Source organism: Triturus cristatus, chromosome 2_1, assembly GCF_964204655.1.
Source record: "Triturus cristatus chromosome 2_1, aTriCri1.1, whole genome shotgun sequence".
Lineage (NCBI taxonomy): Eukaryota > Metazoa > Chordata > Amphibia > Caudata > Salamandridae > Triturus > Triturus cristatus.
In genome coordinates, this window is record NC_140581.1 from 787,315,784 (window position 1) to 787,459,962 (window position 144,179).

General features: G+C 43.7%; 1 protein-coding gene across 1 annotated transcript; it reads left to right on the top strand.

Annotated features, from left to right (window-relative positions):
• Positions 1–16,441: 16,441 nt before the first annotated feature.
• Positions 16,442–96,816, top strand: DIRAS2 (DIRAS family GTPase 2). The gene is made up of 2 exons (XM_085632736.1): positions 16,442–16,833; positions 91,517–96,816. Exon 2 carries the CDS (start codon positions 91,553–91,555, stop codon positions 92,150–92,152), a length of 600 nt encoding a protein of 199 aa, XP_085488862.1. The 5' UTR covers positions 16,442–16,833; positions 91,517–91,552; the 3' UTR covers positions 92,153–96,816.
• Positions 96,817–144,179: the final 47,363 nt, after the last annotated feature.

Sequence of the window (144,179 nt, forward strand, 5' to 3'; positions counted from 1 at the left end):
CAATGTAAGCTGCTAAAATCATTATCAGGTCTAGTACCTCTCGTAGCAACGCAGGTGCGTAACCTGAGTCCGTCGACTCCCCGGCTCAGAGAGCCACTAAATAGTTACAACAAAATGGTCGCACACTGCTGACCTACCTGCGTGTTACCCCAAAGAACTGTGGTCCCTGTAGTTAGCGTCGGCGGATACACCTATGCTCGTGTCGTGAGTGCAAGTGTGAATAGCGTTAGCCATCCCTGGACACGTGTTTCGAGGTAGTTGCCTCTCGTCAGCAGGGAGTAGGAAAGAGTGTAGGGTTGCAATGTAAGCTGCTAAAATCATTATCAGGTCTAGTACCTCTCGTAGCAACGCAGGTGCGTAACCTGAGTCCGTCGACTCCCCGGCTCAGAGAGCCACTAAATAGTTACAACAAAATGGTCGCACACTGCTGACCTACCTGCGTGTTACCCCAAAGAACTGTGGTCCCTGTAGTTAGCGTCGGCGGATACACCTATGCTCGTGTCGTGAGTGCAAGTGTGAATAGCGTTAGCCATCCCTGGACACGTGTTTCGAGGTAGTTCCCTCTCGTCAGCAGGGAGTAGGAAAGAGTGTAGGGTTGCAATGTAAGCTGCTAAAATCATTATCATGTCTAGTACCTCTCGTAGCAACGCAGGTGTGTAACCTGAGTCCGTCGACTCCCCGGCTCAGAGAGCCACTAAATAGTTACAACAAAATGGTCGCACACTGCTGACCTACCTGCGTGTTACCCCAAAGAACTGTGGTCCCTGTAGTTAGCGTCGGCGGATACACCTATGCTCGTGTCGTGAGTGCAAGTGTGAATAGCATTAGCCATCCCTGGACACGTGTTTCGAGGTAGTTGCCTCTCGTCAGCAGGGAGTAGGAAAGAGTGTAGGGTTGCAATGTAAGCTGCTAAAATCATTATCAGGTCTAGTACCTCTCGTAGCAACGCAGGTGCGTAACCTGAGTCCGTCGACTCCCCGGCTCAGAGAGCCACTAAATAGTTACAACAAAATGGTCGCACACTGCTGACCTACCTGCGTGTTACCCCAAAGAACTGTGGTCCCTGTAGTTAGCGTCGGCGGATACACCTATGCTCGTGTCGTGAGTGCAAGTGTGAATACCGTTAGCCATCCCTGGACACGTGTTTCGAGGTAGTTGCCTCTCGTCAGCAGGGAGTAGGAAAGAGTGTAGGGTTGCAATGTAAGCTGCTAAAATCATTATCAGGTCTAGTACCTCTCGTAGCAACGCAGGTGCGTAACCTGAGTCCGTCGACTCCCCGGCTCAGAGAGCCACTAAATAGTTACAACAAAATGGTCGCACACTGCTGACCTACCTGCGTGTTACCCCAAAGAACTGTGGTCCCTGTAGTTAGCGTCGGCGGATACACCTATGCTCGTGTCGTGAGTGCAAGTGTGAATAGCGTTAGCCATCCCTGGACACGTGTTTCGAGGTAGTTGCCTCTCGTCAGCAGGGAGTAGGAAAGAGTGTAGGGTTGCAATGTAAGCTGCTAAAATCATTATCAGGTCTAGTACCTCTCGTAGCAACGCAGGTGCGTAACCTGAGTCCGTCGACTCCCCGGCTCAGAGAGCCACTAAATAGTTACAACAAAATGGTCGCACACTGCTGACCTACCTGCGTGTTACCCCAAAGAACTGTGGTCCCTGTAGTTAGCGTCGGCGGATACACCTATGCTCGTGTCGTGAGTGCAAGTGTGAATAGCGTTAGCCATCCCTGGACACGTGTTTCGAGGTAGTTGCCTCTCGTCAGCAGGGAGTAGGAAAGAGTGTAGGGTTGCAATGTAAGCTGCTAAAATCATTATCAGGTCTAGTACCTCTCGTAGCAACGCAGGTGCGTAACCTGAGTCCGTCGACTCCCCGGCTCAGAGAGCCACTAAATAGTTACAACAAAATGGTCGCACACTGCTGACCTACCTGCGTGTTACCCCAAAGAACTGTGGTCCCTGTAGTTAGCGTCGGCGGATACACCTATGCTCGTGTCGTGAGTGCAAGTGTGAATAGCGTTAGCCATCCCTGGACACGTGTTTCGAGGTAGTTGCCTCTCGTCAGCAGGGAGTAGGAAAGAGTGTAGGGTTGCAATGTAAGCTGCTAAAATCATTATCAGGTCTAGTACCTCTCGTAGCAACGCAGGTGCGTAACCTGAGTCCGTCGACTCCCCGGCTCAGAGAGCCACTAAATAGTTACAACAAAATGGTCGCACACTGCTGACCTACCTGCGTGTTACCCCAAAGAACTGTGGTCCCTGTAGTTAGCGTCGGCAGATACACCTATGCTCGTGTCGTGAGTGCAAGTGTGAATAGCGTTAGCCATCCCTGGACACGTGTTTCGAGGTAGTTGCCTCTCGTCAGCAGGGAGTAGGAAAGAGTGTAGGGTTGCAATGTAAGCTGCTAAAATCATTATCAGGTCTAGTACCTCTCGTAGCAACGCAGGTGCGTAACCTGAGTCCGTCGACTCCCCGGCTCAGAGAGCCACTAAATAGTTACAACAAAATGGTCGCACACTGCTGACCTACCTGCGTGTTACCCCAAAGAACTGTGGTCCCTGTAGTTAGCGTCGGCGGATACACCTATGCTCATGTCGTGAGTGCAAGTGTGAATAGCGTTAGCCATCCCTGGACACGTGTTTCAAGGTAGTTGCCTCTCGTCAGCAGGGAGTGGGAAAGAGTGTAGGGTTGCAATGTAAGCTGCTAAAATCATTATCAGGTCTAGTACCTCTCGTAGCAACGCAGGTGCGTAACCTGAGTCCGTCGACTCCCCGGCTCAGAGAGCCACTAAATAGTTACAACAAAATGGTCGCACACTGCTGACCTACCTGCGTGTTACCCCAAAGAACTGTGGTCCCTGTAGTTAGCGTCGGCGGATACACCTATGCTCGTGTCGTGAGTGCAAGTGTGAATAGCGTTAGCCATCCCTGGACACGTGTTTCGAGGTAGTTGCCTCTCGTCAGCAGGGAGTAGGAAAGAGTGTAGGGTTGCAATGTAAGCTGCTAAAATCATTATCAAGTCTAGTACCTCTCGTAGCAACGCAGGTGCGTAACCTGAGTCCGTCGACTCCCCGGCTCAGAGAGCCACTAAATAGTTACAACAAAATGGTCGCACACTGCTGACCTACCTGCGTGTTACCCCAAAGAACTGTGGTCCCTGTAGTTAGCGTCGGCGGATACACCTATGCTCGTGTCGTGAGTGCAAGTGTGAATAGCGTTAGCCATCCCTGGACACGTGTTTCGAGGTAGTTGCCTCTCGTCAGCAGGGAGTAGGAAAGAGTGTAGGGTTGCAATGTAAGCTGCTAAAATCATTATCAGGTCTAGTACCTCTCGTAGCAACGCAGGTGCGTAACCTGAGTCCGTCGACTCCCCGGCTCAGAGAGCCACTAAATAGTTACAACAAAATGGTCGCACACTGCTGACCTACCTGCGTGTTACCCCAAAGAACTGTGGTCCCTGTAGTTAGCGTCGGCGGATACACCTATGCTCGTGTCGTGAGTGCAAGTGTGAATAGCGTTAGCCATCCCTGGACACGTGTTTCGAGGTAGTTGCCTCTCGTCAGCAGGGAGTAGGAAAGAGTGTAGGGTTGCAATGTAAGCTGCTAAAATCATTATCAGGTCTAGTACCTCTCGTAGCAACGCAGGTGCGTAACCTGAGTCCGTCGACTCCCCGGCTCAGAGAGCCACTAAATAGTTACAACAAAATGGTCGCACACTGCTGACCTACCTGCGTGTTACCCCAAAGAACTGTGGTCCCTGTAGTTAGCGTCGGCAGATACACCTATGCTCGTGTCGTGAGTGCAAGTGTGAATAGCGTTAGCCATCCCTGGACACGTGTTTCGAGGTAGTTGCCTCTCGTCAGCAGGGAGTAGGAAAGAGTGTAGGGTTGCAATGTAAGCTGCTAAAATCATTATCAGGTCTAGTACCTCTCGTAGCAACGCAGGTGCGTAACCTGAGTCCGTCGACTCCCCGGCTCAGAGAGCCACTAAATAGTTACAACAAAATGGTCGCACACTGCTGACCTACCTGCGTGTTACCCCAAAGAACTGTGGTCCCTGTAGTTAGCGTCGGCGGATACACCTATGCTCATGTCGTGAGTGCAAGTGTGAATAGCGTTAGCCATCCCTGGACACGTGTTTCAAGGTAGTTGCCTCTCGTCAGCAGGGAGTGGGAAAGAGTGTAGGGTTGCAATGTAAGCTGCTAAAATCATTATCAGGTCTAGTACCTCTCGTAGCAACGCAGGTGCGTAACCTGAGTCCGTCGACTCCCCGGCTCAGAGAGCCACTAAATAGTTACAACAAAATGGTCGCACACTGCTGACCTACCTGCGTGTTACCCCAAAGAACTGTGGTCCCTGTAGTTAGCGTCGGCGGATACACCTATGCTCGTGTCGTGAGTGCAAGTGTGAATAGCGTTAGCCATCCCTGGACACGTGTTTCGAGGTAGTTGCCTCTCGTCAGCAGGGAGTAGGAAAGAGTGTAGGGTTGCAATGTAAGCTGCTAAAATCATTATCAGGTCTAGTACCTCTCGTAGCAACGCAGGTGCGTAACCTGAGTCCGTCGACTCCCCGGCTCAGAGAGCCACTAAATAGTTACAACAAAATGGTCGCACACTGCTGACCTACCTGCGTGTTACCCCAAAGAACTGTGGTCCCTGTAGTTAGCGTCGGCGGATACACCTATGCTCGTGTCGTGAGTGCAAGTGTGAATAGCGTTAGCCATCCCTGGACACGTGTTTCGAGGTAGTTGCCTCTCGTCAGCAGGGAGTAGGAAAGAGTGTAGGGTTGCAATGTTAGCTGCTAAAATCATTATCAGGTCTAGTACCTCTCGTAGCAACGCAGGTGCGTAACCTGAGTCCGTCGACTCCCCGGCTCAGAGAGCCACTAAATAGTTACAACAAAATGGTTGCACACTGCTGACCTACCTGCGTGTTACCCCAAAGAACTGTGGTCCCTGTAGTTAGCGTCGGCGGATACACCTATGCTCGTGTCGTGAGTGCAAGTGTGAATAGCGTTAGCCATCCCTGGACACGTGTTTCGAGGTAGTTGCCTCTCGTCAGCAGGGAGTAGGAAAGAGTGTAGGGTTGCAATGTAAGCTGCTAAAATCATTATCAGGTCTAGTACCTCTCGTAGCAACGCAGGTGCGTAACCTGAGTCCGTCGACTCCCCGGCTCAGAGAGCCACTAAATGGTTACAACAAAATGGTCGCACACTGCTGACCTACCTGCGTGTTACCCCAAAGAACTGTGGTCCCTGTAGTTAGCGTCGGCGGATACACCTATGCTCGTGTCGTGAGTGCAAGTGTGAATAGCGTTAGCCATCCCTGGACACGTGTTTCGAGGTAGTTGCCTCTCGACAGCAGGGAGTAGGAAAGAGTGTAGGGTTGCAATGTAAGCTGCTAAAATCATTATCAGGTCTAGTACCTCTCGTAGCAACGCAGGTGCGTAACCTGAGTCCGTCGACTCCCCGGCTCAGAGAGCCACTAAATAGTTACAACAAAATGGTCGCACACTGCTGACCTACCTGCGTGTTACCCCAAAGAACTGTGGTCCCTGTAGTTAGCGTCGGCGGATACACCTATGCTCGTGTCGTGAGTGCAAGTGTGAATAGCGTTAGCCATCCCTGGACACAAGTTTCGAGGTAGTTGCCTCTCGTCAGCAGGGAGTAGGAAAGAGTGTAGGGTTGCAATGTAAGCTGCTAAAATCATTATCAGGTCTAGTACCTCTCGTAGCAACGCAGGTGCGTAACCTGAGTCCGTCGACTCCCCGGCTCAGAGAGCCACTAAATAGTTACAACAAAATGGTCGCACACTGCTGACCTACCTGCGTGTTACCCCAAAGAACTGTGGTCCCTGTAGTTAGCGTCGGCGGATACACCTATGCTCGTGTCGTGAGTGCAAGTGTGAATAGCGTTAGCCATCCCTGGACACGTGTTTCGAGGTAGTTGCCTCTCGTCAGCAGGGAGTAGGAAAGAGTGTAGGGTTGCAATGTAAGCTGCTAAAATCATTATCAGGTCTAGAACCTCTCGTAGCAACGCAGGTGCGTAACCTGAGTCCGTCGACTCCCCGGCTCAGAGAGCCACTAAATAGTTACAACAAAATGGTCGCACACTGCTGACCTACCTGCGTGTTACCCCAAAGAACTGTGGTCCCTGTAGTTAGCGTCGGCGGATACACCTATGCTCGTGTCGTGAGTGCAAGTGTGAATAGCGTTAGCCATCCCTGGACACGTGTTTCGAGGTAGTTGCCTCTCGTCAGCAGGGAGTAGGAAAGAGTGTAGGGTTGCAATGTAAGCTGCTAAAATCATTATCAGGTCTAGTACCTCTCGTAGCAACGCAGGTGCGTAACCTGAGTCCGTCGACTCCCCGGCTCAGAGAGCCACTAAATAGTTACAACAAAATGGTCGCACACTGCTGACCTACCTGCGTGTTACCCCAAAGAACTGTGGTCCCTGTAGTTAGCGTCGGCGGATACACCTATGCTCGTGTCGTGAGTGCAAGTGTGAATAGCGTTAGCCATCCCTGGACACGTGTTTCGAGGTAGTTGCCTCTCGTAGCAATGCAGGTGCGTAACCTGAGTCCGTCGACTCCCCGGCGTGGGGGAACACGACTGGTAGGTGTAGCAGTGTGCGACCAATCTGATGTAACTTTATATTCAGGCTCCCTTGAGCCGGTAGAGTCGACGGACTCATGGTTACGCACCTGCGCGCTAAGAGAGGTACTAGACCTGATTATGTTTTTAGCAGCTTACACAGCAACCCCACTCTCATTTTCCTACTCCCTGCTGACGAGAGGCAACTACCTCGAAACACGTGTCCAGGGATGGCACACGCCACGCATACTTGCACGCACTCTTGAGCATAGGTGTATCCGCCGACGCTGACCTTCAGGGACCATTTTCATTGGGGGAACACGACTGGTAGGTGTAGCAGTGTGCGACCAATCTGATGTAACTTTATATTCAGGCTCCCTTGAGCCGGTGGAGTCGACGGACTCATGGTTACGCACCTGCGCGCTAAGAGAGGTACTAGACCTGATTATGTTTTTAGCAGCTTACACAGCAACCCCACTCTCATTTTCCTACTCCCTGCTGACGAGAGGCAACTACCTCGAAACACGTGTCCAGGGATGGCACACGCCACGCATACTTGCACGCACTCTTGAGCATAGGTGTATCCGCCGACGCTGACCTTCAGGGACCATTTTCATTGGGGGAACACGACTGGTAGGTGTAGCAGTGTGCGACCAATCTGATGTAACTTTATATTCAGGCTCCCTTGAGCCGGTGGAGTCGACGGACTCATGGTTACGCACCTGCGCGCTAAGAGAGGTACTAGACCTGATTACGTTTTTAGCAGCTTACACAGCAACCCCACTCTCATTTTCCTACTCCCTGCTGACGAGAGGCAACTACCTCGAAACACGTGTCCAGGGATGGCACACGCCACGCATACTTGCACGCACTCTTGAGCATAGGTGTATCCGCCGACGCTGACCTTCAGGGACCATTTTCATTGGGGGAACACGACTGGTAGGTGTAGCAGTGTGCGACCAATCTGATGTAGCCTCTGAAAGGTGGCAGGGTCATTTTTCAATACAAAAAAGGCATGACCCGGAACTGGAAGTCCCTTCTGGTGTTTAGGACCCTGACCTTTCTTTAGCCCCCTGGGTCAAGGCAATCTGCCAGTACCCAAATGTTAAGTCAAACGTGCTGAGGAACTTCTAGTATAATGGAGTAACCCAGTGCCCCTCAGAACCTGGGTGTACAAGAGTGAGGAGAATGTTGGTTCTGTCGCGTAAAGAATTGATTCTTGGTTTACTGAATAATAACCAATTAAATCAATCTGAATTTGTATTTTAAGGATCAATCAATATATTCTTTCACATTTTGTGGTGACGAGATAACATTTAGAAGGCTGTCAAAGTTCGTGAACATACAATTTGTTCCAACAGCGCAAGTGATATGGTGAAAAGAAGTGAGAAATAAGTGCTAAATGTGAACAAGATATATACAGTGCTGAAAAAGATTGTTAAAGCTGGTAATTCAAAGAACATCCATCCCTAGGTTCATAAAGTTCCGCACTGCTTGGGATTTAAATTTTCATTTCACATGGGGAGGTGAGAGTAGAGTCAGGATTGTCACAAGCACATCGACGTTTCGACCAAGGGAGGTGCGTGATTGACTTATAGGCACGGCGGGTCTTCCTCAGAACAAGGCGATATGAGGGACAGCCCGAATTAATGAAAGAAAAGGTCTTCTGTGATTGATTCACTGTGGGTTGTATTAAAAAAAGCTATGGCACTGCTCAGAGACTGAAATGGGAGCTTTTCAGTCTCTGAGCAGCGCCTGAGAGCTTTAGAACTATACTGCCCATTGAGGTGACTCATTACTATCAAGGACCCCACTTCAGTCATGGCCTAACCACATGTACATTGGCTGCCCAGACGGGGAATCAAGGAAGCCTGGGAAAATGACCCAAGCAGCGGACAAGAAAAAGGGAAGGTCAGGGGTGTGGGAAAGCAATCCATAAAACTCTCACAATCCACATTGAAAGGGCACACAAGGAGGCAGCCCTGGAGCCTAATGGGGAGGACATAGGTGCCCTGGGAGACCTGCCTGAGCTTGCTGCAGTTGAGGGTGGGCCCACCAGGGAAGAGCTCTGTAAAGCAAGGAAAAAATGCCCAAATCTGGACACCATGAGGTGGCAAGCTGAGTCCCAGGCAGTGTGACACCTGTGGAGATCACCTTATTTATTGGGAGAATTACCTCCCAAGCAGTAGCGGCCACTCATATTGTGAAGGGCTGAAGCAGGGGTACACAAAAAAAAAGTATAAATAAAGAGAATTGTACTTACCTTACTCGGGTCCTGTGGGAACTGCTGCACACTGCGTAGGCTCCCAGCGACCAATCCCGGCGCTACTCACATGCAGAGAATACTATTCTCAGCATGTGAGCAGTCCTGGGATTGGTCTGAGCGCCTTGGTTCAGTGCACAGACAAAGACTGAGAGCCTGTATTGGTTTCTCCAACCAGCTGTACAACACAGTTAGGTGAGAAAGGCTAAGTGCGCATTACAGTTTGGAGCTGGCCAAACTGCCATGTGCACTTGGTAGTGCCCACCACGCCCCATTTCTCCCTGGTGCTGCAGCTGCAGCGTCAGTGTGGGTGGCCACGCCCCTTCCTCTGCAGAAGTCGCAGCCAGCAGAACAAAAAAAAATAAAATGATAATACAAATATTTTATTATCATTTTATTTGTCCTTTACCTCCTCTGACTTTCAGCAGGAGGGGCGACGCTTCTCCGCCATAACGGAGGTACCACCCCTGCTCCTAAATAGTTTCTGTTGGACTTGGCCCTTTTTGCAGGGTTATCCCTGAACTTTTTGCCTTTCTCCTAGCCTTTTTTCTGACATGGTGTTCTAGGACTCTGGGCACTTTAGCACTGCTGTCCAGTGTACAGTGCATGTGCTCTCATGTGGTAAACATGGTAAGAATGGTCTACACCTGTTTGGCTTATTTAATTTACCTTGCAGTCCCTTGTAAAGTGTTATCTTATATACCCGGGGCTGGTAAATTAAATGCTACTGGTGGGCTTGCAGCGCTGATTGTGACACCCACAAAAGTAGCCTTTCAAATCTATCTCAGGCCTCTGCCATTGCAGGGCCTGTGCGTGCAGTGTTACTGCTGCTGTGACGTGGCACCTAAAGTGTGTGCCATGTCCGTAACCCCCTTTTACTACATGTGAGTCACACCTAAGGTAGGCCCTAGCTAGTCCTATGGGCAGGTTGCATTGTAGGTAAAAGGTAGGACATGTACCTTAAGTGTGTGACATGTTCTGGTAGTTTCCCACTACTGTGAGGCTGCCCTCCGATAGGAAAGCCCTGGGGATTCCCTGATAAGTGTTTCAGGTATAATTCCTGATATGAGCAGAGCAGTGTGGTCAAGTTTAGTATGGTTGGAATAGTAATAATAAATGCTATGCAATGGTGTGCTATGTGTCTACCTGCCTGATGTGGATTGCATGTCTGGCCAAATGCGATGCAGCGCGTGCAACAAAATTTGTTTTCTTTATTTTTTTCGTAACTTACCTGCAATCGGCCGTATGCCGCATTTTGCAACCCCCCACCCTGCCCCACGTCACCGCCCCGGTAACACGCCCTATACGGGCCGTCGCTGGTAGTGGGTGGAGTAGTCCCCTGACCCTGAATAGGTCTGTGCCTGCCTAGGTGAATGCTGGCCCCGCCCCCGTGGTGTGTCTGATGGCAGAGCCCTCATCTCACAAAGGATCGTGTGAGCACTGTACACAAAGTGCTCTACACTCCCCAGAACCAGTTAGGATTCGTTCCCCCAAGCCCTGTGCCATGGGCAGACAAAGAGAATGTTGATATAAATATTGGGGCTTTGACCCCATGTGTGGTGTGTTCCTGTGCTGTTTGGGGACTTATTGCTGCTGGGCCCCAGGAACCGCCATGAGGGACTGCCTCCCTGCTAGAGGGCCCTGTATGCTGGCCTGCATGGGACCAGCCCTGCCCCTGGACCTTTGAGAACTCTAGTGCCTTGAGAGCGCTTTACTCTTTACTGCCAGGAGAAGAGGAGAGTCTGGTCTCTGCAATGCTAGGCTGCAGAGGCGTCCCGAGGGAATCCCGGCGTTGGGATTCCCCTGTATGACACAGAGATCGAGCGGGAGCCCACCCCGCACTTTGCGCTCTTTATTGCAGCATGTGCCCACCCCGCATTGTGTGCTTTTGCAGGAGCCCACCCCGCTTTGCTGCTGATTTCAATGTCGGGTGCCTACCCTGCATGTGTGCTCGTAAAGCGGGAGCTCATCCCGCATTGGCCAGGAATCAAGTGAAAAGAAGTGAGCGCCGCCGATCGTGACCCGAAGCCAGGCGTCTGTTGCCTGACTTGGGGCGGGCCAACTGAGGAAGGGGCCGAGACTGCCAATGGCAGCGCGTGTTCCTGGAGACCGGACCAGCCAAGGAGAGCCCTGAGAGAAATGAGAGGCGTCGGAGCCTCGCGGTCTCCATTTGCTGCATGACCCGTCTTGCTCCGCCTGGCAGAAGGGGAGGCAGGCCGCCGAGACCGCAGCAGAGAGGGAAGCTACACCAGAGGAGACCAGCGAGTCCCCGAAGAGCCCGGTGAGTGGGGCTAATGCTTGTTGGTGCCAACAGATGGTACGAGGAGGTGAATGGGGCTCCCGAGGCACTGAGTAAGGGTGGGTGACAAATTCCGTTCCGCTCGCAGAACTTGTGAAATTTCGGCATTTTCTCGTTCCGCACGGAAAGCGAATATGTCGAAACTTCCGCGATCTGCGGCGGAACAGAATTCGGGGGGGCATGAGGGTAGAGGTATTGCACAGGATTCATTCTGGCACGATGCTCCTCAACAGGAAGCACTTACAGATATAAATAAAGCAGGTGCCCGAGTTGAAGCTCAAATTCAGTAACGCATTAATCAGCACAAAACATTCGTGAGCATGGTTGAGGCTAGGCAGGTGTGCATTCTCCCCAAATCTAGCATCAAAAATTTGCTGTAATCCTTGATGGAGCTCTGTGCATCCATGAGTTTCTTGAGCACAATCCCCGTGTAGTTCCTGAGACCAGGAGGTTCTGTCACCTCATCTGCTGGTCTGAGCGGTCTCTGGCCCTTTATAAACAAGAGGCATGTGAACTGCATGGAAGCCCTGCCCGTTTGGCCCCGCCCCACACACCAGCGGTGTGCAACGTCTTCCCGCCCTTTCCCCCACTATGATGGACAGCTCACTCGAGGGACCCCGGCGGCACGGTGGCAACGTTACAGACACACATTGTCGCTGTAGACAACTCTTCTGGACCTTTACGCAGCTGTAGTATAGGAAAAGCAGTAAACATTTACCCAACGAGGTAGCACTTACTGATTAGCCAGTAGAAAGTACTCCAGTTGAGTAGAGGTATTGCACAAAACCGTGCCATCTTCTTGGGTAAATATGCAGGGCAGGATTCATTCTGGCACGATGCTCCTGTCACAAAAATTAAACCTCAACAGGAAGCACATTGAGATATAAATAAAGCAGGTGCTCGAGTTGAAGCTTAAATTCAGTAACGCATTAATCAGCACATAACATTTGTGATCACGGTCGAGGCTAGGCAGGTGTGCTTTCTCTCCATATCTACCGTCAACAATTTGCTGTAATCCATGATGGAGCTCTGTGCATCCATGAGTATATCGAGCGCTATCCCCGTGTAGTTCCTGATACCAGGAGGTTCTGTCTCTTCATCTGCTGCTCTAATCGGTCTCTGGCCCTTTATAAACAAGAGGCATGTGAACTGAATGGAAGCCCCACCCCTTTGGCCCCGCCCCACACACCAGCGGTGTGCAAGTCTTCCGCCCTTTCCCCCACTATGATGGACAGCTCACTCGAGGAACCCCAGCGCCCTCGGCGCGGTAGCAACGTTACAGACACACACGGTCGCTGTAGACAACTCTTCTGGCCCTTTACGCAGCTGTAGTGTAGGATAGCACTATACATTTACTCAACGAGGTAGAACTTACTGATTAGCCAGTAGAAAGTACTCCAGTTGAGTAGAGGTATTGCACAAAACGGTGGCATCTTCTTAAGTAAATATGCATGGCAGGATTCATTCTGGCACGATGTTCCTGTCACGAAAATGAAACCTCAACAGGAAGCACTTACAGATATAAATAAAGCAGGTGCCCGAGTTGAAGCTCAAATTCAGTAACGCATTAGTCAGCCCAAAATCACCGAGAGCACGCAAAATTTTACGTGTTCGCTGAGATTTTTTACCATATCGCAAAATTTTGCGAAAGGTAACTTCCCAAATTCCGACCACCCCTAGTCTGCAATTGTTCTGCACAGCTGCACCGCTGTTTCGGGCAGCTGCAACATGGGGGAAATTTGGTTTTCAGAGTCCAAGTGGGGCTCACGAGGCACAGTGAGTGCCAGTGCTTGTTTGCCTGCTCAGCTGCACAGCAAGAGCACGGGCCGCTACAACGTTTGGGACAGATTATTTTTAGAGTCGCGGAGTAGGGCTTCCACGGCACGTGTAGTGCCAGTGCCATTTTCCTTTGGGGCATTTTGTTTTTAATGAGAAGTAAGGGGTGAGTTGCACCCCTCTGCCCCAGTGCATGACGCACAGTGCTGTTTCTGCAAGTGGCAGAGTAGCGCCCTGACATTCTGGATGGAGGGCATATGGATCCCCAGTGAAAGGCCAGTTGGCCTGGGGGTCATTTTCTTGATGATGATAGGGCGCAGGGCCCTAAAGTGCTGTGTGCACTTTTCCAGTGTTATTGTGGTGCACTGTTTATGCTTATGATGCCTATTGTGTAATGTGTTTATGCTTAGGAGGTTTAGGCCTAATGTGTTTTATGCCTAATTGTGATGCAGACCTAATGTGTTTATGTTACCCATGCTAATGCGGAGTACAGTATTCTGCCAATAGTTACTGGTTGTGTTTTACATGTGTTACTAGTACTTTCTATTTTTTAAATATAACCTTGTGTGAAGTTTCTTTTGTGGTGTGCCTAGTGTGTTACTGCTGTGTGTATGCGTAGCGCAAATGCTTTACGCATTGCCTATTGGATAAACTTGACTTCTTGTGCCAAGCTAACAAGCGGGTGAGCTGGGGTTATCTTCAGCGTGTAACTCCCTTGCCCTGACTAGAGTGGTGGTTTCTGCCTGGCTTAGGCACATGCCCTAGCCAACCAGAAATCCCATTTCTAACAGTTTCTCAGAAGCCTTCTTTCAGAACTTCCGCATCTGGTTCCTGAGAGCCAGCATATAGCTGACAACTTCTTGAGGGGGCTTTCTGTGGGCTGACTCCCACCCCTCCTTTACCAGATTGAGAGATCACCTAACAGGGTGACCATAGAGGAGATCATATGGGCAAAACCCAACTCCCTTTTGTGGTACCTCATTGTAGGCAAACAACAGGCATGGTAAGAGGATGCCCCCTTCTGCCTTATGGGCTCAGGTAGGCCTGTAATCATGCCCTTGATGATCTTATTTAATCTCCCAACAAGCCTATTTGACTGAGGTGATAGGGTGTGGAGAACTTGTAGGTTACCCCACACTCATCCCACATGGACTTCATGTACGCAATTATGAAGTTGGTGCCCCTGTCAGTCACCACTTCTTTGCGGAACCGCATGCACGTAAAAATCCTCATCAGGGCCCTGGCCACTGAAGGTACAGTACCAGATCTGAGAGGTATGGCCTCTGGATATCTGGTGGCATGGTCCACTAATTCCAGGATAAACCTGTTGACTAAGGCAGTTTTAGGGTCAGGGGCCCAATAATGTTGATGCTCACCCTTTCAAGGAGGGTGCCAACGACAGGTGAGGGAACCAGGGGAGCCTTGAATGTTTGCCCTGTTTTCTTTTTCCGTTGGCCTGGCAAGTGGGACATGACCTACAGAATGCATCTGAGACTGTGTTCATACAGGGACAATAGAAGTGGGTGGCAAGCCTGGCGGAGGTCTTGTCCTGATGCACATGTCCTGCCAGTGGTATGCCATCAGCTGTGCCAGAAGGAAGGTCCTATAGCACTGGGGGACCACCAACACATGGGTTGCCCCAGGCTCAGGAACCTTAGGCTCACCAAAACCATTGCTTACCAGTAAACTTCGATACCACGATTTAGGACCCCCTTGTCAATTTTTCTCTGGATGTGCGGAGAACTCTCTTGTATTTACATTGCACTAGTGATTTTAGAGTTTCATAATCAGTATTCATTTCTTTTGGGAAAGCGAATATGGTACAAAAACTGTCTGTGTGCACCTTAAGCAGGTGGATTCAGCTCGCATTTCCCAGGCGTATAAATCAGTTGGGGAATTCTCTCCTTGTCAGATTCTAGGTTGATCTGGAAGGTCTGTTTCGGCCTCATGGGCTGACCTGGGTAGAATGCCTGTACGGGAGATTTACATGGCAGCCACCTGGGGGTCGCTCCACACATTTGTTAGGCATTACAGATTGGATATGTTGGCTGAAATACAGAATTATATTGGTTTGAATGTGGTCAAAATGGAAATGCAGTGATTGTTGTGGTTATAATAAATTACGGTAGCATCAAAAGTTGGTGCAGATTCCTTTATTGAAAGCTTGTGAATTCCTTAAGATGTGTTTGGCTGGTACGAGGGTAACCAGTCAGAGTCTAAGGAAACCATTTCTTATCGGTAATCCCATTTATCCTGAATTTGGTTCACCTGCCCCAGTTGTTGCCCCTCCCTTCCTCCCTCCTGTTGAGTGTTTCCCCTGCATCCCTTCTTGTTGTTTCCTTGCTACTCACAGGAAAGGCAGGGGAGGGAGGGGCCTTAAGTCTATCATATTCATGGACATAAAGATATATATTTTTTTTTAGTACAGGCCTGTGATGGACGGGGACCGCCTCATGGCATGCTTGACTGGGAAAAGAATGAAGTTTCCCGTAAGTAATGGCTTTAATTATCATCTTGACATTTGAAAACAGTAAGGGGGAGGGCATGGATGAGTGGCAGAGGGGACGGTGGCTCTTTTGAGACAATTAAGGTCTGGAATATTTTAGACTGCAGACTGTGAAAAGTAATATTTCTTATACGCACAAGAGCTGCCTTTGCCATTTGAATATATTTGGCCCAAGTGTACGTGCAGGCACTAGCAGTTAGGTGTAACCAGACCCAAAATAACCACTCTAGTGAACAAATATAAATGTCAAGTTACAATCTGTCGCCGTTTATATATGGCAGCAATTCCCTTTAAACAAAGAGTAAGCGCGCAGGCCCCTGGTTCGGTAAGTGCCTCCTCTTGATCAAAGGACGCATTTTCACAATCTATTTAAACAGGGCCAGTGATTTGGACAGTCCAGCTGTCGGCGTGGTGACGTTGCCTGTTCAGAAAGATGTTCAGGTGGAGTAATGAAATTGAGGTTTTTCGTTTCTTGGGCAGGATTTACAAGCGTGTTTGGGTATCGAGGGCCGAGAAAATAGAAATGTCCAGTGCCCATGGGCACAGTGTGAATGAATGCTGTGAATTATAAACTCCGGAGCAGGCGGCGCGAGTGCAACAGAAACAGGACAGAAGCGAACGTAGAGGAGATCCAATGATGTGGTAATTGGGTTGTGGACAAAGTTAACTTTGAATGACCCGTTTAAAGTCAAAAGACGAGCACATTATATCACCGCCTCCACCCGCCTGGCATATTTCAGTGAATTGTTAAAGCTGTATTCACAAAACACGCCATCCCTGAGTGGACAACATGATAGGGCTTTCAGAATAAAACAATGCAGATAGAGCTGTCTTTTGCATGAAGCTATTTCGTCGTCAGCTCCAATAACCAAAAAAATTCCCAGTCTTTCGGAAAGGAAAAATATTCCAGAAATTTTCAGTAGGTGGCACTTCAAGGCTTAGATGAATTTTCAGTCGCCATTTATGCAGCAGCATCAAGGGAGGCTGAAGCCTGTTCATCCCTCGGCACTCAGAGCAAATCTGGACGGGTGATAAGAGGCAGGCTGGGAATGTAGAAACAGAAAGCAGGGCCCTGACACCGAAGGAGAGAGAGGGAGAAAGAGAGAGAGAGAGAGAGAGAGAGAAGGGAAGAGCGAGAGCATAGAGTGGGAGGAACAGAGACAAAGACGGGGAAGCGAAGGAGAGAGGGCGGCTGAACGTCCGACTGCAGAGCCAAGCGGTAGAGGGAGCGAGCCAGAGAGAAGCAGCCACAGTCGCTCGGGCGAGCAGCAGCAACCGAAGATACCCGTCGACCACAGGGGCTCACCCACGTATGTGCACGCGCCCTCCGTTACAAAAACAGCACGGCAGCGACTATGACTGGAATAAACTGAGGATCCTCGCGCACAGATATATCCCGTGAAGGTAACGTATGTTGTGCATTTTACTTGATAGTATGAACGTTGTGTGTATGAGCACAGAATCCATGCATGCGATGTGAGCGCGGCGGACGTCGACTGCAAAGAACACTTGCGGGGCTGAATGGCCAGATAGATTAAGCAGAGAGGGCTCTTTGTAGTTTAGCGCCGAACTGCATATTCGCGTTATTACATTTTGGCAATATGCAAAATAACAATTCACATGCATAATTTATACTGCTACATGATTGCATGAAATCTTCTGCAGGTGTAAACGCGATGAATAGCAGCGTTTTGCGAGTTACTAATAGCGCGGCGTCCATGTGCAAGCCCGTGTTACATACATTCTGACATTCCAAGCACCTGCTTCGGATTTTTTTTTTTCCGGCAGATCAGGTTTTCTTTTTCTGGCACCGGTTTCTGATGAAGTATGGTGCGTGCCGTAAAAACTGCTAGTGACTGTGGTTTTTTCTGCTGGTGAGACGGATATGCAGGCGGGCAGCATCGGAAAAAGGAAAATCCATTTCTAAGCTGTGAAGGGTATTTTCAGTTAATGTACTTTAATCCTGATGAGACTAGGAAATGCCATTCACACTGGAGGGAGTGGGGCGGAGTGCTGCGAGCAATCAGAAAGTGTTTTAAATGTTTATGTTATATATTTTTTTATTCTGTTTTCGCCTTGTCATTCATATGGACCCACGCGTGTTAAAAGGGAATGCATTGCATTTTGAAAGAGAGAAATGTCCTTGGCACATCTTTTTTTTTTATTATTCTGTCAGGTATATAGCTGCTGTAAAAAGGCAACGTATGCAAACTCACAAAGCCAGAAAAAAAAATAAGGTCTAGCGAGGTAATATCACTGCAGGACTTGATGTGCCGCCCGTGCTGGAGTTATCTGGCGTTCCCTTCATGTTGCACAGATGTGGGTTTTTTTACCGCTATTTTTGCCGTTTTCTTTGAAAAGACAAATTTGAAGGGAAATATGTTTTGCTGAGTAAATGCACAGCGTGCTCAAAAACACGTAGCGCTGTGAATACGGGTTGTTCATGTAATCACTGTGCGAGTCGTGGTCCTAATCAGTCCTGCCTCCCTGCCAGCATCACTGTGGCTATTACATGTAATTTTATTGAAAGCTTCCTTGTGTTCTCAGACCCTAAGAGGCTTCAGACAGCTGTGATGTGCGTGCAATCTGTGACTGGCCGGGCAATGTTTAGTGTAACACAGTGACAGCCTGAGATGCACTTCTGCTTCTCAATTTATGAGCAGAACAATATTATGTTTGATAAAAGTCCAATATTTACAGCTCATCTGTTCTAATTCTGTACGTATGCAAAGTCAAATGGTCTGTTTTGATATAACCCAAAAGTACACAATTGAACCGCTCGTGAAGTGTTTTATTATATTAAATTAGGAGGACATGTTAACTCTAGGTCGAGCAGTCGACAATGATTTTAAATGTATTCTAAGCTTCTGATGTCATTCTCACAGTGATTAGTTGTGTCACTTGGAGCAACAAGGCTGAGTGTGGGGGCACTGACTGTCCTTAATTTGTACCGTGGATCCAGGTGGGTGGGCAACAGCACTCACGTTTGGGACCCAGGACTTATTTTTCACATTCAGATTTTGACCCAGAATAATAATTAAAGAAGCCCTAGAAATGTAGGACACCAGTGACAAAGAGACAAAGCATGGATGAAAAAAATTTTGCAAGAGTGAGATAAAGAGACAGAAAGTGTGCGGTGGTGGAAGAAAGAGGGAAGAGTTGAAATACAAACTAACAGGACCAATATTTGGCATCCCCAGCATTTGAAAACACCAGTAGCGAATTCAAATAAAGAATGTTGCCCCCCTGCTTTAATTTTTTTGTACATCAGCCCTGCTGTTGATACTTTGTCCGATCCAAAAACAGGTGTATTTAAGGCCAATATGGCCACAGGAGCAATCTTTGACTTTGCTGCACTGTTCAGATATGTTAATATTAAAAGCTCCATGCTGTGCAACTTAACAAATAAGCATGGCAGGCATGTCAATCAAGGCAATGTATTGGCCACACAAGAAATCAAAATCCTAAAGTAGGAAGCATTGCATCAGTTGTGTGTGTTAGTCCACCCTGAAAGTTTTGCTTGGTGACATTACAGACTTGCACCCTGTAGCTGCAAATAAACTCTTAATTTGAACACCTCTAAATTGTTATGCTGTCCTTGGGACTGAGGGGGGGATTGAGAGCAAGTAGTGGGTCACTTGTTGATACCCAGGCCTGACATCGCTGTGACCGACTCATGGAGAGAGCCTTTTTGTATTAAACATTCAGTCCTTATCAAGTGAGACAGCTTTTGCGGTTTCTTTTTGAGGCACAATACAACATTCACCTTAATCAAGAACATTCGCCTTTTACCCACTTGGCTGTCCCTAGCCTGGTCTGCTTGTCTTGCACATTGGACATCCCAGTGGGAGACTGAACAATTGCCAATAAGAGATGATGATGATGATGATGATGGCCTGCCTCCTCCCTCCTCAGAGATGTCTTCACTCCAGACATAGACCCAAAAGTCCCTCAGAGTGTTCAAATGGTGGGAAGTACCACTGGTCAATGATTTCAGATTAGAGGCTAGTTCAGTGTAGAGGCATTGAATGGGCAACTAAAATGTGTGTCCTTTGCATGAAACCAGGGGTGGCTCCTCTGCTATGGCAGAGGAGCGTCACCCCACTGAAAAAAAAAATGATAATATAACCATTTTATTAGAAATGTATTTTTCTTACCTTATTGCCAGCCGAGCCAAGGTTAGGGCGGGGCCACATTGACAAGCGTCACGTCAGCAGTAGGGAGGAGTGGTAGGCACTTATAAGTGCGCATGTCAGTTTGGCCGGCTGTCTTAGAACGGCCAAACAGACATGTGCACTTAGGTTTCTCCAACCCAGCTGTGTTGTTCAACCGGGTTGAAGAAAATCTGCTGGTTCCCTGTGCCTGAGCGAGCATTAAACCAGCCCACTCAGGGCATTCCAGGAACTGCTCTCATACTAGGTATAGCATGATAGCAGCATCTGGATTGGATGAGGAGCCTGTGCAGTGAAGCCCATCCACTTCCGGGATGACATGAGCAACGAGGCAGCTGGCAGCGGGGCAGCAGGTCACTCTTTTTTATTTTTTTTATTTTTAAATCCCAAGCCCCTCTTCCCTTCACCCTACCACCTACTATAGCGGCAGCCACTACTGCATGAAACATGACCATGACTGACATCATTTCAGAACTAGTTTCCACTTAATTCATAGAAAAACGATGGAGATTACTTGCATAGACAAAATAGGGAAAACCTCCCCCAAACACCTGACTCTGAAATTGGTGCAGTCAGAAGACTATTTTTATAACAATCAGAAAAACAACGCAATAGGCCCACGGGACATGGGTATCCATATGCATCATGTACTACAAGAAGTCACGTGGGACACGTAAATCAAGAAACCTCCTACAAGAATTAGAGCATTCTGTAATCGATACAGCTATAACAGAAGCTTCTCCGGTGCAGTACTCTATTTATGTATTAATTTATGAGTGATTATGATTGTTCTTCCAACAGTTCATTGCTCAGCACTGTCGGTAATTGGGTTAAAAATCAAATATAATTATATCGATTACAGAATCCTCTCATTCTTGTAGGAGGTTTCTTGATTTAACTGAGCCCCAGCTGACTTCTTGTACAACTTGATGCAAATGAGTCAGAAGACCAGGCAGAATGTCTGTGCTCCATGTCCATGAAACTAAGCTAACTAATGTATATATATCTTTTACTTTCCTTTAAGAAAATGGTGGTCTCTGCGTTTGTTGATTGACTGAGCATACGCGCTTGTCTATGTGCACTTGTATGATCAACTATTCTTTAGTCTGCTAATCTTTAGCTATTATGGACTGATTTTTTATAATAAAAAAAAGAAAACTTGTCTAGAGTTTTATAATATTCCGAAGCAAAACAATCTTTTTCAAAAATAGCTGCACGCAGAAAAACTAAGATAGAAGAAATGTGAAAATTGCCAGGAAGAGTAAATCAGTCAAAATTAAAAATTATGATTTTTTTTCTCGAAAAAACACAGATTGTTTTGTACAATGTCTCATGATGTAGGCAGAGGTCAGATTAGTCTGTAAATATATTATATTAAGAAGTGCAACCACTTTCGATAATGCCTTCATTTTGTGTAAGGATGGAATTTATCTTGCAGCGTTGCCTGCCTGCCTCTGAAATGTTCTGCCCTGGGGACTACACAAACAGTGCAGCCCATCCAATTCTGGCACGGTTTGAAAATGCCACTTCTCTAATGGCTCTTCTAAGTATCTGTCCTGTCATTGTTCATCGTTAATCCTGCTATTGGGTGATGGGGTCATGAAGGCGGAGGCAAGAACAAAAGTGAAGAGGGCTATTTGTTTACTGTTTACTCTCTTTCGTTTCCAATCCTTTAGATCCCTTTAACTCCCCAGCCGCTCGGCAGCAAATAAGACTCTGGTGGGGGGATACCATTCTAACAAGAGATAATAGTGCATAATGTCACATCCTCAACCCCAGGCATTTTTTAAGAGAAATAGCAAATTTACCATATGATCTTGGTCCCGGGGAGTGGAATGGACCTCAGTGTTTTGAATACTGCAGAGAAAGTTTCCTCCATTGCAGAGAACGTTTCCTGTGAAACAGCCTTAATTTCATTTGACAATCGCTTTGCATAATAGGTGAGAATTTGTGTTAGGAACCATCCTTTTTGCAGCAAAAAAATGATTTCTGAATTTGGAGCCTTTCCTGCACATTTGACCAGGAGGTGAAAAATTACTGCAGGTAAACAATTTGTGCAAGAAATATGTTCGACTATATCTGCTTTCAGACTTGTTTTGTTTTTTGTTTAGTCCAGTAAGTATGAGGAGTAGTGCAGCAACAGTCCTATGAGCGGACATCTGTGTGCTGAAATATCATCACCTGAAAATGAATCACTAGTTAAACTAATCCACCAAGATAAGGTATGGGGGAGAATTCATGGTGTTCCTCAATCTAAGGTGTTTATCCTTTCAGTGAATGTTTGTGCAATGAGTGTTGTAAAAGTTTGCGCACGTGGCAGAAATTTACATTTCATCTTTACTATATCTCTTAACTTGCAAGACGTCCTGTAAGTGATCATCCGCGAGCATCTTAGAAGGAATAAGTATATGGCAAGTAAATTCATTAAGTACAATTTGAGGTGAAATGGTGGGGATGGGCTAATGTCGTCAATAGGCTGATGGACCACATGCAGTGACTGAAAAGCGACCCTATTTCATGTTAGCAGCGTACTCACTAAAGAGAATTGGAGCACAAATTACAAAGGGGCAGATTCAAAAGGTTGTCCACACTCATGGTGGAGGCCTCACAGTCATGGTGGGGGTGGCCCACACTTGTGGCGGGGGTCCTGTACTCGTGGCAGGACCTCCGCAAAGGGTAACTGCAGAAAGGAGGTTCAGCCACAAGTGCGGGGCCTCCGCCACAAGTGTGGAGGCCCTTTGTGAATCAGGCCTGCACTTTTTTCTTGGCATTGAACAAACTTACAATCTTATAAATGGAAATACTGTGAACACTGCCGGGCATGGGATTCACAAAAGCAACGTGGCATGTGGTCCTCTTTCCTGCCTACTGATCAGCATTTTGAGATTAAAAAAAACATTAACCAGAAAAACTCAATTGAGTTTATCCAATAATAAGTCTTTTTTTTACAATAATTTATCACTAATTTTAGATCATATTTAGATAAATTTAGACTGATAGGATTTACATGCATTATCATTTGACTCAGCCAGTAGAAGCTGGAGCAGAGATGTGCAATAACATATGAATACATTTTGAGAACCACACTTTAAATGGAGAAATGAAAAAAAGATAACTTATGTATGTGTTCAAATCATCGAAAAACCCACCGAAAATAAAGAAAAAAGTCCTCAATGTAACAGAAAGATTTTAACAATCTTACTAGTATTCAACAATAATCACTTGAAAATGTATTTGTCAATTGCATGCCTGCAAATATATAATAAAAACGAGATCTGAGCATACGTTCTTCCATACTCAGTTCATTTCAGTATTTTTGATTGTTTGTAGTATTTGACCTTGCAGATAAGGGCAGAGAAGTTCAACTGTTGGACTTTGGACCTGGCAGCCAATAGCGGAAAATGTAATCTTTTCTAATACCTTTCCACCGCAGTGGTAAATGGGAGCAAGTATGTTATCGGGAAAAAATGAGACACCAATAAAAACAGTGACCCAATCAATAATTTTAACAAGCGGACGCAAAATGAGGATAGTGTTAATTTGTCATGGGTTTCTCGTCACACCATATAAATATTTGTCCGAATTGTAAAAATAATCTGAATTTCACAAACGAAGCAAAGTTATAAAAAGTGGGTTAAACTTTCCTGCAGACACAGGCTTTTTTGGAAAGAATATAATAAAGACCGACTTTTAAAAGTAAAATTATCCTGGAAAAAAAGTATTATATTTCCAAAAGCTTTTTTATGTGGCTTGCCTTTAGGTGAAGTTTTTCAAAGGTGGTCAACTTAGTACGGTGTGCAAAGGAAGAGTTTTTAACATTGCAAAAACAGTGACAGTGAAATTTAAATTTGCACACTACAGTCTGAACAAGACAATATCGTGTCCCTCATTTAGGGAAGGTCAGTAAGTGCAGAAAGTAGTTTTCAGTGCATTTAGCAAGATTTTTGTATTTAGAAAAAAAGTGGAGTTAATGCATCTAAATTTGTAATACCAGTTATCTGCAAGGGATAAACGTTGACATCACACACAATTATCAGATGCTAATTTTGCACCAGTACAGGAGGTAAAATCAAATGTGAACAAAGGCTTATCCAAGCGTTGTTCCCTATTTGCACCTACATTTGTTGTCATGTCATGATTATTGGTTGCAGTAATGCAATTTGAGGAATTGCGAAATTACTGCAAAATAGCTGACCTTGCAGGAACTTAGCCCACTTACTGTTCTCTATGGGGCTGCATAAAATGTGGTGCACTTTACTCACAAAAATGTGCATTCCCATAAACACAAACTGAATTTTAGGTCCAAATCCTAATTTAATAGCCATATTCTGATACAATACTCTCTTCAGAGCATATGGCTATGCCTTTTAAATTTTATGTATGTTTGCCTTTCTGAATGTACAGCTCCAAAGGCCAATACATTATGTCTAGATCACACTCTATGTGGCAACACCTCCATGATGGCCTTATTGTGTTCTCTTCCAAGTCTGGTGGTTGATGTAAAATCTGGGACAATTTTACACCTACAGAACACTTGGCTAGGTTTAGCCTCAGTTCTGTTTGTTGTTTTTTGATGTAAGGAATTGACTAATCATCACTGTAAGAACAACTGGTTTGCTCTTTAACTGTAATTGAATTTAACAACACTATCCTTAACCCCTTCAGTGCCCGCCCCTTTCCCCGCCCTGTGCCGGCCGTTGCATTAGCGGGCGGGGTTTATGACGAGCTGGACTCGTCATGGGCACAGCGCCACCGCGGCCCATGACGAGTCCAGCTCGTCATGGGCACTGAAGAGGTTAACAAAAGTCCTACTGGGTGTATTACCTACCACCTATATGCCTTTCTCAGTACAATCTACTAGCCAAACAGTGCAAAGTAAGTCACCATCTGGCAAAACAACCCTTTTGTTGGAAAGTGGGTTATTAGTAGTGATAAGTGTGGACCTACCACTGACAAAAAGTCTACTTACATGGTACTGGGTCCTAAAAAGGGCCTCTGTAAATTAGCCCGTTGCTCAACCATTGGTAGCTGACACCGAGCAATAAGGCTTCTTAGAAGACGCGCATTAAAGCATTTAACCCCTTCAGTGCCCATGACGAGCTGGACTCGTCATGGGCCGCGGTGGCGCTGTGCCCATGACGAGTCCAGCTCGTCATAGACCCCGCCCGCTAATACAACGGCCGGCACAGGGCGGGGAAAGGGGCGGGCACTGAAGGGGTTAAAAACACAATAACAGTACATTAATAGGATTAAACACGCAATAGAAATACCACACCAATTTATAAAAATAGGACATATTTTTATTTGTAAAACAACACAAAAACAACCAAAACCCAATGTAGGGAACCAGAGATAGGAATTTTAAAAGAATAAACACTTTCTAGTGCTTGGAAACCAATAGCCCCACTTCTGGATTTCTAGTCATGCTTGACTGGGACAAAGGCAGAGTTTGAGGCTGACCACGAGTGAGCCCTGCTTGGATGCCCCAAGAGGGAGGCCTCGGTCAAAGTTTTACCTTCGCACTTGGAAACTTTTCTGGAGCTTTTTAAGCAAAGGGCTCTCGCTGCTCTCAACCAGTCTGAATTTGGTAAGGGGTCATCGGCTTAACTTTCGGGGAGCTCCCAGTCAAACTCTGGATGTCGTACTTCCAGAGCTCTTCAGAAGGATGAACCTGGACTCCGGGATGGGTCGTGGTTGAAGGTGGCCGGCTTGGCTCTCACGGTCAGATAGGTCACCTTATAGAGCTTTTCCCCAAAAGTTTCCCAAACTTTACCAACCTTCTGCAGGTCCTTCCAGCAAATTTCCTGGTGGGTTACAAATGTCCAAAACATGAATCAAAGTGTCTGGAATCTCCTAGATGGTCCTCGGTAAGCCTGGGCTTAACTTCCCACAATGCTCTTGTTCAACCCCTTAAACCTCCACTGGACGCACTCCAAGACGGAGACTCTGGCTGGAGAAGGGTCAGTTCAGCTCTGTTAACCTGTAGCTGCAGTGAGTCCACTCCTTACTCTTTCTTGAAGCAAGGCAAAATCTTCAGAGCTGTAGACCCAGATAGTGCAGCAGGCGCAGTCTTCACCAGGCAAGTCCTTGGTTGCAGAGCAGGTTTCCAGCAGGACAATCCTCCTTTTTCTTTGTAGTTTCAGGCAGCAGAACTGAGAGGCTATACATCTCTCACATATTTATTCAGTGGTGTCTGGCGACAAGCAGGGGAGCACCCATATCCAATGAGGAGCAGGGCAACTCCCCAAAAGCATGACAACTTCCTCCAAAGTGTGGCATAGTGTTGCCCCAGAAAGCACTATTCTTCTAAAATCCGCGATGGCTGAAACTTCAGCAGAACAGCAAGAGCTAACTAAACCAACTCGCAGTGTGGCTCATTTCAATAGCTCTCCTCACCCTGACATCTGCAACTTCCTTCCTTAAGCCTCCCCATCTGTCAGGAAGAGGGGGTGGACCTGGCCTGCTCTCTTGATGCTCATGCGTTATGGCCCATCCCCCTGCTCTGGCATTCTTGTGCCCCAGAGAGCTCTCTCCAGCAGATAGCCTCTTCCTGGCCAGGCCACTTGTCACCTAATCAAAGCAGCTTGGCTAATCTACTCAGGGCTGAGCAATCGGGGAAGAAGGCTAGAGGCTGGACTTTCGCTTACAGCATAGAAAGTTTTATAACTTCTTTGCTATACAAGTTATGATAAATTAGGCAACGGTAAATTGCTGGATTTATCAGTACCATTCGATTCAGTCCTTGAATTATATTTTTTGTTCTTTCCTAGCAATAGTTAAGTGTCCATATCGTATTGCCAGGTTAGCCTATGAGGCTCATTATCTACACCAAAGTCGACTTTGTAGTGAATTTCCTACACTGGGGAAAAACAAAAGGCGCTGCTTTCACTCACCAGGATGTTTAAAACACCTTTTATAGGGACTCTACTTATAGTTACATGACCCCCCACGCCTGGAACACCTCGGGGAGACCTGGGAGGTACCCAAAATGTAAACATAAAGTAGATTATCACTTTTAAAGTGCCCCTACCACCAATGTCTAGTTTGCAGTGAATTTACTTTTAAAAGCATTGCAGCAACACAGGGCTGCTTTTAAAATGACATCAGGCTCTCAGCAATGCACACCTGCAAGTGCAACAAAGGCTGCTGGCCTCAAAACTACCATGCCCCATTATATATTAGGGACTTAGAGGTAGTGTCTATCCCCTTGCCCTATTATCTACTAGGGACGCAGAGGGAAGGTCAGGCCAATTATAAGTGTACCTCAATGCATGTGTTTGTGTTTAATATAGCACTGGCCCTGGGCCTGGCTAGCAGAGCCCAGGCCACAGTCTGAGTCGGCTTCCAGCAGTATCAGTCAGCCCAAAAATAAATGGTGGTGAACAGGCAAAAAGTGTGAGTTTCTAACACACTAATTCCTGTATGTAAATGAAGATAATGCCATCTCATGGAGTCAATAAGGCTGCAGTACCTGGTAGCCTATCTATCCCCACCACCAAAACTGTGTATTAACTCGTCTTGTTATTTCATTGAAAATGTACTATTAGGCAAAACACCTTAGAATTTCACTGAGGAACATCGTCATTTCTAAAATCACAGTGGGTTAGGTCTCAGAGCCGTCAGATACATAGGTCTCGGAGCCGTCAGATACATAGGTCTCAGAGCCGTCAGATACATAGGTCTCAGAGCCGTCAGATACATAGGTCTCAGAGCCGTCAGATACATAGGTCTCAGAGCCGTCAGATACATAGGTCTGGGAGCCATAATGTATGGTCATGTCTGACTCCCTGGTCTAGTGTGTCATACTGTACTCCATTTTTTGGCAGCTGAATGTTCCTTATGACAACGTTTGAACTCAGCTTCTTTTAATTTTGTCATCATGGAATAGTGACTAGTGAAGTTAATCTATGGTTCGTCTTCTCCAGACTCTAAGTATTGTGTCACTGATGACTGAGGTCATTGACCGTTTCAGTGGCCCAGGCATGGTAATAGGCTACATCACTAAATAACGATTCTCTTGATACATTTTGATCGTTAAGCCCATGCACTTACCATCCATTTTGCAACTTCTCTTGTGTGGTCGAGTTAGTGGAAAAGGTCATTACATACTTGATGCTATATACTATTACTGTGGACCCTGGCTGAAGCTAACACTAGCTGCAAAACAATCAACTGGATTGTTTTTTCTTGAGTGATTGAACCCAGTAAGTGAGTGTTCAATCTTTTGCCTCTGCTTCTCATTCACTGGCGTTTGGAGCTGAAGTGATCCTCATTAATCAAATATAATGCCTTTCCATTAGCAGCACTAGCTGCCATTTCTGTCTGTTTTTGTCAAATACAATGTTTTTATCTTGATTAAGATAATCCTTCTATTTGCACCTGCTCAAAGATTGCCTTATACTGGTTATTCAGTAGATCAGTGTGGGAAGACCACCTTTAATAACACCACATCTTTGGTCTCGAGACATATTTGGGCCTGTGGTCTCTTCCCTGAGTCATTTCTGAGCTCAGACTGTGAAGAGCTGCCTTTCGATCACAGGTCAAAGTCAATGTGAACTTCCATTGTCTACAATTAAACGTTGTGACTGAAGTTTTTCCTAAGCCTGTTTAATCTGCAGAAATCTCCCTATTTCCACTCGGCTCCTCTCAGATAGCAAGTTCTGTTTGGGGCTATCCAAGTTGCTCCAAAAGTCTTATAAATAAAAAAAATAGGTTGGCACAGTTGGCTACCTGATCTACTTAGAGGAAACAAATCACCTCAGATAAGCTGGTCAGTGGTGGCTGCTAATGAGTAGCATGGGTGGGGCAGGGGGGTAAAAAATAAAATAAAAGTTACTTACCTGGCTGCTGGCCAACGCCTCTCATCTTTCCTCTTCTGTTCCTGCTGGAAGCAGGAAGCACACACAGGCTCCAGCATGACAGCAGCGTCTTGATTAGTGGTTCAGCACTCAGACAGGCAGTGGGAGCCTCTTCATGTTCTCCACCCAGTCTGTGCAATACAGCCAGCTGGTGAACATGCTAAGTGTGCATGACTGTTGGGCTGGCCCAAGGCGGCCGGCCAAACTGTCAAGCTCACTAAGCGAGTTCCCCACCCACTCCTCACCTGCCGGCTGTGATGACAGCCCAGCCCCACCCCATAAACCTGCTTCAGTATGTAAAAATAAAATGATAATAGAATCATGTTATTATCATTTTATTTTTCCTTTTTCCACAGCCCAAAGAGCAGTGGGGTGACGCTCCTCCGCCTTAGTGGAGGAGCCGCCGCTGAATCTGGTTGCCACTGAAAGAAGAATTCATTTTAATGTTGGGCATTTCCCTAAAACCTCACACATACTGACATCTTATGTTTTCCACATGTACCTTTCTATTTAACATACACTTCAGATTTTAGATTCTCATTTGAATCCCCCATCCTTGCTCAAAAACCGCAACAATAACTCCTGCCTTTTCAGTGAAAAGATATATTCTGAAATTGCTTTGAAGCCCCATGTCTCTGATACATATTTTTCACCTCTTACTTTTTTAACGGTAACCGTAAGGAATGTTAACATCATTTCCTTTAATCATCACTCCTTTTCTTTAGTGCATACATCAACAATTAATCAATGCTTTCTGTATGCTTCTCATGATTAGTCTTCCAGAAGAGAGGAAACTGCTCTAGGTAATCCAGCACAAGAGTGGCATGGAATGATATTGCTATCTTACATTTTCAAGAGAATTCAATTCTGTGCTTGCATTACAGCATTGTTTTTTGTTTTTCCACAGTGCAATTTTGTTATGTTATGTCATGAGTGGTTGTACAGCACACAGTCACCTGCAAGCCGTTCCAGTGCTGAGCAGGTGTAGGACCTGGCCACAGGGGTGTGGGGGCTGGGGCCTTGTAAAATAGCCAGTTGTCCAGCTTTTAACATAGGTCAAGAAGTGAGGAGGTTCTGATGTGAATTGGGGGTTATTTCTATGTTTTAAGAGTGATGAAAAATAAATCTTTACCTCCAGTTCTTTTCTTGCGTATGCGTGGAATCTGTGTGAGTAGAAGTCCGGCTGAGCAGAGGTGTTTGTATGGTTGATGGAAGGAGACTGTTCAACACATATTGTGAACTTTTACAATATGGTAATACCATTGACTTTTTGTTTGGTGACCTAAAGACTGCATATCATATTTATTGCTTTTTGCCTTTTTCGTTGCCTTCGTGTTTGATTGTGTGCTCTGTTGCTCTGAATCGTTTCTTACAACTCGTAAAACACTGTTCCATAGTGCCTCAATCAATCTTGTTAATTTTTATGGACACTTTTCAGGTACCGAATATAAGATACATTTTATACAGGTTGCGATGAGTGCCACCTTTGTGTTGACACAAGAGCAAGAAATTGAGAACCATTTTCTGTGGGAACACGATTCAGCTATGTTTACACAGACTATTCCATTTCTTGCTGATTGTGATGGCTATCCGAAAAAATATTTTTCACATCGGTCTAATTTGGTTCCTCTCATAGGTTGTATGGAAATAGGAAATATGTCTGTTCGTAATAGAATTGGAGGAATTCCTGACTTCTTAGTTTTTCTTCTAATCAAATATATTGTTATATTACAAGCTAGTTCACTTGGTACCCTATTGAAGAATGCATCTTGATTCTTTGGTGCATCATTATCACTGAGAAATGAACTGATATTGATCCTGTAGCAGTGTTCCTATGGTGTTTTGATTGCTATTTTGATTACATGTGGATCTGTTAATGTCCCAAATATTGATCTGAGCTGGCTTAGTCAGTAGTTGATGACTTCTTCTTGGTTTCCAATTCTTTTGAAAATGGTTGCATCCAATATTTTTCAGTGTTCATCTACCACTAGTGATTAATTGGAGAAGCCTTGCGCAGTTGTACCACCAATTGTCTAACATACCCCAGAATGCCTAAAAATCCTAGGATTTGTTCCACCTGGTCATATTAATTATTCCAGCTTTAGGTCTTGTGTTCCATTCATTGCTGGGTGCACTGTCTGCCAAGTGCATGAATAAAACTCTACCCCACAAACAAACATTCATGAAGGGGGGGCAAAAATGTTCTTCGATATATTTGAGGCAGGAAACATGTTGACCACAGATTAAGATGTAGGTACACCCACTCGATCTTACATCACAAAGTATACCTTTACATGTAAGAGACTAGGATCTTAATGTCTAATAGTCTCTCACTCAATTTTTAACCTCAACATAGTCTCAGAACGCTATTAAATAGATAGCCCTACAAGGTCTACAGTCAATTTGAGTTCACACTTTTTTCTAATCTTCTAACTCACTGACTGGAAATACTCTCATACCCTCAGTCATCCACCGACGATTCAAGGATCTCCGACAAAGTGCCCTCTCGCAAGGGCCATTGGCCATTGCAGAGCCAGTCCAACAAGGAGCTAGCCCAATGATGAAGCATGCCACTTTCAGTGGGAGAGGGCACCTGCTCATAGGAGCACATGCTCCCAGTGACTACATTGAGACCCCACTGAGAGTCTGCCATAGTCAGTGCAGAACAGTCTATTCTCCTAACTCCAGTGTTTGGGTTTTCACCCTTTAGCCACAGGAATGCAGACAGTACACTGGACCACAGTGGTCCCAGCATTCATATTCACATGCCAGGTTTAATCTAGCTACCATATGTGTGCCATACATGTACCACGCACACATGTATGCAACACTTACATGGAATGTCAGTACAAGGGTCTGGGTGTTACGTGGAAACAGAACTTTACGAGTCAGGCTGGTTGGACACGCTCCTCACTGATGCAGAAAAAGGTCTGTTCAGGACTATTAATTCATGCAAATGTGCATGCTGTCACTACAGTTTCATGTCAATAGCACGAGATATGGACGACAATTCCATGTGAACAGAAGAGTGCATGCTTGGTGCTCACCTCCAGATTACGGAACAGATTCTGGACCTTGGCAATGTGATGGACTTGCCTAGGGCTTAGCACACAAGCTAGATTAATGTGTTAGCTACAACAGTAGAAAAAGGGGACGAGTTTCACTTGCAAGCCAAGGCACACCACAACACTAACTGCACAACATCATGGTACCTCTTTTCACTTATATTGCCTCCACGGTATCATCATTCTTGTTTAGCGCCTTTTTTGCATTTACATTTTTTCTGTATTTTAATACATGTACATTAAATGCATATAGGATATGGCAATGATCAGGAACAGCTTGTGTCCATGGATTCTCACTTTGCATTAGTAATATACTTCAAAAGCCCGATTTGGAAATGCATTATTATAAGAGAAGTAACACTTCAGATTCAAAATAATTTTTCATTATCCACTGAGATTAGAGTACCAATGTCTACTTCTAGTAGCACGGCATTGGGATGGTGTTTTTCTCGCTGGAGTGAGAATCAGAGATATCACACTTGCTTTGATTAAAGAAAACACAATTTCACATTGTGCACCAGGCATCTGCTAAATGGTAATGACTGTTTCTAGAGGGATTGGTTTGACTCAGACTGGAGACAATACTGAACAGTTCAAACCTTGCAGACCTATCTAGCTGACAATTGATCACCTATTGAATATCATTAATGGGTATCCTGTGATTGTGTAGAGAGAAAATTGACTTGCATGCCACAGATGTTTCATCTTTATCTACGGCATGATTACAGTACAGCATTGATCTACATTAGCTCCAGGGTAAGGAGTAAAGAAGGATTTGGAATAAGAAAATAAACTCAAGCAGCAGTAGCACGAGTAACAGAAAACATTCCTAAAGCACATAATAGGAATTTTCACAGATTAATTGTGTACATATGGTAGCACGTCCGACCAGTCTCTGTAAATTCCAACATATGAGCTGTAATAAACATACTAAGCTTGTGAACGAAGTGAACTCACAACAAGAAATTAAGTGGAGCGTAAAATACTGTCAGATATACCCCAAAGTGAGGTGCCTGCTGTGTCAGCATGGCTTTGGGGAAAGTTGGGGAAAGACATGCCATGTAATGGCATGCCCACACCTCCCTGTTCATAGGTTATGGACACATGCATTCCGCGAGGACTGAGTTGCATCACAGGTCAGCTGATAATCATCTATCTCAACTTCCTGGCTTCCTGAAGCAAAAAGCTATATGTTAGCTGAATTTGCAAGCCGCCATTGCAATAAAATGGGTTATTAGTTAAATGAGGTGAAACCCGACTCAAATAATATAGACAGTTCTTGTCAGGGTGAACCACACAATTTGCTAAATAAACCTGTGCTTAACGCTGAGATAGCTTGACACAAAAGCAGCCAGGCTTAACTTGGAGGAAATGTGTGAAGTATTTATGCCGGTTCTCAAACAATAATAAAGTGAAAACAGAGCAGAGGAAAAATCCTAAACCAGTTTAGAAAAATAGCATAAATTTTAATGACTAAAACGACAATAAAATGACAAAAATAAATCACTAAAACCGGTATTATGAGTTTTTGAAATATTAGGTGAAAAAGCTACAAAAGCACAAATCGACACTCGGTTGCCTGGTCGTGCCAGTCCGGGGTAAATTCACAAGTTCGGACGACCGCGATAGAGCGTGGGTCAGATACAGGGATGATATTTGTTCCACCTAAGAGTTACTTTCTCAAGTTCGCATGAGGAGCTGCCCTTCACCGTGCCTGCAAGAAGGTTATTGCCAGAGGATCAGGTCAGGTGTTTCGCACAGTCACTATTTTAAATCGAAGAGCCGGTCTCGGCTAGAGCTTTGCATTGGCGGTTTACACTAGCTGTCCCTGTCTACATGAACTGTAGGTCTTGCTTGAGCCCACATCAGTGGTCATCCCTGGTCAGCGCTAAGTGTAGGTTTCAATGGAGCTTTGCATTGACAGTTGTCACGGATGGTCGTTTCTTGAAACAAATAGATTGTTTTGCGCAAAGAGGAGACCAAAACTTCTGTATCTTTACCTTGAGTTCAGAAGGCATACACTCTGATGCCATCCAAGGGTACAGGACCTGGGGTCGCCCTCTTGGTGTACATGACTCACTCCAGCAGTGGCCAGAAGCAGGGCTCAGTTAGGTACAAAGAGGTCCAGTTGGTGCTGGTCAGATGGGCTGTTGCAGGGAGGCCTTTTGGAGCTTGTTGTGTTCCTGTAGCTCAAACAGAAGATCAGCCCCCTGACACTTGGTGTCACCTCTGGGGAGCTTGGATTCAAGACAGGCATATCCAGTCTTCATTCTGCAGACAGCAGGGGAGTCCTTCTTCGGAATCTTTCAAAAGTTCAGGAGTGTTCTGATGAGAGGTTCTGAAGGTGCCACTTTAACTCTATGTGCCAGCCTGTGGGTGGGCAATTCTCCCTTTGTCTATCCTTCTCCCTTTCATGGGTTTGGTTCTGAAAGTTTTGGGTAACAGAGGGCAGACAGACCTTAGTGTGAACTACATTTGTCAGTGGCAGGGCAGGCTGCCCTTAGAAGTCAGGAAGGGGATGGGCAAGCCCTGAGACTACCCTTTGAAGCATCTCAGGAGGGACTGACTACACCCTGTTCCACTCCCAAGGCCCTTTTGTCCCCATGCCTGTATAATACACAAAATACTATAGAAGAGTCATTCGCTGTTAATTGATCCTAGACACTGACAGAAAGACACATTTGGTTAAGGCAAAAAAATGCCTACTTTATTAAAGTGTAATTTTCAGAATAGTAACTTGAATTCTGCCTTAAGCATTAAAGAGGATTATAAATTACAATCCATTTGAGTGAAATAAGCATTTCTCTATCTGTTCTGAAACTGAATTTATCACTTATTGTGTGTTATAAGGTAATTTAGTGTTAGACTATGGGAGAGATAGCCTTAGAACAGTGTAAATCGACATCAGGAGTTTTCCACTGTCAGGACATATAAAACCTAAATATGCATGTCCATCTTAATAAATGCCATGCATACTGTCACATGAGCCTTTGGATCCTAACTTAGGGGTGACGTATAAGCATTAAAAAGGAAGGTTTAGGCCGGGCAAATGGTTTGCCAGGTCAAAATGGCAGTTTCAAACAGTAGTACAGGCTGCAGTGGCAGGCCTGAGGCATGTTTTACAAGGATAATTTAGTGGGTGGCACAATGACTGCCATGTGCCCTGGGTGCATGTAGGCCCATTTACTGGGTACGTATAGGTATATAAGTACATTGACAGTCTCAATCAGGTGTAAACCAATTGTACAGAGTTTAAGGTTAAGGAGAGCACAGGCAATTTACCACTGGTTAGCAGGGATAAAGTACACAGTACCCTAATGCTGACAACAAGAAGCTCAGCAAAACAGGAGAGTGAAGGCACAAAGACTGGAGAGACACCATGCCAAGGTAGTAAAGTCTAGAAACCCTCCTTTAGGGCAGTTAGTTGGCCATAGAGGGCTCCTGTATGGAGAGTATCTCACTTGCTTTAATGATGTCTGCAGGAGAGATGGTGAGATATCGTTGTCGAACTGGTGCTTCTTAAGTCTAGTTGCATCGAAAGTCAGTGAATCTGTATGGGCGTTGATGAAAGTTCTGTAATCAAGAGAAAAAAAAAATATTTTGCTTCCTGTGGCATTGTTATCTGTTTGGTACATTCACATTCCTATTGTGTTTAGAACTATTAGTAAGAAGAACAGCTTCCAGTGTGGTCAATGTTATGTAAACCAGCCGTGATGGCCATAAAAAAGTATTTCGTCGACATACTGAGTTGGATCTAGAGGTTTAGGAAAGGCCCAAGGTTTTTCTTGTGTGGTGTCTGTGTAATTCCGCACTAAAGGCATATCCGAATGAACCTCTTCAAATGTGTCTTGATTAAAGCTCGCAGTAAGTGACGCCAGTGATTCGTGACCCTCTTTGAGGAGGAGGAGTGCACCACCATCTGTATTTCACAGCAAATGAGGGTCGCATTCAGGGATCGGCAAAAGCGAAACAGATGTTTTGGAAGAGACCGGACTTCGTGCAGCACATTCGTGTTCTGGTCGCTACTAACATACTAAATCTTGAGAGTCGCAGAAAAGTTTCAAAGCCTGGATATCCAGGCAGTTTCTCTTCAGAAGGTTGTTTTTTACTTCATTTCTTCTTGACGATCATGACTTACACAACATTTATATTTGTGCCTACTCATAAATGTAAGGTGTGAAATGTTTGCTACGTAAGAAGTAATTGTATCGATACCTAACTTAAAGGTTTGCAATGTATGCATTGCATCAATTAGCACTTACAATATTTGGTATGGGCAAACATATCTGACAATCACACACTTTCCACCCATCTTAGACTTAGATGAGAAACGGGGCTCGCAGTGCTGTCATTTGTACCAGTGCAGTCACACACTTAAGTGCAAAAAAGAGGAGACAGTGCTGGTCATACCACTGCATCATCAAAGAAATGCACAATTCAATATGCTAACTGAGCAAGTTGGTGTACATGCTGCAGACAGAACAGGACTGGAAAAATCAAGAAAGGATTCAACATCCTTTTGGGTTTATGTGTAGAGACCCCCACCCTAGCCTTGAGTGTCCCCTGAAGTTCTTAATCTGGTACCCTAGATGGTATTCTAGGTCCTCCAACAGGTGCCAGGGTGTAAGACTGATAGCGCCAACATAGCCACACTGACAGTGTCTTGCAGAGGTAAACCAGCCTGCCATTTGATGGTGGTGTCACTGGAAGGTGTGGCACACTCAGGGGCCTTTAATCCCTTGCTTCAAAAATACAACTCAATTGGCCTGGCAAAGACGATTCCTCCTTTGCATGCTGCGTCGCTTCTAAGCAAAGAAGGAATGCCCACTGTTCCTTGCATCTCCTTCACCACTCTACACACACTTTTTACTGACCTCCCCAAAAATCTAGATTTTTAGGCACATCACAGGAGCGCACTTGATAGATTTACATGGTGTGAGGCTTTTGTTTTCTTTATAGATGGAAAGTTTTTTGATCTAAATATATATATGCTGGGTGTCTTTACTACAAATGTATGACAGTAATATTTTAAAAGCATCTTCTCAAATCGACACTTTGAATTAAATCACTTTCGAAAACTGGGTTATTCGTTATGGGGGGTAAAACCTTACTCCGGCAGCAACCAAAATTTCTGTCAGGGTGAAGACACAAGGAAATCCCACACTAACCTGTGCTCAACCCTCTGATAGCTTGGCACAAAGCAGTCATGCTTAAATTAGAGGCAATGTGTAAAAAATGTATGCAGCACTTCAAACAGTATAAACACAAAACGAAAAATTCCACACCATTTTAGACAAATATAGTGACATTTATAAACCTATTTGAGACTTAAATGACAAAAATTCAATTAGTCAAACTGGAGGTATGCAGGTTATAAATGAAAATAGTACCTAGAAGCACAAAGCACCATCTCGGTTACCTGGTCATGCCGGACTGGGACAATGTCTAAAGTTCAGACTGACCATAATGGAGTGCGCAAGGTTAGGCCCCCTGAACATAGTATCTTAAATCTTCGTTGCGGAACATTGCGAGATACTGTGTCAAGACTTTGTCGTGCAGCGGTTATCTAGCTGTGTAGGAACGGGACAAAGTCTCAAGTTCAGGCTTACCCCAATGGAGTGCTTGCCAGATACAAGGACTAGGTTAGGCCAGCTGAACAAAGAACGTTAAATGCTAGTTGTTGAACATTTCGAGGTACCACGTCAAAGCTATGTCATGCAGGGGTGGTTTCAGAGGAAGCTGCAGATCCGCGATGCAAAGTCCTGCATCATCATCAATGATGCGTCATGCAGCAGTGGTTTAAATGAAGCTGCGGGATGCGATGCGAGGACCTGTATCTTCGTGTGTCACTCAACGGCGGTTCCGAGGCGTCTGCGAGGAGAAGCGACATGCTGCATCAGTTCTTCTCACAAAAATACAGCTGGACTGGCAGAGCACCTTTAATCCCACTACCAAGATTCCAGGACTGGGGTCCAAGAGGCCAACACTAGGGAGACCCCACTGAGTCCAGGTTCTGGGTCCAAGGTGGTTGGAGTATTTCCTGTCCTTGAGGCTTTAATTAGGAGGCCAGCCAACTAGCCCTTGCAGTCACTCTGGTGGTACTGGGTTAAGATTCAGGTTCAGTCCTTTCACTGAAGGAGCAGGACAACAGCGTTGCCTCCTTCTTGCAGAGAAGCACAGCAGCCACTCTGACAGTTCCTCAGGTCCAGAGGTGTACTGAAGAATTGTGTCTGAGGGTCCATTATTTATACATGGTGCCAGCTTTGAAGTAGGATAAGGCTCTGGAGGTTTCTATCCTCAGAGGTGTTTCAAATTTCCTGCCTCCCTGCCCTGACCCTAGCTTCTCTGGGGGCACAAAAGACATGTGTTAAACACTTTGTGAGTGTGCTCCGGCAGAGCCTTTGTTATGTGCAAGTGTGGTAAGTGACAGCACCTCCTCCCTGTCATGCCAGAGATCCTTTCTAAAAGTTTAATTTTCAGAATTGTGACTTAAAATATAACTTTACCATTAAATAGGGTTTAAAATTACAATTTGATAGACTCCAGTGTTATTCTAGGGGAAATGTAGGCCTTGCATAGGTGAAATAGGAATTTGAGAGTTTTTACTACCAGGACATGTAAAACTTACAATTGCAGGTCCAAATCTTTTAATATACTGCAAACTGGGATCTTAAGGGCCTACAGTAGTTGTGCCTTATATGTGTTTAAGAGGAAGGTTTAGGCCTGGCAAAAGGTTTATTTTTCCAGGTCAAAATTGCAGTTTAAAATGCCACACTCAAGCTGCAGTGGTAGTCCCGAGACATGTTCAAAAGGGTACTTAAGTAGGTGGCACAATTAGCGCTGCTGGCCCACTATTAGCATTTAATTTACAGGCCATGGGTACATGTAGTACCACTGTACTAGGGACTTACAAGTAAATCAAATGTGGTAATTGGGTGTAAGCCAATGTTACCATATTTTAGGGAGTGAGCACATGCACTTGAGCACTGGTTAGCAGTGGTAAAGGGCACAGAGTCCTAAGGCCAACAAAAACTAAGCTTACATGTCAAACAATCACTTCTAAACTTTTCTTTTTGAGATTTCATTTAGGAGGAACTTAGGGCTAATGATAGTTGTAATACTGTTCTTTAAAGGAAAGAAAGTCTCCTATTACAGTCTTCACATATCTATATTGCATTGAAACACTTTACACAACCTTAACATACTCAGTTGAAAAAAATCAGATGAGTAAATTCAGAAACCGAATTTTTCAGCAAACATTGTTGGCCAAAAATATTCCAAAAAATTTCTTAACACTAAAAAGACAGTCGATTTGAAACTAAATCATTTGAAATACATAACATTTGAAAATTTGATTTTGTTCACTGGATAAAGGGCTATCATGATCCCAAATGTAACACGCATTGGCATAGCCAAGACGCCTTTGGGATCTTATAAGTATTTACTTAAGCAGCACAATATCCCCGGTGCAACAACATCAACTGTTGCATGGCTAAACACATATAAGATCCCAAAGGCGAGACCTATTGGCTATGCCAATGCTTGTTTTCTGTGGGGCCTCTTGGCACATTCAGCAGGTGTGGTGGCATCTAACAGTGCAGGAAGGCTGGACAAATAATGCTGGGGGCCCCATCTGCTCATCCTCTAGAGATGCCAGTGTAAGGCAGGTTGTATATTCATTACATTTGTGAAGAGTAAGTAACCCGTCCTCCAAACTCTAAATCAGACCCAAGCAGTGTGCGGAAAGGGAGGAGAAAGATGACAAGTGTCTTGAGGAAACCAGTCACTACAAGCAGAATCCCAAAGGAAGAAAATTAGATTAGTACAAACTATACCGGCATGAATACATTTAGTCACCAGATATTTCACAGAGTAACAGAGTAACATGACTATCCTATTGACAACACATTCTCTGTCATTGAAACACTATTAGCACAAGGCAGAGCAACCAACAAAGACACGCAATTAGAAACACCCTGCATATATATGTATACTTGCTGTATACACACACCTACACACACACACACACACACACACACTTGCATTTAGACACATGCATACCAATACAGGACACTGATAACTCTCACAGCACATAACCCTACACACACACTGGCACAGTCATACCTCACACTTGCACAGTGAAAATGCACACCTGCTCAAACGCAAAGACAAATACCACTAACAAACTCACCAACAATCAGCGCCTGCGCGTGCATTTTACAAGGAAATACAACATCAAAAGGCCTATCTATATACATAATGCACAAACCAAAAGCAGGCACACTGCCATAGATAAAAGCACACATACACACATCTTCCAAATGACAAAAAGCCACATGTAGACACCCACGAGCACATGCATATTGATCTCTACCTACACACCTGACGTAATCAGATCAGAAACATACACAAATACACATGGTAGTAACAGAAACCCTGCCAACTAGCACTACACACACATGCAAACATGTATGGGCAAGCATGCTCGGACACACACACACATGCACGCACCCACACATACACACATACATTTACTTAATGGCAGCCACAACAGACATGTCAGCTAGTCCCAAGAGCATAAAATAGCAGGAAAGTTAGGCAGTAAGGCCCCACCTATTATACATCTCATCGTGAAAAGAACAATAGTGAGGCAAAAACAATATTCACTAAAAATGAAGTGTTGAAAGAGGAAAATAGCAGCTCAGCATTGGGAAAGTCTTACCAGGGTCAAACAGTGCGGAGACAGACATAATTCATTTTTGACAGGCATGCGAAGAAAGGAGGAGGAAGAGAAACACAATCGGAGAGAGCAACAAAGCAAACATGAACCCCAGTGAGCCACTTTACAGGAAACTAGGTCAGTGCTTCCTACTAATGAGCTGGCACCAGCATCTAATGAGCTGGTGAACTGACGAGCTGCATTAATGGTGAATTTCTGTTACTCCATTTAATGAAGAACTGCTTATTACAGAGAAAATTTTTCCATGACAACTGGAGTACCATAATGCTCACAGGAGTCACTCACTCTGGGCTTCTCAATAACACACCAGCGTTGGAATTGACCTTTCAACTGGCCCAAAAAAATAACTGCTTCTGGAATAGCAGACGGGCACTGATTAAACTGAATCAATCTGTGCATATCCCTGCTACACAGCAAGCAACGGAAGTGGTGTATTGGCAAATTAAAACGGCTGCAGACAACAGTGAGACGTCTTTCCATGGAAGTTGACGTGGGGCACCATACATCAGCTGTGCTGCGCTAGAGCTAAAGCCTGACTGCTAGGGGGCGGACACAGAGCCCCAGCCTCTTCAAGGCCCGCCTCTTTGTAATCCAAAGGTAACGTTACGTAACTAAGGCGGTGATCAGCCGTCCGATCCACCAATTACAAAGCAGTAGCAAGATGAAGCAGCGAAGGGTATGCTACGAGACTTAAGCAGCAATGGGAGGTGGTGGTGTGAGGAGGGCAGCACAAGAGAAAAGCTGGGCATCTAGTGCATGGATGCGTAGCAGAGGAAAAAGAGCTTGCGCAAACAACACAGACGAGCGCACGCCTCAAGCTGACGAGGAGAGGAGGAGGCAGCAGGGGGAGGGGAGAGAGGAGGGAGCCTGGGCCTATTTCCCTTGTGGGAGCGAGCAAGTTAATTGCAAACATATGGTTTGAAAGCTCGCTCCCGCAAGGGGATCGCCAAACATGCACACGTTGCCATTCAAAGCAATGCAACATGTGCACGTTTTTGCCCACAAAGCTGTGCCGATTACTAAAGGTCTTTTTCCTATGCAGCACATGCATGCTGCGTAGGCGAGACCTAAAAACTACAGTCTCAGTTAATATGAATGACTTACAAAGTATACGCTACATAACAGTATTTGAAAAAAACATGACGTAATAAAATAATATCATTTACAGTTCACCCTCCTCCTTTCAAAACACTTGTACCAGCAGCTATTTTATGAAAACAGTAATTCATACTATTAAAACCAAAACATTAACAAAATGGAAGCTTTTTAAAACAAATACTAAACCACAAGGCAATCATTTTTTCCCCTATAAATTATTTTCTACGTTTTAGTTTGTTTCTCTTCTCCTTTAGAATATATAATATTTATATCATATTTATTTAAATAGATGAGTTTGTCTCATCTAAAACACGTGTAATCAACTTTGGTCACAGATTGTCAGTATCTTTATTGGCAAACCATATGAAAATGTGCCTTGTCCTGTCTCAAAAGGGAAAGCTGTATTTTTGTAAGTACCTCCAGCAGGAGCCTTCAGTAAATCAGCGGTAAATCTGTTCCATAAAATGGCATCTGCCTAGAGAACCCACATGATGTGTTTCAGATTTTAGCTGTGATTTAGCATAATCATTTACTTACATTTTACACATCAATGCTTTGCATTCTTTTCATGCTGCTCCGAATAGTGAGCTGCATTAGAGAAACAATATCTCTTCAAGTATGTGATATTGGGAGGATTTCTGATGAACTCCATTGTAATGCAGCATGAAGGGTTTACATCCAATACCTTCTGCATTTTATTGTCCAGCTCATCTGCACTTGTAGACAGACTTATAAGTGAACTTTCTATGTTGTAACATATATGGGCACACAGGTGCAGGGAATGTATTTCGATGGTTTTATCATGGCTTTTTTCTAGTTTATGAATGGTTGTAGCTGGCTCTGTGTACATCCATTGTAATTGGATGGGTAAACAAAATCACTTTCTGAACTAAATTCCACGACCTAAATTATAAATTCAATATTTTGTGGAATTTTACATTCCTAAAGTGTACATTCAAAGGAGGAAACCTGCTCATATGGTGTATTTGACATGTTAGTAAGCTTTAGGTTTAGGATGGTCATGGTGGACATTTCCTGATGTGGCATCCTAGATAAATATGTAAACTTGTGGGTATTCACATACCCCTTGTTAGCATTTTTGCAACACTCAAAATAATGTAGTAATTAATGTTGTGAGAAGGGGTGTTGTTTAAGGTACAAGAGATAATTCATACATGGTGTAAAACATTTCCTTGATCTAATTTATGCTCTATGTATGCATTATTTAAGTATAATGCATTTTCTTACTTGGTAGAATATATGTGACATTTTGCATTACTGAAGCTCCTAGAAATCTTTGAATGCCATATATTTCTGCAACACTCTGGTGTTTGGTTAAGTTGATTATTTATGTTTCGCATTGAAATAACTATTCACTAGCAGTTTGTTGCATATTCACGTTGTGGGAATGTGTGGGATTCTGTGGTAATGGAGAAGTCGGGGATCTAGTGGAGCACAATTCTGATATTTTGTGTGACGAATGAGGATATTTGATTTGTGCACTGGAATGAGAACACAAAGTCACCAAACAAACCACTGGACTATCCTTAATTTTGATCACTGTTAGAACAAAAAACAATTCAATGGCAAAGACAGGAATGACATTTCACTCAACCGTATTAGTCATAAAAGTTTTCTGGACTCGTAGATATCAAAATGGAGGTGAATAATATATGTATTCTTCTGTTTAGTAATGAGTTACCACCAGAAAACAAGAACAAACGGGCATGCACAGGCAAGTAGATGGGAAGCCAAACTGCCTATAAGATTTAAATTAAAAAGAGTGACTAGGAGAGGGAGTTCTTGGGCCTTCCGTGACTAGTGCCTCTTGTCATTGGTCACCACTTGAAGATTTCCATATACTCTGAGGTTTGTGCGTAGTCTTGGCCTCTGCAGAGAAAAGAATTAGCACACTCACAGACCTAGGTGTTAATAATCGTTTTTTTTATTATGTGTTAATATTATAAATAATATATGTATTCGGTTTATCGTTATAATGAAAGAGACCTCAGCAGTCATGGATATAATCAGAATGAATAGAATATAAACTATAGCATTTGTTCATCAGACACCACTTATCAATTAGTCTCAAACTCCCAGAATGCCTTGTGGGAGTATGTGATCATACTGACTATTGACGAGCCATGTAGAAATTCCAGTATACCTAATGATCTTCAGGACATTGCCCCCGAGTATCTGATCTCTGTCTCCCCTCCATTGACAGGTGGCTTGTGTAACCTTTTTTACTGCAGTTGTATGGTGCAGGTGGGGGCACCCCTCACTGTAAACCCCATTTTGGGGGAAGTATCAAGTTTTAGCCAGATACAAAAATTCATTTGAAGATTCAGAACTTACTGCATATTTACAGTCAAATCCCAGTTAGTGCGGAACCTGGCCTGGCAAGTTCATTCTGCAAGAAAGGTTTTGCCTACTAACTTTAGTTAATATAAAGCAATCAATGCATATATGGAAATCAACCCATCAATGGGTAACTTTTGAAAGACGAAGACATATGGACAATTTATTCACACAAAATAAGGCAATGTTATCAGGGCCGGACTGGGAACGCAAGCCGACCTTGGCAATTGAGTTGGACAGGCCACAGAATGGGGGGCAGGATGAGGGGGTGAACGTGGAAAGGAAAACACTGCTGCTGCTTTTGTTACAGGGGGCAGATGTTGCAACTATGCTGCAAAACTGGCCCTGAATGTTATTTTCCAGTTTCTGCAAGCAAAACAAACAAGGACTAGTGTTGAATGACCACACTAATTGTTAGGGCTCACTATAAAGCTGTATTCATACTTATTATGAGAGAATGTCAAATACACAAATATGGACCAAGTTAACATATGTTTAGGCATATAATCAGGAACTCTCGAAATGTGCGATTCTGTGGTTGTGGCATATTCCACATAATTATGGATGTGTTGCACTTGCCACATGATTCATTATTTTTGCATAATTTTCAAATTTTAACAAAGAAAACTTCTTTCAAGATGAAACAGATCTCACATGTTATTAACAGTGCTTTCAGTAGTGGGGCCTTTGCCAAGCAGTGGCAGGTCACTGCTCAGTTACTGAATGCTGAATTTGGGTTTTAAACTGATACTATATATGAAGCAAACCCCTAGTTCCTAGAGTGTAAACATTTGTAAATATGTTAAATAGTGTAGTAATAGCACCACAAATTGTGATGCACTATGCTAAAACAATTGCTTAATCTTGTCGCATAATTTAGTGAACCCCACCTCATAAATTCATCATCCCCTGCCACTTACTTCCAGTCCAGTGGCCATGTCTATATATATTAGCAGCATACAGAGCACACACATGGGCTTGTTGCATATCATATAACTGTCCCTTGAACTAGAATTAAGAGCAATTCTTCTGTGCTTTACAAAGAGATTATTAGATTCCACATTTACATTATTTGACTGAACATGAAGCTGTTTTTTATGGGAAGAGGCATAATGATTGCATAACACCTGTAGTTCAAGCACTGTAGAAAGTAGGTCATATCAAATTCAATCTTATTTAAAGATAGCAATGACATGATATGTGTTGCTCAGCTGACAAACATGACGCTAGTCAGCAATAATTAAACCGGTCCAGCATTAATGGAAAGAAACATTATAACAGATTTATACCATTAGGAAAAATGATGTCACATACTTTGTAGATAAATGTCTGATTCAAGGTTTTTCCCTTTTCAATTTAAAGAGATTCTCAATCCTAATGTTCTGCTGAAAATCTGACCTTCCCCCCACCCAGTGGCAAATAGAAGCCAAGGGGAATTTATTTCATATATATCTTGACTGTCTCAGTGCTTTGTTGCACTGCAAAGGTACTCTTTTGTGGATGTGGGATAACTAGCTACAAGTATAAAAAATACTGGTTCTCTGTATACATTCCTGAATTAGATTGTATGGCCATGCCTGAGGTTCAGTGAGGTGCCATTCTCACTACCTTTGACATTTGACTATCAGAATTATGAGGAGATACAAAGGACGAAGAGTGAGTCCAAAACAATACCATTTCCGTGTCTGGAACACAAATAGCTCCCAGCAGACACAGAGAAAGGTGCTGGTACCACTCCTGCTTTTGCCAAACTCCTTTTCCAAAGTAAACAATGACTGCCATCAGTGCCCCTTTACCTATGGCATCCAGGTGAGAGTCAGGATGTAATATTCTTGAAAGTGAGAAGGGGTCATCACTGATTCATGGGAGCAGGGAAGTGTAGTTCTTGTACATGATCTCCAGTTTATGCAGGTACATTGTGGTTTAGATTTGTTCTGTTTGTTCACCATATAATAGTAACTAAGATGGTCCAGGCTATGCTGTTAAATAATTACATATAGGAAGCCTGTTTATGAATTCCATTATGTTTGGAAAGAAAATGTTAAGACATTCAGCTCGCAGCCAATAGCCCTTTTTAAGCCATGTGGATTTCATGATGACTCTTCATCTCTAAGATACTTCCTTCAACAAACCAGAGAAAAGCCACAGCCTAAATTCTCAATCCATTGTGGACTCTCCTCATTACAGTTTCAAAGTTCTTCAGTTTTCGGGTGAAATATGCTGTTGTTTTGATCAGGGGTAGTAGATTTGTAACTTCAGTCATTCATGCCTTTACATACTGGGACACTTGCTAACTGAGGTCTCCTGGAGAATCTCTTTGACTTATAACCTACACACTTCAATGCACATGTGCCTCTATTAATGTGCAAAAGGCATCTCTGATGCCCTTCTTCCATATCGCTGTGTGTGGTAGAGTCAGGGCATGCAACAGAAGAAACTTTCCATCGGCTAGATGTTTGGAAGAAGATTCAAGTCCCAAAATGATATCTGATATTAGACAGGTAATGTGTAAACTAGATCTCTTACTCTAATGCACCTTCCTTTTTCCACAATCCAATGTTCATGTAACAATGCTCTAATAGTACCTCAAGTTAAAGATGAGTCACATTTACCTTGATAAGATCACGAAGGCTCTAAACATTACCAAATCCCTTTTCTGGGGGCCAGGATCAGATGGGAGGGTTCCTCTTGTAGCCTACTTCTCACTAGGATTTAGCAGAATAGACACCATCATATGTGTCTGCAAAGCATATCAAAAGCACCTTAAAAGGCAACCTTCCAGTCTCTGCAACAGTCTTTGAATTATGTCAATACTGTGGAGGAACTGAAAGATATTAGGCTATTTCAAGGAGTCCCAAAATATGTTGTTTAGGCCCATACACCTATTTTTCTGATTTTCGTTTCAGCACAATCCAGTTCACAGTGAACAGACATTGGTACTAAGAGCACAAATGGAACGTTTTTTCTAGATGTGGTGATGCATATTTATGAAATTTGGTGATGATCACTCAGACAACTTCAGAGCATAAGAAATAATGCCAGTTTTATGCATACAGACCTACAATTCCAACAACTGTGAGCAATACTCTTTTGATTAACTAGTGCATTACATTATAGTCTGTCTGCATTTTCTTCAATTTCTTTAATCCCAACCACAATGTCAAGATTCAGGAGCATACATTTTGCAGTCGTGTTCACTGCACAAGACAAAGCTGTGCCTCAGATTGGTTTAATCTTTCTATAGCATCTCCCATTAGGCTTTCATTCAGAAAAGATGTATTATGTAGGAGAAGAAATAGTATTTTCCAACACAGCATGATAACCACATCTTCACAGCTTGGCTCTTGATAAGACCTTCTAAATATTCCTGAACATATTGCATGCAACTGCTAAATGAAGTATGGTATCCTTCCACAAAGATCTGTTACTCTCTTAAATGGAAAAGGCTTTGTATTTTATAGTGTTTCATGATCATGTTCTATTAATCTTTATGGAAGCGGGTATATCTCCAAATTAACAGAACTTGATGCCATGCCTGCAGGTGGTTCGAGCAGGTTCATCTTTTTAGTATAAATCTATAAATAAATCACCCTCTTAGGGCTCATTTTTCAACAATGTAGTCATTCATAATATTGATAGATCATTTCCTCCTATTAGAACGCCAGCAACTTCTCAATCAATCAATCATAACATTTGTAACGCGCGCTACATACCCGTGAGGGTCTGAAGGCGCTGGGGGGGTGGGGGGGAGGGGGGGGGGAAGGGCTGCTACTGATCGAAGAGCCAGGTCTTGAGAAGTCCTCTGAAGGCAAGCAGGTAATGGGTCTGTCGTAGGTCGGTGGGGAGAGTGTTACAGGTCTTGGCGGCGAGGTGGGAGAAGGATCTGCCGCCGGCGGTGGTTTTCCGGATGCGTGGGACTGTTGCGAGGGCGAGGCTGACAGAGCGGAGGCTACGGGTGGGGGTGTAGAAGCTGAGTCGGTCGTTGAGGTATGCTGGTTCGGCGTTGTGTAGGGCTTTGTGTGCGTGGATGAGGAGTTTGAAGGTGATCCTCTTGTTGATGGGGAGCCAGTGCAGGCCTCTCAGGTGGGGTGTGATGTGACTGCATCGTGGGACGTCAAGGATCAGTCGTGCTGAGGCGTTCTGGATGCGTTGCAGCCGTCTCATGAGCTTGGTTGTTGTTCCTGCGTAGAGGGCATTCCCGTAGTCCAGTCTGCTGGTGACGAGGGCCTGGGTGACAGTTTTTCTTGTGTCGGAGGGGATCCTTGGGAAGTTACTCTTTCTAAATTATCCAGAAGACTTTCAAGCTTCTGCCTAAATATAAGCTCAAGTATGTGTGTGTTATCTTATGATAATATCTGCTATGCAAGTTAGGCACATGCTCCAGCCAAACAAATCATAAGAAAACATCCTTCCTTTCTGTCAAATGTTGTGGCAGATTTTTATATCAATTAAGTTATCTGCATCTGCAAAACCCGGCAAAGCTGGCTTCTCATACATCAGCTATAAAGAGGGCTTCTGAGATAATATTTTTTTTTAAAAAGTGGATTAATTCCTGATACGTTTGAGTGCATTAATCAGTTCCCAGCAGGGCTCCTTTGAAAACCCTAGTGGCCCATTTCAAAAGAGATCAAACTGCTGCAGCAACTGTAATATGCTATGTTGCTCTTCTATGCACACATTTGATGCCCAATATTACCTAGACTCTGATGCTAGGTTTGGCATTGCGTTTGGTCAAGGAACTATTTTGATAGAAACTCCAATTCACATCTACTCTGTTGGATGACATACTGCTGGCACAATGCACTTTAAGATTAAGAGTCTGAGGATGATGCCTTGTTTGAGAATTAATTGTTTGTTCTCGTTGGTTGATTGCTGGCATACCAGTCTATTGAAAGAAACAGAGGTAAAATGGCTTGCCAGCTACAGAACTATCTGTCTGGAAAAAACACCACTTTTTGTGGAAAAAAGAATAACAAGAGAAATCTTTTTTATGGATGCCACAGTGTAAAGTAATTGCATTGAATAACTCATTAAAACATATATTTAATTTTCAGAAAAGCATATGTTTAGTAAATAAAGTTGAGTGACTGCAAGAACCAGTCTGGCATTCAGTAACCACTTCCAGGTTATGCATCTTGGAAGGATACTCACATCTTAAGAACTATTGCTGTAGTTAAATAAGCTTACTTCATGAAATGTCTTATAACTTCATGCCATGGCTTAATTTTAATTTAACAGCTCAAAAGAAACTTCAGAGTGAAGGCAGCATCAACTAGTACGTTATTTTAGATCAATATATGTACCATGCGCAACAAAAACACATAACTAAAGTTTCAGGACTCAATCCTCCTCAGAACCACATTGCAGGAAAGAGGTAATCCACTTAACATAGTTTTCATTTGCCCTACTAGGACATTATTTTGTTCCCAGTATTTAAAGTGTGTTTGTTGTCTGACAGCTATAACAGAAGTAGTGGATATCCATACATAGTCATATCTATAGCTATGGAAACCATTGATTTGTGAGTGTGCTCTTAAAATGAAATTGCCAGATTTTCTGCCAGCATAAATTGTGCTATGGTATGGGAACATCTGACTAAATTAGCCAGGCATTGGCTAATTGGAAAATTAGCACCTGGCTTTTCAGCAATATCACTAGCTTTCTGTATGTTAATTGGAGTCAAGGTGAGCTAGATCCCCTGTCTTGTATCTCAATGAAGAAAAGTTAGTTGTGTCCCTTGCCAGGACTCTTTACTGGCGTGAGTTTTGGTGAGCAAGCTGACATTTTTTTATTTTTTTTATGTTAGGAGGTCAGCTCCTCAGAAGGAGGGAGCAGTAGTCAAGTAATACGCTGGTTTAACGCTCTTAATGATGGGCGTAATCATTATTGATAGCCTTCCCTAAGAATACTAAAACTTACACTTTATATGCCAGAAATTGAAGTAAGTTTGAAACAAGACACATTTTATTTCAATAGTAAGGCCTTTATGCAACAACAGCTGAAAGGTTTGGAGGGGCAAGAATATTCCCTCTATTTACATTGTCCATGCTACAAAACCATACAGGGTTTGGGTGCTCTGTGGTGAAGGGTGCTAAAAGGAGAAAATCTTTGAGTCAAAACCCAGAAAGGTTGTAGTGAACAGTGTTTGGAATGAACTAACAAATTATTCAGTGCTACTTCAATTAATGTAAATGGGTTGAATAACATTGTTATGCGTATTTGGCAATCACCAGTGTAGATAATAAAGGAGCATTTGACAACTTATTTCAGGAAACTCATCTGAGCCCTAAGTTAATAGTAGGTTTTGGGAAGTTCCAATGGGTGCAAAAAGCCATAAAGGCTGTCACGAACATATCTTCTAGAAAAAATGTGATAATGCTTTATAAAGCCTGTTGGTTGCAATATGGGAAATTCAATATAGATTAATGTGTCCTCACCTAATTGTGATCAACAAAGACTGTAATCATCTTGTATCTAAAATAGATTGACTTGTTTGCACCTCACACAAAGGTAAAGGTACCCACTAGCCTGAAACTGCAAGATGTTAAGAACAGGTTGTAAGGTATTGTCTCCTAGTGTATATTTGGTGTCATTGAAATTTGAATCTTAAGTCTTATATCAGTAGTAGGGTTTGTTGCAGCTCTCCTAAAGATATTTTTTTTATATCTAGGGAAATTTAAATAAATAAATAATTTTCCCTCCGCATCGTCCCTTGAAATCCCTCGACACTCTGCCCCACTGCCCCACCGATGTTACTTGCATGGACCGCGGCTGAGGCTGATGATGGTAGTAGAACGGTGACGAAGGGAGAATCAAGCAAAAGACAAGCAGGGGGTTGGAAAAAAAGAGGTTTGAGGTGTAATCAAACGTAAGAAGCCTTCGAATTCGCAAACCGTGTTCTTTGGCAGTCCCAGTCAGAATCACTAAAGAAAAACCTTGGGTCAGTGGAGATTTTTACAAATGAAATGCAAGCGTGTTCTAGCTTTTCCTCTTTAAAGAATCATGTGAGGCAAAAGGGCTATTGTTAAAAAATATTAGTATAGCCGGAGAAATTTTGGCAATTTAATGTTGCTGTCAGGTAAGTCATCTGGCAAGGATGGAATTAACAGTGAATAGTATTTGGTTACTGACTAGAGCTTCTCCCAGCTTTGGCTGCACTACATAATTTCGAGTCAGATGCACTAACAGAGGATTCACAAAAAGTCATTGCATAGACTTTTTATGAATCCAATGGGATTTTGTGAACTGGCCGACATAAATTTAGGTGGGTACATAAAATTACTATTAGGAGTAGGTTGCAATCTGACCATTTGCATGAATATTATTGGGATAGGTCTCACATTTTAACTTGCTCTGGTTCGATGCCATCATAAGGATGGTGGCCTTCTGGGGTCAGCAGACCACCATGTCTGTTATCGCACTAAAGTAGACCTTTTTTTTTATTTAGCCCATTTTCCTTGAAGGAAACAGAGCTAAATTTAATTTTAAAAAAGTTTACTTTTTTTTTTTAGTTTGTTCTACTTTTGACATTGGTGCCCTGGACCTCTGACTGCTCCACATCAAAATTATTTTTAATATTCATAAAGGGAAGGGATCCTAACTGGACCCCTTTCCCTTTGCAAATAGACTACTATCTTCTTTAGGAGTCAGTAACTGTTCAATGGTTTGCATCTGAAATTGTGGTCACATTGCATTGTGAATCGCAATTTTGATGGTATGATCAAAACTTGCCCCTTCCAAATTGGGAATTTTCACACATTTCTAAACCCATTTTATGATTCAATAACCATTAACTGAGTCAATTCATTTGTGATTTAGAGAAGCACAGTGTTTGCGACTGCTAAATGGCTTATTACTTCTTTCCCTTCATTTTCAATGGCTGGACTGTTCCATGAACATTCAAGCAAGGTATTCTTTTTCTGTGATAATTCTAATGAGAATGAGCGACAGGGAGGGAAGTTTAAAGAAAGACAGTATACCTTGCCAACCAGGGATAAACCTCCACACTTATCTTACTGCTTGCTCAAGTTTCTCAAACTAGGGAAGGTTATAAGGACTTCATGTCTGAGTATATTCAGGCACTGTGATGTGACTGAAAGATGTTGTTTAAGGATATCTGACCCTCACCCAAAAAGTCGTGACCTGTTTCATTCATGGATCCTCTACTGAGTGGAAACGGACATCCACTGAAACTGTGTAACTCACTTAGCCTATAGATGTGTAACAACAGGAGAATGTGTGATACCAAAAATCTAGGTGTCTGTTATCTAACCACTTTTCCTGGCCCCTCCTTTATTATTTTCCTGTGAATTTTCAACCTCAACAAAGAATGCTTAACTAAAATTGTGCAAGACAAGAGTATATTATCTGAATGTATTCTGTCCTGCCTAATCATCTACAGGGGCATAACATACAAGCTGTAATAACGTATGAAGCCTCAATGTACGTGGTATTTTATCATGTATTTGCACTGTTGAAAGCCCAAAATGAGTTCAGTGCATTCAGGAGGATGATAAAAAGTATGGCTTTACACATAACTGTTCTCTAAACCCAATACATAAGATAACTCAAAATTGCAGCATGTAAGGATATTACTATGATTTTTGCCTTCCTGTTGTAGTAGCTAGGTCTCTTCTTTAAAGGATCTGTATACAGAGGGTACGCAATCAGATTTCCAACTTCTTAGGGACACCCCATATAATTAACTGAATCAAGTTCCTGGAAATGAACATCTGCAAGTCTTGTGTGAGACAAACATTCAATACAGTTAGTTGGTACATCGGCCCTCAGTTATTCATAAACATCCATAATCCACTCTAGATACAACACTTTGAAGTTTGTATGACGTTACACCGCATTCTGTTGCAATGCATGCCTTTAACCACGCATGCATTACAATGCGAATGCCATTACCATGCATAACCTTTACCAGATTATGCCTTTACCGCACATACCTTTACAATGAATTTTATTGTAAAGGTATAAATATTAAGGGCATATGAATGGTAAAGGTTTCACTGACCCCTGCCTGAGTCCTAAAACTGATTCCTTGCAACCCCCACCCCCTCTGGCCCCAGTCCTTTAAAAAAAAAAAAAAGACCCCAGCCCCATTTCGAAGCCAACAACTCAATTTTGAAACCTACACGTGAGATATAAAAAAGTTTTAAAAATGCCAAAGTTAGTTGCTATTTTTGTGGTAAAATTCCTGATTTGTAAAACGTACTTAGAGAGATGAGGCCACAAAGAGCAGTGATAAACAGTAGTGGGTCCTCGAGGGAGTGCTGCAGGGTGGTAGGGAAGGCGGGGGGTAGTAAACTCCGGCATACGGCTGAACGGAGGTAAGTAAATAAATAAATAAATAAATAAATAAAACGAATTACATTGCGCGCCCTGCATCGCCAATTTGGCGTTGCGGCGTGTGCAATGTAATTCGTTTAATGTATTTATTTCTTTACTTACCTCCATTCTGCCGTATGTCGGAGTTTGCAATTCCCCACCCTGCCCCTCTCCCGCCTCACCCCACCACCCGCAGCACTCCCTCGAGGAGCCGCTACTGGTGATAAAAGTGCACATTGTCATAAACCTCAGGCATCATGACATATTTTTTAGTATTTCACCATCTCTTGAACTAATATTCCATCCCCATTACCAGCTTGATGACTTCCAAATATAAAATATTAACTGCCAAAGAAAAACAAATATGAGCTTAGAGGAATACCCCTACCCTGCCCTGTACCCATGTGCAACCTCCCCAGCCCCCAACCTTTCTAATAAATACCATTTGCCTGCCTTGAGCCCCAGAAGTGGACACCTGCATCGCCATAGCCATCCCGGACGGCTACAAGATCACCCGCAGGGACCGCACCAACGGAGCAAGAGGAGGAATCGCCATCGTCCACAGGAACACACTCAGAATCTTGACCAGCACCGATGACACCGTCAGCGCCGCCGAACACTTGCACTTCCAGATCCACACCGATCCCAACACCACCCTCAGAGGAACCCTCATCTACAGACCCCCAGGACCCCGGCCACAATTCAGCGACTCCATCGCAGACTTCGTCAGCACGCCCGCCCGCCCTTGCATCCATGGACAACATCCTCCTCAGAGACCTGAACTTCTACCTTGAGAACACCACCGACAGCAACTCCACCACCCTGCTCGACAACCTCCAACCTTGGAATCAAACAGCTTGTCACAACTCCCACCCACTCCGCCGGACACACCCTCGACCCCATCTTCTCCGCCAGCAACCACGCCACCTTCAGCCACACCACCGAACTCCACTGGACTGACCACCGCTGCATCCACTTCACCTTCGAGAAACCCACCACGCTCCACAACCCACAACGGACCCCCCGATGCAGCTGGAACAAGGTCACCGAAGACCAGCTAATCGTCACCCTCACCCGAAACCCACCAACTGACACCGCCGACACCAACACTGCCACCCACAACCTCAGGCAATGGATCGACGACTGTGCCAACACTCTCGCCCCGATCAAGAAACCCTCAAACAGATGCACCAACAGAAAAGCAATCTGGTTCAACGCCGACCTCCAGGCATCCAAGCAGACCTGCCAAAGACTCGAGAAGAAGTGGCATCACGAACAGACACCGGACAGCAATGCAGCCCACAAGAATGCCATCTGCAGACACCACCAACTCATCCGAACCACCAAAAGGATTTCCTTCAAGGAACGCATCGACAACAACGCAACCTAACAAAAAATGAATGTGTGTCCTCATGTAACGTAACTGGTGCTATGTAAAGTGCTCTGATACCTGATTGGATTCAGGTCAAGTTCGCGCTATATAAAACTCTGCAAAAAAAAACGCACACAACAGCAAAGAGCTCTTCAACATCGTGAATGAACTCTTCAACCCCAGCTCCAACTCCAACAACATCCTGCTGTCCCATGACCTCTGCGACTCCCTAGCCACCTTCTTTCACTGCAAGATTGCAGACATCCACAACAGCTTCAAGAACCAGGCCCCCCCGAGAGCCACCGACACCTCAGACTCACCGCCCCCCAGCCACACCAAACTCCTGCTCTCCTGGACCCACGTCAATGACGACGACACCATCAAAATCATGAACACCATCCACTCCAGCTCACTATCCGACCCCTGCCCGCACCACATCTTCAACAAAGCAAGCTCCGCCATCGCACACCCATCTCCGGAAGATTGCCAACAACTCCTTCGAGACCGCCACCTTCCCGGAGAGCTGGAAGCACGCCGAGATCAACGCCTTACTCAAGAAACCCAAGGCGGACCCTAAGCACATCAAGAACCTCCGGCCCATCTCCCTACTCCAGTCCCCGGCGAAAGTCATCGACAAGATTGTCAACAGGCAACTGACCCGCTTCCTCAAGGAGAACAACACCCTGGACCCGTCCCAATCAGGATTCTGCAGCAACCACAGCACCGAAACTGCCCTTATCGCTGCCACCGACGATATCAGGACCCTGCTGGACAACGGAGAAACCGCGGTCCTCATCCTCCTGGACCTTTCAGCTGTCTTCAACACCGTCTGCTACCACACACTACGGACATGCCTCCACAATGCAGGGATCTGCGACAAAGCCCAGGAGTGGACCACCTCCTTCCTCACCGGCAGAACCCAGAGTGTCCGCCTCCCTCCATTCTGATGTGAAGCCACCAAGATCCTCTGCGGCGTACCCCAAGGATCATCCCTCAGTCCAACACTTTTCAATGTCTACATGGCACCGCTCACCAACATAGCCCGATTGCACAACCTCAACATCATCACATTCGCCAACGACACCCAGCTGATCCTCTCCCTCACCAAGGCTTCCACCACCACCAAAACCAACCTCCATGAAGGAATGAAGGCTGTTGCCGAATGGATGAAGAACAGGCACCTGAAACTGAACTCGGACAAGACGGAGGTCCTCAACCTCGGCTCCACCCCATCCGCCTGGGACGACTCCTGGTGGCCGGCCACACCGGGAGCCGCACCGACACCCACCGACCACGCTCGCAACCTGGGGTTCATCCTAGACTCATCGTTATCAATGACCCAGCAAGTCAAGGGCGTCTCCTCCTCCTCCTGCTTCAACACCCTCTGCATGCTCCGCAAGATCTACACATGGATCCCCGCTGGAACCAGAAGGACGGTCACCCAGGCCCTTGTCAGCAGCAGACTAGACTACGGCAACACCTTCTACGCGGGAACCACAGCCAAACTCCCGAAACGACTACAACGCATACAGAACGCCTCATCCTCGACATCCCCCGCCACAGCCACATCACAGCCCAACTGAGAGACCTGCACTGGCTCCTCATCGTCAGCAAGAGGATCACCTTCAAGCTCCTCACCCAAGCTCACGAGGCACTCCACAACACCGGACCAGCATACCTCAACGAACGACTCACCTTCTATACCCCAAACCGCCAGCTTCGCTCCGCTGACCTCGTCACCATTCCACTGCATCCGCAGAACGACCGCCGGCGGCTGATCATTCTCCCACCTCGCCGCCAAGAAATGGATCACCCTCCTCATCCACCTGCAGCAGACCCAGGACCTGCTGACCTTCAGGAGACTTCTCAAGACCTGGCTGTTTGAGCAGTAACAGCACCCCCCAGCACCTTGAGACCCTCACAGGTGAGTAGTGCGTTTTACAAATGTTTGATTGATTGATTGACCTGCACGATCCCCACAGCCCCCAGCCCTTCTAAAAACTACCCCTCTTCTGTCCAGAGCCCTAGAAACTGAACCCCACATGACCGTCTCCAGCCTGAGACCTGATATCATATAAATAACGAATAGAGACAAATTAATTTAAAATTGACCCTGACCTCTCCACAATTTCACCCCTTCAGCTCTTCTGAGGCACGGCGCACGCCATAAAGAGGAAGCAGAAGGGTCTATCCATGGCCTCCAATGATGCGGTTAGCCTCCACCACACTTATCATATACCTTTACCACACATACCATTACAATGTAATTCATTGTAAAGGCTTGGGTGGTAAAGGCTATGCGTGGTAACATTGCACACTCTTGCCACACATATACCATTACCATATGTACCGTTACAGTGTAATTCATTGTAAAGGCGTGCGTGGTAAAGGCTATGCGTGATAACAGTACATGCATTGTAACGCAACCATAGTTAATGATATACGTGGAAACAGCTGTGTTGTAATTGCAGTTTCCCCATTTAGACACCGGGGACCAGATTCCCAACTGTAAAGTTACACTTTTGTGTAAGTTTACAAAGTTTTGCAATTCACAAAGCAATTTTAAGAGTAGTATCTGTACTACTGAGGAGTCTCCGCACTTGTGGCGTAGATTCTGCACATGAAAAGATAGGCAGTCATGAATAAGGCCCCCGGAGAGTGCATGGCTAAGTATTGTGAATCATTCATTCTCTCAAGCTCTTGTGTGTTCTTGATTTTACGCTCTACTCAGTGATGGAACAATTGGGCTCCTGTTGCCGGTGGTGGAGGAGAATTTATGTGAAAATTTGTGTCACAAACGATGCAGGGTATTTAGCCATTTAAAACTAAGGGAGTCCTTATGCTGGGGGAAGGACTGCCACCGCCCGGCCGGCGGTGGCGGTCCTTCCGCCATCACCAAGCATATTACCCACCGTCAAATTAGGATGGTGGTGGGTACCGTGGCAGACACAAAGTCTGCCTGCCGCTTCACCCCCAAAGACAATCGCACCGATTGCCTGGCGGACGGTACAGGGCCCCTAAAATGGTGGCGGTGCCACCAAATTAGGATGTGGGTGTAGGAAAGGCCTTTTCATGGTGGCATCGCTGCCATGGAAAGGTTAGCGGGGATTGGGTTTGGGGCCCCGTTGCCAGCCCCCCTGCATTTCCATGCACCAAGTGGCAGAGCTACGCGAGTGGCAGAGTACGATAGAAAAATGCAGTTTGCGGTGATTTCACAATGCCGGATGCTTGTCCTCACTGTGCAATCATTGTGAACGACACCATGCACAGTGCAAGCGGTCCCTGCTTTCCTTTTCTGCCGCTCGAGTAGATTTTTACTTGAGCGGCAGCTTTCTCAACGCCAACGGGCATTTTCTCAAAGCGAGCCGTCGCGAGCATACGCAACCACTCGCAATGAGAAACCTGACCCCCCGCGTCGAGAAATCTTGTCGGGATGTTGATTTTCCACGCTCGTCAACTTGATGTTGCAATCGCAAACGAGGAAAAATCTCGCCGGGAGGTTGATTTTCCTCGCTTGTGATCGCCAACTTGATGTTGACGAACACGAGCGAGGAAAAAAACTATGCAACGCAAACTCCACGATCTCCGTGTAACGCGGAGTGCAGGAAACTTCGCAAGCGGAGCGGAGTTCACCGCCCAGGGTTAACTATAACACACAGGGTTCGATTAACCGAAAAAGTCAGAAGGTTAGTCCTACTTTATGCCACATTTTCACACGTGGACTTCTCAAAGACTTTCTGAAGTGTTCCTTGGAGGCTGTGACCAGTGCAGCTACCTAGGAGTTCACACATGCGGATACAATTGCACTCTTACGAATGTAGCCAGTGTGTATTCCAAATGCATAAGTGCATTTGCACTGTTTTACCTTTTTGTTTCTCGCTAAAGAAAATATGTTTCTTTTAAACAATCACCAATTTTAGCTACATCCCATACCCTTTTCCATAGTGAAAATATCTGTAACTCCTGTCTTTTTTAGGGGGTAAATGTCTGGCCTTTTCGGGTGTGTGGGGGGTTATTCTCAGACATTTTTGGTTAGGAGACCACTTGCAAAAGGTTTGTGCTTGCCGACAAACTTGTGGTCATGTGGGTATTGACCACGTTTTCCAAGTGTCCTCACATAAAATGCCTAAAACCGCTCCTCTGTCGAGATTTACTTACACTTTAATGATACTGTATTCATACAGCATATCTAGACACTAACAGTCTGTTAGACCCGTCCCAACATGGCTTCAGGCCACGTCACTCGACGGAGTCAGCGCTGGTCAGGACGGCTGAGGAGATTCGTAGGGCAGTCGACAGTGGGGGAAAGGCAATTTTGATACTTCTTGACTTGTCGGCTGCCTTCGATACTGGTAATCATTTGGCCCTAGCACAGCGGCTGAGGGAAATTGGGATAGGAGGAACCGCCCATACCCTTCTGGCATCTTTTCTCAGTGACAGGGAGCAGAAGCTGTTTTGGGAAGGTATGACTTCAGAGGATTTTATACTTCCCTGCGGAGTCCCACAGGGGTCGGCCTTGTCTCCCACTCTGTTCAATGTGTATATGACACCTCTGGCTGATCTTGTCAGGAAACATGGCTTTGTCCTAGTCTCATATGCTGACGACTCCCAACTTGTTCTTACCACCAACAATCAGTGTGGAGCTATAGCAGGCAGATTTTATTCTTGCCTTACAGAGATCATGTCCTGGATGGGTCAGAACTATCTAAAGATAAACACGGATAAGACTGAGGTGATGGAGTTTGGGCCGGGCTTGGCCCTGTGGAACACATCATGGTGGCTGTTAGAAATGGGATTTCTGGTTGGCTAGGGCTTGCTCCAAAGCCAGGCAGAAACCACCACTCTAGTCAGGGCTGGGGAGTTACACGCCAAAGATAACCCCTGCTCACCCCCTTGGTAGCTTGGCACGAGCAGTCAGGCTTATCTCGGAGGCAATGTGTAAAGCGTTTGCGCGCGCACCCAGCAACAACACCCAAGGCCCACCACAAAAGAAACTCCACACAAGGTATTATATAAAAATAGCCTTTGTGTTATACCAAAACACATTAGATAATATTCACACAATTTACACTGTGCCAACTGGCACTGGGCAGAATTTTACAAGGGATTATATGTACAGGGGACAGGGCCATATGGACCACTGTCAGGAATTAGCACCAATCACCAATAGTAAATGTAGAACATATACCAATGGAAACACAAAGTATACTGTAGAGCACAACCAGTAACTACTGGCGCAATAATGACCTCAGCGTCATCACACTAGCATCAGGTATAAAACCTATCCTGCATCCATCACAGGGGCATAAATCACATTATGCAATTCCTCATTAGTCTAACGCATTAGACCTAACCACCTAAGTAAAACTATACTAGGGGAATACCTCGTACAGGGAAGTACAATCTCCCTAACATCAACCTAAACAGGTAAAACAACCTCCTAGGCAGAAATAACCACATTTAGAGGTATAAGACACAGGGTGCGCAAAACATACTATACACAGTACATTTCCTAACACCATAAGCATGAACACAGGGTGCGCTAAACATACTACACAGTACATTTCCTAGCACCAAAATCACATTATCATGAATCGCAATAATACCTCCATCACATTAAGGTCCAGGTCGCACCAGAACCTAAACGTAGCAGCTGCCCACTACTTGCTGGGCAGCTGGGGACAAGAACAGGGCCTAAACGCTGCAGCTGGCACTAAGTGCTGCGCAGCTCTGGAAGGCAAATAGTATCCCAGAATGTTGGAGCCACCTAGGCTCTACACCCACCATGTCCCCTGGAGCACACTGGCTCCTGAAAGTTATATGCGCCAACCGTTGGAGCCATCTAGGCTCAGAGAACAAACTGGCACATGTGCTGGAGCCACTCAGGGCTCTGAAATAACCATATTGGCCGGCGTTGGAGTCTCCTCTGGACTCTAAATAAAGAATGCCCGCCTCGTTGGAGCCTCACTGGGCTCTAAACAAATATGCCCCGCGTTGGAGCGCCCTAGCGCTCTGAAACCAACAATGCCCCAAAACACAATGGAGCGCACTGGCGCTCAGAAACATGTCATGGCCACTGGGGGACCCACTCGGGGCTCTTGAGACAGACACGGGCCCTTCATCGGAGCCACGCAGGCTCTTAACACAATGTGCCCCGTTGGAGCGGCCCACTGCACAAACGGGGCCGCTCTGACCGGGTGCCTCTGCCAGGCACTGCTCACGTGAGCCCCACTCACCTGGGCTCTTTGCTGGCGAGGATACCGGCACCTGGTGAAGGCCTGCGGGGCTTCCCTCTTCACCCGGGCCTCCTCCTGGGAACCGGGACTTCTCTGCACATCCGGCGGGGCTCTCATCGGCATACGAGAGCCCCGCTTGATACCGCTTCCCTTCCTCACGTCTCCGGGCGGGCGGGACTTCCTCCAGGGAGGCGGAAGTTCCGCCCCTCCAAGGCATCGCGCTGCCTGACTTCCGTCCAGGCCGCAGCGGTGATCTCACGATGTCAGCAATATGAGGGGTAGGCTCCCTCGGTATAGAAACACAGTCCACAAGCGGAATGGGCACCCGCGCATAACACAAATAACCACGGCGGTCATGCGGGGTGGGCACCCGCCTTGGAAGGAAATGAGCGGGGTGGACACCCGCATTCCGTATCCATCAATTAAAGAGGCACAAGCGCGGGGTGGCTCCCGCTAAAGGCAGGACAGGGGAATCCTCACGCTGGGGATTCCCTCGGGAACCAAAGACGGCAGCTCAGTGCTGCGAAACTCCAGCGCTCCTCTGGCCTGCAGTAAATCATTATAGCGCTCCCAGGGCACTAGGAGAAGCAAGGAAGCACTCACCAGGCGCTAGAAGTATGCAAAAGGTCCTGGGGCAAAGACGATAGATCCAAGCAGGTCCCAGGAGTCCCTCAGGCATCCAGGGGCTGGGCAGGGCCCAGGGAGGCAAGCCTTCCCCTGGGCCCCAGCAGCAGCACGCCCCTGGTAGATTCGAGTCAGAGCAAGAACATTTTCATGGGGTCACAGCCCCTCTTTTATACACCAAATTCTTTGTTCTCAAAGGTGCAGGGAAGAGGCGAACCAGATACAACTGGTTCCTGAGCACTTTGTTTTGCTCAGCCCCTCTCCCTATTCACAGAGCAGGCCAGGGTCATCAGTCGCACCACAGGGGGCGGAGCCATTATTGTGTGGGGAAAGCCCAGCCCTATTCAGGTCCCAGGTATACTCCTCCCACTCATCAACATGCAGCTCTCTCCACCCACCACTGGGGCAGACCCATCCTGACTCCTGGGGCCAGGCACACCAGCCAATCACACGCCTGGCAGTCACTGCACATTTATGCCAGCGTCTAGAGGTGGCACTTCTACACTAGCTACATGGATGCCGCACACATAATCGCGCAGCATTTCATCACACGAGTCCGTACATACCAAACTCGCACCTGCACTCCCCACGCATCAGGAACCACCAGGGACACATACATTCCCCCATGCATTCCTATGGGAGGGCAGGCCAACCTCACTCAACCACAGAGAGCGCACACGCTTTCCACTGGGACACAGTGTGAAAGCGCCTAGAGGCCTAAAACCACTAGTACAACACAGGAAAAAGGCTAGGATACTGCAAAAAGTTCTAGGGGTGAACTTGCAAGAAGGGCCAAGTCCAACAGTGGCCGTCAGGGGCAGGTACATGTCCGACTCCAGTGGGAAAAGTTAGAAATCTGGGTGTCCTTTTTGATAATAAACTCAATTTGGGAGCCCAGGTAAACAGCCTTGTATCCTCATGCTATTATCTTTTGAAGATTCTAAGAAAGGTGCTCCCTTTCATACCACCTGAACTCCAAAAAACTGTGATGGTGGCCCAATTTCTTTCAAAACTGGACTACTCCAATGCCCTATTTTTGGGGATTGATAAGTGTCAGTTGCTGAAGCTGCAGTCGCTACAGAATGCAGCGGCTAGGCTACTGTTGGGTCTTAACAGAGGACAACCAACTTCGGCAGCACTTAGATTCCTGCACTGGTTGCCCATCAAACAACGTGTGGAATTTAAGGCGCTCACGTATGTGCATAAGGCAATATATGGTGGCGCTACAGAAGATCTGGGGAATTTCTTTATACCCTACGTTCCTGAACGTCCCCTTCGATCAGCTACACAGGGGCTTGTTAGGGTCCCAAAAATTAAAAAATCACGCTGGGGGGGTCGGTCAATAACATATTGTGCGGCTAGACTGTGGAATAATCTGCCTCTAGCCATGAGACTGCAACCCGACCTCCAGGCCTTCAGGAAAGGGTTAAAAACTCCCCTTTTTGACACCATATGAGCGATTTTGATTTTTCCCTCACTATCACACCTCAGTGCCAAGACGCCTCGGCATTCGAGCGCTTTACAAACCTATAAACATAAACATAAACTTACACATTCACTCACGCAGTTACATACCCCAATACTCACTGACACGGCCAATAATCCATCCAAACAGGCACTTACGTACACATTTACAAATCCATAGAGTTACTAAGAGAAACAGTTACATGCTGAGATAGATACTAAGGGCCTGATTCACAGAATTAACTTAAGACAAAATCCTAAACTTACTACTTTTGGTATTCACAGAATGCACCTACTACTTTTGCTATTCAAAGAATGCACTTACTACTTTTGGTATTCACAGAATGGATTTACGACTACTAACTTTACGTCCGCACTCGGGCCGGAAATACTGGCCCGGAGGCGGAGCTTCCGGCCCAGAGGCGGAGCTTTTGGCCCGGAGGTGGAGATTTCGGCCATGGCTAAATCTCCGCCAACGGCCGGAATCCCCACCTCCGGGTCGGAAGCTCCGCCTCTGGGCCGGAAGCTCCGCCCCATGGCCGGAAGCTCTGCCTCCGAGCCGGAATTTCCGGCCCGAGTGCGGACGTAAAGTTAGTAGTCGGAAATCCATTCTGTGAATACCAAAAGTAGTAAGTGCATTCTGTGAATACCAAAAGTAGTAAGTGCATTCTGTGAATAGCAAAAGTAGTAAGTTTAGGATTTTGTCTTAAGTTAATTCTGTGAATCGGGCCCTAACATATCAAGTGACACAATCACAGAGATACTGATACACTCATTCAGATATGTACTGAAGAACTGACACTATCAAAGCACCCATCCAGACTAGTAGGCCTGTAAATATGTCTTGGGCCTTATACTGCTGAGCCTGTGCATGCAGTTTTACTGTCAGGTCAATTTGTCATATAAAACCCCTTGACAGTCCTTAAAGGCTTCCACGTGTATATATAATTAAACTCTAAAGTATGCCATAAGTAGGCTATAGGGCAGAGTGCTAAATGCTAAAAAGGTAAGATAAGTACTTTGAAGTTTTAATGACTTACACGTGTACTTATCAACCTATATGCCCTATTACACATCTAGTCTTCCACCTATTCTGTGACTCACATACCTATGTACAAATACATTGAGCCACTAACACAGCCAGTCAGGCAGTGACAGATGTACTCATACATTTAATTACACACCCATATAGCACTTATTAATGGAGCAGTAACTAAGCTAGTGGTACATAGAGATACATACCCGACACTCACTGAAACAGTCAGTAAACAATTCATACACGCAATTATATTTAGATTTATACAGTCATTGTGTTACTAAGAGAGCTAGTCATATGCTAACATAGTGACTTACATATCCAGTGAGGCACACCCAGCGAGACTGATGCACTTACTCAGATATGTACTCAAATACTGACACATCCAAGTCACCCATTCAAACAAGTAGCCATTAAAACATACCTCGGGCCTGCTACTGCAGAGCCTGCATATTGCAATTTCTACTACCAGGTCGACTCGGCACGTAAAACCCTTTGAGAAGCCATAAACACCCCTTTTTCTATAGGGAAGGTCGAACTGTAATGAGTATAGAGTCCCTAGTATTGGGTCGACATGTTTCGAGCTGTCGACCCAATACTAGGGACTCTATATAGTTAGACTTTCTGTATTATTAACCCCTGATTTTAGTCATACCAACTAGGGGCAGGAATAAAATATTAGCCCACTAATTAGGTATTTTTACCTTTTTGTTTTTCCACTCCACTTTCACTGCACTACACATTTTCCACAACTTAGTGCTTCTACGGCGTTACGCAAGTCACAGCACTTCTCAATCTGCAGCGGATTGAAAGGACCCCAATGATGAAGAATGCCACCTAGGGGAAACCCTGGTGGGTGAGGGGATTCTAGAAAATCATTTTTCTTTCTGGAAAGAGGATTTTCATACATGTTCAGTGAAAATCCTGTTCTTCGCTATGGTTAGGATTTAATTTCTGGTATTCCAGATTTTGTGAAACTTTATTCAGTTTGGAAGGTGAACCCAACCTCAACCTCTATCTCCCCCATCTTTTGATTGCAAATATCCAGAACAGTCATCCTTGAAGCAGGAGCAAGGATCGGAGGATCATTGTTGAACGATGGAGCAGGACGTAGAAGAACATAATCCTTTTGAGGACGATGGCTCCGATCAGGGAGAAGCGGGCGGTAGAGCTGGAGCCGCTGTAGGGAGGGAGAAGAACACATATTAAAAGGTGTTGCGGTGGGATAATACTCGCCTTCATGTCCTTAATAAAATTAAGACTTTCCGTCATAAATTACTAGGAAAGTCTATATTTTATGTCAAGACCAGAAGCTCCTATTATGCTTGTTCAAAGCATATCAACAACCAAAGAAGCAGCAGGAATGACAAGTTTGCATGTAAACATTCGAAACACATTGTCATTGGACCAATCAGACGATCTCAGAATGTCCTTTAATATGTCCCTGCCCAAAAAGTTTTGGAGGCCATGGCTCCCCTGGCGGAATGGGCCCCGAAGACAGAAACATCAATACCGACAAGGGACATCACCCAACAAACCCAATGGGCTAAAGTGGCAGAAGAAACAGGATTATGAGGTTTGTGGAAAGAAATGAGAAGGTGGAAATGGGAGGATGTTCTGAGATCAGAGGTGCGTTGTTCGTACACTTTGAGGCATTGACCCACACATAGTTTAGGCTGAGAGTGAAAATAGGGATAAAAGACAGTGTTCAAATTAGTTTTTGTCCGCTTATTAATGTGAAACATCACACCAGAAGGGGTAAACTGATGAGGGGAAACGTCCATAGCTTTGACTTCAGAAACATGTTTGATAGAAACCAAGCACAAAAGCATAGTAAGTTTGGCTGAAAGCATTTTCAAAGAAAGAACTGCATTATCTGGCCAATCAGAATAAAGTTTGAGTACCAAATTCACATCCCATAACATAGAGTACTTTGCTAAAGGAGGTTTAGAGAACGTTACACCTCTTAGGAGATGACAAATTAGGGGGTGTTCACCAACTGGTTTGCCTTCAATAGGACTGTGATTAAGGGAAATTGCCGATCTGGCCAGGTTAACCGTTCTGTAAGACTTACCTGAACTGGCTACTGAAGCCAGAAAATTGACAATGTAATTTAAATGTGCTGAAAAGGGATCAATATGTTTTCCCAAACACCAGCTTGACCATAAAGACCATGCTGACTTGTAAGCTTTTGTTGTTCCTGGAGCCCAGGCTCTGCTAATAAAGAGAGAAGCTTCTTGCGAAATGAGGTGGTCAGAGTGGTTAAACCCGAAACCTTCCAAGTGAACAGAACCAAAGAGTTGTCCAGAATGAGATTGTGCGGCTGACCCAAGGGATCTAGCAGCAGATTGCTGCATAAGGAAGAAGAACCGGGAAATCCACCGCCATTTCCAGCACAGAAGGAAACCAAATCTGTGATTGCCAGAAGGGGACCACTATCACCAGATAGGCAAGTTGGCGTCCGGCCTGAGCAAGGACCCTGTTGATCATGACAAAAGGAGGGCAGGAGTAATTGAGATGAGGAGACCAATCTTGGAGGAAAGCGTCTGTGGCCAGAGCCAAAGGATCCGGACCCAACTGCAGAATTGAGGAAGTTTGAAATTGAGGCGAGAGGCAAAGAGATCGATGTGCAAAGGCCCCCATCTTTAAATCACAGATTGAAAGACGGATGGAAGAAGCCTCCAATCACTGGAGTCCCGTAGAAAACGAGAGTGCCTGTCTGCAATGGAATTGAGACTGCCTGGGAGATATTCCGCTCCGACTGAGATCTTGTTGAGAAGCCAAAATTCCCAGAGGCTCTTTGCTAACTCCGCAAGGGGTTTGGATTTGGTGCCACCTAGATGGTTTATGTAATGCACCCCAGAAACATTGTCCATGCGAAGAAGGATAGAACAGCAAATTTGTTCTTTGCAAGGCTCTTGATTGCAAAGGAGCCTGCCAGCATCTCTAAACAGTTTATGTGCAATTTCGACTCCTTGATTGACCATGTACCTCCAGTCGAGATTCTACCACAACATTCTGCCATTTCACGCATCTAAATGGTCTATCCACCATTGAAGCTCTAGACGAGATTCCTGATCTAAAGAAATCAGATCAGAATAAGCCATGCCTTGGCACAGATGTCGAATTTTTAGGCACTTGAGGGCTCGGTAATGAAGAGGCCCTGGAAAGATTGCCTGAATGGAAGCGGGCAACAGACCTACGATTCTTGCAAGACACCTGTGGGAAATCGAAGAGTTCTGAAGCACTTGGGAGATTTCTGATTTTATAGCTGAAACTTTTGACTGAGGAAGATGAAGAGAAGCAGTGGAAGGGCCCGATTCACAGAACTAACTTAAGACAAAATCCTAAACTTACTACCATTTTGGTATTCACAGAAGGCACTTACTCATTTTGGTATTCACAGAAGGCACTTACTCATTTCGGTATTCACAGAAGTTAGGAGTCCTAACTTTAGGACTCCTAAATGCCTTCTGTGAATACCGAAAGTCTTAAAATTAGGATTTTTCTCAGTTTAGTAGTAGTATAGTTAGGACTCCTAACTTTAGGACTCCTAAATGCCTTCTGTGAATACCGAAAGTCTTAAAATTAGGATTTTTCTCAATTTAGTAGTCCTAAGTTTAGGACTCCTAACTTTAGGACTCCTAAATGCCTTCTGTGAATACCGAAAGCCTTAAAATTAGGATTTTTCTCAGTTTAGGAGTCCTAAGGTTAGGACTCCTAACTTTACAACTACTAAACTGAGAAAAATCCTAATTTTAAGGCTTTCGGTATTCACAGAAGGCATTTAGGAGTCCTAAACTTAGGACTACTAAATTGAGAAAAATCCTAATTTTAAGACTTTCGATATTCACAGAAGGCATTTAGGAGTCCTAACTATACTACTACTAAACTGAGAAAAATCCTAATTTTAAGACTTTCGGTATTCACAGAAGGCATTTAGGAGTCCTAAAGTTAGGAGTCCTAAATTTAGGACTACTAAATTGAGAAAAATCCTAATTTTCAGACTTTCGGTATTCACAGAAGGCATTTAGGAGTCCTAAAGTTAGGAGTCCTAACTATACTACTACTAAACTGAGAAAAATCCTAATTTTAAGACTTTCGGTATTCACAGAAGGCATCTAGGAGTCCTAAAGTTAGGAGTCCTAAATTTAGGACTACTAAATTGAGAAAAATCCTAATTTTAAGACTTTCGGTATTCACAGAAGGCATTTAGGAGTCCTAAAGTTAGGAGTCCTAACTATACTACTACTAAACTGAGAAAAATCCTAATTTTAAGACTTTCGGTATTCACAGAAGGCATTTAGGAGTCCTAAAGTTAGGACTCCTAACTTCTGTGAATACCGAAATGAGTAAGTGCCTTCTGTGAATACCAAAATGAGTAAGTACCTTCTGTGAATACCAAAATGGTAGTAAGTTTAGGATTTTGTCTTAAGTTAGTTCTGTGAATCGGGCCCGAAGAATCTACGAGAAAACCTAAGAACTCGAGTCGTTGAGAAGAAATGAGCATGGATTTTTCCGGGTTTACAAGAAAACCCAGTTCTGAAAGGAGTGATCGAGAGATGCTCAAATGAGCTAACAGAGTCTGTTTGTCCAAATCCATTATCAAGATGTCATCGAGATAGATTATTAAACTGACCCCGAGAGACCTCAGGTACGTCTCAACCAGTTTCATAATCTTCGTAAAGCAACATGGTGCTGACGACAGACCGAAGGGGAGGGAGCAAAACTGATAGGTCACCCCTAGCTATTGAAATTGGAGACATTGTCTGTGGGCATGATGAATCAGAATAGTGAGATATGCGTCCTGTAAGTCTAGTCTGACCATCCAATTGTGTAAATGAAAAGAATCTCAGAGATTAATAATTCATTTTGAGGTGGCAATAAACCACAAATTGATTGAACCACTTCAGATTTATGACAGGATGCATTTTTTTGTTTTTCTTGTGAACCAGAAAGATGTAACTGAGAAACCCTGAAGGATCTAGAGGAGCAACTTGAATTGCTTGTTTTTGGAGAAGAGATTGCACCTCTATTGAAATGAGATTTGACATGTCGGTTGCGAATACGAGAGGAGGAGGAAAAACTGTCTGTAAAGGTGGAGCGTAAAATTCTATAAGATAACCTTGGATAGAGTTTAGAACCCCAGGGTCTGCAGTCAGGTTTGCCATTTTGGAAGAAATAGGCTTAAACGACCCCCAAACGGGGGAGGAACTGAAGGACTTACCTTGTTGGGAATTGTTCCTGAAGTTCTTTTGTCCACGCCCTCTGAAACCTCGACCTCTTTGGGGGTAGAATTGGGGTTTGAATTCCTGATAATTGGAGTTGGAGTTAAAAGATCCTCCGGAGCCTTAATTATGGAATGAACGGCCAGCAAAGCGACTCCTGCCTCTACCAGCTCGTCCAAAAACCAATTGAGAGAAAACTTTCTTTAAAGATTGTTGAGATTTATCAATAGAAGCAAAGGTGGTAACAAACTTGCTTAAATCTTTGACTAAAGAGTCACCAAAGAAAAGTCCATCAGCCTTGATGCCAGGGTCTAGGGCAGCCAAGTTAGCCAACTTGGAATCCAACTTTATCAGGAGACCTTTGCGATGTTCGTGGATAATCGCCAAGTTGGCATTACCAAGGAGACAAAAAGCTCTTTGGACCCCTAAGGAAATATCCTGAGGATCTAAGTCAGTGCCATCCAGACGAGCAGATTCCGCCATGTGTGCTTAAGTCCCTACAACATCCAATAACTTGTCTTGACAAGTAGACCAAGGCTTATCCACTCTTTTACGGGGGTCTTAACTAAATTTGGAGAAGAAGATTAACAAAGGTTGGTCGATAGACGGTGTAACAGTAATATTACAAGAAAGGGAAGGTTTAGGGCATTCTGACTTGAGCTTGGACCTTTTGGATTTGTCTAAAGGTAGACGCAGTCCAGCCGAAATATGGTCGCTGACATGAGCAGCAGGCAACCATTCCGTGGAATTTGGATGGCGAATAGAAGAAGGATCAAACATGGGAGAACCCTCCGAATCCAGAATAGGTCTGGAGGAGAAAGAATCGGTTTTTAAGCTCTTAGGCGGAGAGGAAGAAGGGTCATTGGCATCAAAAATATCAAACAAATCATCTGCGTCACCAAGATCATCAGTGTCCAAGATCTGAGAAATCACAAGTTTTTTAGGTACCTCAGTGTTTTTTAACTTAGATTTACATTTACCATCAGGAATAGAAAGACCCTCCTTAGAAGGAGGCCTGGGAGGCACCACGTCCTCAACCTTAAGAGAGGAAACCTCTCTTGACATACGTGATCCATCTGAAATATTCAATTTAGTGCTGTAAGGTACCAATTTTCTCTTTCTGCTATCCTCCGCAGAATGGGCCAAAGCTTTGGACATCAAAGATAACATAATTTTCCATATCTTTGGAAAACCGTTTCATAGAAGCTTCAACAGAATGTTTCACAGAGGAAGTAATAAAAACATTCATATCGTTTTTAAATGCCTCTCCTTCTTCATTCTGCATGTCTGAGCCTGAGAACTGTCATGCTCCATAATAAAAAATACAGTGAGGCAAAAGGCGAGGCAGTAAAGTGTTAACTAAGAGCCTGAGACTTGGGACCGCCCCTGGGCGGGAGCGTAATACCAGTCTAGCCTGACCAGAAAAAAAAACACACCCAGAGGGGCAGGACGCAAACCGTAGCAAGGGAAAGGAAAGTAAGTTAAAGTTACGGCGTGAGAAAACGTGGTAAACCTAAAGCGCGTCAGGAAAGAACACCGGACACACAGCTGAGGTGAGGAAACGGCAAGGAATAGCGTAACATGGCTGCCTCACGTTGCTCTGAAGAAACCATAAACGCACGCAAATGGCAGGCGGGGCACTAATTGCAGGTGACAGCAAGGGAGGGCAAAGTGCAACAGAAAGGCTCTGGTACCTAAAACCAAATATAATAACCAAGAAACATGAAAAACACCAATAAAATATAAAGTGAAAGGAACAATAAAGAGCGCATGTACTTATCTTGGCTGCGAGCAGCAAGAAAAGAGGGCTGTTTGCAGTCAGAGCTATTAGTGTACTTGGGACTGCCTATTCATTGGTTCTTGTTATGAATTCCATGTTTTCCCATTGGTCAATCTGTTGCTTGGCCTTCTGGCAAGTGTAGTTTTATCGTTAATCTTGGCTGCTATTGTAATAAAGCAAGATTAGAAAGCATTCTAGGAGCCTCCGGTCTTGACATAAAATTTAATAGTATATAATGTAAAAGTAAATGTATTTTTTATTTTTTATTCAGACATCTACTTGTACTTATAAATAAAGATTAACTTTGCTGAAAAAGTCAGAAACAAGAAAAGAACAGAGAAAAAGAAGAATCAGTACTATCTGCCTACAGCTGACGGTAAAAAGAGACAATGCAGAAAATGTGTGTAAAGAGAAAAGAGCTGCTGGTAAGAGAACAAAGAAGTTTCTCAAAATAAAACGTGTAAAAATGGAAAATGTACAAAGACATGCTAATAAAAAAAGATGATAAAACAAGCCCAGAAAGGAGAAGAAGGAAGTCAAATTCAAAGTGAGAAATCATATAAGAAAACAACTAGTTCAACAAGAAGACAGGATCAATTTAAGGAAATTAGAGTGAGAGGTTTTCATAGTAGAGTAATACAGAATTTGGTATGAAATATGAAGCAGTATAAGAGGAGAAGGGAAACACAAAAGCAAAAACAACATTTTGAGACTGTGGCTGATAAAGCATTTGTTGTGAAGCAGAAACTATTTATTTTAATACTGATGAGAATGAGAACACTGGACAAAATAGTGCTCTCTATGAAGAGAAAAAGCCAGAAACAAAGACTTATCAATAAAAGCAATTTTTGTTAGTCTTCAGAGGAGAATGGAAGCATACGTCTAGTACTGGTCCTTTTTTTAATGAAGAAAGCTACGTGCAAGGGAATACGTTAGTGCATGCAGTTGAAACAACTGGTTGATGCTATCAGGTAAAAGACAGTACCCCATTGCAAACAAAGAGATGGTTCCTAGAAATGTAGAGGAAGAGGGACAAGAAAGGAGTAGACATGCTTCATATATATCTATAAATGGGAGTGTAGCAGGATTTGCAGTGTTTGCCAGGAATCAATATATATATTAATACATTTTCTATGTCATTTTCCAGGTAAAAGTGTGAAGCATAAACTTGTAATGTTACAAGAATTAGATTTGTGCAAAGTAAAGAAATATGCTAATTTACAGAGACATTCACTGCCGTGTCTGTCAATGAAAGTGTGCACAAGCACCTTTCATCATTTCCGAATGTTTGCTGTTCATCATTCAAAAATGTGAAATTTAGTTAGAAGACTTTACTTTGTAAAACGTACAGCATTGTGTTTAGGAGAAACGAAACGAACAGAGCACTTTTGTATGGTACAGTATCAGAGGTTGAAAAAGTTTGTGGTCATTTACAATTTAATTTCTTTGGTCCTGAAGTAGAGTGTGGGGAAAATGAGGAGTTGATATGTCCAGGTGTAGAAGGAGAGAACATAGATGTTAGTACTCATACATTTGCATGAGAAATAGTAAAGTTTATTGCAACTTCTACAGAGAAACCAACCTATGTTTGTATATGTGTCAGCGCACTCACTACAGAGGCCAAACTCGAAATGTTGATGTGTTGTCAAAAAGTGAGCAGGAAAACAGAGAAAAGTGGCTCAAATTTGCTGTGTATTTATTTGTGGAGGAACGGTTTGGTTTGTCAACATTGCAGATCATGTGTGATAATTGCTATGACAAATTAGAAGACAATAAAATGCAGGTGAGAGCAATACATAATAAGTTAGAGTTGGTTGATATTCCAGAGGAACTATAACATCTACATGTTTATGATCAATATTGATACAATCTATACACCCATTTCAAGCAATAATTCTTATGTATCCAAAAACAGGGAAAATACAACCGAAAGAGCAACAGAATAGCCTTTAAGGTAGAGTTGTGTACTTACCTTTAGATTTTAAATGTAATGTTAAAACTGTGGGTGTGGAGACAGATACAGATGAACCATTAATCTTCCAGTGAATGGTGTGCCAACAAAAAACAAAATAGTTTGACAAGAACTAGTGGATGCGAATAGGGTCAAGAATGTTACAATCTATCTGAAACTGAATAATATGCATTACAAAGATGGGGAGGTTCACACGGATTGAAGTTGCATGGAAGAAGAAATGTTACCTTCAAGGGCACATTTTGAAAAAGTGGATAGAACTAAATCAGAATGAATGTAGGTGCCCTACAGAATCCATCCACTGCATTCAAAAGAAGTTATGGGGTATGCCATTGAACTTTACCAGATGAAACAACCTAAAGGAGTACTAATGAGTGTCTGGGAGAAAAGTTTAGAAGCTTGCTGTTTTCCACAACTATTTCAAACTGGAATAGGCAGACGGTATGATGGCTACCTTGTGCAAATACCAGCAGCTGAGTATAGGTTGATAAGATTATATTCAGAGGACCCTAGATTTCATCAAAGTATATCATATATATTTTATTTGTTATTTGAAAGTGATTTGTCTGGATTGTCATATGTTGTAACCATATTCTGAAGACAGGGACCAATCTGTCCGCAAGAGACTTGGTTGACAAAATTCATGGAAAAGATGAGAAGTTGGAATACAATTAGATAAATTTGATGGCATGCCAACGTGGCACCAATTAATATTGATATCATCGTTATGGTATACTCAAACGTATGTTATGCAATTTAGGTGTACTTACTTGGTTTGTGACCCTCAGCTGTGCAGAGTACCCATGGGATGACTTACGTGACTTTTTGAGAGAAGCAAACTATAATATTAAGGATGTCAATCTGAAGACAACAGGAGAACTTTCTCTTCAGATCCTGCAAATATTTTAGGTATTTTACCCATAGATTTTCAAGCCATGCTCGCCTTAATCTCCAACTACAAAAAATCCACCTCTTGGATAAGTCACTGATTTCTTTTGGCGTAAAGAGTACCAATCAGGAAGTGCTCATTATAATCATATGTTGTCGAATAAAGATGCACTAAAATTTGAAACAGATACAGATGAGTCTGTACTTTCTTTCATAGAGCAGTATTTTACATGTAGCATCCCAAAAGACAGTGATATAAAAGGCCTAAAACAGCAAGTTCTGCGTTTTCAATCACTTATATGTGGGAAGTACTGCAGGTGGAAGTACAGAGTGAAAGAAAACATTTATACTAAATGTTGTTTTTAGTTTTCCAGGAGGTATTATTTCTGCAGTCAGACATACACTTGCTTGAAAATCACGCAGAAACACCCACAACCTGAGGAGAACAGAATTTTCAATATATATAAATGACTACAATCCTGTCATTCTCAAAATGTGGAATGCCAATATGTATATTCAGTTTGGGGCAGACAACTCCATAGCTGTTGCCTGTTATGTTACTTCATATATAACGAAATCTGAAAATACAGAGATAAGGTATATTTGGGAAGAGATTTCTGCAGAAAAATCTTTAACAAAAAAACTGTACAGCTTCTGTTGGAAGATGCTATCACACAGGGAAATTGGATCTTATGAGTGCTGTGATCATTTGAGTTCCGCTAGTTTGCACTCTAAGTCAAGAGAAATTGTTTGGGTGTGACTAGGTCTAGCATGCACATGAAATACAGTCTTTTCCTGAAATTCAGTACCTTGCAGGATTTGACACAGAAAGTACAGATCTTGTAAAAGCAAACATGCTAATCATTTACTATCCAAAAAGGAGTCAACGTCTTGAAAATGTACGTATTTATGAAAAACTTCAAAATCACAGATATAAAAACAATGTGAAAGAAACTGTAGAGGAGGGTACATTTTCAATGGTTGGTTGTTTAGAATGACATAGCAAAGGCAGTCTAATTATTAATAGAAAACTGAGTTGTCAGACTGCTGAAAAAAGAGAGATTTTCTCTTTGGCACTTTTACAGCTCTTTAAGTCATAGTGTTCTGAAGCAGAATTAATAGGAGAGTTTGGCTGCTACGAAGACTCGTTCAGTGCTGCAAAGGACAGCATTGAGTGTTCTATATTTCCTAACTATTACATGATCAAATTAAGCAGATAGAAACAATTGCTGCTGAGATAGCTAAGGAGAATTCACAAGGCAGCCAAAGTTTAGGACCTCTAAGTCAAGATCCTTTCGGACGGCCAATAATTGAAAATGAAGCTGTCATTTCAATGAATAAGGTGGAGACTGCAATGCAAGTAGCAAGACAGGAAACTATTGATTTGGAAGAGTTAGCTGCACTACTAAATGGTGAGCAAAAGGAAATGTATATGGAGGTGAAAGACATAGTTGATCATCAATTCCTCCATGAGAAGAAAGAGTGTGTATGCACGTCATTCAAACCTATGCTGTTGTATGTCAGTGGTCAAGCAGCCATCGGCAAAAGCTTCTTAATACAACTTCTCACTGCTTTCCGACAAAAGACTATGGAGTGTAGTTTGTCATGTGTTGTAACAGCGCCCACTGGTTTACCTGTACATAATATCAAAGAAATTGCTAACATCAACTTTTAATGCTGCCTGTGGAGAATACCAAAAGTTGTCCAGTGAAGCTTGCCATGAAGTGTTAAGAGTACTAAAAAAGTAAAAGCTTTTATTCATTGATGAAGTGAGCATGGTCTCAAAGCTAATGCTTGCCTTTGTACATTTAAAAATGCAACAGTCATTGAGATGTGATCAGTGATGTCACTAACCATGTCATGATTGATGTAACATGTGAGGTCATAAGTAGTGCATTACGGGGGTGTAAGTTATAGTTAGCTTGGGTAACTGTAACTGCTGGATTTCTATGGTTTTGTGTGTATATATATATATTATCAAAGCCAAACATTACTCCACATTGAAAAAGGCACGCATGCAAAAAATGTTCAGTTTCAAGGGCATTATTTATTCCATAGGGCCTCCTCCGACCCGGCAGCACAGAGATACGCTTTTTGGCTGTCACAGCAGCCTTCCTCAATCTCTATACACACACATATATTTATATATGTATGTATATCTATCTATATATAGATAGATATATAGCTATATATAGAGACGCTTTTATTACCAATTGGGGAAACAGAAACATAGGTCGGATCCTAAAGAAAGTCAAATACATAGAGTAGTAACTAAGATAAAGAACGAGGATGAGATACTGGTGAAACCCTCAGACAAGGGAGGAAATGTTGTACTTTGGGGACGTGATCTATACTGCAAAGAGGCCTTGAATCAACTCAATAACAGAGACTGTTATAAGAAAGTGGAAAGAGCTGAGTATGAAACAGTGAAAGATCAATTTCTTGAAAGACTGGAAAGCTGGAAACAACAGGACTTACTAAGTTGGGATGAATTTAAATTTGTAAAACAGGTTAATCCCATTATTCCAGTCTTTTATATGTTGCCAACGGTGCACAAAAATATTGAAAATCCACCAGGGAGGCCAATTATTTCCTCATGCGGTAGCTTATTTGAGAATGCCTCAAGATATATTGATTATCTTTTTAACCCGTTTACTAGGACTCTCACCTCCTATATTAAAGACTCTGCTGAATTTTTAAAGCATATCTATGATGTTCAATGGGATAGTGATATGATGTTATGAACGCTAGATATAACCACATTATATACTAGCATTAGGCATGCTGATTAACTGAAAGCTACGGAGTACTTTTGGAAAACTAGACCAATGAGATTTGCGCACCATAACAAAATGATCTTAGAAATTATGGAATGGTGCTTAACAAAGAATATGTTTATGTTTGGAGCGGACTTGTACCAGCAGGAGCAAGGGACTGCCATGGGTACCTGCTTCACCCCCAGTTAGGCTAACTTACATCTAGGATGGCGGGAGGATCAGGTGCTCCATGGCCCTGGGCTGGAACAGTGGATGACTAATGTATGATTGTGGGTCAGATTTATTGATGATGTATTTGTGCTGTGGCAGGGCACAGGAGAAAACATTGAAATGTTTATCAATGATCTAAATAAGAACAATCTGAATCTTAAATTTGTGGAACAATATAGTAGAACATCTATTGAGTTCCTTGATGTAAAAGTTACTGTTAAGGGGGATAGGCTGGAGACTACTATCTTTTGTAAACCAACGGCGGGTAATACCATCTTACATGCTTGGAGCACCCACCCTGCACCCCTTATCCGAAGTATACTCTTCGGTGAGTTCTTTAGGGCAAAGAGAACCTTTAGTAACCAAGAAGAATATGAGGGAATAGAATGTGAGATAATTAATCGCTTTATTCAAAGAGGGTATCCCCGAGAAGTGATTCAGAAGGCCTGAGAAAAATCAAGGAAGTTAGATAGGGACAGAATGCTCTTTGAACCTTCGAGAATGGCCAAAAGGAAAAAACTGAAAGAAGGTTCCATATCCCACAAATTTATAACAACTTACAACACCAAACATAATGAAGTAAGAAATATTCTGAAAAAACATTGTCATCTCATGTAAGTAGAAAGTATATGAAATTTTAATATACAACCAAATATGTTTTTAGATAAAGTAGGATTTAAAATCAAATAAAAACGGAAAAAATAAAAAAAAGCACAAGCACTTAAAAAAAATAGTACTGTAGCACTTAGCACTTTAACAAAGCCATACTGATAAATTATAAGAAGATGTACCAAAGTACACGGTGGGCAAACGAGGAGCGTATATTGGTTAATTCAAGAACATTAGGGTAAATGAAATTTATGATGTATTTATTTTCATTTTTGAGGTTGAATACAGTGATGAATGTACACTGTGAATAACTTGTAGTTAATGCTTTTAATTTAATAATGCACTTGCATGAAAAAGCATTTATTTAGTAGTGTTTAAATATGTTCCAATATGGCGCCTGTCTTAATGAAATCAGTGGCTGAGATGTGCATTGGGATTGTCCTTTGTCTGTGTTCATGTTTCTATAGATGTGTATTTATTGGATGAAAAAATGGCTACTTGCATCGTGAAAAAGGCTGAATGTGACAGCCGGAACTCGTGGATGCCGTCTAACTCACTAAATAAAAGTTGAGTGAATAACCCCCCTTGGAGTGCTGGATTATTTCTGGGAGAGAGGAAATTATCAATCAGATATATATATGTTTGACGAGTCCTCACGAAATTTCCCCCAAAAAGTCACCTCCTGCTTCTAGCTGTGCGTGAAAGGTTTTGGGGTGATTCATCAAGCGGGGGCTGAAAACAAGGGAGTCCCTTGTTAATTCCCATAGATATTTTAGACACAACTACAGCTCGAATTGCTGTACAGAATTACACCAAATTTGGCAGAGAGGTAGCTCTTGGTCCAGAAAGAGTCATTTTGGTATGTGGTGTAAATCTGTTCACTGCCCAGCCATCCACTGCTTGCTCAGGCTACATGCAGGGAGCTTCTCAGTGCTAATCAGGTCAGTGATCATCTCCCGACTCGGGTAACTTGACAGTAGTCTATCGGAGAAGCAGTCTATGCAGTAGCATCAGCATTTCTAGGATCTTCCCATCACTTCCACCCCTCTCAGTCAGAGGATTTTAGCTTTTATCTCTTGTTGTTTTCTGATGGAGAAGATTTATTTTACACGTGCACCTAAAGCAGTGGAGCTCCAGGCTGCGAGGCTACCTGGATGCCATCCAACTGAAAACGTCCGCCACTCGCCCAACTCCCTGACCCGCGGCCACATTGACAGGCACCTCAAAGCTGTGAGGGGAACTGTCCCATCTGAGGTAAGTGCTCGCTTATACTGCTGTTGGGTCCTGCCTGTGGTGGCAGTTGGAACTTTGCTGGCAGTCTGTACTGCAGCAGACGACAAGGTTGCAGTGTGTCAGGAGGCAGCTGCTGGTGTCCCGCGAAGTATCGTTTTATCGATAAACGAAGTAGTGCTACATGTCCAAGGTGTGTTTCTTTACAAGCTGTGCCAGCTGTCTTTGAGTGTGTTCTACTGGTCCCAGTCTAAACTAGCAAATTAGGAATATTTTGACAAAGGTATGCATCAAAAATTCCCCTATGTGAACCTTAAATGTATTCATATTTGTGGGTGGAAACATGCAGTCGTAAAGGTGGCCTTCTTGGAAAAGGTGCTGCATGCATGCAACCACAATTGACCAGAGGCTGCTGGGTCCTGTGTGTGGGAATATTTTTGTTAGTGGGAGCTATGCACTGTCCAAGTGTTGCTGGCCCTGAAGAGAGGAGCTAGTGTGCTTGCTGGGACGACAGCTAGTTCGTGTCAGGGCTGCGGTGTGCAGTTTCACATAACATGCAGGAATGCGAGGACTTCTATGTTGATGGTGAAGGGTTATGATTGAGACGCGGTTTGCCTAGTCCTCTAAGACTGAGAAGAACAGGACAGAAATACATTTGGTTGATGTCAGGTGCCCCCTTTCCCTCAGTTTACATTCTGGTACTTGCAGATGTGCATTGATAACCAGAGGAGTAAAACTGCACACACCAGAATGCAAAGCAGTCATCTTGATAAGCTGGTACAAGCTGACCACATTACACCTGTCTGGGACAACTTGAGAGCTTTGGAGGTGCAATTATGACATGCGTGGCTTTGTAGTAAGTTGCTGTGGAGAAATTGTGGCAGTCTGTACGCGACCACCCAACGCGATACAACACTTCTATTTTAAATGATGGCGGACGTGCTATGTGATTTTGACCTCACTGACCACAATACGGAGTCTGTACGCAGCCCGGTGCTCAAAAGACATATCGATATGTTGATTTTATATTTTTAAATGGTGCAATGCAGTTATGTGTTGTTGAGGCCACAAAAACCCACACTGAGGTGTGGGTAAGAAATAGTCATTCCACGAGATGAGCCAGCTATCCGATACCTGTAGGTCTGAGGTACTCACTACTTTTATTTTGTGAAACACCTCTCCCTGCTGAGTTATACACTCATGCATACCGGTGTGCGTACATTGCATTCTATAGACATTATTGAATTATGCGACTTTGCAGCCATAGTGTTTTCTGCATAAGTATGGAGTTGCCCCATTTGCCTCCTAATCTTCTATATAATCTGCATGTTTTAACCAAAAAATATTTCTAGCTCAAACGGATCAAAAGCTACTAAAATCACTCCCACACGTGTTACTTGTGCAATGGGAGACCCTTTGCAAAGGATGACTGGTCTCCTCTCAGTTGTTTATTGCTGCATCTGGGTGTTCAACTAGTATTACTGAGGTGAAACCTTTGCCCAGACATTAATAACGTGCCAAAATTAGGAAATAATGAAGTAATACTATCACACAATATGCAGCATATATGCCACATAATCTGGCTTTCTTGTCACATAATTTGGTTCATTCCTGCAACACAATTCCAGTGGCCCTGTCTATAGGTTCTGCCCTTTTGGAGCAAGGGGCATGGTGTGTTTGCTTCCAGATCAAGGTCCTTGATTTAGGCTGCCAGAGGTTTGGCTTCAGCTAGTGAGGTAAACACAAGGAAGTAGGTGGGATTGAGCCTAGTACCCAGTCACACACTGATTGCTGTGCTCCACAACCCTCGTGGGAGTCCACTAGTACCATGTGCTACAGCTCATTCAGGAAAAAACGGCTGTCACCAGTTAAAACATGGGCACATGCATTGGATTGCAACTTTGCATATCCTAGCACATTGAAGTTAGACATATGGGTTTTGTCAATGGTTTTTTAAAGGGCAAGCAATAGGCACCAGCAGAATATACAGTATTTACTGCCCAACTTCCCACCAGAATTGTGTAATTGAGGCATTTTATGGTCTCTGATACAAGGCTGCAATCTGAGGCGCAGTTTCCCGCTTTGAGCTCTCTGCTGAAGATAGCGCTGCTGCAGTTATTTGGTCAGTTAATCTGGCCTGTGGCATGGAAGAGCAGAGCCCCTGCAGTTTTTGCAAGAGCAGAGCCCCTGCAGTTTCTGCTCTGGATGATAAAATCGCACATTGAACATAGAGTCTGTTGATATTTTCATATCACTGTCTGTGACTTGAAAGCTTTAGTTCTACTGTTATCACTTTGAAGCTGGTGGTTGAAGAATATTTTTTGGCATTCTATTTTCCGTGATGGCAGTACCCCCGGTTTACCCTAGGTGAACACTTAATATATTTTAATGAATGTATTTGTGTTTAAATGAGAAACGATATGTAGAGAGACAGGGTGGTGCATACAATAAAAGGTCAGGGGCAGAGGGTATTTGTGAATTTATATAACTTGATTCATTGCCAACTATAATTGAAACAGAAACAGTTGAGGCGATTTCCACAGTGCCACACGATGTTTTATCTTGAGGGTTTGAATCCTACTCTTCAGATTCCAAGGTCAGGAATTTAGCCATGGTGCACTTCTCCCCAGACATCTGGCGAGGTACTGGTAATTCTATGGCTGAGGATTGATTAATGTACGGTAATTTAAAACTACTTTACACTAAAATAAACTTTGAAATTCACTGAAAAAATAAACCTTACAGGGACGTTATAGTTAGTTTGTGATTTTACACACATAAAACCATTAAAATGCAATAGTTATGGTTATACTTATCTCAAGAAACTATAGCTCGTGTCGTAAGGTAAGTATAACTCGTGCCATCTCCATGCACTGCTAATTACCCCACATTTAACGGTACTGATGACATCTCTAATCAAATATTTAACAATATCACTGCAACTTTTTCAGTAAAAATATTGATGAGAAAAGGGTGCATTGTGAGGGTGCAAGTTATAATTACCTAAAGGGTACGAGTTATAGTTTCTTGAGATAAGTATAACTATAACTGCTGAATGTGTTTGGGTTTGTGCATCTAAAATCTGAACCTAACTATAACGTCACTGAAACCTTTGGTATTTTCAGTGAATTTCTAAAGTTTTTTAAATTCTATACCCTAACTATAGCATCCCTGTAACCTTTGCTTATTTCAGTAAATATACTATATTCAGAAACAGTAGGAAAATGTCTGTTTCTATATGTTCACCCCTATTTCTTTTACTGATGCTGCTGGGGTGTTTTTTTACTCTGTGTACTGGGACTCTGCTAACCAGGTCTCAGTGTATATGCTCTGACCTTTAAAACATGTTGTAATTTGCTATAGTCCTAATTGCCATATTTAACTTACCTATAAGTCCCTAGTACATGGTAAAATGCATGCCAAGGACTTGTAAGTTAAATGTCACTAGTGGATTGCAGCACATATTGTGCCACCCCTGAAGTAACAATGCAAAACCATGACTGCAGTCCTGCCACCGTTAACATGGCTGTGAAGGTTTAAACTCCAAATTGGACCTGTCTGAAAACATTTTTTGACTTGCCTGAACACGCCTTTTAAATATCAATAAGTCATCCCTAAGAAGCCCTTAAATATCCATAAGGCAGGCTTGTGATATTTAAAAGAAGGCATTCTAAAACTTTAATGTTAAGCATGTCCTTCACTGACAATGCCACAAAAGCTCTTTTTCACTGTACCTGGGTTAGCTATTCCCTAGGAAGCACTAGAATTCTTTATTGAAATTTGTAAAGTTATCTCCACCCATGAGTCAGATAAAAAGTTAATACATGGACGTTTTGAAATATTTTTTACTAACCTAGTTCAAATGTCAAGTTAGATTTGTAAAACATACTTTGCAAAAGGTACTTAAAGAATTGTTTTAGCCTAAGGTCTCTAAAAGCTCTTTTGCGTAAGATTTTAGCTGCTAGCCAAGAACTGAATAGCTCCTTGATTAGGTGTATATTGGCTCCCAGAGCTGAGTCAAAGGGCAGGGTGTGGGGAGAAGTTGACCTTCTCCTGATAGGATGGCTTGGGGGCAACCTGTCACTTGCTGATGTAACTCACACCATAGCCTGCCTTATTTGTGTTTAACTATCCAGCCAGGCACCAATCCCAGTGGGAGAAGAGCAGCCCAAAAACTGGTTTTGAGTAACCACAGGGAGGAGTTGCTCATTTCAGTGGCCACACCTCTTGTGTGGGCACAGGAGCTCCGCACAAGGGACAACATGTTCTAACAGCTTGGCTTTAGGTAAAGAGAGGCACTGTGGGATTGTTTGCAGTAGGACACACAGGAACTGCTGCAAAAATGGGAAAGGTTACCCCTGGGTACTTTCACCTTATTCGTTAGGGAGAGATTAATAGTCACTCCCACCAACAGGCTAGTGTGAGGCATACATGTGGCACTCCTGGGCACTCTCTTCAGAACACTACTGGACCTGTAAAAGACAGAAGGACTGCTCCTGCTTTTGAGACCTGTGAGGAGAACTCTAAGGGCTGCTCCCACTTGTACCCAGGACTAAGAAGTCGACTCCAAGGGTTGGTTGACTGACCTCCTGTTTGGCTACAGGGACACAACAAGCTACCACAAGCCCACTTTCCAGCCCAGCTGACCAGATTCAACTGAACCTGCCATGGACCCTGCTGTTAGGCTTTTGTTATAGTGAGGCCTGAGTATGGTTGAACAAGCTTGTGCAACCAGGGATGGATAGCTAACTTTCTTGAAAGAATAGAAGTCTGAAGCCTAACATGAAAGAGAGGAGCCAAATTAGACAGGATCAATGCTAGAGGAAGGAGCTCATGCAAATGATCGGCTACAGAATGAGAAGATGCCAAGACCTAATGACTGCCTGGCTGAACTTTTGAAGAGTTTGTCACTTAGTGTGGTGCTACATCTGCTGTCCATGTTAAAGAAGCTAGATGAAAGGCAAATTGGCAAGAGACCTCTGAAATACCATCCAATTGATTATGCCTGAAGAAGGACATCTTGGTATGAGAACTCTTCGTAGCATCAAAGTCAAATTATTGTAAAATGTTTTAGTGAACAGGTTCTTAAAACTCACCAATGGGTAGGTAACATGATGAAGGAATTAGTAGGACAAAGAGTTCAGGATTCATGACCTAACTAGTTTTTCGATGATAGGAGACATAGCAGTGGTTGGAGGGTAGCATGAAAATATTCACTCAGTGGCAAGCTGAATATGACCTAGACTCCACTTATGAGTTTAAATACCAAGACCCTCATTGCATGTTGTGTGGAATATGGTGAGGTATGTTCCACAAGCTGAAGATATCCTTACCCCAGGCGGAGGTATTTTCCAAACATAGTAAATTTCTCCTATTGTGAGCTTACAATATGGAAATGAGGCCTAATATGAGGAATCATTTTTAATACACTCTGCATTTTTTCAGGCCTTTTCTTCTAATACATGAAATGCAAAATTAGCTGAGAAGCATGATGAACACAATATTTTCATTTTTCTCCGCACAAAAAGGTGAACCGTCAGACAAACACACTATTATTTGCTGTACACACTCATGTACAACCGTCCATCAGGAAATACAGTGAGGTTTAGAGTAGTAATAGGCTACGCCAGACTTCCTCATAAACGAGCATGGCTTCTGCAAGCAGACGGGTCAGGGATGTATGCACTGTGGCTACGGGCCCTCATGTCGATTAAATTTGACTTTGCTGGGGTAGACTGCAGCACTCATGGATTTGACTGATGTCTTGACTTATGATGATGATGATAGCTGGCTACAGCAGACACATTTGAAAGGCTGCCCACTGAGTGTAGTAAGTAGTTTGACTTCTAAAGCTTCTCCTTTCAGACACCATTCAGTGCAGCAATTACCATAAGAAGAAGGCCTCTCACTTTTTTGTGTTCTCTTTTTTTTTTTATTGTCACTGAATGTACTTATAGTGACGGTACTTTTATTAAATATGAAATATATGAGTCTTGCCAGGATAAAACAAGACATTTTCTATTTGCATTGCGCTTCAGGAAGGATTTTATGTACAAAATTAAACAATTCTACAAAATCTTGGAAGAAACCTTTCCATCTCGAGAGATGTCTGTGCTTTTTTGAACAATTTCTCAACTTTCAAACCTCTTCTGAACTGTTGCCAATAGTGGTGGAAATTTGTGTCAGCCAGGTGATGTCACAACTTTCCCACACAAAAATGTGTGAAAAAAGTGAATTTTTCAGCTAAATTTCAGGTTTGCTGGGGATTCTGGGTAAGAAAACGTTGGGGGATCCACGCAAGCCATACCTCCCTGGAACCCCCGGGGTGCCTAGTTTTCAGAAATGTGTGGGTTTGGTAGGTTTCCCTAGGTGGCCGCCGAGTCCCGGGCCAAAAAGTCATGGGACCCCCTTGCAAAACCAGGTCGTTTTGTGATACGCAATTTTTCGCCTCAATACAATTTGGGCCCTTGTCTGTCGTGAGTACTTGGGCCTCCCACCCGAGTGAGGCATCATTTTTATCAGGAGACCTGGGGGAGCACTGGGTGGTAGGAAATTTGTGTCAACCCAGTGATGCCACAACTTTCCCACACAAAAATGTGTGAAAAAAGTGAATTTCTCAGCTAAATGTCAGGTTTGCTGGGGATTCTGGGTAAGAAAACGTTGGCAGATCCACGTAAGCCATACCTCCCTGAAATCCCCCGGGTGTCTAGTTATCAGAGAGGTGTGGGTTTGCTAGGTTTCCCTAGGTGGCCGCCGAGCCCCAGGCCAAAAAGTCATGGGACCCCCCTTGCAAATCCATGTTGTTTTGTGATAGGCAATTTGATGTTGCCTCAATATGTTTTGGGCCCTTGCCTGTCGCGGGTACTTGGGCCTCCCTCACAAGTGAGGCACCCTTTTTATCGGTAGACCTGGGGGAATGCTGGGTGGTATGACATTTGTGTCAGCCTGGTGATGCCACAACTTTCCCACACAAAAATGTGTGAAAAAAGTGATTTATTCAGCTAAATTTGAGGTTTGCAGGGGATTCTGGGTAAGGGATCTTTGGGGGATCAATGCAAGTCATACCTCCCTGGAATCCCCTGGGTGTCTAGTTTTCAGAAATGTGTGGGTTTGGTAGGTTTCCCTAACTGGCCGCCAAGCACCGGGCCAAAAACCCAGGTGACCCCCCTTGCAAAACCAGGTCGTTTTGAGATAGGTAATTTTGATGTCGCCTCAATACGTTTTGGGCGCTTGCCTGTCGCGGGTACTTGGACCTCCCACACGAGTGAGGCACCGTTTTTATCGTGAGACCCGGGGAAATGCTTGGTGGTAGGTCATTTGTGTCAGCCCGGTGATACCACAACTTTCCCACACAAAAATGTGTGAAAAAAGTGATTTTTTCAGTTAAATATGAGGTTTGCAGGGGATTCTGGGGAAGAAAACGTTGGGGGATCTATGCAAGCCACACCTCCCTGGAATCCCCGGGTGTTTTGTTTTCAGAAATGTGTGGGTTTGGCACGTTTCCCTAGATGGCCACCGAGCACGGGGCCAAAAACTCATGAGACCCCCCTTGCAAAACCAGGTTGTTTTGTGAAAGGAAATGTTGCTGTCTCCTCAATAGGTTTTGGGCCCTTGCCTGTCATGGGTACTTGACCCACCCACATGAGTGAGGTATCATTTTTATCGGTAGACCTGAGGGAATGCTGGGTGGGAGGAAATTTGTGGATCCACGTAGATTCCAGAACATTCCCACACAGAAATTTGAGAACAAAGTGATTTTTTCAGATAAATTTGAGGTTTGCAGGAGGTTCTGGGTAGGAAAACGTTGGGGAACCCACACAAGCCATACCTCGCTGGACTCCCCCGGTCATCTAGTTTTCAGAAATGTGTGGGTTTGGTAGGTTTTCCTAGATGTCGGCCAAACCCGGGGCCAAAAACTCATGGGACCCCCCATGCAAAACCAGGTTGTTTTGTGATAGGTAATTATGATGTCGCCTCAATAGGCTTTGGGCCCTTGCCTGTCGTGGGCATTATGCATAACCACACAAGTGAAGTACCATTTTTCTCGCAAAACTTTGGGGAACGCGGAGTGGGTGGAATTTAGTGGACCCACACAGATTCCACAACTTTCCATCACAGAAATGTGAGGAAAATGTGTTTTTTTGAACAAATGTTTAAGTTTGCAAGGGATTCTGGGTAACAGAACCTGGTGAGAGCCAGTCAAGTCACCCTATCCTGGATTCCCTTGGGTGTCTAGTTTTCAAAAATGTATAGGTTTGCTAGGTTTCCCTAGGTGCCGGCAGAGCTAGGGTTAAAAAACTACAGCTAGGCACTTTGCCAAAAAAGGGTAATTTTTCACTGTGAAATTGTGGTGTGTCCACGTTGAGTTTTGCACCGTTTCCTGTCGAGGGCACTAGGCCTACCCACACAAGTGAGGTACCGTTTATCTTGTAAGACTTTTGGGAACGCGGGGTGGGTGGAAATTTGTGGATCCACACAGATTCCAGAACTTTCCACCACAGAAATGTGAGGAAAATGTGTTTTTTTGGACAATTTTTTAGGTTTGCAAGGGATTCTGGGTAACAGAACCTGGTGAGAGGCAGTCAAGTCACCCCATCCTGGATTCCCCTGGGTGTCTAGTTTTCAAAAATGTATAGGTTTGCTTGGTTTCCCTAGGTGCCGGCAGAGCTATGGTTAAAAAACTACAGCTAGGCACTTTGCCAAAAAAGGGTCACTTTTCACAGTGAAATTGTGGTGTGTCCATGTTGCGTTTTGCACCGTTTCCTGTCGCGGGCTGTAGGCCTACCCACACAAGTTAGGTACCATTTTTCTTGGAAGACTTTGGGGAACGCGGGGTGGGTGGAAATTTGTGGATCCACACAGATTCCAGAACTTTCCATCACTAAAATGTGAGGTAAATGTGTTTTTTTTTGACAAATTTTGAGGTTTGCAAGGGATTCTGGGTAACAGAACCTGGAGACAGCCAGACAAGTCACCCCATCCTGGATTCCGCTGGTTGTCTAGTTTTCAAAAATGTATAGGTTTGCTAGGTTTCCCTAGGTGCCGGCAGAGCTAGGGTTCAAAATCTACAGCTAGGCACTTTGCAAAAAAAGTGTCAGTATTCACTGTGATAATGTGACGTGTCCACGTTGTGTTTTGGGCCGTTTTCTGTCGCGGCCACTAGGCCTACCCACACAAGTGAGGTGCCATTTTTCTCGGAAGGCTTTGGGGAATGTGGGGTGTGTGAAATTTGGTGGATCCACACAGATTCCAGAACTTTCCACCACTGAAATGTGAGGAAAATGGGTTTTTTTGAACGAATTTTGAGGTTTGCAAGAGAATCTGGGTAACAGAACCTGGTGAAAGCCAGTCAAGTCACCCCATCCTGGATTCCCCCGGGTGTCTACTTTTAAAAAATGTATAGGTTTGATAGGTTTCCCTAGGTGCCGGCAGAGCTAGGGTTAAAAAACTACAGCTAGGCACTTTGCAAAAAAAGGGTCATTTTTCACTGTGAAAATGTGGTGTGTCCGCGTTGCGTTTTGCGCCGTTTCCTGTCGTGGGCACTAGGCCTACCCACACAAGTGAGGTACCATTTTTCTTGGAAGACTTTGGGGAATGCGGGGTGGGTGGAATTTTGTGGAGCCAATCAGATTCCAGAACTTTCCACCACAGAGATGTGAGAAAAATGTGTTTCTTTAGACAAATGTTTAAGTTTGCAAGGGATTCTGGGTAACAGAACCTGGTGCGAGCCAGTCCAGACAACCCCAGCCTTGATTCCCCTGGGTGTCTACTTTTGAAAAATATATAGGTTTGCTAGGTTTCCCTAGGTGCTGGCAGAGTTAGGGTTCAAAATCTAGAGCTAGGCACATTGCAAAAAAAAAAAGTTGGTGCGTAGTGGCCTTTCTGCTGCCCTGGGGGGAATCGGGGAGGGGGGTTTGCCCGGATATGCCCCCAAGGGTGGCAGAAAGACTGGCTATTTTTTTGGGGGGGTGGGGGCATTGGTATGCCCATTCTGGGCAGCCCCCACCCCCACGAATAAAAAAAGCTATCATCATTTCTGGTGACTTGTGGGCTTTCTGCCCCCCCGGGAGCAGATCAGGGGCCACTGACCCCATCTGCCCCCTCCAGGGGTGCAGAAAGACTGGAATTTCTCTGGGGGGTGGGTGGGGGTATTTCCATGCCCATTTTGGGCAATCCCCACCACTACACGTATAAAAAAAGAAATCCCTGGTCTCTAGTGGGCTTTCTGCCCTCCCGGGTTGGCAGATTGGGGGCTACTGCCCCCATCTGCTCCCCAGGGGGGCAGCAGAAAGACGGTAATTGTTGTGGGGGTGGGGGCATTGGCCTAAAGGCTCATTTCAGTTTCGGTTCCTATGAAATGACATCAGCGCGACGTGAGTGCTGATCGTCATTTCATAGAAACGGGGTGGGGGGCCTCAGGAGCTGGGGAAGCTCATCCCCAGCTCCCAAGGCTTTGGGGAAGTAAAAGAAATCCCTCTAGTGCCTGCACCAGAGGGATTTCTTCTGCAATGGCGTCGGACGTGCGGGAGTCGTCCGACGCACAGGAGAACTTCTGCGCCGGACGGCTCCCACGCGTCCGAGGCATGGAAGGGGTTAACTTAAGAGACAATGTGTAAAGTATTTGTGCAACACACACACACACCGTAACACAATAAGTACACTTTAAAAAGACTCCACACAAGTCTAGAAAATGGAGAATAGAAATTGTGAGTAAAACAAGACCACAATGACAAAAATCCAATCAGTAAAAGTTGAGTGATGAATTTTTGAAGAATAAGTGCAAAAACAGTGCTTAGAAGTCAGAAGCGCTAAAAGGTTACTTGAGGCCATGAAAGACTTGGGTAAATCCAAAGTTCAGGCTGATGGAGGGCAGGCCAGCTACGAGACTCACACAGATCCCGCTGAAACAGTATCTTGGATGGAGCACAGCGTCGACACTGAGGGCATGATGTGTCGATCTAGTCACGCAGTTGGGTCACTGCGCTGTCATCAAGGTCTGTTGAAATGCAGGCAATGCGTAGTCATTGAGCCACACAGAGCATCGTTGTTGGGCCACGCAAGCACTAGAACTGCTGTCATCGAACAGCCTCTGTGTCAGTATCAAAGGGCGATGTGTCAGTTCCGATCAGCTCAAAGGTTACGATGCGTCGGTTTTATAGCAAAACAGATACAGAATCCACCTCTGAGGACCAGGACTGGAGGGGACACCTTAGACAAGGGTAGAACTCACAGATGGCAGAGTCCAGCAGCACCAGCAGGATTGAAGTAGGTCTTTTGTGTCCCTAAGATGTCAGAAAAGAGGAGGCAAGCCAGGAAGCCCTTGGAGTCACTCTGGGTTCAAGTGGGATGAGTCCAGTCCATGTCTTCAGCACGGCAGAGTTCAGCAGGAAACAGGGCATCTCAGCAAACTAGAAAAGCAGTTCCTCAGAACAGTCAGTCAAGGCAAAGTGACAATCCTTACAGCACAGCAGTCTTTACTCCAACAGATTTCTTCCAAGGTCCAGTAGTGTGCTGATTTGGTAGGGCCAGAGCCCCAGTACTTTTACCCAAATGTGCCTTTGGAATGGGGGGTGACTTCAAAGCAGCTCCTTCTAGTACAGAGGTCTTCTGTCATCCCAGGCCTGTCTGCTAGGCTATCTGTGGAAGGCAATGAGTCATTTGTGTAGGGACAAAACACAGCCTATTCAGATTCAAGTGTGAGCTCCCTGTCCACCTATCAGAATGCAGACGAGTCCTCTGTCACACCCATCCTTCCTGTGCTTGTGGCTGTCTAGAGAGACTGCACAAAGTGTAGCTGTTGCCCAGCCCAGACGTGTATTGGAGACAGGCTGCAGGCACACAGAGCAAAGTTAAGAGCAGGCAAATGTCCACTTTCTAAAAGTGGCATTTCTAAAATAGTAAAGTCAGATACAAATATAACACTAAAGAGGATTTATCGTTACCATTCTAAAGATATGAAACATGATTTAGTTATTTCTTCCTATTTAGGAATTACAGTTTAATAATGTGTTAAGGAATTTCAAATGCTAGTCTATATGAGGAGTAGGCCTCACTATAGTAAATAACAAATGTAACTGTTTGTCACTTCCAGGACATGCAATACTTAAAAGTACATGTCCTACCTTTTACTTGTACAGCACCCGGCCCTTAGTATTCCCTAGGGCCTACCTTTGGAATGACCTATGTGTAATAAAAGGGGAGTTTAACGCTCTGCATGTGGTTTTAAATGCCAAGTCAAAGTGGCAATAAACTGCACACACAGGCCCTGTAATGGTAGGCCTGAGACAGGTTTGAAAGGCTACTTGTTTGGGTGGTACAATCAGTGGTCCAGTGGCAGATGCCTGAAGTACAGAATGGGCCAAAGCATCTTTTTACTAACAGAATTAGAATGCCAGACATTCTGGACATAAGTGTGGGATGAGTCTGCTAGAATCATGGGTAACATATACAACGAAGGCTTCTCTTTGCAATCCCAGGCATTCTAAATGATGTAGATCTGTTTAGGGGTAGTAGGAGCAGAAAAATTGTTTCTTGCGATTTAGTGTAGAAAAAAGAGACTTTGAAAGACAATGAGAGAATGCACGGCTGATGACTATGGCAAGATGGTGCATGGATATGGACAGACGTATGGTGGCAGAGAAGCCAATTAAAAAAAAAGCAGGGGATGCCCAAGGAAGTTTGTGAAACTATAGAGACGTAGAGAAGATACTATGGCTTGGATTATAAAGATGATAGCTTCTTTGTGACCAATTTGCTGCATAGAGGTGACGATTGCTCAGTGTTTACTAATGAGTGGGCGATCATGAATAGCATTGCTATGACTGCATGACTTCCAGACAACTGGTTCAAGTTTGTTAATGAGCCAAGTATATTTCTAAACACCATGGTTGGAAATGCACACCTCTATGTTAATGTTATTGTTCTGTAATATTTACACAATAAAATAAAAATAGAGAGGAATAACTGGCAGAATGTGTTGCTTCAGATATACCATGAGATACTCTATTAATTGTTTTTTGTATTATTTTTCCTAGGACTTCCCCGGCTAAGGCTTTGACAGTTTGAAGATCATGCCTGAGCAAAGCAATGATTACCGCGTGGTGGTGTTTGGAGCTGGCGGCGTTGGAAAAAGTTCCCTGGTGTTGAGGTTTGTGAAGGGCACCTTCAGAGAAAGTTATATCCCTACCATTGAAGACACCTACCGGCAGGTGATCAGCTGTGATAAAAGCATATGTACTTTGCAGATAACGGACACTACAGGGAGCCACCAATTTCCAGCCATGCAGCGCCTGTCTATATCCAAAGGACATGCTTTCATTCTAGTTTATTCAGTAACCAGTCGGCAGTCTTTGGAGGAACTCAAGCCAATCTATGAGCAGATCGTCCAAATCAAAGGGGACGTGGAGAGCATCCCCATCATGCTGGTGGGCAACAAGAATGACGAGAACCAAAACAGGGAACTGGAGAGTAGCGAGGGGGAGGCCATGGCCAAGAAGTGGAAGTGTGCCTTTATGGAGACCTCGGCCAAAATGAACCACAACGTCAAGGAGCTTTTTCAGGAGCTGCTGAACCTGGAGAAACGTAGGACTGTGAGTCTACAGATCGACGGCAAAAAGAGCAAGCAGCAGAAAAGGAAAGAGAAGCTGAAAGGCAAATGTGTGGTCATGTGAAAAGGAGATTGGATAAGAAAATCGCACAGTGTCATCTGCCTGTCAGAAGCACGCTGTGTGGCACGGAATCAGCATGCCATTTAAAATATCCCTGATGGAAAGTAGTCATATAGTAGGGACAGAAATGTAGAACAACGTAAAAAACCCAAACCATTAAAAAACTCTTAAGGGTTGTGGTCTTCTGCACAAAAGAAAAAAACAGTTAAAAAACGCAAATAGGGACAGACAGTCTTCAAGAGAATTGTTGCTTTGATTCTTTTTTTTTCACATCCCACTTTTAAACCAAGTCTCAGTGGCAGAAAAAAATACATTTCTTAAAGCAGCCAGCACAATTTAGATTTGAAAAAACAATTGTGAAATTATTCATACATGCCGCAGCAAGAAAAAAGCGGGACAAGCAGTATAATTGCATTATTTGCCTGCATCAACAAGTGATAGTGACTGAAGAACAATCCTGTCCACACACAACAAAGTATGGTAATCCTTCTGTAGACAGATCAACTCACTTTTCTCCTATGCGTGTTTTGGCGTGCTCAAAATTGTCTTTAAAAACGCCAAGGCTTCAGTAACCAATGTTGTGCAGCTGGCAAACTTTGGCTCACCAGTGACTACATGTATTACCCCTGATGTATCTGCAACTTCCTAGCATGAAGCAAATTACCACAGTGGTGCATGCAGATAGATTTAGGCTATTGCTCTAACAATCTCATCAAATCTTCGTCACAGCATTGTTTGTAGGACAGACACTAAGAGCCAATTCTACTTTTAATTGTAAAATGCTTAACTAGTTATGATTTTTTTTTTTAATACTACTGACCCTTTAGTAATAAAATGGTCATGCTGTTCATAGTCTTAAAATATTAATTTGTAAAATGCTGACAACTGACTTATGAAAAGATCAGTACAATTGAAAGTTGAGTGACTATAATTAAAAGAATCATTGACTGTTTGTCTTTAAGCTTTGGTAGAATTTTCAGTTGACCTGTTTTAAATGGTTTCTAATGAGTTCAGCTTCTCCTGTGGTCATTTAGAAGCTGGACCATGTATGTCTATTTCAGAAAACAAGAGGAAATTTCCAGGTTACATAAAAGTTCCTGATGAAATCAATATTGGCCAATATTCCAAGTTTTAATGCAAATGGAACTAATTAGAATTTTCGCCAGAACAACTTATATGATAAAAAGAGACTACATGCTGGATCTACTGGATCCAATAGAATGAACTGAAAATAGTCAACTGGAAATTCCACCAGGGAAACACACAATCAATTGGTTTGATATATTCAGACACTTCAGCTGTGGCAATGGTTCAAGAAGGTTTTAAATCTGCTACTGCAAAAACCAGTTTGGCTCAAAAGGGTCGACATTTAAATCTTTGGGTGGTTCAATAAATGTAATACGAATTCCTGGTGTGACAATAAGTTCTAAATAAAAAGCTCAAAAATGTTCTATTTCATGCAAACATTCTGAAGGTTTGGGATACAACTACAATGACAAAGTTCTGAAGCCCACCTGGCTCCTCCATTAAGGATGGTAAAGCCATTAACCGCTGGAGCCCAAGATGGTTGGACTTGTTTTGATGCAACCTAATGGCCAAACACACTCCCAATCATATTTGGCTCAAATAAGTGTAACTGTGATTCAGTCATTCACAGCACAGCAGCAAAAGGGTGTGTTGTGGCTACTAAATTTCAATCTTTATTATGATATGGCCACATTTATTTCCCCAGTGATGACCAACACAACCAACAACACAGAATGATGGCGCGGTGAGCTATTACAATTGGTTTCACTGCCAAATCGATACATACTAAATATGTGGATTAGATTGTTTGTTTTGAGTCAAAAAGTATCAGGTTTCTTCTCAGTAAGAACACCACTTTTAGGATTCCTACAGCAGGGCCTGATTGGTTGCGACACACTGACTACCACAAAGAGGAATAAAGCACATTGCTGTTAACCAAGGTATACAACTGATACGCTACTACGTGCACTTTATTAGGACATATGCGACAAAGAAAGCATCCCCTGTGTTTATGGTAGTTGTTATTCCAATGCCTAGTACGGGAAAGTGCAGTGCAGGACTGCAGGAGTAATTTAGTTTGCTTTGCATATAACAAGATAAATGTATTCACAGAGTTGTTTCAGTGTAGCAGCCGTTGAGGAGGGATCTCTTGTTGATATTCCACCATGCGTACTGGAGCCATTTCTGCTCCTTCGCTGCACAAATCGTAAAGCGGCCATGCAGCATTCTGGCCCAGACCCCTCCCTCTCGCATTTGCTACAGATCACGTGACCCCTGAACTTCCAGAGTGCCCCTGATATCTCTGCTGCTAACCATGGCTCTTTGGCTCCCTTCTGAGTCCTAACCGCAGAGCTACTGATAACGAAAAACATCAACAGAAGGACATATGAGAAATGTTAGGATCTCATGTTTCCCCAACTCTTTAAAAGCAAAGGAGACAACGGCTCAGTATTTGACAGGCAAATGGCACAGGATAGTTTAGAGATATTTGTAATGTACAGTAGCAGAATGGAAAGGATAGTTTTTTTCATTCAGGGCTGAGTGTCTAATTTCTCAGAATAGCACTTGAAAAAGAAAGAATGAATATTGTGGTCATTAGAGGTCAGTGGCATCATGTACAGTATTAACAGTGTAATGTTTTGAAGACTGCACTTATACAGTAACCCTGCAGCACTTTGTGTATGAGCAAAGGCCTTAGCAGTTTGTTGTTGTCATCAATGTAACTGACGACTCCATTAAGGGAAATTAAACATAATGAGCACATGCATATACACACACACCGCCAAGCACACAGCCACCCCCTCCAGCCGCGACAACATTTTACATTAAATGTTTCAGGCAAGGACAATGTGAAACTAACAGTATCTGGTGGCAGGTATGCTGCATCCTGTACTGCAAAAATGCACAAATATACACCGCACAGTTTTACAGAAAATACTATTAAGACGTTCAGTCTAGTGTCGTGGTAGTGAAAGGGCCTCTATAGTGATTATCTAGTGAGCCTAGAAATACAGTACAAGTAATTAACCGTGTATGTATAATTACGAATTATCAGGAGGGAGCAATTGCTGTTTGCGCTGCTTTAACATTAGCATCTTTCCTTCTAGTGATAGTGCTTCTGACATGTTTTGACTTCGGTCATGACAATCAGCAGCGACCAGCACTCCTGTTTTGATTGCCTCCGTTCTTCTTCTCTGTGATTGCTTTCCCTTTCGCCAGTATCAATGTGGCATTCTACTATAGGGGACAACCTTCCGCCCAAGGTCACAGATGAGACCTCTCAAGAGGCAACTTGGTAGCATTCCCTAGCGACAGTTCTTGTTGGCCAGCTGCAAATACATGGTTTGTTTTGTTCTGGTTTTGGCATATGGGTCTTTGGACAGTGAGTTGGGTATGTCCACCAGAAATAAAACAAGGTCAAATATACGACGAAACAAAACCACTGAAATTCAACATGAGACACCAACAACCAATTCCAAGAAGCAAATATAAACTCCTGATTCTTCGTCGTCCAACTACTCACGTGCCATCAGCTAGATCCACTAAAAACATCTCTAATAGTCAGCAATAATTGCCACCTAGGTCAGTGTACAATCATGGTAGGTGCCAAGAACTCTATACACTAAAGCTGATGCTTCAGTTCTCCATCACTCACCTTTGTATTTCTTTTGCAAGTGTCCCACAAACGCAATGACGCACGTATCCAATGAACACGAGCACACCTTTAAAACGTACGTGAAGAGTGCTACTGGTGATTTCGATTCAAACAGTGCCTTAACTGCTAACAGCTTCACCTGGCCGGGTGGCTGTACAATTTTTCTTTATTGTTCTTTCGCCATTGCGCATTGAAGCGGCCATTACACCATCAATCGCGGAAACACCTTTACTTGCCTGCCAATATGCAGAGTGAAAGGATCCCAGGTGTTTTCAGTAAGTGACGTCATGCCGAGAATTATGCCGAGGCTCTATTTGAATTATGACCTTCGGCATTTACAATTCATATGAAAATCAGGGAAACCCATATATGTCAAAAACTCAAAATGGATGCATCTCTCACTAGGAACACCTCACCCATCATGCAAAGCGATCACAAGCGCACTCCCTCTGGCCCCCAATTCTTTCTATTGGAAGACTTATTAAAGCCATGATATATGTCCCGGGCTTGCACGCATCCAAGCAAGGTCAGTAAAAAAGCAATACTGTTTATGGACTACTAAATTATATTTTATACCCTCGCAATGCAATCATAGTTTATATTGGTCCATTTTACATATGGTAAGCAGGCCATAAATATTTGTTTTGCTATCGTTGAAAGAATGCTTATTTTTGGTAGAGCAAAAACGACAATAGAAAAGAAATGATACAGCTTTAATATATTTTATGTTTTCTTCTGGAATGTGATGCTAATATATACAAGCTCTTTCAAGTGTATATATAACTGACAGGACACATTAAACATAAGATGAACAATGAATTTCAACACAAGATACGGACAAGTAAGTTCCTCATTTCGCATGATGTTTATATGTGGAAAATTACAATGTACAGCATAGCTCTCATCAGAATGCATTTATTGTAAGGATTTCATAATATATCTTTTCCTGAAAATATGGAAATAAAAGTCATCTGTGCCTACAAAATACTGTTTTGCGTGATATTTAGAATATAACAAACTATTTATTGCAAAATGAAACTTAAAATGATGTTCATGGAAAACATGGCCTCGCATTGAATGATCTGGAGATTTAAAATAAAGATAGTGTACATTTCAAATGGAGTCTAATGTCTAAATGATTGGTTAGAGTCTGCCGCCCACCGTGCAAACCTTGTATTTGGCACTTGGTACCTAGGATTCAAAATTATAAACAAATCACTTTATCATTTTGTGTCTCAAACTGTAAACGTGCAATGCAAATATACAGACAAAGTGTACATTCTCTAGCAGTACTGTCCCAATTATATATACACTGCAACCTACCCCCATCATGTCGTGGTTGCTGTATAGGGCAAAATACACCTTTAAGTACAATGCATAGCATCTCTTGTTTCTGCTGCTATGGAAACGTTCTCTGTAAATATGAACTGACCACAAATGTATGTGATGTAAACGTTTAGTGTCATGCTTAATAAGCAGTTGTACGGGTTCGAAATATACCAAGAGTTATCAAAACAACAGACTGCAGTCTCATGTGACATGCTTGGCATTGTGGGTAATGGCAGAAAATAGAATTGGATTTGAATTTTCCAATAAAGTGGCAACATGGTCGAGAATCCAACTTGGGTCACAATTATCTGAGTAATGCCTTTATCAAGTTATTATGAAAGGAAAACATAGTACTGAGTTCTTGTAAGGGTAAAGCATAAGGTGAACGCCGAGAGAAAGCAGCTGATGTAATGAATGATCAAGCTGTTCCAACCTATTGATTGATATAGACAGCCAATCCCCGAACTAACAAGAACAATGCCCTGCAATGTGGCCAATGAATATACGGGGGACTGTAGGGAAGACAATTTGCTTGTTTATTCTTTTTCTTGTTTATCCAGACTTCAGCCCACCGTAGTGTCCTGGAAAGCACCAGCAGGCTTCTTTGTTTTATTGTTCTGTTTGCCCGAATCAAATAAGTGAAGCATGATTAAGAAAAACAATAAGGGAGTGGATTTACCATGAGCTATGCCAAGGAGGTTTTTTAAACTTGTCACTGTTGATGAAAAGCCAGTTAGCTAAACAATTTTCATTTACGAGTATTTTCTGAATTCTTTACTTCCTCATTACATTCATTAACCTCGAGGCCTGCCTAGCGTGACACAAACAACCCCTCTCGAGCACGGCGTTGTTCTCCTAAACTCGTTTACCTCCCACAGACCTCATCCTTTTCTAGCAAATGATGGCGGACAATCTCTTAGTCTGTTATCGCTAAGAATCCAACCTTGCCTGTAAAGCCTCTATTCCACCGGGATGGATGTACAAAGGTGTCAAGGAAGAGATGACTCGTTGTGATGAAGACTCCTAGTGAGTGATCCATAATCTGTTCCTTTGACCTCCTTTCTTTGCGGATGCACCATAACGGTACTTAAAACCACCAGGATAAACACACAACATCACGCTCAGTAGCGACTCAGTAGCGACTTGTGTCCGGGCAGAGTGGCAGTGTGAGGGGAAGGGTGGGGACGGAGGACAAACTAAGGAGACACAAAGGAGACAAAAAAAACAACTTACCTGCCACTTCACCGCATCTTCATTCTTCTGCTCGACCTTCACTAACACAGGCTCCCAGAATTCCCTGTGGCTAATCCTGGTGCTGCTTTCATGATGCTGAAACCAGCATCAGGATTGGCCTCCCTGTGATACTGGGAGCTTGTGCTTGCTCTCTCCAACACAGGATGCAGCTGGGGTTGGAGAGAGCTTATCTGCGCCTGATGATTTGGCCAGCCTGAGATGGCCGGCCAAATTGTCATGTGCACCTACAACAGTGCCCTGCTCAGCACTCCCCCTCCATGATGCCCTCACCCCCAAGCCTCAGCTATTGTAAGAATAATAAAACGATAATTAACACTTTTATTGTGGTGTTTTTTTAAAGTTTTGAGACTAATAGGGGGAAGCATCTCTGCCATAGCAGGGGAGGTGCCGCTGATCACACTCATACGGCAACACCTATGTATATTGACAGGAAGACTCCTGGACTCCCCAGGTGTAAATGAAAATCATAGACTGTCTTGTTCTCCTTCCATATACAGAGACAATCCCAGTTGGTGGTTTGCCCCTTTCAAAGTTGACCCAAATTTCACAAACAGCTGATCACATCTTCAGAAGAAACTGACCCTATCTAGTTATATTGCACTGTTCTGCAGACATTCACGACCTGCATCCCAACAACCTCTGTAGTTGATGACAATAATGGCAAAATCATCTCCTCACCAAAGGGAAAGAGGGACATCGCCTTTGGCAAATAGCCAGACTCTAACCTCAATTTTAAGAACTCTTAGGTATGGAGAAGGCTAAACCAGAGCACTTAAGTGCACTAACACGCAAAATAAAGTTTCATAGACCATAATGACAACTTTGCAGGACAGAAAGTGTAAAAGCTTTCTTCCAAAGGCTTTAATTCAGTAAACCACAGTACCTATAACAGTAAGGAAGATCACAGGGATGAAGGACTATTTAGAATAGGCAGAATGAACCTCTTTAATAACTCAGAAATCAATATTTCTAGTAATCCAGACTACTCAGAGTTGGAAAAACAAATCTGCAACCCACATAACTTTCACTATTGCCACTGTCAGAACTTTCTGAAATCCCTGTAGGAGAAAAAACAGCACAGGCTTGGGAATGTCAAGGCAGTCTTGAGGGAACAGCCCATCAACAGATTTTGAAATATGAAAGAATGTGGTATATATACCCTCTTTCTGGACTACAGAAGAGCACTGGCTTCATCTGCTGCAATCCCCAATTTTCTCAACCATGAGAAAATATAACTATCAGTCTGATCTGAGCAATATATAGCGAATATCAGACTTTACCATGCATTATTTTACAACTCTCGATGCTACAACATGTTTTTCAGAACTACAGACTTTGCAATGTAATGTAAGTGTATGTATTTGACACTTAGGGCTTAATTACGATTGTGGCGGTCCGGGGACAACCGCGTCATTGGGAGCACCACCACCAAGTAGGTGGTTCGACCACCTGATTACGAGCCTGGCAGTCGGACCACCGCAAGACGGCCACCAATGCCAGGATTCTGGATCGCGTGGCAGCGTGTGTGTGAGAAGGCGGGGGATTGGAGGCAGTACTGATGCCCTCACTGCTAAGCCAATTATGAGTTGCATTTGCACCAACCTTTTCTTTGCGGGCCTCCCGCCATGAAAACATCATAGGAAAGGCATGGCTGGGACCCCAAGTGGGCCTCCCGGATGGTTTTGCCCATTGGACACTATGGCTGGGGGCACAAGTTGTGTCCCCCCATGCCTGCACTGTTGTGTGCACACTGTGTGCCATGCACAACATTGTGTCTGGCAACAGTGCGCCCACAACAGTGCAGGCACTGCAGTGTGACGGCATAACATTCAAGCTCCCTCTGTGAGCCAAAGCATGCCTCCACCTCAAGACCACCATTTGCACACGGGCCGTTTACTTTTAATGTGGCAGTTGGGATGCTGCCGGCTTGGTGGCGTTCTCCCGACCGCTGAAATGGTGGTCTGGCAGTCAGACCACCACAATCCTAATCAGGCCCTTATTGTGCTAAGCTGTACCACACATGTTTTTTACATTGCAAAATTGAAAATTTCTAAATAACACCATTTTTTTATATAATAAGAAAATAACTACCTTTCAGTAATCAGTTTATATAAATCTCTAACCAAAATGGCACCAGTTTAATACTACGGAGGACAATGCGTTTATGCTTTTGAAGAAGTAAGCCATGTTTATCCACAAATGTTTGCAAAACAAATTGTAATCACTGAAACATATTCTATTTTACAAATGATTTATTTTAGCCAGCACACATATAAGTAGACAGCTGTCTAATTTGTCATCAGTTTCTAGTCACAACTGAATGAACAGGACATATTTCGATGATATTACTTTGGAAGAAGAGAGTTACCTACCTATCAGAACAGGAAAGGACGTTTTTAATGACCAAAACATCATAGTAAACTAAAATAAATTGATACGGAATTAAATTAATTGTTTTTTTATATACCCAGGGCCTCTATACCCCAACAAAATAAAATTCTTCTATTGAGTGACTCTCATCTCAAAGCACATACAGTACTTTACAGTGCAAGGCGGTAACAGCGTTTTTGAAGAAGAAATCGGGTAATATTGTTTGAAATAGTGGTAAAAGCAGCGTTCTATTTCTATTAAAACACTAATCTAAATTTTTCTTTTCATACTGAGTCATTAACCAGCATTTTGCTTTTCAGAGTAAATCATTTTCAAAAATGTAAAAATAAATAATCATATCACTTTTATTTTCAAATTTTAAAGATAATAAAGGGGAACTATACCTAAATATTTGAAAGATATTCAAGCTTTCAACAAAAAGAATACATCGATCCCAAAATATTTCAAAATAAATGTAGCTACATTTGAACAATATTGAAACTTAAATAACCAACTATTTCTAAAATACTAAAAATAGGTTAAATACACAATAATTATTTTGTCCTCCTTAGAGCAGTTCATTAATAAATGTATTTTGTTTATAGATTAACTATTGATGACAATTTATTAAGATAAGCATAATATATAAAATGAGGAACCTCTCGAAAATACATCACCTTGGTAAAAGCATACCTGCATCATCTGAAAATTATAAAGGCAGGTCTCAATCAAAATGACATCCAATAGAAGGTAAACAATGCAAAAGCAAATTAAAAGCAGACAATCAACTTTTATTTTAATAATGAAAGCAATAATATAATCATTAATAACATTTTTCTTCTTTTTAAAACAAAATGGAGACCATTTATGAGGCAACTTATATTTTGTCTAAAACAGATAACATATTACTTAAATATCAAGGGTACTTTTATTGTAAGGCACAACACACTAAACCACGGTTACATTGGATATGTGTAAATTACTTTCATTTTGTTGCAGAGGCAGAGCAATTGCTCTGGGCAAATATATTGAACGTACCTCTGAGCATAACTACTCGGCCTCTGTAACTGAGGTAGAAGTGAGAGAAAATCTCCACCACAGAGCCCTGTGTTTCAGTTCATTGGAGATGTAAATCAATACCTGCATATGTTGCGAGCGATATGCCTTCCATCCCAAATTTAAAAAAGATTAATTATCCATCAAAGGCAGGCAAGTAAAGTTGAACCCATTCAACCTAAAAGATTTTCTAAAGTAAATAATCTTACCCAAATTACAGTAACTTTTACTCATGAACCTTTATGTTTCTATGATAACAAATATCCAACTAAAATAATTCTTCTATCCATAATCTGCATCTTTTAGAAAATACTGCTATTTGGATGATAGATGAAACATTTAAGTCAACAACACATCCATTCAACTAACTGTGCACTATCCAGTCTAACGTAAATATACTATGCCTTTAGTCTATGCTTTACAATCGGACTAGAAAGCAGCTGTCTATATTGAAAAAATAAATATAGTCGAGGGAAATGCAAAAAATAAAAGCCCTGAGAAATTTAATTTGGACTTTGAGGTAGCCATGATCTTTACTATGAAAAACATTTACCCTAAATGCAAATTCAGTGCTTTAGTTTTGTGTTTCTCAGGCAATCCAAGAAAAAATGAGCAAGCATCAATTGCATGTAATTACATTTACAACAGCAAACTGTAATTTAATAAATTAAAAACTAAGGCCTGGATTTATTAGGATTTTACAAAATGCAGTGCAGCAAGGGACTTAGTTGTGCTGTGTTGTGTTAAAGGGAGTGAACAGAACTGTACCATATTTACAAAAATATGGTGAAGGTTATCTCCTTGTGTTAATGCACTTTGGGCTGCCATGACACAAGGGTGCCGGAGTTGTGGTCAGAATAGTTTTTGAGTGAGTAGAAATACCTTCTTGGAGTCCTCTTTGTATTTGGGCAAATGAATGCAGCACACATTCAAAGAGTAAGTAACAAGGAGGAATAAAGATACTTAGGGCCCACCCTGCCGCCACACCGCCAAACCCGTAGTGAGGCCACCCGCTAAATTAGGAGTTTCCTCCTGTCTGGTGGGCTCTTTTATCGTTACCATGGTGTTGCCTCTAAAAATGGGAAATGCAATGGGAATGTCAAAAACCGACTTGCATGGCATAGACTGAAAAGTCCTGAGCATTCAGACTGCTTTGAAACATATCAAATTGCTATTAAAAGAAATAGAAGACCTTGACAAGTAAATCTGTTCCAACTCAACAATTGCTAACTCTAAAGACTTTTTCGATAAGGTAACCCCGACCATTAAATATTTTGAACAATGTAACATAAGCAAAAAAACAGGCAAACTTCAAAAATATATAAAGAGCGTACTTACCCTTATATGAGAAAATATTTTTATCATTCATCTGGTCCTGATTCCAACCCTATCAAAAGAATTACTTTTTCTGACATGACTTCAAATACGGACACTGAGAAAGCAACCAATAGATTCCATTGTATAGATTACGCCAACCAACTCTCCCTATCCCATCAGGCTTTTTTAGGATTGACCCACAGAGGTTCAACCCCTCGGAGGAGATCACAGAAGTGAGATGAGGATGGTTTCACAACTAGTATTCCCCAGGACAGACACAAACCAGAAACCAGTACTACGAAGGGTAAATTACAACTTGACAATACCCATTTCTATCCTCTCATCACACATGCTTATTGATTGTGAATCCTCTGTCCTTGCAACAGGATTATCCTTTGTACCAACAAATAAAAATGAGATATTTTAGGCTCAAACAGAACTTCATAAATTCTTTTGACTGGCATGATTAAAAGGCTTTTTTGCAATGCGAGATCCCACAAATAGATACAACGCCACTGGGCTATACAATGCCTCCACCTTCTGTCCCAAAAATACCCTGATACCAAAAGAATTTGTTACTTTTGAGAATGAAATCTTGACTGAGATCGACAATCGTTTCCATAATTTCCACAGAACAAAATTCAATTTAATGAAAGACGAGCAGAAAGTGCTCCAGAACCATCAAACTCTGTCCTATGCAGTTCTATAAATGGGCAGACGTTTACAATGAGAGAGTACAAGTACCCTCCCATTAAAAACGTCTGCTCACTTAAAGCTCTGGTCCTGTATAATAATCAAACCAGCTGATAAAGGTGGTCACATTGTTCTGATGACAGACTTAAATATAGGGATGGATAATTGCACAACTTAAAGTTTTTGCACATTACAAACCACACTCAAAAAGTCCTACAACAGAACTAAGCAAAAAGAAAATCTATGCTTTAAGCAAATCAGGCTTAGAAGAAGGATGGCCAAGTGAGAAAGTGTCAGCTATATACATCTTGCCAAAAATTCATAAAAATTTGACACTCCACCTGGACCTCCTATTATTTCTGGGTGCAAATCAATTCTCAAATCTTGGGCACAATACCCTCATTTCTTTATAGACCTTTTGTTGCCAATTATCCAACATATATAAAGGATACTACAGCTGTCATTAATGCCATAGAAGAATTTCCATGTAATCCCTTTGAAGAACTACTTGTAAGGATGGACTTAGAGGGTTTGTACACCAACATACTCCTACAGGAGGTCCTTGATCTACTTGAAAAAATTCTAGACACTAGACCCCACCCTCACAATGTTCCTACTTCATTTATTATAGCTTACACTAATTTGGCATTGCGTAACAACTTTTTCATTTTTGTTAACCAGTTTTATGAGCAAGTAAAGGGTGTTGACATGGGGGCAGTTTTTGCCCTGGAGATAGCGAACATCTATGTATCCAACTTTGAAACTAAATTCATCGAAAATATTGAGAATCCCTAGAAACCATACATAAGCAAATGGATGTTTTACATAGACTATATTTTCCTTATCTGGAAAGGCAATACTGACAGTCTTCTTGAATTCCAGGAATGAATAAATGGACTCAATCCTAATCTTAAATTCACTATTGAATTTGCACATCATAAATGAGATATGATCACCTCTTTTATTTTACCAGAGTTCTCATCCCATATTGAATAATGAGCTAACTTTGTCAAATCTATTATTACACATCCATTTTGTGTTTTTTAGAGCGTTGCACTGCCTTACACGTTGATTACGTGGTTGACTACGGTAACGTAACATGTTATTATATCTGAGGGCATCTGGATCAACAAAATAAGCATCCTTACACTGCTAATGAGTTGTATGTAAGGACATTTGAAATATTGCGGTGCATCTTAACTACTCTAGCAGCTTTGTTTTAGCATAAACAGAAACTCTTTTCCCCACAATATCTCCCAAGATAGGTCTCTTACGAATTCACCCTTAATCGCCTATGCATTTAATTATTTTCCTTAGACGCATGGTGGTTCTTGTGTTACTATTCCTGAATTTGACATGATATAATACACTTAATCACCTTATTTAACATTTAAAAAAATGAAATTTAAAAACTCAACAACCAATTTAATTCTTAGGTTGTTTCTTTCAGAATGAATAAGAGTGACCTCTCATCTTCTATTCCCTATACGGGATGATGAAATATACACTATATTCTGATTTGTTTGAGGTCCTCCAACATCTGATTGAAGTATGTATTATCAAATTCTTCCAAAAATTATTGGATTCCCTTTTTAGGGAAGATTATGATGGAGCCTTCTAACTCCTTAGGTCGACTTCACTATACCTTTGAAGAAAACTGTTCACCACTATTGTGTCGACCTTCAAAAACAGACCGGTAAGTGTCCTTTAGATCCAAACTTGGGGATCAAACAGTGCACTTTACATGTAAATAACTGCACATATATACTTTACTCTAAATTTTATCTCTAAAATTTCTTTTGTTCCTCTAATTAAAGTACGGGTACTCGAGAAATCTGTCAACACAATTTTATCTTCCCAAAATACCTCTTACTTTTTTCCGGGTGTTATTCTAAGTATTAATTATTGAGATAATCAGTTGTAAATGTAATATACATTTTTACTTTAGATGGATCGTGAAATCTTACAAGACTCATTGATGTCCTGAAGATGGTCTCATTGACATAATGCAAACGTCAACGTGTAACCCATTCTTCCTTTTAGACACTGTTAAATTCAGTTTTTTTTAAAGTTTCTGATTCCTATGTTTAGGATCATTTTGATTTTATGGAGATCGGTGTTGATACATTGATGGCTAGTATATATCCATCTTCTATTTATTTTTGACTTCTGTTATCAATGTATGTTAGAACTGTTGGTTAGGAACATCTGTTTCTTGTATTTTTTGCATGTTTTGAATACAAATAAAACTACCTTTTACCACAGCCTGTTACTGTAATTTATTTACTGAATTCATCGTTTAAGTTGTAGTTCAAATGTTTTGAGGTGATAAATGGGGTCGCGTGGCATTAGGACTGTGGCGGTTGGACCACGACGTGACCACTGCTGCCTCCAGAGATCCACAATCTCTGGTGGTGGCGCAGTGGCCTGAGGCCCCTAATATGATGGCAGTGCCCCTGTGGCACCAGCAAGCATATTAGGAGTTTCCTCACCACCGCACATTTCATGGCGGTGCAAGCACCATGAAAAGTGTGGCAGCAAGGAAACATAGGAGGCCCCTCAGGGCCCCCTTGTGCCACTGCACCATGGGGTGCATGTAGAGAGCCCATGGTGTGCCACCTGTCTGCATGCACCCCATGTTCCTGCATGAAATGAAATGTACAGCATTGTGCATTTCAGTATTTGCGGGAACATACTTTGACGTTCCCATGGTGGTGCCTGTTTCAAAGGCACTGCCATGGGAACGCCAAAGAACTGCTCACCAGTGACTTATAAAGTCTTATTCTGTTGGGCGGTCTGTTTTGACTTTGGTGATGTGGGAGAAGGGCGGTAGCATGGCGGCCCGCTTTCACACCGCCAAAGTCATAAAAAGGCATTCTTTTTGGCATATTTTGAAATATTATTTGAACCTTACCTTTAGAAATCTTCTTGCTTCAAATATTAGTAGTTAAATAAGAACCATCTACTGACATTCAGAAATATTCCATAGCAGAACCCATAAAAACCCAAATTCTTTTATTGAAAAAAATCACAAAAAGCTCCAGGAAAGTTAAAAAAACAGTATTGGGTCTTTAAAACAACAGCTTTTCCTAAACAGTTTTTTAGTTAAAAAAAATGAAAAAACCAGTAAGAATCCCCCAGTAAAACATGAAAGTAAATATGTCACTAAAAGTAATAATTAAAAAAAATCTAGGATCTTCTGCGACCTGTATAGGGAAAACAAGTTAAAAGGTGCAATAAAATAAACAGCACTACACTTACAACACCTCACTTGAACTCTCTTTTTTAATTAAGGTACTTTAACTATCAATGTAGGTGATATAACAACATTTCGTAACTCTCTGATGCAGCAGAACCTGTCTTTCGATATCTGCAGGACTCAACCCCCTAACATAGGGGATGTAAATCCCAAGTTACGTAAAAGAAATTGGCCATTGTTATAAAATAAAAAATGACTAACACTTCCTTAGCAAGCAACGAGAAAGCATGGGGAAGTTTATGTGTATTGTATGTAGAATATTTTGAATATGTTACAAAATGTTCAAACACAAAGGCTTTTAAAAAAAAAGTTATACATTTGTTATTATATTTAATAGGGTACTTAAAAACATTGTTAATTAAGATAAAATATTTTTTTAAATGTAAAAAAAAATTCTTGGTATTGTTTTCATAACTGAACAAATACACTAAAGTTTATTACATAAGCATTTATAAATTTCTCTTTATACAGGTATAATTATTTTTTAAATGTTTGTGTAATATATTTTATTGCTAATCTGGAGTATTAGGTGAGTATCAATTAAAATAATTCATGAGTTAAATTTATATTAATAATATTCACAAATTATAGATTACTCTCAACTCTTGAATACTACCCTCCATCTATATTTTTTCCATTTTAATATATTATTTTTCAGTTTTGTTTTTAAAATAATACCACTGTTAATTTTTTTTTAAATACTTAAGTATTCAAAGAATGCTTGAAGCAGATTTCCATGTGGATGTATGATAACTGCTTGAAATTGAATGGGGATAAGACTGAGGTCCTGTTCTTCAATCAGAGCGTACTGTCACTAACCAATCTCTGGTGGCCGAAGGAATTGAATCTTCTCTTACGCCTGCCGAGTGTGCAAGAAATCTGAGTATCAGGTTTGAAACTGATCTCTCTTTTATGTCCCACATCCAGGAAGTTTCGACCACTTGCTTCTGGAAGTTACGATCTTTGAGGAATTGTTTTTACTCTACCTGCTTGAGGAAAGCCGTAAGATCATTATACATGCCTTGGTTACCTCCCAATCGGACTATGCAAATAGTCTGTACATTGGGCTCCTGGAATATTTGGTTCACAGACTACAGATTGTGAAGAATGCTGTAGCAAGGCTGATCTGTAGAGTGCCCTTCAGACATCTTATCTCCCCCCATTTGAGACGGTTACACTAGCTCCCCATAAGTAAGAGGATTGAATTCAAGGCCTTGACATTGACTTTTAGATCCATAAGAGGCGTGGACCCCAGCTATCTTAAGCAGAGGCTTAGCCTGTATCACCAGGATCGCGTATTGAGATCTAGACACTCATATCTGCATCGGGTGCCATGATATGCCAAAGAGCGCCAAGAGGGAAGGTCATTCTCGGTCAGGGCAGAAAAACTCTGGAATGCCTTGGCCCCAACCACATGCTCCTGATTGTCAGAACTAGAATTCCGGAAGACCTTAAAGACTAACTTTTCCCACAGCTTTAGCTCCTCCTCGCTGATCTTTGCTGTCAGTCTGCACTAGCATCAGGATGCCGCCGTTGAGGTAGCTGTTGCGCTATACAAATACACTTTGATTAATTGATTGATTGAAGTTTTAACTTAAAAATAAATATTAAGTTACTTCCCACCCTTGGCTTACTAGCCCTAAAATGCTGTCTCTAAAAGATAAATATCTAATATTTATACTATCTTTCAACATTAAACTACTACCCCACAGCTCGCCCCTATATCCCTATACCTCTAGCAACCCATCCCTAAAAAGTAAATAACTATTATTTGTTTTAAGTACTACCTGATTTATTTAAAAAGGTTACTCGGGTATTAATCTTAAATTAATGCTAACCTTCAATATTAAATTACTCCCCACCATGAGCCTCAATGCCCTAACATTCTTAACAAAAGATTAAATATCTCTTAGATTTTAAAAGTACTACAGCATTTATTTTATAAAAACACAGGCATATTAATTATTGCTTCCCACCCTGTTCCTCAAAACCCATAACCTCCCATCCCTAGAAAATATATCATGATTTTTTCTAAAATTACCACAGCTTTTAGGTTTTTTAATATTAGGTATTAATCTTAAATTCATACTATCCTTTATTATTCAATTACTCCCCAACCATGGCCCCTATGTCATTCAGTCCCTAAAAATTAAAAGCCTCATTTGGATTTCAGGACCTCCACCAACAGTTCTTTGGTGGCAGTCCCACCGATATCCACGCAATCAATCCAACCACTGCATTAAAATGCGGACGGTCAGACCACAGCGGTCTGGCAGACAGACCTTTGTCTCCGACAGTATCAAGTATCACATCGGGGTGTTGGTCAGTCTCCTATCCCATCAATGATGGCGGTGCCTGTGAAGCAGGGGTGGGCGGAATTTGCGTAATCGCGTTACGCAAATCTCCGCGAAACGGTACAAAAATCTCCGCGAACACGCAGAAATTCAGAGAACGCGCGCAATTGCTTGTTCGCGATGCTTTTTTCCTGTTCACAATCGCTGTTTGCGTGCTCGGGAGAAATATCTCGCGAACACGCATTTTGAGAACGCGAACAAGCAAAAATTTCGCAAAGTCGCGGAAAGCGGAATTTTGGGCAATTTCGTGTTCTCCGCAGAACGCGAAATTACCCAAATTCCGCAAATTCCGCGACGGAACGGAATTTACCACCCAGGCCTACTGTGAAGGCATTGCCAGAGGGATTAGGGTGTCCCTTTTCAACTGTCTTTTCATGGCAGTCCCACGGCCATGGAAAGGCAGCCAGAAAGGGACTTTGAAGGCCCAAAGCAGGACCCTGTAACATGTGGGCCACTGCTAAGTGGCCTGGGGGCACATGTAGTGCCCCCCACACATCCATGCATCATGTGCCAGGCACCACATGGTGCCTGGTACGCCGTATGCATGCATGTGCAATAAGTGCCTTTTACTACTGCAGCCCTTTTCTTGGGCCACAGAGCAAGCAGCAATAGAAAAGGCCCTTTCCAACAACCTGCACGGCGGTCCTATCATAATATGGCAGGTAGGACTGCCTACTCATTGTCAGACAGTCACCTGCCCGCGGCGATCATAATTAGGTCCTTAATATTGATGATTTAAAAAAAAAATGCTACTGCATAACATTTTTTAATAGTAATGTATTAATCTAAAATTAATATTAGTCTTCAATGTTAAATTATTCCCCTCCCTGGGTCTCTAAACCCCTAACATCCATCCCTATAAATGAGATATAAATTTTTTTTAAGTACTAGGATTTATTTGTGCTTAAGTAATAATTTAAAAATAAAACCATTCCTCAATTTTAAATTACTCCCCACCCTTACCATACCTTTCCCATAAAATTAAATATCTATTAGTATTTAAAATTATGACAGCATTTAATTACTATCCTCCAATATTAAATTAATATTAATTTACTCCCTACCCCAGACCCCTAAAAATATTTACATACCATCCCTATATTTAAATTACAATATAAAAAGCCGGGTCTGATGGCTCAGTGGACTAATGCGTCTACTGCAGGGTCCTGTGTTCGACTTCATGGTCACAGGTTCAAATCCCAGCGGGTCCACTTAGCCTTTCATCCATCTGAGGTCAATAAAATGAGTACCATTGAGTTGGGTAACAACAAACATCTGTTATTCAGCGCCAAGATACCCGTAGTGGTGAACGTGCGCTATACAAATACACGTGTCATGTTTAATGTAATCATACTAGAGTGTTGGTCAATATTCTCTTCTAAAAATGTTCTTATTTATATTATTAGTGTTTTACAGTAGGGTAATCCCCAGCCCTTATTTTTAATATGTACTCCCGCATATCCACAATAGCCCCATACTTACCAACTCATACTTACCTTATACTTACTTTGCGCGCTGCAAAGTCTTGCGTGGTAAACTCATGTGTGGTAGTGTCTCACGTGGTAAATGATTCTGCATGGGAAATGCTGTGTGATAAATCTTGCACATGATATTTGCCATGTTGTAAGGGTAACAAACCATGTGTAGCTTAGCAAGAGCTAAAAATCTTACAGATGACAGAACAAAATCCATTACCTATAACACCAGGTGCAAATTGCCATGTAAGCATGACCACTGACACCACATTTTACCAGCATTGTACCACAATCACTTTCTTAATGGATATTACTGAGTGTCTCTCCAGTCAACTCAATTCAATCCAGTTAGCACTAATGCACCTGTCTTCCAGGCTTGGGGATTTGGAAATTTGGAACAAAAAGATGGACTATCCTTTTGACTACTGTGAAAAAATGCTCTTTTATTTGGATATCAAACCTAGCTGTAATACTTGCTTCTCAAGCTGAAAGTTCAATGAAGCTGGAATCACCCAAATCCAAGTGGTCCAAGGGCCTTGTCCAAGACTCCCAGCCACGGATGTGTTCCACTTACAGTGATTCCACATATATGCATGCCTAGCCCATGTTGATGTATTGTAATGACTAAAATATCCTAACTCCTGTGTCCCATTTTCTCTTCAGTTATGCATTTATTACTAACCTGTTTTACCTCACTTAGGCAACTGGACCTTTTGCATTAAAGACCAGAAGAGCCACTTCCATTACTTTTCTCTTGAAATGTATAGCATGATATTGATGTCAAGCAACCAAAGCTGCTGCTCTGTGTTGCACAAGCAGGAGAATGCAGCACAAGAACAACTTATTAAAAATGTCCTGTTTTTACTGTCATCCTCTGTGCTGGTGCAGTGTGAAGGCTGTAGAGCACCATACACAAACTTTGTACCATGGTGCAGAGGTGGGTAGACTCTATCTAGCAAAGGATTTGTACTGGAAGCACTACCCTTCCAGTACTAAATCCATATTTCTGTACAATTTTGAAACTTCCCACCCATTTTATGTGTGTTGTGAAGAACTTTGACTGTCTCATTTACTTTGCCAGAAGTACTCTTGGAAGGTAGGGATATATCTGTATGTGTAAATATCTACATATGATCCATAGTTGGGGCTGGACTATAAAACAGGTTTTATGATGTACCCATTATTTAGATCATATAGTTTTTGTGATTCCGAGTAAAAGTTGATAGACTTTTGCTTCTACAAATCCCCGAATTTACATTAATACAACCAAAACACAATTTTTGAACGCATTTTGCGATGCAGCGCGGACAAAGGAATTCGTTTTATTTATTTAAATGTGTACTTACTTCCGTTCATCCATATTCTGGTGTTTACATTTCCCCGCCCCGCCTCATAGCCCCACGGAACTCCCTCCACGGACCGCTACTGAACTTACCTAAACAGTGTAACATCAACTCAGTTTGACTGGAAATGAGCAAGTTAGTACTCAATTTCATTACTTTGCATTATCTGTTTTTAAAAAAACCTGGAAAATCTAGATGACCTAACATGTCTCAGAACATATAGACATTGGTCTGTAAGACTTTCAACAACAAGCTATTGGTCAATACAAACATGCAAAATGAAATGAGGTGGTCTCAACCTGACTCCTAAGTGACGTGTCATGCTTATTTGGTTATCAGTACAACTGATCACCAACACCTTCTCAACAGTTTGGCACTGTTAGAAAGGTATTTGTTTATGCCCCACAACACACACTAGAGAACACAGGAACCAGCAAAGGGGTTTTATTTCTCTCCCTCTCTCTCTTTTATTGTCACTTGCAAGAGAATCCTTCAGTTTCATCAAGGGGAATGGCTTTTGGCAAAGTGGAGGAAGGGATTTGCTTGCTAATGCCAGTGTAATTGTGAAAAATATTTTCCTAATTTTTTATGGCTATGGCTGGAGGTGTCCTCTTTCTCACTCCTAACACAATGGCCTCTCTACAGCAGGCGGACAACATTCTCAAAAGGTGAAAACACATTAGATCAAATAGTGGCATTGAGAAAGGGGGTTTTGATGCCTCAGCTGTGTAGACCACACATAAGCCCAAAAAAGAAAACAAATAATGCCATAAATCAGAAAACACATAACATCCAGTGACACAGTATGGAACGTTTAAGATCACAAAGTCAAAAGAAACATACTGGTGAAAATTTGGTAAGTAAAACCTGGGATTTACCTCTCAATGTAGAGTGTTTGGTCTAAAATTCAAGCATGACATACAATAAAATTGTTATCACAAGCTTTCACACATTTTTATTTCCACATTTACCACAAGCATTTGCAGGTTCTAATGATGCCATGATGCAGATTTATGGTAAAATGTATTGTACAAAACATTTTACAGGTAAACACAACATGAGTAAACAGGAACATGGTGGGTGTCAAATCTACGTGCTAGTATGCATCAGCAAATATGTCAAATAATACAATGGATTTCCCTTTTACATTTATCTCAATTTGATTTGGAGTTTTAATTGAATCATTTTTAAAATAAATCAATAAAATGGAAACTTTGAAATGCTTGTAACATTTAGTTCGTAGACCAAAATCTTTGCAATGCTGCTAATTTATTCAAGTAAATGAGTGACAGTGTAACTAGGAAAAGGTACAACATTTCCACTGAAAACACAATGTTGCCAGAAAGAAACACTTCAGTGACATCTTTATTGCTCTTACCTTCCTCTACCCATCTTCAAGGTTATTCTGGGCTGCTACAGCACCCCCAGCACCTATAGTTACAGCAATACTGACTTTGGGCCTGTGCCTCGTTTTCTGTGATTCTTTATATTGGGGGTTCCTGCCTAGTGTGTCCTGATTTTGCTGACATAAAATCACATAAAGACACAAAATCAGCAAAATCAGCAAACTCCGGAACCAACCAAGGCTTCTGGAGTTACTGGAGAGCAAACATTAGACACGCCGGGCCAATATGTAGTTGAATCTCAGGAAAGTGGGAAAACCTGTAATAATAATTGGGAGGCAGCCAATACTCTTCTTCCTCCAGGAGAGCATCAAAGAGACTGGAAAAATTATAAAAGTTAAACATATACATATTGCATACACCACAATAGACCACAATATTTATGGGCTCCAAACGGACTCTAGTGTCATCCCCAAAACACTGAAGATTTTAAATTGTGTCAGAAAATGGATAATAATTAACCTTCTCACAAACATGTTTGAGAAAATTTGCAGAGAAAAATGCTGTGTACCCTGCAACCTCTCCCCGCCACCAATAATTGACACGTGCAGAAAGACAGATTGGACAAATGTACCCTGTATTTGGTAAAAGAAACTAGATCAACCCACAGACTCTTAGCTCTCAAAGATGAGCCAAAGCAATAATGTGAACAATCTGAAAAACAGAAAAATGTTTGGGGTCTGCAGAAGACTGCTTATGAGCAGACAGTCAAATCAAAACAATTGACAGGGATTGTCTGAGTTTCTACAAACTGTAGTGTCTGTAATTGTGTTATGTATTGTAAATGATTTGCATGTATACTGATATATGCAAATCACAACCATGAGCCTGAGACAGCTGGCCTGGTTCCATTGACCCATTCTATAACAGAGTTAGTTCTTTCAGATATGGCAGATCATAAAGCCAACATTGAGGTATACCATCATTTTCTCCAACCGTCAGGTGAAGTCTCACTAGAGAATTGGTTGCTAGGATCACCTTAAACTCCAAATGTTCTTTTGAAAGAAGTCTAGAGTCTTAAAATGTAAGCTGTAGCAAGGGTGGCAGCTAAGTCTGCCTTAGGGGGTGGAGAGGTTGCTCCTTTCAGCCAACTATAGAAGGTTGGTGGTCTTGAAAGGATCTGAGGCCATTTGTAGGGCTTTTTGTGAGGGGGTGGCGACAGAAGGCACATTTTATTTGCAACATTAGTGACAAAATATGGATCACAGAACATGGGTAGCCTGATTCAGTACAATGGGCAAAGACTTCTGAATATTTTTTTGTGGCTTGATTGACCGACACTCCTTTCGCCTAGGCTAAGGTGAGTGAGGCATTTTGTGTACAGACGTTTTATAAAGCTTCTAGCTTGCACATGGTGCCTATTAACTTTTATAACTGAAAACCTTATGTATATGGCTGGCTTTTCTCACTATTGTTTCAATAGCTATTTTAGGGAAAGACTCTCCATCCCTTCTGGTAGACAAGATTCAGCCTGCCACTGGCCAGTATTGTTGGTGAATGCTCTCTCCAAACTATATGCTAGAGATCTTGTGAAAGAATTGTAGTACTTGGGGCCTGATAACGAGTTTGGCGGTCCAAATGTCCAAACACCACAGCCTCTAGAAAACTGCAGTGCCGGCAGTCTTCCAAACGCCATATTACGTGTTGGGTTCAGTGCTCGCAGTGTGGAGGGCTTGCGGGGGTGGGGAATGGCTTTTTATCTTTATCGATGCCATTGTGAGCCTTTCGAGTGCATATCTGTTGAATGCAAACTTATATATGATACATATGGAAAAATACAAAAAGGACTTACCTGTAGATGGCTGCAAACAGGGTCCTATTCCTCAGAATGAAGATGCTGCTGTGAACGGGGGACCTAGAGAAAGGGCTCCACATCAAACACTGCCTGGAACAACAGGAAAGGAGTGAGTATATGCCCCAAATTCTTTGTCTTTCCCGAACTGAAGATGGTGATCCAACTGCTGTGGTAGGCTCGTCGAAAAGCCAACTGAAAATACGGATGGCGGTGAGACTTCTCAGTACCACCGTATGACAGCTGCTTTTTTCTGACTACGACCCTGGAGGTCGGTGGTGCGCTGGCTGTAACGGCGGTTCGACCATGGTCTTTGTGAAGGTAATCCGACAACCTTGTAATAAGACGGTCAGACTGTCAAGGTCACAGAGATCAGACCGCAACCGCGGGTACGGCAGTTCATGGACCACCAAACCCATACCAAGGCCCTTGGTAAATTTTCCAGATGGGTTCAGATAAAGCATTGGCAGAATTGGGCAATTTTTATTTTACAAGTTCAAGATAAATATGTGATTTGCAAAAAGTCACTCATAAAGCTGTCTTTATACAGCCATACCAGGCTCCTAATTTGATTAGTCATGAGCTTCTGTGGCCTTACCTGGAGGTTATAAAGGTGAGCGTCTCCATAGTGAAGTAAATAAAAATTCTTGTTACGGCTCATCTGCTAGGATTGCATTTTGACCATTAGGGTTTTTTATGGGTTTCAGGAGGGCATGGGCAATGATTTTGTGGGCAACTATTGAATGCTTTGTGCTGTGGACAATAGAGTTTAAAATAATAACCCTCTGGTTTTAGAGCAACTCCTACTCACTCTACAAATACCATGCTCATAAAAACATCTTGAAATTATTATTGCAAAATCTAGGAGAAAAGGGACTGATTGATTTTCTTCAGTTGGGGAGCAGATAATCTTGGAGCAGACAGCAGCTTATGGATCCAATGGATCTGACTCCAGGCCACAGCATAATATAAAGGCAGGTAGGGAATTTGCACATGCAACAGGTGGGTCCTAGATTTAAGCTGTAAATAAGGGTGGGCATTTGCAAAGGAGTCCTTTGAAATCAATTAGTTTGATGTAATTGCTTTTTCTATGTGATGCTGGACTGTAGTGAGTTATTCACTAGGGTTGAAAGTCCAGAACGGTCCCATCAGCTATACAATACCTCCTGATTTTTGGTTTTGTCTCATGTTTCTGCCTCATTTTTGATTTTTTGTTGGAGTATGTTGAAGTTTGGAGGGCGCTAATCTATAGGGACCTCTTAAACTTTAAATAAGCCTCAGGGACACATTTTGGTTTGCTGTGACATAGGCAGACCCTCTATTGATCTCCCTAGCATGTAGTTTCCAGCCAAGGTGTAGCCCTTTTGACTTCTTCAAAGTGTGGATAGTAACTGCATGATTATACTTATTAATTACTACTATTATTTATGAACTATATTTACTGACTGTTTCGATTTGGGCACATTCAGTATAGCATATTCTATGTACTTTGGGGCATATTTACAGCCCCTATCGCCACAGGAACTATACTTTTTATGACATTGCTGTGGCGATAAGGACTTCGCCTTAGTCACAAGGTGGTGTTCAGCCACTTAACGTGGCCTAACGCCACCCTGTGAATAAGGCCCTCTTTCACGCTACACTTAGCATGAAAGGGGTGGGCAATGGGTGTTGCGGTGGACGTTGCACGGAAGCACCCATTGATTTTGGCGCTGCCCCCTAAACAGCAAATTGCCACAATTGATTGTTTATGTGCAGGAAGGTGTCCCTTACTGCATGTAAGCAATCATTAAAAAATGAAGATTTGCCACTTCTATGTCTGTTGTAAAATGCAGCATACATAGGACTTACAAATCACCATTATTGATTGTTTATGTGCAAGAAGGGACAATTATTCCCTCAACGCATGCACCCTTGCACTATGGTGCAAGGACGCCTGCATTGGTGCTAGGCAGCTGAATTTAGCACCAGTGCAGGGAGAAATGAAGGGATGTGCCGTATTATTGTAAACAAGATGCTTCCCATTATTTCTAAAGTGACGGAGTGTGGAGTTATCAATTTTGGAGCTAACCCGCTCTCCCCCACTTTCTTGTAAATATGCCTCTTTATGTTTGGTATTTTGTTAGTCACTTTGTAGCTGCTGCTTTGAAGACCAGGGACTCATTCATTTAATTGTATTAATTGCCAATATTCTGTTATTTCTGTACACATTTATAATATGTTTTATTTCTTTTGTTACTTGTTTTTATTTTTGTTCTGTTTTATGGAAGTATTAACCCCTTCAGTGCCCGCCCCTTTCCCCGCCCTGTGCCGGCCGTTGTATTAGCGGGCGGGGTTTATGACGAGCTGGTCTCGTCATGGGCACAGCGCGACCGCGGCCCATGACGAGACCAGCTCGTCACGGGCATTGAAGAGGTTAACTGAAATAAACTGTTTCGAATGAATACCTTGAACTACTTTTCCGGGTGCAATATTGCACTCAGCAGAGATGCCCTCTGACGTCCTCATTTAAGTGAAGTCCACAGGCAACGGGCAGACAAGACCCCACTGTGTTTATATCTTTTCACAGTGGGATACTCTCAATCATAAATGCAACTGTTCACATATTTTTTGCGATCATCAGAACGCGTGCACTACTGCACTTGCCTTTAACTGTGAACATTTATGCTTGTAAAAATTAAAGTTGCAATGTGCAGGAGGGCTGACTCCATATGGGGCAGAACTATCCCATTTAACCTCTTCTATTCTTTGTTTCCGAACCTGCTTGGAGAGAGTACACATTTTTATGCCACAGAAGCCCCGCTGGAGTGTGTACCTGGTTCTACGTATTTTGGCACTAACCAGTACAATGCCATCTAAGGAGAAAACCTTCCAAGACTCCTCTCTGAGGAAGGAAACTGTGCCACACCCTAATTGCCTGGATCATTTGAACCTGGAGAATTGAGTGGGACATGCTCTAAATGACCAAATCTGGACAAATAAGTGAGAGCTTTTCTCCCATTTATTAAACACCTTTAGATATGGAGGTCCGAGAACCCTGAAACCTTCATCACCTCATACATACACCTAGGCAGTTCATGATTCCTGAATTTTCCTTTTGCTGATGTGATACAGACTTCGAAACTGGCTTCTCAATTGGTTGGGATTCTCCATAGCCTTGTCTGTGGCTAAGACCCAGGGAATATCCAAGTCATGTGGTCTTGTAGTATGCTGTTTCTCCCACTCCTTTGACATCACTATTTGAGATTTATGTATCTGTACATCAGTTGTGTACCCATAATGTTCTTCTACCATTGCACAATCACTCAAACATCTAGAACTACCTCACACCACAACTTGCTTATGCTAGTGGAAAAGCTAATAGCCTCCCCACCTTACCCCATCAACCTTGATTTTCCATATGGTCACCCACCCCTGCACTATCAAAAATATAAGTTATACTCTCCAATTTTCTAGTATGTAGGTTATATATTGTAAATTTACAATTTCAACATAATTCAAGCAATACAACCTCATCACATCCTAAGATGCAACATGGTAGGAAACTCTTTTTAGCTATGCTTGTAATACTCTAGACAAGAGGCTGTTTTAACAACAATTTTCTGATCCCTTGTTACTTCTCATTACGTGTCCTTCCTGCAGCACCAACCCTTATGTCCATCATTGGGTCACTTGGAACCTGTCAGGGTTGTGAGAAGGTCTCAACGTTTTCATGGACCTAGGCTCAACAGGCATAAGAATAGGATATGGAGACTGTGGAGGCTCATAACGTAACTTTAGAAGCGCTGGCAATGTTAACATCCTTCCCCTTTGATCAGGGTAACTGTTGCCATGAGAGAGTAGAAAGACTTCCCAATCCAAGATGTCAGAGAATTACTTCCAGGTCAAGTGGGGAACAGACAGAATTTAACCCACCATAATTAAGAAACACCTTGCCTGGCAACTGTGCATTTAGCTGTTTTTTTCCCGCTCTTGTACCTGTTTGCTCCTGGTCTTCCCTTTGAAATGCACCTATGTTGTTTTGGTTGCACTCTTCAGTTTCTCTTCTGATAATATCATGCTTAACCTGCTTCAATTAATTTGTACCTGAGATCCCAGTACTACCATCTTCTCCTCTCCTGTAAGCTCACTGCTAGAGGATTTATTCATGCTGTGGATTATGCCTTACCCTTAGTCTACAATGGTGATTATTACAAACTAATTCTTCACGTAGAAATAATATTGCTATTTGATGGCCACACATACAAATATACTGTGTATGACCACAGGAGGTGGACAACTACAGAGTCAGGGTAGCAGTCCTAAGAAGTCTGTGGAGCTATTCTGATGTTTCTCTCTTTCCTTGCTCTTCTTCCTAGTCCTGCCCAGGGTTTTATACATAGTGCTTGTTCTGTTGAGTACTTTTGTCAGACTTATGGGGATGAATGGGGGTCAGCATCTGTATCCATACCATAGAATTCTGAAAGAATCTCTGTACGTTTGGCTTAACGACGAGGTTACAGGAAATGTCTTTATGAAATCTACAACTCTCTAAGGAGAAGCGTGTTTTTGAGATATCATTTAAACCAGGTTCTCTGAGGTCAGCAGCAAGTGAGTGGTTTGTCGAGTAATGAGTAATGTGAACTTTGTACATTTAGCATAACATGTGTTTTGGACTTGGCCATTTCTGCAGGGTCACCCCCAAACTTTTTGCCTATACCCTTCTGTTTTCTGAACCTATTTTTGCTGGCTTTTAGGACTCTGTGCACATTACTTTGGCTAACCAGTGCAAAAGTGATTGTGGTCGCTCCTTAAAATATGGTGAAACTGGCTTATACCAAATTGGCACATTTAATTACTTTTACATCCCTAGTGAAGTGGTACTACCTGTACCCAGGGCCTGTAAATTAAATTCTACAAGTGGGCATGTAGAATCCATTGTGCCACCCACTTGTGTAGCTTTTTAAACCTGTCTCAGTCCTGCCATTGCAGCTTCTGTGTGCAGTTTTAAACTGTCATTTCAACTAGGAGAAATAAACCTTTTGCTGGACCCAAACCTTCCTTTTTGAATGAATATCAGTCACCCCTAGGGTAGGCCCTACACAGCCCAGAGAGTGGAGTGCAGTTAATGTTGGGGTGGGCAATGGGTGTTGCGGTGGACGTTGCACGGAAGCACCCATTGATTTTGGCGCTGCCCCCTAAACAGCAAATTGCCACAATTGATTGTTTATGTGCAGGAAGGTGTCCCTTACTGCATGTAAGCAATCATTAAAAAATGAAGATTTGCCACTTCTATGTCTGTTGTAAAATGCAGCATACATAGGACTTACATATACTTTTAAGTCTTACATGTCTTGGTAGTGAAAAGTGATAACTGTCAATTGGGAGCAGTTGGACAAGTTCAGTTTGGTGTCTAACAAATTGTATATAAATGCCCTCTTCAATGGTAACGTCATTTTTTTTGTCACAATTCTGAAAATGCCACTTTAAGATAGTTGGCATTTTTTAGTCTTACCATTTAGTGCCTACAGCCTGTTCCTGGGTCAGATGGCTAGGTGTAGCTGGCAGTTGCTCTCTGTGAGTTGCTCCCAGACTGTGAGTTAAAGGGCAGATAGGTGTTGGCAGGATGGACCACTCTGAGTTAATGAGGGGGAGGAGCTGTCCCCTACCTCACAAAGGCTTTACCTGAGCACTCTCACAAAGAGTTTGACAATGGTAATTTGTGACCTCAGACCAGCTGTGGCCAGGACAGAAAGGAAGGGGAGGCCCAACACCTCAGGGAGGTGGAAACCTATAGACGCTTCCTCTACTTCAAAATGGGCACAAGGTATAAATATTGAATGCTTAGACCCAACTTTTCAGTACACTTCTGGACCTGTGGACTCTGCCTTGAAGAAGTACTGCTGTATGGCTGAAAGGACTGCTACTCAGCTGGACAGCTGCCAGCAAGGACTGTTGCCCCACTTTGCTGCCCTGCTGCCCTTTTGCATGGGTGAAAAGGACTGGACCTGTAACTCTAATCTCAGGACCCCAGAGTGAGTCCAAGGGCTTCTTGGCTGGCCTTCTAATCAGAAGCATTAGGGACAGAACAGGCTTTTAGCAACCTTGAACTCAGCCCTTTCTGATCTTTGATTCCTGCCCTCCTAAGTGGTGCCACCTAGTCCCTGGGGAATGGGCCTGAAGGTGCTTTGCCAACCCATCTGTGGATGCAGCAGGATATGTCTGTTGCATCAACCTCAGAATCAATGCATCTCCTCTGCTTTTGGACTTCCGTAAAGCAAGGTTTCTGCATAGCAAACAGCAGCCAATCGGAATCACCATTGCGCGACGCATCTCCATGCAAGGATACTGCATCGCTTACAGAAGACCATTGGAATCACCATTGCATGACACATCTCCACACAAGAAATTGCCTCACCCATTGCAGCTCATTGGAACCACAGCTGCATATTCATTCAAGGATATTGCATCACACTTCGCAGCTCAGAGGAAATGCTACTGCACAACACATCCTTGACGCAGGACTCCACATATCTTCGCAATCAAGATTAAGGTGCTGTGTTCAGCAGTCCTTAGCGGGTCCTTGTAGCTGGCCCATGCTTCATTGCTGTTGGCCTTAACTTCTTCTTTGTCCTGTTCCGGGGCACACAAATAACCAGAGTTGGAGCTTTGTGCTTTTCGATTCTATGCTCATTGAAATCTTTAAACTTGTATATCCCCGAGTCATTTTCGTCTTGATTTATTTATTAAAAGATACCCATTTCTTACATTTGTATGGGATTTTTCTTTTTTTGTGTTTTCACTTTATTACTGTTCGAAGTGCTGCATAAATAATTTACACATTGCCTCTAAGTTAAGCCTGAGTCCTCTGGGCCTAGGTACCAGAGGGTTGAGCAAAGGTTAATTTGGTGTTTGCTTGTGACCTCACCCTGACAAGAATTGTGGTTGCTGCTGGAGCCGGGTTTCACCCCCCTCAACCAGTAACCCAATTTCTTACAATGAGGATCTACTTTTTTTTGTTTTGCTCATGTCTCAGTATTAAGGCAGCATTGGTTTAGAATGATGTAAACAGCAATAATGATGCTGCATCTGATTAAGAACTTTGTATTGGTTTGTGCTCTGATGGACTTCACTTTTATTGCAACAAAATAGGCACAGTATTTAATAAAAAAGGCTTGATAGGATACCTGATGTTTATTCCTTTGTATCTTCTTAATGTGATGTATTTTGTAAGTATTAACTGTGTATCTGTATTTTAACCTATTTAATATATATTTAAGTAGGCTTTACAAATGAGTGGCTTTATTTCTTAAAGTATGTCATATATTATCCTCCTGTGGGGTTCTTTGGTTGGTCTTCATTTTTACATAATGATGTGCCAGGTGTACTTTGAGATTTTTGTTTTGGGGTGTTAACTCTGAAGTGTTGTATTTCCTCTATTATTAAGGGCAATGACTGAGCACATTTCCTTCTTAATTGGTATTTTGCTACAAAGATGGACAGTGCTCTGAGAGGAGCATGCTGGGATCAGCTCAAGCATTCAGCACCATGTAAAAATAGCTGGCTGAGAGATGGCAGATGGAGGGCAAAAATGACATAGTGGCCTTGAATATGACATAGGCGCAACACTTAAGTAAGTAGTAGAACATTCCAGGAATAAAAATAGAAACTACACTTAAAGACAATGACCAAGAACACATAAATAGGAATGGGGACTAGAAGGGACCACATTCTTGCCTCTCCTACTAACAAAAATATGAAGCACTAAATTGATTACGTAAGGAAGATAACTACAATTAAAAAGGTAAAATAGTATTACTTGTGCAATATGGTCAATATAACAGAATATACATTGAAGAGTTGGCATGAAGTTACTAAGCATTTTATTTAGAGGTAGGTCTATGCATGACTTCCATCAAAATGTTACTGTGTCCAATCTGCTGTATTAAGAGTGCATAAATGCTAATTGGAACCTCAGTATTGTAGACCTGATGTGCTACAAAGTTTGGTAGATTCCTTCACAACCAAGCTATAAATAATGCCCTAAGGCACGTTAAAAAAAATCATTGTAATAGTTCACATTTTTCTTTAATTGTTTTTTTCCAATGAGCTCAGCACAGTGTAGGAGCACATATACTGGAATTCACAGAGAAAGAAAGAAGAGAGAGAAAGCCACAGGGTACTACTGGAAATCGTCATTGCACAATCTAGAATAAGATAATTCCCATAACACATTGAGCATGGTGATAAGTGGCAGTGTGTGTCTCTGTGATCAGTCATTTAGACTGGTGAGTGTAAAATGTTAAAGCTAGGATTTTTTATGTAATTTTGAACTTTCTCTTAACTCCTAAATCTGTCTAACTGTTTAGTGTATTTTCAGTGTGGTGAGTAAAATGAGTACTTTGTCTGGCTCCTTCTCGCCATTGTGCTGTCTGACTAATAACAATTCACTATATCTTGACATTCACCCATATTTACTAGGTCAATTGCAGTCAACTTAGAATATTGGGGAGGTTGACATCAAGACTGAAGTCCAGGTTATTTACATGATAATTACTTGTTCACAGAGGACCTAGGTAGGGAGGACAGAAAGAAGAGTTCTCTAGGTATGCTCATTTGTTTAGGAACAGATCTTTTATTATGTTCCTATTGTGTTGTCATGTGCAAATCTATGATTAAATAGTCTACTTGCAGCTTGAGAGAAAATGGTCAATGGGTCTGGAAGATTACTGATCTAGAGGAAAATTGTTGTCTTGTATGCACTGGTTTAGAAGATAAATTGATCTGAGGATTACAGAGACAGACAGCCGTTGAAGACAGGGGCATTGATAACGAGTTTTGTGGTGCACTATAGTGGAGAAGATGTCAATCTGACAGAGGGGACAGAGAAAAATGTGCCACGTCCTAACCAACTAGAAATAAGAATCCTAGAAAGAGAAGTTCTTAAAATTATGGTAGTTCTAACACGCAGAAAGAGAAGATGGCCATAGATTCTGTAGAAAATGACCCTGTTATTGCCCTATCTGTTTTGCTAGATTTTGAATTCTAATGCACTTTAACCTTGCTAAACAGGAGTAAGGTACCTGTGCTCCCCTTTAAACAATTGGATTGCTCTTAATTGACATATTTAACTTGCCTATATATTCCTAGTATTTGGTATAGAAAATGTATCTATGGCCTGGAAGTTAAATGCCACCTATGGACTGAAGTACCTATTGTGCTATTTTCAGAGTTGGACTGTAAAACATGGCTACAAGGCTTCTATATGTATCTTGACTGCAGCAGCTTAAGCACTTGCTATAGAAACTGTCCTCAAAATCAGTTTCATAAGTAGGAAATCCTGTTTTCAAATATGAAGAAGTAACCCCTAATTATAACTTTTTGCCCACCATGAAGAGTGCCTAATATTTGAAAGTGGATCATTTAAAAAAAATTAAAGTTGCATTTTCTTCCAATGACTAGGCCTAAAAAGCTAAATCCCTGAAAATGTCAAAGTCCAGATTATTATCTGTAACTTTTGACAGGAGTCTGCTACAAAAGTCCTTCAATTACTATTTTTAATATGTACTCAAAGCCCAACACGATGGTGAAGTAGTATATTGAATAAATATTAGGAAAGTTACATTTTCCTTACCTGAAGGTATGAAGACAAATGTACATCAGCTTTCCAGCATCTTTCCAGCCAAGTGCTTGATCTCAATGAGGTGTGAAAACTGCTCTGAAAGAAGGGACAATGTCCTGGGTATTATTTAGAACAGTCCAGGAGTCATCCTCACCCAGTAGCTGGTACAAGGCAAAATATGGATGTAATCAACCCCTGTTGGAGAAGAACTGCCATCAGAACCGGTTTTGAGTGACCACAGAGGAGGTGACCACTCATTACTCTGGCCACAACCTGAATGGGCACACAGGCCCTGCACAAGGAAAGAAGGTTCCCATCTTTGCTTTTGAAAGTAAGGTGCACAAAGGGAATGTTTGCAGTAGGGCAAATAGGAACTGCTGCAAACATTGGTATAGTTGGCCTTGAGAACTATTACCCCAGTGGTTAGCGAGGGCACAGGAGTCATCCTCACCCACTAGCTGGTGCCAAGCATAAATGTGGCATCCCCAATGGACCCTCCACTTTCTGTGGCCTAATAGGAACCCTGAAGGACTAAATCTGCTCCCTCTTGCACCGAGGACAAAGAAGTAGACTCCACAGGTCGGTTGACTGACTTCCTGTGTGGGTGCAGAGACACAATGAACTGACATTTTTTTTTTAATGGACGACAAGCTGCCCAGTTCGAGCTGGACCTGCTCTGGACCCTGAAAAGCCTTGCGAGGATGAAGTCCTGAAAGTGGTAAGAGCTTCCATTGAAGTCTGGGAGACTTAGGTAAAGGGAAAAAGAGACTGACCCCTGCAAAACTGGGACTTAGAAAGTTTTTGAACTTCCAGGGCTTTGAAGGTCTGGGACCATCCACCAGAGCCAATCCAGGAAAGATGTGACCTTTTTGGGCTGAAGAATTTTTTTTGTCCCACTTGGAGCTTCCCCACAGCAACAACCCAATTTCACCATGAGCTACTAAGGAGCAATATTTTGTTTGCACGTCAGAATATTGTCCATAGAAATATTATGTGAAATAAAAATTGTTATGTGAGTAACCTTAAATTATTAACTTATTAATAAACCAATGGGGTGATATTTTTGTGGACGATATTTCAAACACACAAAATTGTCATCCATTATTGACCATATTTATTAAATTATGGATAAAATAAATGAATGTAATGAGTAATTGCTACGAGCATCTAATAATGAAAAAAATTGATTTAGAGCTTTTTGTTACATGAAAGCATAAACGAAAGCTAGATTTTAATGTTGAAGCCAAAACTGAACTCCGGGAGCATACATTATAGTTAGACTATACTATTTTAGGTTCAAATGTATAATAACTGATAAAACACCACCAAAAGCAGAACAGACTTCATTACTGTAAATAGATAAACATTAATAAACACTTCCACAACCACAAGCTAAAATACAATTTAAAGAAATGAAAATGAGAGAATATGAGTCATTTTTATTTTTGTTGGAAGGGGTCTGCCCAAAGTAACTTTGTTATAAAAGATAACAACAAGAAAGACTAGTCTAAGATCATACTGGTTGTGTTTTGTTGTTTAGGGATATCACTCAAATATATTTCTTCTTCTTTTTGTTTCCTCAAGTTGTGCGTATTTGGATTAAGGGTGAAGAGTTAGAAGCATGTTTTGTTACACTGTAGAGAATTTGGAAATAATACAATAATATTTTACCTTTTTGCAGTGTTCAAATATTTCACTGATTCATGGCTTGTAGGAATCTTGGCCTAAAAGAATCTCGGCCAATATGTACTATCATATGTACTCACAGACAAAGAATGGGTAAAGCCCTTTGTTACATCAGCTCCCTTTTTAACAAGTCAAAATTGACAGCAGGTCATCCGGCAATCACCTCAGGCTTTAAAGACTCAATTCAAAATGTAGTGACAATTCCCTGTGAAATGAGTGCTGTGACCATGTGCTGGGCTTGGCACTCTCAACAGGGGCACCCCCAAAATGTTTGCCCTCTCCTCTTCTGTTTTGCAGAATTAGTTTTTGCTTGGTTTCTGACTCTGTGCACTTTACCTCTGCTACACAGTGGTAAAGTGCTCTCTGTTTAAACATGGGATAATTAGCTTACACTAGTGGTGGGTGGACATTTTTATTCAGCCAATGGAATTGGAGGAATTTGTTAGTTCCTCATTAATCTTGTATTGCGGAATTACTAATAAACTCCACCGCTCCACAGGTGGTGGAATTAATCTGCAGTGTTTGGTTTAAAATAGGGATAGGCTGAACACAAGGAGTTTTATTCCACGGAGTTCCACAGAGTTACCTAAAAACTCTGCGATATTCTGTGGATTTCAGTTAGCAGCAGAATTCCGGTCCGTCATACATGCTGGACAGCTGCCAGTAATTGTGCAGGTCCGATGGTTAATGGCAAAGCCTCTAAAGAACGGCTGATATAAACTCCACTAATTTGTATAGCACGTACTGGGTTTAAACGGTACAGAAGGGCAGTGCTGTGAATTGTACTTGCACTTCATAATAGTACCCTAGATGTACCTCAGGTCACTCACTGCATGTGAACCCAGCAACTCGTCAAAGAAAAGCATCACTCTACTTCGTCTGCAATATATATACTGCCAGCACCCGTGTATGGGAGCAGCTCTGATAATTTACTTAATGTATATTATACAGAACTGCAAAGAGGAAGCAGCACTCTTCATCAGGGATGCGAAAGGGCAGCAACAAAGGACTGGGCATGCCGTCTCTGCCCATCCCATCTCAACAGCTAAACTTTGCAACAAGCTGCAGGTGTGAAGCAAGGAGCTCCACTTAACTACAGCCTCACTGCAGCCTGAGAAGTCCAGGGCCATGTCCTTTCAAGATTTCTTTGTCACATTGCTAGTATTTTGATGTACAATACCAAAGTGTCCCATTCAGCTGCAGGGCGCTGGTCATCCATTGTTAAAGGGCCAAAGCTGTCCGGTGTATACAAAGCCAGAACTCAGACCCATGCTGCCAGCGATTCTCTAATCCCAGCTCTCCTTAAAAGCAGCTCTGTCTTTTTCAACCAACTGCTGTCTCTGTTCTATGGTGTATACAAGACTTTCATACAGCCCTTGTCACATGGTGTAGAAATGCTAAAATCATTGGCTGCCATATTATAGCTTGTAATCGTGTCACAAGACCACATTCGGCCACCCTTGAAGTGTATTTACTGATACATTTGTTGTTATGGACAGAACTTAACAGCATAAACAGGTTTTGACCTACTTCAAACGTCTCTCACCTGCCCCAGGTTCTGAGTCCCCTGTGGCCACGACCTACTGCCAGCCATGTTGGCACATGGCACACGGCCAGCCAATTGTCGCCTTCATATAATTCCTCACTCAATAATATACTGCAAACATAATCAGAATCCCTCCCTGCACTGGCATCGAAATCAGCCAATTAGGTGGCAGCCCTGCTTCTCAATAGCATAGTCCAGGTAGGGGCAGGTAGGAAGAAGCATTGCTCAGATCACCAGACAGCCAAATGACACTTGATGGGGTCCATAAAAAGAACTGAGCTGGAGGTCCTTTCGGGCCCTACAAAAGCAGTATCAGACCTGGCTAGGGGTTAGCTGGTAAGTACAGAAAGGTGTTATATCTGTGGTGCTATGTATGATGTGTGATAAACCTGATTTGTGTGTCTGGGAAGGCAAGTGGCATTGGAGAAATTCCTACTGTATTCAATTCACTGCAAACTCAAGGATGTGGTATATATAGTAGTAGGGGCGAGCAGTAAACTCCGCCACTCTCCATTTTGCCAAACTCTGCCCTCCAAGCAGAGAGCGGAGTGGACAAATCTCTGCAAACTCTCCCAATGGAGTGGAGTTTACTGCCCACCCCTAGTTTTAAACAGGGCTAAAAGAGGGAGCAGTCCCTCTATGTTAAAAACCCCCTACAGATTAAACTTTAATCTGCAGTGATTTTTAAACATAGAGGGATAGCTCCATCTTCTGGTACTGTTTAAATAACACTGCTGTGCACACCCCTTTAAACCGTTACATACTCAGAGCATATAAGGCTTATATACTCTGAGTATGCAAGGGTGCCAAAGGGTATGCACAGAATGTATAGCCCTCGGCTCCTATACATACTCTGCACTGATTATTGCAGAGTATGTAAGAGCACCAAGGGGTATACACACCAGTGCCAAATATCAAATGAACTTATACTACATGTCCCTTGGCACTTGTACATACTCTGCAATAATCACCGCAAAGTATGTAGTGGGGTATGCAGTGAAATGCATTTGGTGTTTGGCAGCGCTATTTCTCTGTGCAAAATGCATCCTCGCATCCATTTTTGGATGCGAGAACCTTAATGTCATTCCATGGAATTCTGTGGAATCAAATTCAGCCATTTCTGCCCACTCCAGGCTTACACCCAATTTGTGCATTTAATTTACTTATAAGTATTTATAAGTGGTACTAAATGCACCCAGGGCCTGTAACATAAATGATACGAGTGGGCCTGCAGCAAAAATTGTGCCACCCACGTACGTAGCCTTTTTAAACATGTCTCAGGTCTGCCATTGCAGTTTTAAAAAGCCTAAAACAAATACATAAAAGTCACCTCTAGTATAGACCCTATACAGCCCATTAAACAATTGCACATGTCCTTTTAAGTTTTAAATGTCCTGGTAGTGAAAAACTCAGTTTTTACTACTGTGAGGTCTACCTCTCCAATAGGATAACATTGGGCTACCATATTACATTTATTAAGTCACAACGTTTGTTCGAAACAGGTAGAAAGTTCATGTTTGATGTCTATTCAATTGTAATTTAAAATCCTCGTTATGGCAAAGTCCGATTTTAAGTCACAATTCTGAAAATACCACTTTTAGAAAGTTGCCAGTTTCTTGTCCTAACCATTTGGTGCAATCAGCTTGGGTCACATGGCTAGGTGTAGTTGGCAGGTAAACATTTTGTGTTCTGCCCAGACAGCCGCTCAATAGAGGGACTCGGAGTTGACAGGATGGGCCATCGAAGCAGGGGGGAGCTGTGCACAACCCTACTTGTACTTCAAAGACCCTGCCTCAGCTCACACACAAAGAAAATCACACTAGACTATTGTGGCCCCAGACAGACCAGATCATGAAGGTGGGAAATTCCAGACATTTCTGTGGGGAGAAATCTCCAGAAGCTTTTTCCAATTCAAAGGTGCCAGGTATAAAAATAGGACACTCTGACCCACTCTTCATTTCATTTCTGGACATGCACAAGAACTCTCAGAGGACTGCCCTGCTGCCTGTGGCCTGCAGTGTACTCCAGATCACTGCCCTATTGCACCAAGAGGATCGCCCTGCTGCCTGATGCCTGCCCTGTTCCAACAGAGAGCTGCCCTGATGGTTGAGATCTGCTTTGCTGCTTGAATTCAGGACCTTCAGAGTGTCTCCAAGGACTAGTTGGATGGCCACTAAATCAACCTGTGTTTAACACTCTGGTAGCTTGGCACAATAGCGATCAAGCTTAACTTTGAGGCAATGTGTAAAATATATATGCCACATATAAACACTAATAAAGTGATAATACAACACATGAAAAAATCTAATAAATAATTTGAGACCAAGATGACAAAAATCCAATCAATAGAACCAGAGATATGCAATTTTAAAGATTTAGGTAAGTATAGAGCCTAAAAGCACAAAGTGCCACTCAGAGTCATCTGGCCATGCTGGACCTAGGAAAAGTCACAAGTTCAAGGCTACCGTGATGTAGTGCGGGCTCAATACAGAGACCAGGTTAGTTCTGCTGAAAAAGTCACCTTCTCAAAGTCTGGAAGTTTCCAGCTAACGGTAGAGGAGTCCGTGACGAGAGGGGAGACCATCGTGAATGGACATCACTGTGACGTGAAGAGGAGGCCGGGCGTCATGGATGGACATCAATGTAGCATGAAGAACCTGCTAGGAGTCGTGGACGGTCGTTGCTGGAGTTTTCCATTGACGGTCACTACAGGCTGTCGATGCAGGTGGGCAACGTGCAGCCCTCACATTGCTTTAGTACAAAGAGTTGAGTCAACAGGATTTTCGCATTGCTGAAGATGCAAGATATCAGAGCAAACTTGCCCCTTCTGTAAGAGTTAAAATGTCAGTTTTCTCCTTTTCTTCACAAGAAGCACTCAACTGATGCCCACTAAGGGTCTAGGACCTTGGGAGGCATCTCTTGGGTATCAGCAACTCATTCCAGTGGAGGCAAGCATTGCTCACACAGGCCCAGTTTCAGGTCCAGGAAAGTCTATCAGAAGGTCAACTGGGGAGCTTGTCGCCTCTGTAGATCAGAATAGGAGGTCAGCCACCTGGCCCTTGGAGTCACCTTGCCTGGAAAGGAGGGAGCAGTTCTAGTCTTCCTTCTCAGAGAGCATGGCATACGTCAAGCAGCAGGACAGTCCTCTGGCAGCAGGGCAGTCCTTCTTCTGTAGGGGTTCATTGACACAGTGATGGAGCAGGTAGTACAACATTTTGTATACCTCCCCCATTCTGCATGTTTATATTAATCTGAATAATCAACTAATAGTAATCTTTTTAATTTGTGTGAAATGAAAGACTAACCAATTAAATTAACAAAAGAATTACACGTGGGAATTGCACTTTGCATGGCTAAACTAATTGTAAACTAACTTATGTATGCATACTAATAGTAGAAAATTAGAATATTGCATGATATATGTTGCTTATGTGATGTAATTGTAAATTGTGCTTTATTGAGTGAGTAAAAACGCTTTGGATGTTGCTATTCTGCTAGATAATTACTTACACATAAGGGTATTAGTGAGGGTTTAACATTTTATTAGCCATTTCCATGTTTTAATTACGTTTTTGTGTTTGTTTTACTTAAGTTGCCCATTTAGGCTTAACCCAAAATGGCTGAACGAGACATTTGACGTGACTGCCGTTGATAAACGAGGTTCTGGGTGAAGTGCGCATGCGACACCGCCAGCAACAGTGGCCTAGTTCTGACCCCAGGAGCTGATGTCCTAGTCAAGGTGTCTCCGGGAACTTCGCTAACGACAAAACAAAGGACAGTCTTAAAACCGGAACCAGCAAGTGCGATGACATCATTTTGCGGACTATGTGAGAACTTTAATGAATGACCCCGTGTCCATCAATGGGGATCGTTGAAAACCTAAATCTTGATACATTTTGACATTAATTTCATTATAAAAGTAAGCAGGGATTTGAACTAAAAGACTCTCTTCTTCGACGAACTCGATTTCCTGACGTTATGCTGACGGAGAGGATGGTGACACTGCTGGACAGCTGTTATCCTGAATCTTTGAGAGACTGAATTGCGGCCTAACTTTGATGAAATAAAGATTTTTCCTCGACTTGACTGACTTAGAGGACGACTATTAGCCAGATTAGGTAAATATGAGGTTCTGCAATGCTGATGACTATTTTAACGATTTGCAATTTTCTTAGATAAATGATATTTGATTAATTGATAAATGTGTTGTGTCGATTATTTGAAGAAGAGAATTAGGATAAAAAGTAGTGTATAGATAAATGAATTTAGTCACTAAAACCATAGATAACAACTAAATGGTTCATCTCCTAATGAGGGGAATATCACAAGGTTGAAGTCAACTTATTTAGGGTTAGATAAAAGATATTCCTTTCATGTCAGCGTTTGGAAGCTTATTCCTCTAGGGAAGCAGATCAGTGAAGTATGAGTGTTGGTGTTATGGGCCCCACCAATAAATGTTCTTGAGTGAATTTTCTATTGTTATATTTGGTCTGTGACGAAGGGGGAATTTGATGTTCCATAATGCAACAGTTTTTCTGGTAGCAGAGTTATGGTTTTTATTGTTTTGGTTTGGTGATTATAGCTTGTAAATTGCTTATTGATTATTGGTTACTGATATTGGTTTATGTACTAACACTCTGGTGCCGATTCCGATCCGGTAAAACCCGGGTACGAAAGGTCGTACGGAGCGTTTTTTCCGTCCGACTCGTACCCGGGTAAAACTCCTTCCAAACTCGCAAGTACGATTCGCACAGAAATACCATTTCCATACGAGTCGTAAAAAACACCGACCGGCAAAAAAATACATACAAATCTGATTCTGGACGGCGCATACGCGACGTCCGGACGGAGTCAGGCAGCGTTCTACGGACCAGCAAGTACGATTCATGCCGACGTCACTCCGCACGCAGCATTTTTTACGGGAGCCAAAAACTGCCAGGAAATTGAGGACGACGCAAAGAAGGAGCACCAGTACGCGACGGACAGCGATGGACCCCAACCTACGCGTCATTCCGGCACTCATAGCCTACCACCTCATGTTCAGAAACTGACGCAGACGCCGCAGAAGGTCAGAACAACCCCCAGGGGCAAAGGGGGGGGGTGTGCAAGGGGCAGAAACATAACCCACACCCCACAAATTACTAATACATCCTGCACATTAATTACCTCCATGGTCTGGTCACTTCAGGGGGCGTGTCCACCAATCCCACGTCCCGCCACAACGGAAGTGGACGTGGACGTGTACCCGTCACCACCACAATGGTAGTACGGGACGTACCCATGCCCCCCAGAGCGTGGGTATGGGCCGTACCACGCGTACCCCTACGTCACCGCCACAATGGTGGTACGGTCCGTACCCACGCCCCCAGAGCATGGGTACGGGTCGTACCACGCGTACCCCTACGTCACCGCCACAATGGTGGTACAGCCCGTACCCACGCTCTGGGGAGCGTGGGTACGGGCCGTACCACCCTTGCAGTGGTGATGTAGGGGTACGCGTGTATGGACTGTACCCACGCCCCCAGAGCGTGGGTACGGTCCGTACACGCGTACCCCTACATCACCACTACAATGGTGGTACGGCCCGTACCCACGCTCCCCAGAGCGTGGATATGGGCCGTACCACGCGTACCCCTATGTCACCGCCACAATGGTGGTACGGCCCATACCCACGCCCCCAGAGCATGGGTACAGGCCGTACCACCATTGCAGTGGTGATGTAGGGGTACGCATGTACGGACCGTACCCATGCCCCCAGAGCGTGGGTACGGGCCGTACCACGCGTACCCCTACGTCACCGCCACAATCGTGGTACGGCCCGTACCCACGCCCCCAGAGCATGGGTACGGGCCGTACCACCATTGCAGTGGTGATGTAGGGGTATGCGTGTACGGACCGTACCCATGCCCCCACAGCGTGGTTACGGCCCGTACCACGCGTACCCCTACATCACCACTACAATGGTGGTACGGCCCATACCCACGCCCCCAGAGCATGGTCACGGGCCGTACCACCATTGCAGTGGTGATGTAGGGGTACGCGTGAACGGACCGTACCCACGCTCTGGGGGCGTGGGTACGGTCCGTACACGCGTACCCCTACAGCCCCAATACATGATGGATACAAGGCGTACACACGCCACGGATGTAGGTGTACGGCTTGGTGCAGCACATCAGCTGTAAATTGGGGGTGGTGTATGGCCAGGACAGCAGTGTACCACAGCAAGGGCGCAGGTGGGTGGGTGGGTGCAGAGGACCCCCAGCAGTGCCCAGACATATGAGGGGTGGGTACCTATCACTCCCAGAAGTGCCCAGACATATGAGGGGTGGGTGCCTATCACTCCCAGCAGTGCCCAGACATATGAGGGGTGGGTGCCTATCACTCCCAGCAGTGCCCAGACATATGAGGGGTGGGTGCAGAGGACCCCCAGCAGTGCCCAGACATATGAGGGGTGTGTGCCTATCACTCCCAGCAGTGCCCAGACATATGAGGGGTGGGTGCCTATCACTTCCAGCAGTGCCCAGACATATGAGGGGTGGGTGCCTATCACTCCCAGCAGTGCCAAGACATATGAGGGGTGGGTGTAGAGGACCCCCAGCAGTGCCCAGACATATGAGGGGTGGGTGCCTATCACTCCCATCAGTGCCCAGACATATGAGGGGTGGGTGCCTATCACTCCCAGCAGTGCCCAGACATATGAGGGGTGGGTGCAGAGGACCCCCAGCAGTGCCCAGACATATGAGGAGTGTGTGCCTATCACTCCCAGCAGTGCCCAGGCATATGAGGGGTGGGTGCAGAGGACTCCCAGCAGTGGACAGAGACATGGCAGGGTGTACATCATTATCAGATGACCACAGCTCCATGGGTGAATGTACGTATCCCTAACTTAGGACAATGAGGATAGTGCCATAACAACACATCACTGACAGCATTGTCCCACTCCCAGGAGGAAGGAGGTCTTACCCCCACTGCATGACACACCACATGTGGGTGTGAGGACAAATAACACATGCATACCCACCCCTGGCAGATGCAGCACAATACACACACTGAGATCATGCCACAAGACTGTATAGTCATGTCACTGCCTAACAAACTAAGAGAGCCAAAGAGAACACACACTGTCAGGCACATCCCAGGACTGATAGGAATGTTCAGGTGCTGGGCTAGCCACCAAGATGTTGTCTGTCATGGAAGGAATAGGGTGGAGTGCCGTGACCGTTTGCGTCCAGGTGAACTAGTGGGGCTGAGGCCCAGCCCAGCAAAGTACGCCTCCTTCTCCGAATCTGGGGCAGGGGAGCCAAGGGGAGTGACATCGGAGGGAGTGAGTCATGTGGATGAGGACTGTGGCTGTGTGCCTGCCTGTGTGCCCCAGACCCAGTGGGTGTGCCTGCTACCCCCTGAGTGTGCGTGTCAGGAGGTGTGCGCTTGCCCTTACGTGGTGGTGTGCTGCTTGTGTCTGGTGGGGTGCGTGTGTGTGGATGTCTGGGTGTGCTTGGGACAGGCATGGGTGTTGGGCTTGTGGATGGGCCAGGGGTGGGGGGGAGGCAGCGCTGCAGGTGACTCGCTTCTGCCGTCAGTGTCGAGTCCAGGGACCTCAGCAACATCCGTTGGTCAGACATCGCTGATGCCATGCCCTCCATGTACGACACCATCTGGGTCAGCAGTCTGGTGTGGCCATGGAGGACAGTCAGGATCGATGTCTGCCCAACTTGCAACTGCCGCTGAATGTCCACAGACTCGGCAGTGAGGGCAGCAGGGGGGACAGGGGCAGGGGGTGCGGTGCCTGGCACGAAGGAGACACGGTGTGGCCTAGCACGGACAGAAGGGACCCGAGCAAGTGGGAGGGCGGTGATGGGAATGGAGGGGGTGGTGAGAGATGTACTGCTGCTTTCAGCTCTGGGAGCAGCCTCCGCCCCCTCTGGGAGCTCAGCCTCGGACCTGTCTGCCTCGTAGTCTGTGTTGGTACTGGGCAGGTCCTCCGCCTCACTCCCCTCACCCTCCGTGCCACTAGATTCCACCGACTCCACAGCAGTGGTGGCACCACTGCTCGATCCATCCTCCACGTCCGTGCCGGTGTCTCCCTCGGTGTCCTCCGATGATGCTGTGGGCAAGGTGAAGAGACAGGAAAAAATCAGTCACCTGTATACATCTGACACATGAGTCCAAACAAAATAGGCAACAGTGCATATCAGGAAAGGCATCATGAGTAACATCTAGGATACTCCCCACATATGTAAGCCCTGCACTCCCCAGTTGGTTGACGCACCATGCCACTTGCAAACAATGAAAATTAGGACACAACAGCAAATAACTTGAATTCACAGGATCATGAGAAGCTAGTGTCTGGGATCAGTTGAGCACAGCAAGACTATGAAGGCATGCCATCTCTTGTTCACTGGGAAACAAACAGTACTGTCGCACCCAAGGCCAAATACCACATGCCAATGCAGAAGGTGTCCCCACACTCAGAGACCTGTGAGTACTTTTGACACCCCAAAGAAATACATTGTCGCTCCTGGAGAATCACAACCCTTTACAAAATGGACATGTCTAGCATGTGTGAATGTGGCACTCTGTGAACACAACACACATGTGTCTGTCTGTATAGCAGAAGTCACACAAGGAGGTGCACACCAAACTACATGTACACAGTCATTGTCTGAGCTGCCAGACATGTTGACAGGTGTAGTGAGTGCCAATGGACATTTTCCCAGAGTAACAACTTGAATAATGTCATTTGTCACATGGCTATCCGTCACCTGATCACACAGTTGGCTACACATATGACCTACTGACTGTCATCTGGAGTGGCACACATGTCCACACCCAGGACAATGCATAAGCTAATGGGCCTGCAATTGTTTAGCAAAAAACCCTAGCTGTACTGTGGGTTCCCCCTCATGGCAAGCCAGAATGTACCCACAGATGTCAGCACACAAAGTCACAACTGTGTAGCATCTGAACCACACACAGGTGCCAAAAATGTCCAAGCAGGATACATGATTGCCAAGAACTGACACAGGCAATGAAGCACCAACAGCAAGCACTGGCCTACATCACGGGGGCACTGCACGATGACTTTCTGTACTGCGAATCATCACACACAAGTCAGAACTGGCAATGAAACATCAGGGTTGAACATGTACGCCCCTCCCGCGCACACCCACCCATACCTGAGTCAATGTGACTGATACCAATCAAGAAGTGAGAGCTCTTATTCAGGGTTACAATAACTGTGCTTGAAAACTAGCTTGATTAACACGACATCACCTTGGAGGGCTGGCAAAACATATTGGTCACAAACAAACATCAACAAATTGTTGTGAATAGCCACACAGGCACTGCCCAGTGTGAGTATGCACAAGCAAACTGCTGTATCCCTGTCCAGTGGGTAAATGTATCACACATGTGAAAACTACTACCTAGGCCAGGGAACAATGCCACAGAGGCAGAGCCATTATGAACCCACAGTGAATGTGCACAGTGTTGGATGACACACATGAGTAGGAGGGCAGGCTGTGGCAGGGGACTGTAGTGTGCACACTGCTCCATGGTCCTGGAACGAGCTGACTGTTACAGGAGCAACCGTCCCGGCACTATGCATATATCCCACTCATGCACATCATGGCTGAGGCCACAACATTGGTAATGCATGCAGCATGTCTGTTCATTTGAAACCTCACACTCCTATGTTGGGACTCAGCATCAGTGGCAACAAATATGCACCCCCCTAATGACTGTACAGGACAGGGCACAGGCAGACCACCCCCACACATGATGCTGAAAGCAGTGTGCACCTTGATAAACTGGCAGCCTAGATGACCATGTGCAATAGTGATCACACACAGACCAGGTAACACATGTCAAGGAGGGGAAGGGAGGAAGAACAGCACAGGTTGACTGTGGGGGAACAGGATATGCACTGCACATATATACCCTGGCAGTGTCTCCAGGCGACTGAGCAGCAACAAAAGCTGGGGACACACAACAAACACACATGTACCTACCCCCTTCCTGCTGCTGTAACTCCTGTATCCGCCTATCCAGGTCAGGGAAGACCACCGCCAGGACACGCCGCATCTGGTGGGTCAGGCGCCGGCGCCCGCCATGCTTGCGAGGAGCCTCCTCCTTCAGCATGACCCAGGCGATCCTCCGGGTCCAGCACCGGATGTCCTGCCATCTCTTCCTCACTTGTGGCAGGCGCCGACTGCGACCCTCCGACGATTGCACGGCCTTGACGGCATCCTTCCAGATCGTCCCCTTGTGGTAGGGGGATACCTGTGTGGATGACAAAGTGGGACGACATCACTACACCTGCACCATGTCACAGAGACACACAGTTGAACATCTTAGATTTGTAGAACAGGGCATAGTATGCTGGCAAGTAATAGCACCTTAGTCATAGGGACTTTTTCCACTGGGGACGCAGCAATGCACTACATGGCATAGTAAGTACACAGGTGGCATGAGGGGTGCGAACCAATCCCTGATCATGGCACACACTGTGCATCCCAAGCAACCCAAGGCTGATGGACAGCAACGCAAAGCAGTCACATGCGCCAGGCCACTGACGAAACATCAGCAGAGTACACAGACACACACAGGCACACATCAATCACCTGCCATTGGCAACAGCGGATGCAAACCTCACTCTGCACATGTGCCACTTGCCAGGGGGGGTCACAGGTGTGGAGCTAGCTCAGCAAGTCAGACACACAGCACGGCTTACTTCACACATCAGATGGATTGAGCAGTTGCCTCCTCCATGCAGCTGTGGTGCAACACTCCACATAGGCACTCATCCACATGACAAGAAACATTCACACACATCAATGTCCAGGGGGCGTACACATCATTTGGACACCCTCACCACTCTCACCACAGCTCCACACAACTCTCACACACATCTGTGGGTGCAGTCACCTGTCACACCGGGGTGACCACTGAATCACCGCAGGAATATAGAACAAGAATGCCCAAGAGGATTTGACTGGCGGAATGTGCCATGCACTATGCAGTGAATGTCACAGTAAGCACAATGCAAGTGAGGAGTGCACACATGAACTACATCAAGCCCTGCATGAGAGACATAAGCCACCCCCCCCCCCGGGACCCACTCCACCCAACATTGCATGTCTGTCACACCTGGCCACAATGCCAGAAGTGACAGACACAATAAAGGTGCTCAGGCAAAGGTACTGGAGTCAGCACTCACCTGCTCCCCTGGTCGACCATACAGCATGGGGTACTGTGGGAGGATCACATCCAGCAGGGCCTCGTTCTCCTCCTGGGTGAAAGGCTGGGCCCCCTCCACAGTCCTTGACATGGTGCCAGAGGGAGACAATACAGCAGCAGTGGTATCGACTGACATGTTGTGCAGGCAAGTGCCCTCTCATGGGTTCTGCCTGCCTTATATCTGCCTTGCTGGCCTATTTCATATATAGGAGTACAGAGTGATTGGTCAGACTCATTTGCATCCTACGTTTCCTCCAATCCGCTTAAACATACACCAGTGACAGCCTTTGCATCTTTCGATTTTGCAGCATCATGTCAAGTCAACAACCACTTTGCAACATTGTTAAATGTGGCCAACTGATTTTTCCAGATCACATGGTGTAAAATTTTGAACTTGAAACTCGGTATCCATGACAACCAGCATGAATTTAGGCCCTAATACTTGTCCCTCATGTGTCCCCATTGTAAATCTTAAATCCCCACACAGGTACGGCGCTTTTCACACGTACCCCTAGGGCACCATCACTACAGTGATACGGGCCGCACTCACGCGTGTACGGCCCGTATCACTAGGGCCTACGGTACCCCCAACGATAGTGATAGGCACGTACTCATGCGTGTACGGGCCGTATATGCGTGAGTACGTGCCTATCACTATCGTTGGGGGTACCGTAGTCCCTAGTGATACGGCACGTACTCACGCGTGTACAGGCCGTACACGCGTGAGTACGTGCCGTATCACTAGGGCCTATGTGAGGATGAGGATGAGGATGAGGACATCCGGAGTCAGCTTATCCGCAACTTCTTCTCATGATGGTGAGTCCCTGTGTCTGAGTGTGCACGCTTTGAGCCTTGTGTGGCATGTGTTGCAATGTGTGTGTCGAGCTAATTGTGTGCTAAGTGACTTGGAGGTGTGTTCTGCTGTGTCATTCAAGTGATGATGTCATTCCACACATATTAGCTGGGACACTAAATTTGTTAAGGGCATGGTGACAACATCATTCCTGTAGAGTACATGTACATGTCTGCGGATTACTAGCTCTTCGTTGAATTGTTGTGTGTCTGTCCTCCCCAGGATCTTGCGGCTGTCGTCTGCTCATGTCATCATTGCCCTCCTGCTATTCCTCATGAGTATTGCAACGTGTGCTGGATCAGAGTTACATGCACAGACATGGTGAAAAGTCATTTGGGGTAAGGAGTGCAGCAAGGCATTTTGTGGGTGGTACGTGTTTGTGATATGTGGGGACTGCTCCTGTGCATGTTGTGTTACCATGCATACATGTCGACTCACCATGGGCCACATGACGTGTTGCATGACTCCCATGAATTGATGGTCACCCTTCCTGACAGTCATCTGTAATGGTGTGTGGATTCTGATGAAGGCATCAATGTGTGTATAACGGCTCCAAGGAACATACGGGATGCTAATGGTGGACATAGTGTGGGACATCCCCATATGAGGCTCAATGGGGAATTGTAGACTCTCCGTGTGCAGCAAGGGGTGTTAGGCTCAACCCCTTCACTTGTGTGCCAGCTCAGTAGGATTTACACGTCTGTGTGTTGAAGGGGGTGTCCAGTGTAGGTCACACATGGTCAGCCAAATGACCTGTGAGTCTGTTCCAATTGATGCATTTTCCTTGGTGTGCGGCTGAGTAATAAAGGTGTTCGTCACACTCCAAGGTGCCTCATCTCTGTCAATGCAGGTCTCTTGCCAATTTGCATGCGGCATATCTGGCATAGTTGTGGAAGAATATGCATAGGAGTCCATGTGTAGTTTAGCACCATGCATGCAGTTGCTCATGGGTTAGGCTCCCTATTAGGCATGAAGTACATGGTTGTGTATGTTTTTTGGCATGTTGGTCCTCACAATGGGCCATCAACAGCTGCTGAGGGTGTGTCTCCTGTGCGCTGGTCGGCCTTCAGTTTCCTGATCCGGTGTCATGCTTCTTTGGTGATTGTGCATGCATTGTCTCTGGGTGTGCCATGTGACTCTGGACACTCCTTACTTTACACACGCGCCTGTTGCAGTTGTCCTTCTGACATCCTAGTCTATGTGTGCAAAATCTGTCATTTTGCAAGGAGATGCCGCCTGCTGCTGCTGCCCCTGCAGCAAGGGCCAACAGAGTATCCAGATTTGGCAACACACATGCCTCCAGGATGCTCCTCACTTCCTCCCTCCACCCATTCATTATGCTGCCCTCAGCTTGTCTATGCCACTGTTGCCACCACGCGGTGCCAAAGGCTGGACCATCAGCACATGCAAGGTGCACATTGCACCACCATCCTGTCCTTGGATTACCCACATCACACTACAGTCTGATGTATCAGCCACACTCCGAGCTATGTCCATCCGCACATCTAACGCCTGCTGTCAGACATACCCTGGGCACACACACAACACCTTTGCATGCTGAGTGTGCAACTCCAACTGCCTACACTGCGCTGCCCCGCCTTCCAGGCCCTGTCACACCAACCAGGTCACGTCCCTAATACTCCCCACCGGCTCTGTAGCCCAGCAAGGGCATGGGAGTGGGACTCAAGGCTTCAGCATGTAGTATGGTGTCATCGTCTGGGACATGGCACAGGTATCATCTCTCAGCATGTCAATCTACAGAGTGTCCAGGACCCCCCTCTCCACCATCACATGCGCACAGCACCTCATCATCAGCTCGTATGCCATTGACAGCCAGGTGCTCCTCACCCTCAACAAAGACACAGACATTGGCAGTTCCATCATTCAAGTATGCATGAGATCTATTGATGAATGGCTGCACACGAGCCACCTGAGGCTGGACTTGTACAGGACTGAGGTAAACATCTGAGGATTGTCCCCTTCCAGCTGGGTCAAGTGCCTGTGTCACACCCGCAAGAGCCCTGCACAAGCACCCAGCACCACACACACAAGATGGTGTGCATCATGTTTGGTTCGCTCACATATGCCATGCTAGTCCACAGCATCTGTACCTCATGCTGCAACACCCTCTGCATTATGCACATGATCCACAGATAGATCCACTCCAAGAAAGGACAGACCATCCCCCAGGTCCATGACAACATCTGTGTCAAATACTGCCCTGCCCTCTATGGGGCAAGTACATCCAAACTCCCAGGAAACTGGTCCACTTCCAGGGGGCATCTGCACACCTCAGATTCAACCCCCTGTGCCCCAGCCACCTCACCGTCCACCATGGATAGCTCCCAAGGATCATTGTCTGCTGCAGGGTGACCTCCACACTCCCCACCCACACTCAGGAGGCAGTCCACAACCCCGACCCCAACCAACCTTGTACGTCTGTCATACCAGATCCCGTTGGGCCATCTCCGTGCATCCAACCTTGCCCTGGCCACCGTTCTTCACATCCACCGTACTCCAGCATACAGGACATTGTTCTCCCACCTGGCCACACATACCTGGGACTCCCTCTCCGGGAACCTCCACATGAGCCATGACCTCTACGCCTTGATGATGATCTCCCAAATAGGTCTGTCCGCACAGTTTAGCAAGCCCCCCCTCAGCAGCTAGAGGCCATCACAGGTGAGTGTTGTGCTCCATGCCTACAATGAATGATACCTTGTGACCCATGTGCGTCCTGTACCAGACTCTGATCCCAGGGTATGAATGGCTGGAGTTGGTTCAACACTCAGCCATAGTTTGACATTTCCACACACATGTGTCGTTGAATGATGCAAAATGACAGGAACGTCTCATGTCCAAAGTGAAATATTTATTTACGGTGGGGTAAGTGGTTTGGTAGATGCAATTGGGTGCTGTACCGGGGGAATAGAATCCAAAGTTCACAGGGGGAGATGGTATCCTTGGCATTGGAAGTCATCAGAGTCCAGACCACAGTGTTGGTCATCATTGGTCAGACTGTGACCAGCAAGTCCATGTGATAGAGAATGTAATTGGATGAGGTGCTGCTGTTGCGCCAGAGGGCCAGGTGCCAGGCCAGGTGACCTGGGAGATGGGGATGGTCCGCTGACTCTCACGGTCTTTTCCGTGGACGACCCACCTTCCTCCGGGGACCCTCAGATGCAGGCCTTGACGATGCTGGGGACGCTCCGTCAGATGAATCCTCCTCCTCCTCCCTCCCTGTGTCTGGTGCTGGTCTACGCCTGGTGGCACAGGGAGGGTTTGCCAGGCTTTGGGCGATCTGACGGAGTGATTGGCTGATGTCCCTGTGCACCGCCAGGAGCTCAGCCAGTCTTGCCTCCATCCGTCCTTGGTGTTGTTGATGACTGACATGATGCTCGACCTGCAGGTTCTTCATCTCATCGAGGGTCCCCTGCATCTCGGAGAGTCTTGACACAACCTGGTTGATGCCTCTGGTGTCACGCCAGTATGTGTGACATACCGGGGTCCTGAGCTGGCTGGTCAGGTTCGCGCCTCCGCCTGCCTCCACTCCCACCACCCCTGCCCACTTGAGCCTGGCCTGCCCTTGTGGGCACATCGGGTCTACGGGACCCCTGAGGGATGGCATTTGCAGGGTTGCCTGCCTCCTCCTGTCCCTCCTGGTCAGACTGGCTCTGTTGTTCAGTGTGAGCAGGGCTCCTAGGCGTGTCCTGGGAAGTGGCAGGAATGGGGGTGGTGGTTGGCACAGATGTACCTGACGCAGGTGCTGCAGGGGCTTG

Coding starts and splice junctions, on each gene's coding strand:
- DIRAS2 (XM_085632736.1), top strand. CDS start 91,553: ATGCCTGAGCAAAGCAATGATTACCGCGTGGTGGTGTTTGGAGCTGGC.